Source organism: Danio rerio, chromosome 8, assembly GCF_049306965.1.
Source record: "Danio rerio strain Tuebingen ecotype United States chromosome 8, GRCz12tu, whole genome shotgun sequence".
Classification (NCBI taxonomy): Eukaryota; Metazoa; Chordata; class Actinopteri; order Cypriniformes; family Danionidae; genus Danio; species Danio rerio.
In genome coordinates this window covers 48,022,257-48,144,302 of record NC_133183.1, presented here as the reverse complement: position 1 = coordinate 48,144,302, position 122,046 = coordinate 48,022,257, and the positions used below count along the sequence as shown (strand labels likewise).

Sequence of the window (122,046 nt, the reverse complement as noted above, 5' to 3'; positions counted from 1 at the left end):
CGTACTATATAGTATGGAAGTATGCGGTTTCGGATGCAGCCCATCATTGCTAGCTCCTGCTGATGTTGTTTTCTGTAATGTGTTCATCTTATACAAACCATTACATCTTATTCTTATTCATTACTCACTAGCATTACCCATAATTAAGCAATCTGATGATTATGTTGGAGAAAATAAAGATTTCAAACGTCAACACTTCTCCTGCGCTCCTGATTCTCTGACCGGAATCTGGTCCATACTTGGCCGCCTCAACCAGTGGATAATTTACATGTAGTAAGGTTTACTACATTATTATGGTCCTTCGAGCCGGATTGAGAGCAATATAAACCCAGTTTGGACCAAACAGGAAGTGACACTGAGAGAATAGACAGACCCCGCCGCAGGACAAATCTGCCACCTCACCTGGATGATTATGAAGTTGATTACCATCCTATGCAGGACCCTCCTCCAAAAGCTTCCACACCCTGTCCCAGTCATTCTAGAAGCAGCTCGAGGAAAACATCTGACAGTGGTATCAGCCCTCATTCCAGGACGAGTAGACGTTCTGTTACCTCTACTGGTGTTTATCTCCCACCAGAACTCTCTAGTGTCCAGACAGCTGTTTTGGAGGAGAAGATTAAGCAGAGACAGTATGATAGTCTACAGCAGCAGGTACAGGAAGACTCACTAGCTGACATGGAATATCAGCGCCTGCAGACACAAGCAAAGGAAGCTCAGCATATGCAGGAGGAGGGTCTTGCAGCTAAGGAAGCTTTGTCCAAGCATCTAGAGAGACAGCAAAAGCTGCAACAGGCAGAGACTGAGCTGGAAGTAGCCAAACTCTTCCCCACACATACCCTGGTACAGAGCTACTGTTTGCCTCAGCTTATGTCATACCACAACCCAAGCTACCAGTATTTGAGAGTGGTAATGAAAGTGACTTTGCCTTGTTAAAACTGGCCCTGGATAATTTGCTAAGTAATCACAGCTATCTTAGTGAGCAGTATAAATATCATGTACTGTTAAGTCATTTGAAGCTACCCAGCGCACAGCAGTTAGCGAAAGCTTATATGTATAATTCGCATCCATACTCAGCTGTACTACAAGCACTTCAGGACAAGTACGGACAGCCAAGACAACTCGTACAATCAGAGCTGGGTGCTATCATAAATAGCCCACCACTTAGACTGGGTGATGCTAATGCTTTTGACAGCTTTGCATTATCAGTCCAGTCATTAGTAAGCATGTTGAGGACCCTTGAAGGTCAAAATGGGTACGAGCTTATGTGTGGCTCTCATGTGGATCGACTACTCATCAAGTTACCACCTGCCTATTGTGACAGCTTCGTTGAATACTGTTTAAGCCGGGGTATCCTCCAGACAGGCACAGACAGAAACCATACAATTACCAATCTGGCCATCTGGTTAGAGATTAAGTCCCAGGCGAAGCGAATTTCCATCCGAGCTGTAGCTGTTGTTTCTGAGTGACCTAGCAAAGTCTCAAGGTAAACACACAACATATTCCCTTCCAAAGGAGCGATTCAAACCTGTCCTGTTGACCAGCGAGAGAAGCATAAAAAGTCCCGATACTGCAGCACAGAGATCTAGCACAAAGACAAAGCCGAGGCCATATTGTCCTCATTGTGATAGCCGAGACCATTACCTGAATGCATGTGAACAGTTTAAGAAACTAACTACAGCTCAAGTTACCACTTGGATTAGAGAGGGAAAGCGCTGCTGGAGGTGTGGTCGAACTCATGACATGGCGGTCTGCAACCTTAAGTGCCCATGCAGTGTCTGCAAAGAGTTACATCTTACCGTTCTACATGATTCCGTTCAGGACACTTCTAGAGCTGTTCTCATGGTTAGTTTGCCACCTACCAGAATTTTTCTGGATCGACCTAACGGTTCCCCTAAGGTCATGCTGAAAGTGGTTAATGTCCTGCTACACAATGGTCGAAGAACTATGGAAACTCATGCCGTTCTCGATGATGGATCAGAGAGAACATTAGTGCTCCAGCCAGTTGTGGAACAGCTCAAACTATCTAGTAGCCCTGAACTGCTCTCGCTGCAAACCATTCACCAGTGTCACACTGAACTTACAGGATCATCTGTATCTTTTGAGGTGTCATCTGTATTCAATCCTACAAAGAAGTTTGCAATACACAACGCATTCACTGCCCCAGGTCTGTGTCTAGCGGAACACCATGACCCAGTGGCTGCTCTGCAAAGGGCTTATAGACACCTAAAGGACCTGCCACTGCCTCCCATGGATAGAGTGTAACCACTGCTCCTCATTGAGTCTGACATGCCGCAACTCCTGACACCAGTTCAGCCTGTATGCAAGGGCCCACCAGGGTGGGGACCCATTGCTGTTCATATACATCTTGGATGGTCTCTCCAAGGCCCCATGAGTCCGATGCAGCCCTCAAGAGGAAGTCAGTAGTGTCTTTATATTATGTCAGTTCCCACCTGTGATAACCTGTTTCAACATGTGGAGAGACTCTGGGAGGTGGACACACTCCCATACAATACAAAAATGGTTACTAGGTCCAAAAAGGACAAGAAGGCTTACACTTTGCTGCAGAATGCAACCGTCAGAGTGACTGTGGACTGTGTACAATGATACTCTACACCATTACTGGACAGACCCCTCAAACCTGGGAATGAAACACGCCGATAAAACAGCCGTTCTCCCAAGTTTACGTCATACTGAACATACCCTTGAAAGGGATCCTGAAAGGGCCAAAATCTATTGCATTGAGATTACTAAATTGGAGTCAGCTGGTTATGTGGCAAAAATAATAGCAGAGGAAGCAAACCAAAGTGAAGAGTCCTGGTTCATTCCACACCACATAGTGCACCATAATGCTGAAAACAGAATTGTCTTCAACTGCTCTTACCAACACCATGGACAGTGTTTGAATGATCAGCTGCTGCTGGGGCCCATGTTGGGCACATCCTTAATAGGTGTCCTCCTGAGATTCTGCCAGCACACAGTTGCTATCAGTGGAGACATCAAAGGTATGTTCCACCAGGTCCGTTTGTTGCCAGGAGACAAATCTGTGCTACGTTTCCTCTGGAGAGGAATGTGCTGAGATGCAGAACCTGAAATATATGAATGGCAGGTGCTTCCATTTGGCACAACGTGCAGTCCCTGTTGTGCCATTCATGCCCACCAACACCAGAGCACAAAGAAGGTAAAACTGAATTGGTTGATATTGTGGAACTTTCGTTTTATATTGACAACTGCCTTCATAGTGTACCAACGGCGAGTGAGGCTAAAGTGATAGTAGATGGGTTACGCCAGCTCCTTTCTGAAGGTGGCTTTGAAATTAGACAGTGGGCATGCAATGTACCATCCGTAACCGAACACCTACCTTCAGAGGCTAGGTCTGCAAGCAGCGAGCGCTGGTTAGCACAAAGCAGTACTGATCTTCAGGAGCCCACTCTTGGGTTGCGATGGGACTGCATCAATGACACCTTGGGGTACAACGTGCGTTCTGTGGAGACTGTTGAACCTACCCTGAGGAACATATATAAAACATTGGTGAGTCAGTACGACCCTTTAGGGTTCATTACACCATTCACTACTAGAGCCAAGGTTATCATCCTGGACCTCTGGAAGCACAACCTTGGTTGGGACGACCCCGTAGAGCCATCACCTTTGACAAATACTTGGCTTACCTGGGTAGAAGAACTCCCTACACTTATCAAGATACAGTTCCCTCGGGCATATACCCCGGCCTCTGCTGACAACCCTTCGGCTATACAAGAGCTTCATGTCTTCAGTGATGCGTCGCAAAGAGCCTATGGTTCAGTGGCCTATCTACGCACCACCGATGAGCGAGGACATGTCCATATTACCTTTCTCTCGGCCAGATCTAGAGTCACGCCTGTGACTCAATTGGATTTATGTGCTGCCCTTACTGGGGCCCATTTGGGGAAAGTAATCCAAACTGAGTAGAGGCTACCAATCCACAAAATCAATTTCTGGTCTGATTCTACAACAGTGTTGTATTGGTAAACATCCGAATCGTGCCTGATCCTGTCACCTGATAAATGGCCATCAATGCCCAAAACTAAAGCTGAACCTGATTGCAATGAGCTGAAGAAATCAGCCTTTATCGGAACTGCTTCAGTACCCAGTGTTTCTCTACCAGTTCCAGGCAACTTTCACACATGGCAAGACCTCGTTAAAGCCACTAGTAGATCCCTACATGGGGCGGCTGCCGACACAGACTCCCCTATAAAGGCTTCTGAGTATATTGTAGTGGAAAAGTTATTTCTGGCATAGGCTCAGATAGACTCCTTCCCTATGGAAGTTAAACATCTAAAGGCTAGACATCCTGTTTCACCAAACAGTCGCTTAGGCTCACTTGCTCCAGAATATGATGATGCTACTGGTCTCATTAGAGTGAGCAGGCAACTACGACGTGCTAGTGATCTCGACTTGGAGTCCATACACCCAATTATATTAGACCTTAGCCATCATATTACAAAATTGTTGATTAAAGAAATGGACCAACAATTCCTTCACCCTGGCTCAGAGAGGGTTCCAGCAGAATTGCGCCGCCAGTATTGGATCCTTCGAGGTCGACAAGCAGTTCGTAAGCATCAGCATACCTGTCAAGATAGTCAGATATGGCGAGCCAAACCTCAAACTCCACAAATGGCAGATCTCCCCCCTGCACATTAAATCTGTATAAGCCACCTTTTTGTTCTACGGGTGTGGACTGCTTTGGACTAAATGCAGTCAAGATCGAACGCCCACAGGAGAAAAGATGGGGGATCATTTACAAATGTCTAACAACACGTTGTGTTCATCTGGATCTGTTGGAGCCTATGGACTGGGATGCTTTCCTTCTTTCCCTACGCCGTTTTATAGCCTGACGAGGCAAACCTATGGAACTATTGTGTGATAATGGCACCAACTTCATCGGAGGTGATCGGGAGTTACGTGAATTCTTTGAGGCCATGTCACCAAAGCTACAGGAACAGCTGGCAGAGCAGAAAATCAGGCTTCGCCATAACTCCAAAATGCTCCTCACTTCGGAGGGACTTGGGAGCGTGAGATAATATCAGTTAAGACAGCACTCCAAGTAATCCTCAGAGAGCAGTCAGTGCCAGAGCCAGTTCTGCAAACTCTTCTGGTGGAAGTGGAAAACATTCTAAACTCCAAGCCACTAGAATACGTATCTTCAGATATCGCGGATGTAGACCCTGTGACTCTACTGCTCATAGGTCGCAGAGATGCCTTGCTACCCCAGGTCTTGTATGATTCTAGTAACCTGCTTGGAAGATGAAGATGGAGACATAGTCAGGTGCTAGCAGACTGTTTCTGGACTACCTTTATCCGTCAATACCTACCAAGCATGCAAGGCCGTCAAAAGTGGACAATGGATGGGAATGAACTGGCAGTAGGACAAGTTGTACTTATGGTAGATCCACAGCTTTCATGCTCCCGTTGGCCTGTAGGAACTGTAACTGAGGCTTTACCTGGAGCTGATGGCCACATTCGAGTGGTCAGAATCAAGGTTAAGGACAAAACATACACTCGTCCAGTCGTGCGACTGATCCCACTTCCTCCTCTTGAGGACAATGGCTGTTTTTCAATTCCAAGAACACAAAGAACGGACTTGTGTTTTTGTGGAGATCGGTCTTGCCAGGTAACCTCGGAAGAACGAACTCAGGAGACCACGAGGGCAGAGAACGCGTCCTTTGAGAATTGAGATGCTGCGTTCTTCCTGATGGTCACATGACCTTCAAGTGTTTTAAATGGTGAATTATTTAAACATTCATACAACGATTTGTTTTTCCCCTTTTCAAAATATATACTTTCTATGTTGCACAATATAAATAAAACAGATTTTAATACGAATTTCACCAAACAAACACCTTTAATATGTTTATTCCTTTATTAAGATGTCCATGGTAATGTTTACTTTCACTGTTTCATTTAGGGAAACTCCTGAGGTAAATAAGTCATATCTCTGAACTTTAATAATAAATTTAAATAAAACGCAGCGCTTACCACCTCCAGTCGCAATGACTTCTGGGACTTCCAGAGCGAGTTCGGTACTCAAGTCTGCATCGTTGCGTCCTCGATATCAAGATCAGATCCGGGAAGTTTCACGCGTCCTTCGTACTTGCGGTCTGGAGTATTGGAACTGAACTTGGGCAGCTGATGATGTTGCACGAGAACACGAGGACGCAAGAAAGATAAAGAAGGCATATTGAGAAATAGCCAATGATACAAGCTCCCCTGACAGACTTTCTTAATATTCAATTATCTTGTCAGATAATTGGGGGCGGCTGTGTCAGAAAGCCTGCTTGATGGACTAGGAACTAAAGTTCGTTGCATGTTTCTAGGGGGGACGATTAGTTTATGGAACCTGCTGTTATGTTCTCCATCATTGCACCTGCTGATGTTGTTTTCTGTAATGTGTTCATCTTATACAAACCATTATATCTTATTCATTACTCACTAGCATCACCCATAATTGAGCAATCTGATGATTATGTTGGAGAAAATAAAAATTTCAAACGTCAACACTTCTCCTGCCCTTCTGATTCTCTGACCGGAATCTGGTCCATATTTGGCCGCCTCAACCAGTGGAAAATATACATGTAGTAAGGTTTACTACATGAAGCATCCCCGCAACCTCCTCTCTTCACTCACCCTCTCTTCATACATACTCACACAGAATGGTCATTTCAAAGTATGAAGGTTCTTAATGAATCCAAGCGACTTTATCTATCATGTTTGATATCATTTAAAATGTCTCAGTGCGACTGGTACAACGGTATCATTCCCTCAGAAATAGACATAATCAAAATAATAGATATATAACTTCAGGTACCTTTTGAACCACTGCTAAGGGTGTGCCTTCACTTAGGGGCTTTTATTCAAATGACAATTTGTTCCCTATATGCAGAAACTATTCAGATCTAACATGCCACTAAATGCAAATGTCTTTTGATATTTGACACAGCCCTTTCCTCAAGTAGATTCTTGGTTTGAATACTTAAGGGAAAGTTTCTAAATGTTCAGAGCGATTTTATAACCAGATTAGCCCGTAGTGTGGAGCTTCATGCTCCATACTATATATATATTTTGAAGTCAGGTATGCATCTTTTGATTCTGAATGTATCTTTGATAATTTGATGTCTTGTATTGATCATTTATGAATTGAATAAATTAATTGGCATAATACACATTTACCCGACTACACTGCAAAAAATGCTTTTCGTACTTAAGATTTTTTTTGTCTTGTTTCTAGTCCAAATATGTAAAAGTTCTTAAACTAAAAAGCATTTTCTAGACAAGCAAAACATATAGTCTGGTTTTAAGAAATATTATACCAAAATGAAGTTTTTCCTTAAATCAAGCTAATCTGCCAATGGGGTGAGCAAAATAATCTTATCACAAATCGAAAAACAAGATTATTTTGCTTACCACATTGGCAGATTATTTTGCTTGATTTGAGGAAAAACTTACTTCATTTTGGCATATTATTTCTTAAAACAAGACAATATGTTTTGCTTGTCTATGCTTCATTTAAGAACTTGTAGATATTTGGACTAGAAACATGACAAAAAATCTAAATAAGAAAAGCATTTTTTTGCAGTGTGAAACCACCTCATAGTAAAATTGGAGTCAGATGTGAGTTAAATTTAAAGTAAATCAACATTGTGTTCTGGAAAGATCGAACGCAGTAAACCTTCGTGCACCAGTAGACACCATTGTTGGACTAACTGGCTGGACCTTGCATGTCAATCATTAACATTGTTAATGATATTTGATCATATTGAATGTATTAATTTATATAATTCATTCACTAGTTCTCTTGTCGGCTTAGTCCCTTTATTAATCCGTGGTCGCCACAGCGGAATGAACCCCCAATCCAGCAAGTTTTTACGCAGCGGATGCCCTTCCAGCCGCAAACCATCTCTTGGAAAACTTATATAATATCACATGCAAAAACAACCAAAAAAGATTACTGGTTAACTTAAAACTACCTACATTGAATTCTTCACACATGCACAATTATTATTTTAATTCATATAAAAGTGTAACATTTTGAGTAGAAACAAATAGTAAAGCTGTTGTGACAAGCTAGCATTTCTGCCTTCTAGCTTAGCATAAATCATTGAATCAGATTAAACCATTAGCATTTCAATAATTTTACCATTTAAAGCTCGACTCCTCTGTAGTTATGTTATGTACCAAGCCAGACACAAAAAATAATAATAAATAAATAAATAATAATAATAAATAAATAAATAAATAAAATTTGCTATTTTGCCATGGCTGCACAATATTACACAGCACAACACACTCCCCTTGTGCAAACAGGTGGTCATGTTGACAGTTAACTTGCTTTTTAGGTGCTGCGTAATGTCCTTAAATCTGCTGCAGCTATGTTATGGCAGCAAAATTCTTTGATTTTTATACTGGAATGAGAGTAGTTTCTAGCCATATTAGCAAAAAAGCAACTTCTCATTTTCTGTCAGGAATGGTAAACGATGTAACTACAGAAAACTCAAGCTTAAATAGGAAAAGCAAAATGCTAATAGCATGATCTGATTCAGTGATCTATGCTTAGGTAAGCTAAGCTAAGCTAAGCTAAATGTGCTGCCACCAGACCCTGAGATCAACTGTTTTTTTAAAATGGAAAAATTCAAGTGTTTAACTCTATGTGAATTAATACACTTTTTTTAAAATGTGTTTTTTTTTTTTTTACATTATTTTACAACGATAGATGTTTTCAGAATGTAACTGGAGTTAACATTGAGCTAATTCATAGATTCACAATGTAAATAACCAAAAAAATAATTTGTTACATAAATCAAATCTTTAAAAAATAGAGGAAAAAAATACTAATGTATTTTCAGCTTTTCATACAGATTCTGAGTATTTTTCAATTCTATTGTAGCAAGTCATAACTACTTTTTTTACTTTCCTGTGTTGATTCAAGATTATTATAAAATCCCAATGTTTTTCTTTTTACAAATGTGTTCCTGTTTACTTTATTAGCATGTTGATTTATAAACAGTTATTTTTATGATTCTCCACTTTATTTGTAGACATTTTCAAATCAAGCGCAACTTGTTGGGAATGTTAAATAAAGTCAGGCACAACAAACATCAAATATATATATATGTGTGACATCCCTGGAATCAAGACTGCAAAGAAAAGACATCAAAGATGTTCTTAGAATAATCAAGAAAAAATTCCAAAAGTGAAAAGCCAAGTACAAATATTGAAAGTACAATTTTGAATGTCTGAAAGCTGTATAAGAAATACATTTTTAACATTTGACGAACACATTATATCATTTTTTTAGCAAACACTGATATTTATATATATATATTGGCTTATGGAACAGAAGAAACAGAAAAAAATAAGTTTTAGTATGGTTGGCAGGTATGGTCCCTTTTTTGATGGATGAATGTTTTGGTGGTCCCACAGGAGGTCTGACATCAGATAGGCTTGTACAGGAGTGTGGTCACGTACTTCTTTTTGTATCGATGTGTCGCACTAAGGACCATCACACCATCCTGTGAGGAGAAATTAAACAAGACACTGGAAATCACAACAATATTCTAAACGAAACATTTAAAGGCACAAATCACCTGAAATTGAAAGGTCTGTCATTTACCAACTTTTATGTTGCTCCAAGCAGTCATAATTTCAGGAATATAAGACACTAGTCATATCTATTATAATATTTTTAAAAATAGCAGCTTTATCATTAGACAGGCTTTCTTTTGAAGAACACATTTTTATTCTGGAATTCATTAGGTTATTAAATGATGACAATATTTTCATTTTAGGCTGAAATATTACTAAGGGTGTAGACTTTTTTTTTTTTTTTTGATAATTTCTTTGATTAATGTACTTTTAAAGTGTGTGTAGCATTGTAGCAAACCTTGATAGAAAGGGCGTACAGGTGGTTGAGCATCACATGGTTTGGTTCAGGCAGTAGGGTTGGGTCACACTGTAAAAAAATCAAACAGAGGAGCCTGTTGGAGAAATTCTTTCTATAGTCACACTCAGCAAATTTCTATGGGCTCTTTATCTTATCTCTTTATGCTAAAACCATTGTACAAAGAGTAGCTTGGTGTCCATTTTTAAACAGTATGAAAAATGTATGAATTCACAGTTCACCCAAAAATATAAATTCACTGATCATTTACCCCCCATCCACTTGCTTCTGTTGAATACAAAAGAAGATAGTTTAAACAACATTGGAAACTCCTAGTACTTACCCCTCTACTTTGAATGTTGCCATACTTCCATCCACCTATTTGTATGTACATTTTAGATATGCGCATTAAAAAATGGTTGATGGAATTGCCAAGTTGCGCATAAAAAAATTACATTAAAAATGTATGCCCATAACAGAGTAGGAAAAAGTTTTTTTTTCTACAAGAAAAAAATCCACATAAACTATAATAGAAACGGTTTTCTGTGCCTTCTGAGGTTCAAGTAATTTATTAAACAAAGAAAAGATTTATGTAGCTACTCCTACCGCAGTAAATTCCATTTTTACGTTTGATATTTGTCAGCAGTTAATCAGAAAGTGACGATTTTGTTCTCTTTGACTCTTTATTCTCGCATCATTTATGCGATAATCCAGTTTTTGGCATAAATTTAATTTACATCTTTGAATGGCTATTAATCTTTGAATGGCTATTAATAACAACAACAATAATAATAATAATAATAATAATAATAATACTTAATTTTGTTTGTAAATGGTGCCTTTCTGGACACCCAATGTCGTCTTACAACAAACATTAACAGCCATACCAGAACAAATTAAAACAACTAATAAAACATTGCCAAACAAGATTTTTAATATTTGTAAGGAGTTGCAGGTAAAACACAACATGAGAATAAAATAACATGTTAAAAAATAGTTTTAAAAAGCCTGCTTAAAACGATGGGTCTTAAGATGAGATTTAAAAGTGTGAAGACTATCACTGCTCCTTAGATCCAGGGGAAGCGAGTTCCATAGTCAAAAAGCCGCAGAGGTAAAAGATCTGGCACCCATTGTGCTAAATCGAGTGCAGGGTGGCACCAGGAAAGAGCTGCCTAATCTAAGAGTGCGAGAAGGGATATAAATATGGAGACATTAAGTGAAAAGAAGTATTTTAAAAATCAATCCGAAAGTGAAGCTGATAGAGAAGTGGTGTGACATGCTCGTGAGATGAAGTCCTAAAGATGACACAAGCTGCATGGTTCTAACCAGTTGGAGCTTATGAAGAAGTTTGGAAGGAAGCCCAGGAAGATTTAAAAAAATTATAGACTAGAAATTGTCTGTGAAGTAGTGGGTCGTAACGGAACGCTGTTGGTTTCTCATTCAGACGTGAATGAAAGTGTTGGTTTTTCATTCAGACGTGAATGAAAGGCGCCGGTGGATTCACAGGATTTTGTGGTAGATTGCTGTGGAATCCCTTAGCGAGCTGGTGCATTTTGTGGTACACCTATAACGATACTGATAAGTGTAACAGTAGTTGAGAGGTGTACCTGCTCCTTCACCCGGAGTTAGAGTACTCAGTTGATGGGTGTTTTGGAGGCTTTTGGGACATTCTTGGGCATAAAACTTGGACTGGTTTTCTATTTAGTAGTGGACTAAATTAACCCGAGATTGTAATTAGTTCCACCACTGCTATCTAACTGCATCACAGACAAAAGGCATGCCATAAGAATAGTGTAGGTCAGATTATTAGGGAAAGAAATAATTGAATAAAAACAACAAATAACATTATAAAAGGGATCCATTAGATAGTAGTGGCCACAAAAGTCAGACAAGATACCTAGAAATATCAGGGTGAGGTTGATTGATCAATTGATCACCAGGAGATATACCGAGAAAAAATATGACCCTAACTGGATTGGACCGGTCTGGACAGTTTGCACATCTGGGGTTGGTTTGCAGATTCATCAAGCAGAAGCCAAGCACTGTTGGTAAGATTGCCCTCTCAATTTCTTGCTGCTTTTGGTGTTGAACTCTGATATAAAAAAGAAATAGATGAGAGCAGAATGCAGTAAATGGCTCAGCTAAGCTCTCAGGTTTAAATTTTTTTTTTAGAACTGATTTTAAGAAAAAAAAAGTATTCCTTTGGCATTTAATTGTCATTGAAAAGCTAAAATCTAAATATTGAGGGGCTAGTAGCAAAAACTAAGCACAGAAACTGACAGTAACATTATGGGAATAAAGAATAGCTTATGTTTTGTCTTAGAAGATGATAAGATTCTGTGTGACTGCACTGCTATCTTGGTTTGGCCCTCACCAAGAGCTTGGTTTTTGGCTGTAAAAATAACAGAGACATGTCTGAATAAAAATGTGCCAAGTAAGTCTGTGCAAACAAGCAGCTTCATGGTTGGATTTATATATATTTAAATTATATATATGTAACATAAATGGGGGTTTCAAATAATACTTTGATGGATGCAGTTAACCCCTGAAAGATCTAAAACTATTGTTGACTGTAACAGCATTATTTTGAAAATGCATGTCAACTCTGTTTTATATGTTTTAGGACGGGCTTAAGTAAAAACATATTACAATAAAATTATGTTATTGAAGTTATTGTTATGTTTAAATTTAGTAAACATGCATTTTCGTTCTAGATTGCTCAAAACTCTCTTTCTCTCTCATTAGATGTCAGCTAAGAGCTGCTATCTGCCTGTTCTATAACAATTGATAAGCACAGTGCTCTGTTGGAAATCACAAAGTAAAGGAAATGCTAGAATGAATACAGAAATTCTACATTTCAATTTGTATACACTAATAGAGGTATTAGTAATTAAAAATCAAAGTTAACAAATAAGAGATTGCAAAATTCTTTTGTTTGTTTTCCCAGTGATGGGTTGCGGCTGGAAAGGGCACCAGCTGCATAAAAACGTGCTGGATAGGTTGGCAGTTCATTTCGCTGTGGCGACCCCAGATTAATAAAGGGACTAAGCGAACAGAAAATGAATGAATAAAAATTCTTTTGTTAAAGTATCTTGAAAAACACTAATATACCCCCTGAGCTATAGAGATAATTAATTTGAACAGTTGTTATTACTGTTTGGAAATTTCTTGTCTTGTCTTCAGTGGTTTATTACTGTTTGTAACTTTTCTCCTATCCTTAGTCTCCACCATCACATACAGGGCCTGATGGCTATACTGAGGTAGTAGACCCTGACACTGATTGGATCAGGGTGATATCTAAACTCCCTGAATAATCTCAGCTTGATATTCAGTTGATTTAAGTGTTTGATAAACCTGTCTCAATGTTTGAATTCTAGTAGGTAGTCTCTCAATGACTTTCATGGTTCTTGACTGCGCTTTACCAAGTTTGCAGAAAATTCTAAATCAAGGAGGAAGCCTGCACAGGAGCTTGCAGTGTGAGTGGCATTTGACCAGTGGGCACGAAGGGGGGTTCCCTAAGACGGGTAAGATTTTCCCTTGGCCACAGCGGAAAACAACCTAAGGCATGGGACCCCTCGTAAACCCCGGGGCATCTACCCGAAAAGGGGGATGTTTAATGTGAAAGATGGTGCTGGACTGGGGTGATGCTCTATCGGCCTAAAGCATCCTTAGAGGGGAACTGTTTGAAGTTACAGTAATCTGCCTCAGTGGCCCCGTCCAGACCTGATCACGAGAATCCTGCCTTTATTAAGGACATGTTTATCCTTGTGACAAGCATCAACGGACTATGCCAGGGTATGATACCCTGAAGGAGATGATTAGTAAAAAGATAATGGCAATGGGCTTTCAAGAACTATTGGAGACAGTAAAGTTTCCTAAAATTTTACCAATATCAATGTGGTTGGCTGCTTTAACAGCACTGGATATATAAGGTCTGATTTTAAAGAATGCTGAATTCCTGAATGTGAAGCTGAGATGATTTTTAACTGATGTGTCTGATTTTTCATAGTATTTTACTGATGCAGGTCCTTATGCATGACGAAGGACATTTTCGAGATGGTGTTGGCTAAAGATAAAGACTGGCTATGAGATGGTTTGGATAGCACAGCTGCATGGAATTAAGCAGTTAAGGTAAAATTATTACAAGAAATTCTCTTAGTCTTTAAATAGTTCCAACTGAGTTTTGAGAAATAAAATTTTAGACATTTGGAACGCTGGTGAATGATTAAAGATTCTGAATTGTAATAATTTTAATTTTATAGTCTAAGACTATTGAAAATTTATGTGCATGAAACAGAGAGACAGAGACTATTTGAGTGAAGCCATGAGTTGTGTTTTGTTTCTGTTATCGACTTGCTTAGCAACGATATTAAGAAAACAAAATGCACCAGCTGATTGTCTCAGAAAATACATTGATTATGAACGGAAACTTTGAAACTTGATAAAAGATCATGTAAATCTAGTTGAAACTGGACAGAGAATTTTAAGAATAAATTTGTGCGAGTTCAACATCTAAAGGAAACTTAGTTATGAGCTGTCACCATATGCATATCTATGGTACAATAATGCTTATTGTCCTGAGGGAATGATTCGTCCCTGTTGTATGAATATTGTCACTAACCTCTGGAATGAGTGTTATATTATTACAGATTGTATAAGCGAAATGCCAGACATTGCAGAAGTCAATAATGCTGAGTTAATCTGATGAAAAGATGATGCAGACCATGAGATGAGCTTTAAATGGATGGGTTATCCAGCTCTGTTTGCAATCGTTAATAATGACTTCCATTCCTGATTCAGATTACTCTCTGGAATAATAATAATTTTAAAACAAGTTTTATTAGCTTATAGCTGTGAAATTGAAGACTGCCATCCATATAAGGTTACAAGCCCATGTCTAAATTGACTGAGAAGTTCAAAGGTTAATTTCAGTTAATTCTTTGCTATCTGAATGTTAAAGAGCCCATATTATGGGTTTTTGAAAATTCCCCTCCATGTAGTGTGTAACACAGCTCTAAGTGAAGTGAAGTATCCAGCTAAGGCTTAAATCTGTTAGTGTACAGTGTTTAAAACTGTTGATTCATCTATAAAAGAGTCGACTCATAGTGCTTCAAACGAGTCACCTTGATACCGATTCATTAGGTGTTTCGCCATGACGTACGAACGAAACCAAGTTATTCACGTGCACGCGCAAACCCGGGAGATTTCAAACCTGCGGCCCCGCCCTCTGACGCAGAAACCCAGACACACACAAACACACACACACACACACACACACACACACACACACACACACACACACACACACACACACACAAACATGCCGGTCGATTGAAGTCACACTGCAGATGGATATATTGAGTCTCTACCCAAAGATGTAACCTCAGCATTATAGCCAAGCAGTTGGAAACTACTGGAAACTTCTGGAAACTACATGCTACAAAGAATACTTCATCAGCGTTTGTTAAAGGAAGGATCAGTAAAGAGTAACTTACTGATGGACGTCAGGATGGGTTTCTTCCTTCATTTCTCAAGTGTAAGTGCGTGTGATTAAAGTTGTTGCCTCGTTGACTCTAGCTTGCAAATGTATTTAGTTGTGATTTGTTACTTGTAACCGCGTCTACTGTCTCAGGTTAACTGGCTATATTCTCTTATCGCGTGCAAAGTCACGTTAAAAACGCGACGCGTGCTGTTTGTTTATGGAGCTCCGTGGACGAGGAGTAATGTGTGTGTGTGTGTCTGTGTGTGCGTGTGCACGCGCTGTCGTCCGTAAGTGTGTGTGTGTGTGTCTGTGAAAAGAGCAGAGTGAAAAGCTAGGAGATCTCCTTAACTGTTTTTGGAGTTTTTGCTCAATAAAATAGTCAGTCATCTGTATTTTCAAGTCCATAGTCTGTAATTACATTGACCCACTGGCAGCTAAAATCCACACCTACACTATCGAGCGTGTATGAACTGTGATTACTTTTATATTGCTGATTAGCTGTTTGGCATTTCACTCTCTGACTGAAGGCAGTCGACCAATCGCAACAGACTGTCATTGGTCCAATCAGCGCAGATTAGCTTCGTGCTAAGGAGGGGTTTGGGAACAAACGAATCACTGGACGATTCATACGGGAGTCGCTGGGATAATTAGGTAAAAATAAATGCAGATTATAAGACCATGAAAGAGTTTGTTGACCTTGCATGCATATTAAACTGTTGTTGGAGACCCTTACAACCAAGATATGACCCTATTTGATGTATAATATGGGCTCTTTAATGTTAAATATTTTAGACTTGATGGCATTTAAACGGTGACATTGGCTAAGTCTCTATCCACAATAGTCTAGAAAGCATCCTCACTCTAGCTAGGAAAAATAAGCAGAGAATTGAGTTGAAGTCATTTGTGTTAAAGGCAAATGCTACAGTAAATCACTCTGTCTATGTGTATGTGTCCTCCATTAAGGTGGAGGTGGTCCTCCTAATGGTAGAGGAACATAATTGTTTGGATGTTGTATAGAACAAATAGATAAAGTTGAATGAAAGTGTTTGCATCTGACGGTTGAATTCACTAAGAATTATTTATACTGCTGCAGCAAAAATGAACATTTTAGTAAACAGAAATGCAGCGTGAACTATAACAGCATTTTTAAGCAGTCAAGTCAACTCAAGTCAATATTATTATCGTGAAAACTGACAAGTTGTACAGAAACTTAGACTGTCTTTGAATGAAAATTTAGTAGTCCATATCCAAGCAACAGTCTTGATTATATGTGGTAAAATAGTTGTTAATTCAGTCTGTTCTTGTTTAATTGGTAACACTTTCAAACAGGTTTCACTGTCAAATGACATGTATGAAAGACATGTATCATGTAACAAAAGTTTGAGCAAATAGCTAACCTGTGAGCATTTCTAATTGACCAGACAGTAAGAATCGAATGAATTTTATACAAGGTGTCTGCTTCTGGTTATGTTGAATGGTTTAGTCAGAGTAAAATAATATGGTACAAATGACAAGTTGAGAAGATAATCATAAGGTTTAGTCTTATTTCTGTTAAAAGATGCTTGAGTTTGAATGACTTATGTTTGATCTTTGTTGAATTAGACTAAAATTGTGTTAAACCCCTAAAATGTGGGAACAAAAGAAATGGATTCACAATCCCTCTTATTGCATGTTAATGAATTGGATTAATAGTTTGTAAAAACCATTACACCTTTCTTGGTCTCTAGGTAACAGGTTATATCTATATCTAGTCTCTTTGAGGTGACTGAGGGTCTGGCTCAATGTCAGGAGTGCAATAACAGTGTTTATTCATTTAACCCGGCTTCCAGAGAGTGGATTTGATATTAGTTAATTAACAGTGAAGGTGAATTTTTCTAATTATAGCCAGGACAAGGGTGCTTGTACACTTCCTATCAATGATACAGAGGAATGTGTAGCATCAGTACAATCACATCATTATTTGAATGAAAAGATATTTTAAGTGGACTTGACTGACATGGAGTTCAGCAAGGTAATAATTAAACATGGTAATGGTGCTGAATTGGACTATTGTGCTGTTGGCATGTTTATTGTGTGTTAATGTAAAAATGCTTCATTATTCTAATTTGAAGGTACAGAACACGCTGATAAATGTTTTAAAACTGGTGAAGATAAAGATGTTTTTGCAGGTCATGAATTGGAATCCTGTGTGGCTTAGGTCGAGTGGATGACCTTTTGTGTGTGATCAGAGGATCTCTGAGCCTTAGAATTGGCCTGGATATTTGGTTTTAGAGTTGGAGCAAATTGTAGATGCATCAGAGAAAGTATCGATGGAAATTATGAGTTGTTTACTTCTGGAGGACTTTAAGGGCTTGCGCATTTGTGTTCACATTCTGGACTTTGGTTCGCTGTTGTTTTTTGTATGTTTTCACTTCTGCTTGCAGGACCCTTAATCCCACCGATGATGAGAAACGTGAACTCCTTTTGTGGGTGGAGAGTGGAAGAGCCCTTAGCTTGGGGACTGGAATTTTTAGGTTCCAGCTTGTCCAAGAAGGGGCTAAGAAAACTCTGCGAACTTATCAAGGGAGCATGAGTCATTACTTTCACTCTCCTTAGTGACCTCACTGGTTGACCGGAAGCGGAGTTTGGACTCCATTCTGGTCAAAAGGGGCGACTGAAGGATTCGGATTTCTGCTTTCCAGTCCATCTCATCATGGACCAACATTTATCCTTTTCATCATCCTGTTTCTCAGTATTTAACTGTGAATTGATTTTAATTAATGAATAAGTTAACACATTGCTTAATATAAGAATGTTCAGTGCATTTGCCTGTCTCTTTATACCTATTTTCAGGAGCCAGCAAACTAGGTCAGAAGTCATGGAGACCTTGAGTGGAACTGAGGGCTGAGGACTGGAAACAACTGTTTCTATTGTTATTATTTTTACGGTTAAATCTTTTAAAGTGATTCTATTTTTTATTTAAGATAGACTTTGTGTAGTAAGAATATAACTGCCTGAATGTAGATTATACCAGTTTTTAACCAGTTTCGATAAAGACGGCTGACAGTACACTCAGCCTTGGATAAGAAAAAGATTATACTTTATGTGTGTGTGTTCTATTTGATTGTTGATCCGTTTCACAGGTCTGGAGCCAGCTCTAATCAGTCTAATCTGATGTTTATGCTTAAGATATTGTTCAGAATATACGCACAAACCCCACGTGGAAATGTGTTTTAACCAATCAGGTTAGGACACCTGTATGTGTGACGCAGTTAATGACTTTATTTGAGAGTATAATTGTTATTGATTGGTGATTGTAAGCAGAGCATTGCGACTCATTGCGAGTGTTGAAGCTGGCTTCTGCGAATAAAACTGCAAACTATCTTCAGTAAACTTGATTTATTTATTTAAATCTCTGACTCCGGCTCTTCTTCATCTACCAGACTGGTCATTCTTTGGGTTAAACTGTAAACTATCCCTACAAAACATAGGATAAACAAGAGTTGACCCAGTACGGAACACTGTGGGACATTAGTAGTGATAATCTGACATCTTAAATCCTTAATTTGGACAAACTGAGTACGTTCTGCCAGATAGGACTTAAACCATAAAAAAGAGGTGCCAGAGATCCCTTGAGTCAAGCCGATCAAAAGGACCTATCGGTTCCAACATACTTTAAAATATCGTCTTTTGTGTTCAAATGGGGAAAAAGTTTGGAAGCACCTGTAATTGCATAAATTGTCGGTACATTTAGATTCTGTATAAACTGTCCCTGTGATATCAATGTGATGAAATAGTTTAAGTTATTGGTAATTGTTGATTAATTAATATAATTAATTTTAATATAACTGTGAATAAAGAGTTGTGCATGGTTTTGAAAGAAATATTTTATGCTTATCAAGGAGCTTATTTATTGTGCAAGGGACATTTCTTACATAAATACAACCTTTTATATTTTGTATGTGATTAGTCGTGAAATAATCATTAAACAGCACTAAATGTGTAGCTTGTCAGTGAACTAAGACTGTGTAGCGAAATCTGAACCCCAGACTTTTCTGATTTGCACAATCGTGCAGCCCTAAATCGGAAGATGCCAGTGCAGTACTTACAGAGATTCCAGTGTCTTTGTTAAGGAGGACCTGCAGCAGGTGTGGAGGCAGGATAGGTGGAGAGCGCAGTTTGTCCTCGGATTTAGTTGAGTAGGGATCCTGATGATACGGGCCGGGTGGAGAGCTGGACAAGTCTGACAGAAAAGATTTGAAGTCTGCATAAACCAGGGGTCCATTCTACATATCTCACATGAATGATCTAAGATGATTTGGCAGATCCTGAATATTTTAATCTTGATTACTGATCTCTGGCTAATTTGGTTCTTCAAACAAGTTCGTAAAACAGATTACAATGTCAGGCTGAACTGATCTGAGATTGCTGCATGAGTTGTGAAAGACAGATCTATCATTACTCGAAATCATGATAAGCTATAAACGAAATAATGATTGGCTGATGGCACAGCAGTGTAATGACATCATCCTATTAATATTCAGTTATCCATGTCAGCAAAATTACATAAAATTCATAGTAAACAGTTTGTTAAATATGATACGAAATAACTTTTGTTGTGGGCTGCAGGCTTTACACTTTCAAGGTATTTAGCAATTTATTTATACCAGCCTATATATTTATATTATACCAGCCTAGGCCTATTCATGTTTCTTAAGTGACATAAGGAATAACTGGCTGTTAAATTTATTTTGCATCAAAAAAAGCATTTTGCTATCGGTAAAGGTGACTGCAATTTTTGACAAACATTAAATAATAGCTATAATCGTAATAATAGCTAATCATAATAGCTGTTGAAACATGTGCATGACAAATAAATGAAAAAAAAACAAGTCGAATATTGTGCATGTCTATTATCATACACAAATTGTACTTAAGCTGGGTCGGTACCTTAAAATAGTACCTGTTTGCATCTAAAAAGTCCATATTAATAAATGTTCTCTTTGAACCCCTTGGGGAGAACCACCCCGTGACAGTCTTTGTATTTTTATTTATTGTATAATATAACTACAATACTCTAAGAAAATTTAAGCATTCCATACATACTTTCAGTATTACCTTTTCTTGAAATGACCTAATCTAATTCTGTTTATATGAAATAAGTCTGCTCCCGAGGTGGTTGGAGCTACCAGACCTGACAACAACTCTTGAAAAACTTTTGGAAAAAAAAAAAAAAACTTTTGAAAAACAAAACGATTGTCATTAACCAAATAAAGTTAGTGTTCGAGGTTACAGAAGTAACCCTTCGGGGAACGGAAGTGCTATAGGTGGATTTGATCTAGAGAAATCCATGTATGGGAGGATTCGGTTCAAAAGCCGCTTGTCTGAAAGAGTATTGAACGGGCCAATGAATTGGCAGCGTAAGCTTGTGCAGGTGTGCTTCATTGCCAATTATCCCAGCATATAAGCACACCTGGAGCGAGCAAAAGCCATTCTTTTAAGCTGAAGAGACTTTTAACAGCTAAGGGACAGTCATTATGGCGATGGAATAAAGCACTTCCGTTCCCCTCCTCGGGGAACAAAGGGTTACTTCTGTAACCTCGAACGTTCCCCTTCGGTTGGGAAACTCCAGTGCTATAGGTGGATTTGATCTAAAACATCCATGTATGTGAGACTATGGAAAACATAGTACTCAATAGTACTCTGTACTCAGGCAGTATTTGCGGAGCATGGACCTGAGAGTCAGGGTGCGCTTGAACGCTTTCATCAGACACTCAAATCCATGCTCCGCAAATACTGCCTGAGTACAGATAAGAACTGGGATGAAGGAGTCCCTTTGGTTTTATTTGCTGCGAGAGAAACAATTCAAGAATCGCTTGGATTTAGCCCAGCTCAGCTAGTGTTCTCTCACGAAATTAGAGGTCCGTTAAAAGTACTAAAAGAACGCATGTTGTCTGTTGAGACCAGTAAGAAAACTAACATATTAGATTATGTTAGTCAATTCCGTGATCGTTTACACTCCGCGTGTAAACTGGCTAAAGAATCTTTGGCCAGTGCGCAGAAAGGGATGAAGCGCAAGTACGACAGAAAGGCTGTTGCGCGCTCATTCGCTGTTGGAGGTTCTCGTACTTTTACCCGTACCTGGTTCTTCACTTTCTGCTCGTTTCGCCGGTCCGTACGAAATAAAAAAGAAACTGAGTGAGACGGATTATATGATTCATACACCCGATAGAAAACGCCAAACCCATGTATGTCATATTAATATGCTTAAAGTATACCATTCCAAAGAGACAGGTAAGGATGCCCCGGTTTCAAAGCCAGAATCCGTTGTTCCCACTGTTGTTGCAGTTGCGGAACAGACTTCTGCTGTGATGTCAGATGCTGATGATGGTGTAATTCTTCGTGACCTTCCCCAATCATCTGTGAGGTTAGTCAATTCAGAAATTTTGAGTGATCTAAATTCCTATCTCAAACATTTGCCTGCTGATCAGAAAACAGATATCATTAAGTTAATATCTGATTTTAACTGTTTGTTTGGTGATGTTCCAACCCAAACAAATGTGTTAAAACACGATATTAATGTGGATGGTGCACGTCCAATAAAGCAGCACGCATATCGTCTGAATATGGCTAAAAGATCTATTATGCGTCAAGAAGTGAACTACTTGCTTGAAAATAAATTGGCAAAACCGAGCAGTAGCCCTTGGAGTTCACCGTGTTTGCTGGTGCCAAAACCAGATGGAACGTACAGATTTTGTACTGATTACCGAAAGGTTAACGCAGTCACTGTCCCAGACAGCTATCCTTTACCACGCATGGAGGACTGCGTTGACAATGTCGGTTCTGCACGTTTTGTCTCTAAATTAGACATGCTAAAGGGATATTGGCAAATTCCGCTTACTGATAGAGCTTCTGACATCTCCGCATTCGTCACTCCAGATTCATTCATGCAATACAATTCGATGGCTTTCGGTCTTAGAAACGCACCCGCGACGTTTCAACGTCTAGTAAATACAGTGTTGGCCGACATACCAAACTGTAGCGCGTATCTCGATGATATAGTAGTTTACTCCATGAGCTGGCGTGATCATGTGCATTCGTTAAGAGAAATATTTACACGACTTTCTAACGCATCTCTAACGCTAAATTTAGCTAAATGTGAGTTTGGCCAAGCGACTGTCACATACCTGGGCAAGGAGGTTGGACAAGGTCAAGTTCGCCCTGTAGATGCGAAAGTAACCGCTATTTCGCAGTTTCCAGTCCCCACCACTCGCCGAGAACTACGGAGGTTCTTGGGTATGGCTGGTTATTACCGAAGTTTTTGCAAAAACTTTTCTACTGTGGTTAACCCCTTAACATCTTTGCTTAGCCCTTCTACATCATATGTGTGGTCTGATGCTTGTCAAAGTGCCTTTGATAGTGTGAAAGCACTTTTATGTAATGCACCTGTTCTTGCTGCTCCTGATTGTGCATCACCATTTAAGCTTGAGATTGATGCAAGTGCTGTAGGTTCTGGTGCCGTACTTCTTCAGGAGGATGAAACTGGTATTGACCATCCTGTGAGCTATTTCTCTCGTAAGTTTAATAAACATCAGCTCAATTATTCTACGATTGAAAAGGAAACCCTTGCTCTGTTGTTTGCTTTGCAACACTTTGAGGTCTACGTTGGTTCCAGCTGTTTACCTGTGATTGTATATACGGATCACAATCCTCTAGTATTCCTATCCAGGATGTACAATCATAACCAACGACTGATGAGATGGTCTCTGCTAGTCCAGAATTATAATTTGGATATTCGTCATAAAAAAGGCATTGATAATGTTATGGCGGATGCCCTGTCTAGAGCTTAATTTTTTTTTTTCTCTCTCTGGTTTATTTTAACAAACAGGTTTGTTCTTGAGGGTCAGGGTGTTACAGTCATATGTATATGCCTGTTTGTTTTGCTTGTGTGTGTGCGCTCTCTTTCTCTCCCTCTCTCGCTCGCTCGCTTGCTCCCTCCTCCTCTCTCTGTCAATTCTCAGGTTCGCCCATTCCAGTATCCCATTCGTCCGTGAAGACGTCAATCTCAATTACACCTTGTGACGTCATCACCTTCACAACCAATCAGCACAGGAGCTCAAAGTTTAAAAGGGATGCGAGCGGGGAAGCTCGTTCTGCTTTTGCTCTGCCTTGCTTGCGGTCTTTGCTTGCCTTTGTGTGTGTTTTTTGGCTTGTTGTTATGTGCTGTGATGTTGACGTGAACTTAGTTTTGATTTTGGTCTTGTTCTTGTGTTGATCGCTGTTACCGTCTTGGATGTGTATATGTGGCAATCTCCTAACGTCTGTCTTCAGCCTGTCTCTTGGATTCGAGGAGTTTAGATGTCACGTGACATACATATTGCATCACGTAGATAACTCCACTGTCTAAACACACTAGTTTAGAAGTGAGCGCCACCCGCTGTTAGTTTTCTCCGTATATTTGGTTAGAAGAGTAGATTAGTTATAGCGTGAAAACGCTGAAGATGTTTTGTTTGTTTATTTTGTATTAGACAGTTTAGAAGGAAATTATTAGTTAGAATTGGGGTTTTTGTTATATTTCTTTCATTTATTTGGCGCCACTTAACTCTCGTTTCCCCCACCATCTTTAATCTATATTGATTGATTTATGTTGTGAGATCTTGTAAATAATACTTTATTACTTTTTGACTTCCTTTCACTATTGTAAATAAATTCACTTATTTTTGCAGTATTTTGGTTGTCGTGTTGATATTTTGCCACCAACTGACCACAAAATATTATCACCTTAAATGTTACCTTTTAAACCCTAGATACCAAAACTTAAAAGTCGTAACACTGCACCTTACCAACGCCTCCGATGAGAGGGCAGTCAAGCAAGCGTGACGTACCCAAATGATGGAAGGCGCGGTCCTCCAATGTGCCCTTGGCCCTAACTTATCCCCACTTTAAAGAGCCCATATTATACATGAAATAGGGTCATATCTTGGTTGTAAGGGTCTCCAACAACAGTTTAATATGCATGCAAGGTCAAAAAACACTTTCATGGTCTCATAATCTGCATTTATTTTTACCTAATTATCCCAGCGACTCCCGTATGAATCGTCCAGTGATTCATTTGTTCCCAAACCCCTCCTTAGCGCGAAGCTAATCTGCGCTGATTGGACCAATGACAGTCTGTTGCGATTGGTCGACTACCTTCAGTCAGAGAGTGAAATGCCAAACAGCTAATCAGCAATATAAAAGTAATCACAGTTCATACACGCTCGATAGTGTAGGCGTGGATTTTAGCTGCCAGTGGGTCAATGTAAATACAGTCCATGGACTTGAAAATTCAGACGACTAACTATTTTATTGAGCAAAAACTCCAAAAACAGTTGAGGAGATCTCCTAGCTTCTCACTCTGCTCTTTTCACAGACACACACACACATATTGTGCACACACACACGCGCACTTAACCCTGCTCCGGACGACAACGCGCGCACACACACACACACACACACACACACACACACACACACACACACAAACACACACAAACACACACAAACACACACAAACACACACAAACACACACACACGTTGTGTTCAATAATATCCAGCTGCAGGCCCGCAGAACCACACACGTTCTAGGCACACACAATCTAGGACACACGAATTAGGCTAACCATATGGTTACGACTGATGTTAATGTTATTAACGTCTTTTTGAACATCCTCATGGATATATTTTGATATATATGGTTAATAAATATTGTACACAATAAACAATAGTGTTTACTTTACTTTATTTCACAAGTATTGCGATCGAGGCGGGTGAATGGGGAGCATTGTTTCCGATCGCCATTCAATATAATAGACTGAACAGTTTTTAATCCGTCATTAGCTGATCAGTCATTATTATTTGACAATAATACGACAGATACTCGTTTGCTGGCCTTGCTGAACGATCTAAATTGGACAAGTTTAATTTGTATAATGGACTCATTTATAATGAAAGAAATAGCAAGTTAATATCACAATAATACATTTTGGATAATAAAAATCTTTTTACATGTAATAAATGTATAACACTATATTAATATTTTACTCAAGCGCTTTAATATTGTTTATTTGCTTAACTTTCTAATAACCTTTTAATTAATGATTTCCCACATTTAATACTGTAGTAATTTATAGTAAACAATAAATTGTTTTTAAACCAAAATTTAGCAATAGGAACAAATTAACTATTAATAATTAATAAAAAAATATTAAGTAAATATATATATATATATAACTAACAGCTGTGACAGTTAGTAAAAGATAGTAGTTTATATATAAACTTATAATTATAATCAGATCATCAGTTAAGATAATCAGTTTATAACTATAACTATATATATATATGGATATATATAGTTTAAATGATTAACTATAGTAGGCTAATTTATTTTAATGTGACACATTATTGTTTGCTTTTTATATTTTACAACAAAGTGATTTAAACCAAGTATGATAAGATTAAGATTCTGAATTAGTTTATTGCACTTAATCCAACCATTAGACAGTCTTTTATGTTTTCTTTGTTTATGTGGACACATGAATAAAGTCATAAATGCCTTTAACCAATTATTTTTATTTACATAATTTGAGTTCAGAAACTGCAGAGATGTTAAAATGATCGTTACGAAATAATAACAATAATGACTGAAATGGGAAACCATACTTGTGAAATTCAATAGGTGGCGATAATGCTAAAGAGTTAGTTAGTTAGTTACCATATATGGTTAGCCTAAATCGAGTGTCCTAGAATGTGTGTGCCTAGAACGTGTGTGGTTCTGCGGTTCTGCAGCTGGATATATCTCGTTGTGTTAGCAAAACAAGCGTGAAGTGTTGCTTTTATAGTTTGCTGCAATTAAGTTTCGTTTTCATTTTCTCTCTGTGAGAGCGCAGACTCACGCGTGGATTAACAGTGTACGCGACGCGCGACAACAATAACTTACTCGTCTAAGGAGGATTATTGTTTACCTGAGAGCTGTTCTCATCTGCAAACGCTGAGATCCAGATTGTAGTCTCCTTTAAATAAAGACGCGGCTCTAGTTGCTGGTGATTGTCCTGTCTCAACAGATTTGATAAGTGAGCGACCAGTGCTCTTTGTTTATTCAGTTCGTATTTTATTCGTATCAAACAAACTATTGCACCGAGTACAATAGTTAGCACTAACAGTTACAGCCAAACTATAACCTCGTGTTGGATTTCGTGACCGGAATAACACACGCGGCTTTCTGACGCTAACGTGACTTTGCACGCGATAAGAGAATATAGCCAGTTAACCTGATACAGTACACGCGATTACAAGTAACAAATCACAACTAAATACATTTGCAAGCTAGAGTCAACGAGGCAACTTTAATCGCACGTACTTACCCTTGAGAAATGGAGGAAGAAAAATCCATCCTGACATCCATCAGTAAGTTACACTTTACTGATCCTTCCTTTAACAAACGCTGATGAAGTATTCTTTGTAGCATGTAGTTTCCAGAAGTTTCCAGTAGTTTCCAACTGCTTGGCTATAATGCCGAGGTTTCATCTTTGGGTAGAGACTCAATATATCCATCTGCAGTGTGACTTCAATCGACCGGCATGTTTGTGTGCGTGTGTTTGTGGGTGGGTGTGTGTGTGTGTGTCTGGGTTTCTGCGTCAGAGGGCGGGGCCTCAGGTTTGAAATCTCCCGGGTTTGCGCGTGCACGTGAATAACTTGGTTTCGTTCGTACGTCATGGCGAAACACCTAATGAATCGGTATCAAGGCGACTCGTTTGAAGCACTATGAGTCGACTCTTTTATAGATGAATCAACAGTTTTAAACACTGTACACTAACAGATTTAAGCCTTAGCTGGATACTTCACTTCACTTAGAGGTGTGTTACACACTACATGGAGGGGAATTTTCAAAAACCCATAATATGGGCTCTTTAAAGGAAGTTTTACGGTATAGGTATATTTTGCACATATTATCGCACATAGCCGGCACCTATACCCAAAACGCGGGCTGACCAGCGGGCAGACCTACAACGTAGTGGGCCAGCAAGTGACTCCTCCGCTGAGTCAGTGCTGGGGGCCATGGAGGAATCTGCAGGGCTCACCGAACGGGGAACTTTACTGACAGACAGGGAGGTGCACATCTCCCTGTGTTAGGGAAAAAAGGCATCGCAAGCGTGTTACAACACCCCACCGAGTTGTTTCCTCAATCACCAAGGGTTACCTAATACCCTTGAGGAAACCGGTTCCACTCGCAGATTGTAAAACCTAGCAAATGTGTTGGGTGTCGCCCAGCCCGCAGCTCTACAGATGTCCGTTAAAGAGGCGCCGCGTGCACGCGCCCAAGAGGATGCAACGCTCCAAGTGGAGTGCGCACGAACTCCCGGGGGACACGGCTCGCCTCTGCTCAAATAAGCACATGAAATGGCCTCCACAATCCAGTGGGATAATCTTAGTTTGGTCACGGCACTTCCCTGCTGCCGACCGCCATAACAGACAAAGAGCTGCTTAGATGATCTAAAGTACTGAGTAAGGTCCACATAAGCCGCTTTTCCACTATCGTGCTGAATCGTTCTTTAAACAGAACTGTTCCATTCCGTGCCAAACCGGGCCAGACAGCACGGATACGGTTTCATTTTCCACTGTCTGCTGCGACAAAGCTCTTTAAAACATTACACAAAACGCATCAGTAGTTGCCTTGGTAACGCAATGTAAACGGCTCCCTTTGTTCAATTAAAGTTAAATAAGAGCCGAAACTATTTTTTTTTTACTGTTATGCCGCTCTATCAAATAGGTGCTAAATATAGGTACATGTGCACCCTTAATTATTTATATGTTGCGCAGCTCTGGCTAAATTTTATTTGGAGGGAAAATTACTAAAATGTAACGTGATGATTGAAAATAATTGGAGGGGAAATAAATAGTATTTAAAATCTCTGAACATAACAGAAAAATAAACAATGATAAGAAAACAATAATAGTGCATTTGCATTATAGTGGCAGAAATATAATTTTGGACAGGCCTTGTCAAAGGTGAGCGGGCACTTTCACTAATAAAAACACAGCACATAAATTATTTCATTTTACACAAAAATTAAATTACACTGCGTTTTTATGTCAAAAGTTGATAATGATATAAAATATACTACATTTTGATGGTAAAATGAAACCAATTAAGTGATGGCTGTTATTTGTTTTACTATTCAAACATTAAATAACGAATGCAGCAAGTGAAATAAAAAACGAATATGAAACAATATATAGCAGGATTTAAAGCATATAAAGCACTATTATATTTAGCAAAATGCTGCTCTATTATCTTTTTATTTTTATCATTTTATTTTTATTATTATAATTATTTTTTGTGTTCATAATTAACTAACAAGCTGTAGGCGAATTATTGCTAGACGTTTTAGAAAATATTTGCGTAGCTATATTAAAGATCACCAAGAACAAAAAAACAAAAACACAGAAACATGTTACATGCCTCATAAATGTCATATAACTTATGTATAACTGAATCATATAATTGCCTATAGCTGAAATTATGAAAATTGCTCATTTTATTTTTTAAAAACATTTGTCAAAACGTATTGATATTTTTGAGTAAAAGCAATACTGACATTTAAGAATCCATATTTATTTAATTCATTCATTCTTTTGACTTGTTTATTAGTGCATATGCAATAATATAAATCATACAACAGTACCTTGGACAGTTACAGTGCCGCTCCGTAAAGCTTTCAAGCAAAGTCTTTTGGACGGCCGACATTACAACACGCCGTCTCTCAGGTGGTCTCGCCGGTATTAACAAGCTGTCCTGGCTTTGAATTAAAAAGTGCAATTATTTCCTCGTTGTTAAAAGAGTCTGCAAGTTCGTGTTCCATGGATATAGTAATGTTGTTGTGGAATTTGGACATTGACGAGGCCAAGCGTGACTTTATTCGCTTTATTCGATGCGCAGCAGGAAAAAAAAGTCAGCAGCGCAAGTCGCTGGCATGTCTATCCCGGATCAGAGCGAGTTTTGTGCTGTGAAATACAGCGCTGCGTGCAATAAACTCGCATTCAGGCAGGCGAAGTAGGTCTGTATTCAAGTCAATAAAATAATAACTTTAATGAATAAAATATCTTCGTAAGAATGTGATGAGTTATTCACTTTTCTGCCAGAGACTGCTCTATGGTTTTAAAACCCTTTTCAAACTGTATCGTTTAGACCTGGATCATTATTTTATATTAAATGTACTGTAGTTTATAGAGGATGTCTGATGACTAGCGCGCTTCTGCTGAGCCAGCTGTGGTAGCTTAGCAACCGAGTCGCGACGTCAACACACAGAATCTGTCAGCACAGTTCAGCACGGTTGTCTAACCGTGCCGAAAATTCCGGGCCGAGAACGGTTTGTAATCGTGCCGCGCCGTTCCAGGCTCAGTGGAGAAACAACCGTAACCGTACCGAAGTGTTCTTAGAACGGTTTGGCACGATAGTGGAAAAGCAGCTATAGATGCGCAGGGCGCGAACTGGACAGAGTAAGGAAAGGGCTGGATCTGCTTCCTCCGGGGGCAGCGCTTGCAGGGTTACTACCTGGTCTCTAAGGGGAGTGGTAGGAACCTTGGGCACAAAACCCGGCAGGGGCTCAGGATAACGTGAGAAAAATCCGGCACGAATTTCAGGCACGAGTCAATGACCGAAAATGCCTCCAGGTCCCCGACCCTCTTAATGGAGGCCAACGCGACCAGCAGAGCTGTCTTAAGGGACAGAAATCTTAAGGATACTGATTCGAGTGGCTCAAAGGGATCTGTACGCAAGCTCGTGAGAACGAGGGCGAGATCCCAAGAGGGCATGAGATGGGGATGATGAGGTTGTGCTTTCCCACGGTGCTGCCAGCTACCGCGTCATGATAAGCGGAGATGGCAGCCACGTAAACCTTGAGAGTGGAGGGCGACAGCCTGCTCTCCAGCTTCTCTTGAAGGAAAGAGAGCACAACACTGATCTGGCAGGTTCGGGGGTCATCTCTGCGAGAGACACACCATTCAGTGAATAGACTCCACTTCAGGGCGTAGGCGCGCCTCGTGGAGGGGGCTCTAGCCTGAGTGATGGTATCAACCACCACAGATGGTAGGCTACCTAAGTCTTCCTCGCGTCTAGGGACCACACGTGGAGGTTCCAGAGATCGCGGCTTGTCCCAGAGGCACACCGGCCTGCAGGAATGAGGGGTCGTTCCAAGGGTTGAGGGTGTGGCGACACAGCGCAGTAACAAAGACTCGGTGTGTGCCCGCATGCCATGCGCGTCTTGGGACTCGATCTAGAAGCTAGTGCTGAAGTGATCTCATATGGAGCAATCCGAGCGGCGAGACAGCCGCAGCGGATGTCATATGCCCCAGGAGCCTCTGAAAGTATTTCTGTGGGACCACTATTTTGCTGTTGAGCTCCCTCAGACAGTTCAGCAACAGGCGAGCGCGCTCTCCGGAGAGGCGCGCTACCATGGTGACCGAGTCCAGCTCCATCCCAAGAAAAGAGATCCTCTCCACCGGGGCGTGTCTGCTCTTTTCTCGGTTGACCTGTAACTTCAACAGGCGAAGGCGCCGAAGCACCTTGTCTCTGTGCATAGTCAATTGCTCCTGCGAGTGGGCTAAAATCAGCCAGTCGTCGAGATAATTGAGTATGCGCATGCCAGCGAGCCGAAGGGACGCTAAGGCACCCTCCGCGAGTTTGGTGAAGACTCGCGGAGACAGAGAGAGCCCGAAAGGGAGGACCTTGTATTGCAACGCTCGACCTTCGAACACAAACCGCAGAAACTGGCAGTGGCATGGAAGAACGGAGACATGAAAATACGTGTTCTTCAGGTTTATGGCTACAAACCAATCCTGAGGACGAATGCATCGGAGGATGCGCTTCTGCGTAAGCATTCTGAACGGCAGCTTGTGTAGACAGCGGTTCAAAATGCACAGATTTAGGATTGGCCGTGACCCACCACTCTTTTTGGGTACGATGAAGTATGGGCTGTAAAAACCGCTCTCCATCTCGGCTGGAGGGACCGGCTCGATTGCACCCTTCACCAGGAGGGCAGCAATCTCCTCTCGCAAAACAGGGGCGGACGGGGGGTTGACCCTGGTAAAATACACGCCTCTGAACTTGGGGGGCCGTTTCGCGAACTGAATCGCATAGCCGAGTCTGATTGTGGTGATGAGCCACCGCGAGAGGCTGGCCCGCGCTAACCAGGCAGGCAGAGCCCTCGCTAATGGCGTCATCGCTACAACCACTGACGTACCAGTGTTGGGGCAGTGCGGAGCAGGTGTGCTGATCCAGGGGAACGTGAAGCTGGAGGAGAGCGATTCGCTCTGGCTCCGCACCCTGCGAGGTGCTCAACGCGCTCGCTTCGCCAGAGGCATGTGCGGTGCAGCTCTCGTAGGCGGGCGCCTTCAGCGAGGAGCAGATATGGATGGTACGGCGGGCGGAGCGGGCTTACGGACCTGCCGATAGGTGACCCCACCCATCAGACTGCTCTCTCACCGCCTCGAATTCCTGGGTGAATTCACAGATGGTGTCGCCGAACATGCCAGCTTGGGATATGGGGAAGTCAAGAAAGCGGACTTTGTCGACTTCGCGCATATCAGACAGAGGTGGCACTACTGGATCACTAGTGTGAACATCGTCCTCCCCAACACACACGCAGCGGACTTAGTAGTCAGCTCAGCCAGTGCCTGCGCTTGGCAGCGCTGGTAGGTGGCTATCGCATGCAAGGGAGAAGCAGCCTGGCCCGCAGCCTTGTAAGCTCTAGCTCCGAGGGAGGCAGATAACTTACAGGCTTTAGATGGGAGACGAGGCGGACGCCGCCAAGAAGAGGCGCCGCGCGGATTGACCGCCATCGCGCACTCAACCTGAGGAATCGCCACACACCCCCCGGCCGTTCCACCGTCAAGAGTGGTGAGGGTAGAGGGACACGCAGCACGAGCAGAAAAAAGTGGCCTTCAAGTCCGCGTGACCATACTGTGCACCTCCGGGAAGAAGGGGACGCCCCTCTAGTCAGTCCGGCCGCGGAGCTGCGGCATAAACCATCTCCAACCCAAGGCCGAAGCAGCCCGGGAAAGTATGGCTAACATGTCCGTTTCAGGATCCGTTTTGACAGCGCTCACCTGCCCGGAGGGGGCGAGCGGGTCTGGATCATCATTGAACAATGAAAGCCCACCCTCCGATGCCGCGGTGGACGTCTGGTCTCCGGTGTCATCGAGCGTAAGGGCTACCATCTGTTATTCTGCGTTCACACCAGACGCGACACGCGCGAGTGATTTACATGTTAAGTCAATGCAAACACGTGAATAGACATCCTGCGGCGCGATACGCGCGAATGACGAGAATTGCGCGGTGCGAATTGAGCGCTAACCAATCAGGAGCTTGATCTTGTGGGGGCGTGATTGTGACGTATTGCCTGTTGTCGGTGTCCAAGGGAAAATCCCCCAGCAGACACTGACAAGAAGTTCATCATACTGGGCTGGGCTCAGTCAGAAGCACCGCTGAAAACCTCCATCAGTCAGGTTAAGTTTCTGGAGGAGTCTATGAGCTTAAAGAGCTGGATGCACCTCCGAAAGGATGTAGTGGGCTCAGACACGGCTCTAAACATATCGACGCTGTTTATCATCCTTCATAAAGCACATAAACACTGTTATTTTCTTCATAAAATCCATGTTAGCCCTTTAGCTATGAAGCTAGAGTCACGGGGCAGACAGAAGCCCTGCCCATCACGCGAATCCGCGTCTGTTCTGAAGTGAATTTGACGCGCGAATGAAGCGAGTAACCTCAAATGTTTACGCGACTATTTACGCGCGAATAGCGCAATTTATCCGCGCGTTCCACGTCTGATGTGAACACAGCATTAGACCATCTGACCATCATAGTTACCATCTGTTTCACTTTAATTGACTTTATTTCAGTTTGTTTATGTACTTCAAACTGAAATAGAATATTGAGCAGGGAGTGGAGCTTTTTTTTGTTCATCATTACCTTGTAGCAAACTAACCATGAGAGCGGAGTGGTTAAGAATACTGTTGCTGAAGCCATCAAACTGACATCAACAGAGAAGCACCTTTATAATTAACCTTAAAGTAACTTTATAAGTAACCTTACATTAACTTGAACAGATGAATCGTTCACCTAAAGACTTATAATGTGTGCTAAGAAAACAACCATTGTAAATTTTGATTTCACTTGGACTTTAAAATCAACTGTAGGATATTTCATCTAAAAAATGCAAAAGAGTTTTAAAATGCTATATATTTACCTGACATGTCAGCACATTTCTCAGAGTCTGTCTTCAGTGCATCAAAAACCTCAAAGTCTGTTTTCCTCACTTTAATTACATTATTCACCACTCCTGACTTATTGGTCACAACAGGCTAGGGAAAAAAAACAACAATAGAATTTTAATTTAATTTAAGCAAACATGTTTCAACAGGTTGTATATGAGAATTATCATAAACCAAAAGTTATGTGAGACTTTCTCTTACCTCTTTAGGGTCTAAAGTCCAGTGTCCGTCCACATAGAACTTATACTGATGCTCTCCTTCTGGCAGGTCAATTATGGCCACGAAATTATTATGACTGTTAAAGAAGAACATTACAAAAACAATGAGGGAAAGGAAGCAGAAGGCTCTGCTATTTTCCCAGTTTTGTTAACAGCATGAGATCACAGTTAACGGGCACGCAATTGTTGTTTGCTAGTTTCAGCTTGACGCAAGGGTCATTTTGATGTTTTGCGCCATGCTGTTTAAATAGCAAATTCATTTGCGCTCATATGTGCGCCCATAGGTGTTCTGGTCTAAAAAAGAGGTGTTGTAAGGCGCATTGCTGGCACGTTGCTATTTTGAGGAACGAAAATGGACTGTTCTACTGTACCAGCAGAGAGCAGGTCTAAAGTCTAGCGCAGAGCACGTCAGTTGTGCGCCTCGTTTAAACATTGCTTAATACACAAAGGATGTACAGCAATACACATCTTTACAACTGAAAAAAGAATGAAAGGATTAAAATATTACAAAAATTATTATTTTCTAAAAATATATAAAAACCCCTGCTTCAATGCCCTCTTCATCTCAGTTTTTTTTTCAGTTTATTCATGACAATTTACTTTTTTATAATGTTATTATTATTAGCAGTATTATTTATTATATGCATATTTATATTTATTTTATTAAAGCAAGCTTAGATTTGCCACCTGTCAGGTTTTGGACCATATGGGGCATAGCATGTGTATTTGGACATAACTCACCTTGACCACAGTTCGTTATTATTGTTCATTTATTCATTTGCTGGAAATTAGAATTGAACTTAGAAATATTTTGAAACAAATTTTTGTGTTTAACAAACAACATTTTTTATGCTAATGGATGTCTGTGTGTTTCCTTATCCAAAAAAGAGAGTGAAAGTAAAGAATGAGGAGGCTCATTCTCACGCTCCAGATGGTCTCTTTAACTGTTTTTTCCGCTAATGAAGCGCTTAGTTTTTCCACTTACAAATTCTGCCAAGTAAATAGCAAATGTGCCATGGCGCAACGCAACGCAACTGACTCTTAAAGAGAATGGGAGATGAGACTCTGATTGGTGTATTCTCAAAACACACCTATAAATCATTAAGAGAATAAGCTCAACCCTGTTAGACTATGCACTGCTGCGCAAAGCAGATTTTTCCATCTTTAAAATAGCAAAAGTGGATTCTGACACACCCTTAATGCTTTTGCGCCCTGCGCTTTTAACTTTGTGCCAAGATTGTCAAAATAGAGCACATTACGACCATGTTTTTTAAGTTTCTTGTAAATGTACACTGAACCCTAATGTTGAACATGAAAAAGCACAAAAAAGTGATGGCTTAAAGGCATAGTAAACCCAATAATAATATTCTATCATTATAAAATAATATTAATAATTAATAATAACCCTTCACTTGTTCAAATCTTGTTTCTTTATTCTCCTGAACACAAAATATATTTTGAAAATTTTGAAAAGAAACAACTATTGACTTCCATTGTAGTTTTTGTTCCATTTCTTAATGTAAATGGCTGCTGGTTTCCAACAATCTTCAATACATCTTCGAAGTACAACAGAAGAAAAAAAAATCCTAAAAGTTTAAAAACAATCGTCTTTGAATAAACGCTGAAGATTTTGGATGAACAATCTCTTTAAATTTCAGTTTTCTGTCACTGGAAGCGTTTTTATTCCTCCTTAAAAGTTGTGATGTGATGCAAATGATGTACAATAATGAATAAATGAATGTTTAGTTCAATTTTTAAATGTTAAATACCACCATAATTAGCAATTTATAGTTCCTTGAAGAATAAAATTATTTAATTTCTTAAACAAGAAAAGAAACCTTACTGACCCCAAAATTTTGAATGACAGCATTCATCATTGCACTGGTAAAACTGGTTTTACTTATGCAGCAGAGTAATTTTTTGTCATTTTTACTTTGCATTTTACGGTGACCAAGGAAGCTTAATGTACTTTAAAACCATATTTTTTAAAGTTACACTTTAAATCCCATTTTCACAGTAGTTTCTTTACTTTTATTTTGAAGCTCCCAGATGTGCTTACTTGCAGAACTCTATGATTTTCAGGGTGATAACAACCTCTTCTTATGTTTGTTGTGTAAACACAGTCTAATATGTTGAGATAATGATTTAATGACTTGTCAGCACTCACCTCTTATTCAAGGGGATTTTGGTGGCCCAGTTGTTGAAGGAGCCAGACAAGTAGATCTCTTTCCCTGGACCTTTCCATCGGAACACAGTGGGCCTTTCCTCCAGCGGGGTTTTGCTATCCGACTCCTGATCTTGTCGCCAGGCTAGAAACTCCTAGAATGACAGAAAGAAAGATGGATGAGGTGTCTAGAGTAATTGTAGCTATTGCTGTAATAAATAAGTTGTGGGAACATATTGCTAATATTTCACAGTAAACACATCACCTTGGCATCATCTGACTGGAAGAGGTCTCCATCCTCTGCACTGTCCATCAGGATTTTGGGTCGAGTTCCATCTTTTCCACTACGGCTCTCCCGCCGGTGAGTCTTCTCCCCTCCGCTTCTTTCACTGCTGGTGTTGCCCATCCTGTGCCTTATTTATATGCATGTTAATGATAATTCCAGATCTGGACAAGAGCTTTTAAAAAATATTTTATCTTATTCATTACATGTATAATGTATATTCATTTATAAAGTAGTTTTTAAACAGATTTAAAGGGACTGTAAGCTCAAAAATGACTATTTACTAATAAGTTCCAGCATTTTTTTTTTGTTTATTTTTTTTATTCATCCTAAGGCATTGATTTATTTACGTTTTAACGCTATTTCCGCAGCATTGACTTTTCATGGTAATATTGCCAATAAACATTTGATACACAATTTACTAACATAACAGTTTCTTAAAGTATTGCATAAAAAGCATACAGATGACAACAACACTGATAAACGGTCTAATAAGATCTTTCAATTTGGTCAGGTATAAATATTCTAAAAATTCTCCCAGGAGGCACTTTTTTAAACATTTCCTTTGAAATGTTTTGTGAATAAAAATGTTCTCTAATATTGTTTAAAATATATTCTATATAGGCTATATTCTCATTTATGCTATATTCTGTTTTACTGTCAAAATATAAGTCACAATCACACATGGGTTTCTCTTACCCACTCATATTTATTGACCGTGGAAATCTGGAGTGGCCAACTCTACATCTTGTGTAAGTTACAATCTGGTCTACATTCATTCCATTTGCCATTTTTCCTTAATGTACGTTTTCAAAGAAAATTTGGTATTAGAATAGTACTTTTATCCATTATTTAACGTTATCTAACTTAACGTTAAATAAGAGACGTGAGAACAGCATAATTAAGTACCCCTGGTAACCATAACAACGTTTCGCATATTTTGTGACTGGTAATTAACTGTTACCCAAGTACACGACATGAAAAGTACTGTCGTTGTTTATTAAATTTACGGAGTAAAGTTTCGAGTTTTTTTAAGCATGAAAAACTAGGTTCCTTCTCAATTAATCGACGTTAGAGGAATCAAAGAACAAGGTAACGTTAAGCTAACGTTACACTGCATCCGAAAAATTGTTTATATTAAATACATGAACATGTTAATAGTTACTTAGAAGACTGCAATAATAAAACAATCGTGGTTAGAATTCGCACGGTTTTACAAAGTATGCGACGTACGCATTAAAAACAGTAAGTTAAATGTTGACCGCTGTTTACAATTGTTTTGCTAATCGCATAAACAAACATTAATAACCAAACGGCGCTCTCTTTTGTACACCTTTTTTTAGGTTATGAATGCAAAGACAATTCCACAGCAACGTATCATTATCAAGGACGTAACGTTAGGCTTTAACGTTGGGATGTTGTGTCTTTTGACTTCGTTGTTTCTGTTCTTACGTGTAGGGCTCGCCTACACGCAAAAGACCGCAGTTTTCCTGCGCTTTATGTCGGACTTTGGAATTTTCATTTATGATTAAATATCTTACCTCTGAAAACTTTATTTGCCCGTAGCCTACGATTATGTTTCCGTTCATAACGCCATTTTCACATTGCCTCACAAAAAGGTTAAATGTTAAGCACACCTCTTCCGCCTGCTGCTTTGGACAAGGGAAATAACCATCAAGCTCAGTATGAAGTTAAAACAGTGGGAGACGAGGAGTGTTGTAACAAGTTGTTGCAACTTCTGTTACTTGGCTTTTTTTTTACTCAGAGGACCTCAAACTTTTATACAGTATTCACATATTTGTCTGCTGCAAGTTAATGTTGAAATCTGCTACTTATCCTTAATCTATGTGTTGTTTTGAATAGAGCCTAAAATCATTAAAAGAAAGCCTTATTTAGCTTCAGTTTCATATTTAAAATAATGAAATTAAATACAATTAAAAGCATAAAGAGAATGTTTAACTTTAAAACTTTATGTAATTAATCTAATTTATATTCTTTATGTTAGTTAATTTATTATTTATTTATTTATTTTGGACTTTACCTTGCAAGTGGTGGGTGAGCCATTTATTTCATCATTTATATACTTTTTCACCAATTGCTTTGCTATAAACTCATTTTTTATAATTTTTTAATAACATTTTTTAAATTTTTATTGACATATAACAATCAATTTATTTTGTCCCTGATTTGGTGTCTAGCTCTATTTAAGTCCGCATGTTCATTAGTTTTATTCATTTATTAATAATTGAATCTTTCGTTCAAGTAGTAATCTTAATTTAAAAACATTTTGAATAGAAGTGTGACCATCTGCATTTGGATTCATTCATTTTATTTAACTTTTTTGTAATTATATTTTTATTCATTAATCTATTCATTCATTTAGCTGTATTTGGGAGTCCACATTTTAATTTAATAAAAAATATATATAATTAAATATTTTTTTTTTATTTAATTTTAGGGCCTATGCCAGGTGGTGTATCCTGTGATGGAGTGAGCCAGCTGTGTTTGATAGTCCACATGTGTGCTCATCAGAGTCTTGTGACATTCTCACGGCTGTCCAGTTTCGCAGCATCATGAGATGACTGGCAATGAGGTACAGAGAGAAGTGGAACTGTATCCGCAATTTTAAGCACACTCTAATAAACACTCATGGGTGGCACAGATATGGACCACCAGCAGATCTTGAAAAAACATTTGTCATTAACTCAAGCAAGACCTATGATCAGGACAAACTGATTACTATTAATATAATCACCTGTACATTGAAGTATACTAAAAACTTATCAATAAAACACATATAGTAAGTACTACCGTGTACCATTGCATGTGTAGCTAGCTAGTTGTTTGTTCTGATTGCCAAGAGTGGAGCCCAATTTATCTATATTTAACCATAGCTGGCTATAATATTACATATCAAAGTACAAGATACTCCGAACGCTGCGGAATACATTTGAGGTAAAGGCCGTGAGGGAGTGACTAATGCTGCTATGATCTATTAAAACAAATACAGACATTTAAGCATAGTTTTTTTAATACATTGAGCATTTATTTCAATTTTCTCTTAAAAAACAAACAGATAACAACATTCAGACTTTCTATTATTTTGCATTCACCCATACATAATAACAATTTTCTGTAAAAGCATTCATTTTAGCTATTTGAGTACAACATCATTTTAGTAGTATGCTTAAAGACAAGCACAATGTACACCTCTAAACTACACATTTACAGCATTTGAAGTGTCATACATAGTCAGCAAATACAGACTTTGCAATTGTTCTGCTTGCAGGAATAAATGACACCACTCTCATCCAGTATATCTGTGAGGTGGCATTAAGATTAAGTGACTTTTAGTGTAGGTTTGTCTTTTTTGGCCATGCTTTGAGCAAAATAGACCCACTTATACATTCCATTTGAAAAATACTGATTGATGAACTTTAAGCACATTGTGCCACGGTTTAGGTCACAGCGACCTCTGGCGTTCACTGGAACTGATCGCCACAAATTTACAGTGCAGCTTCCTGCTGTCAACTGGCTTCACCACAGTCAGATTGCATCCTGTTTGGTTGATGTAAACAGAGATAAAAGAAGAAAGTTGTTTCTTAATAAGAGCACAGGATATAAATCGTGTTAATCAAATACCAAGGCATGCAGATGAGAAGTACATTTACAGTGGAGAATTAAAATGTATAGTTTATTTGCATAATTTAATCATTTTCAGTCTCCACATTTTGTCTCATGGAACAGAATATGATTTTTCAAGTATTAAAAAAAAGCTTCTTAAAAGATGTCAGTCGGATTCTAGAGATAAAGTCTTCAGAAATCACTTGGCAGCTTTTTTTTTTTTTTTTTTTTTTGTTGAAAGTTGGTTTCTGCCATGGACAAAAAAAGCTACTGTAAATGTGACTGTTTAGTGCGTAATGGGACATTTATGGGGTTGGAATTATGGAATAAACATTGGTATAAACATTAGATGGCCAACTGAGCCATAGCAAACAGATTTTGTCAGAGCCATGGGTTAAAATATTTAAAAATGACATATTATACTCAAATTGTCTATCAGATTTAATGTGTACATTACAGGCCCGCAGCCAGAGGGGCTTTGGGTGGTTTGAAAGACCCATCCCTCACTGACAAAGGTCCAGAGACCCAAAAATGAGCTCATTTGTCCTATTTTGACTGCAATGCCTTAATAAATTGTGAGAATAATCCCTCAAAGAAGGCTTTAGCTATTTAAATTAATGATATTTAAATGACAATAGGGGGTGAAGCAGTGGCGCAGTAGGTAGTGCTGTTGCCTCACAGCAAGAAGGTCGCTGGTTTGATCCTCGACTCAGTTGGCCTTTCTGTGTAGAGTTTGCATGTTCTCTCTGCGTTCATGTGGGTTTCCTCCGGGTGCTCCGGTTTCCCCTACAGTCCAAAGACATGCGGTACAGGTGAATTGGGTAGGCTAAATTGTCCGTAGTGCAGTATGAGTGTGTGTGAGTGAGTGTTTGTGGATGTTTTCCAGAGATGGATTGCGGCTGGAAGGGTGTCTACTGCGTAAAAACACGCTGGTTAAGTTGGCGGTTCATTCCGCTGTGGCGACCCCAGATCATTAAAGGGACTAAGCTGACAAGAAAATGAATGAATGAATGAATAAATGGCAATAGACTAGTTTTTTTATATAAAACTTTATACAAATTGCTATTTTTTTTAATTATATATGATGTAATTGATGTATATATGATGTAATTGATAATTGGTGTAAATCTATCTATCTATCTATCTATCTATCTATCTATCTATCTATCTATCTATCTATCTATCTATCTATCTATCTATCTATCTATCTATCTATCTATCTATCATCTGTCTGTCTGTCTGTCTGTCTGTCTGTCTATCTATCTATCCGTCCATCTATCCATCCATCCACCCATCCATTTAAACATGACAAGAAAACTTTGGTTTTATGATTACTTAATATCTATAGCAAATACATTGCTCAGTCTATTTTAATCACTGTAATCAGACTATCATATCAGTTTAAGTAACTGTAAACAGTATCAAATATTCCATTATAAAGGTTTTAAAAGAATGATGTCACAAATTGCATATTGCTGCTTTCTTTAATAAAGCAGACAATTTTAGCAATTAATGATTTAACTTTAAGTTACCTATATGAATACTTCAAAAGACTTGAGAAGTATTGCACATGTCATAAGAACCACATTTCTATACTTTTAGAAAGTAATATTTTCATTTGAGTTCATCACACTGAATAGGCTATAAGATATTCTTAAAAGTAAATAATGACAAAATTTTCATTCTACAGTGAACTCAAAAATAGGAGTCAGGCTTTGTGTAAATCAATACCGTGGTGAAGTGTACAATACAGAAGACCATTATGATGAGAAGGCCGATGACTAGAGAAGCGATTCCCATGTGAAGAGCCTTCCTCCCCAGTCTCCGAGCTCCCTCATAGTCTTCAGCATCATAACTGCTTTGAGACTAAATAAAACAGAAAAATAATAATGGTAAAATGGGCTATTTGACAGTAATTTCAGAAGGTATATTCATTTGATTGACGGTAAACTGAATTAAGATTAATTTGAAAATATGTGTCTAGCTTATTTTGATTGCAACACCCGTGGCAGATCTCCAAAAGAAAACTAGACCTTATAAAACAGATAGCAACGAGGGGCATAGTGATGATGCCAACCTCATTTCAGTTCTCCTAATAAGATCAGACAGCAAGCTGAGACTTGGACATACGGATCACTAGCACTAAATCACACTTACTGCGATGACAAAGCTGGTTTAAGTTCGCTTAGATGAATTACTGTTTAAAATAAAATAAAAAACAATTTGGTTGGAGAACATTTAGGACTCTAGTCTAAATTCTTTTAACAGGTGTAAACATTGTTAAATTTATTCATTAAAATGATTCATAACAGTGGAGATCAAAATTAGAGAATCTACAGTTTGCAAAATTTTGACATCATTGCTTAGTCCTATTAAAGTCCTAACATGAGTAAAAGAGCGGTTTTAAATAGGGGTGCAATGCTATAGACTTTTCATGATTTGGTTTATATCAGGGTTTTAGGTTTTTTTTGGTATGGTTTGCACACTGTCAAAAATAAATAAAGAAAAATCTATCTACAAGCAAAAGCACAAATGAAAATATAGTACTAGAGTAAAGATACTAGTAAAATAAACAGTTATATTCAGGTATCTAACAGTAGTTTTCAGGTACAGAAACTTAATCATATAATCAAATATAATGATGCATACTGTTTGTGAACATCATTGTAAAAACTAATTAAAGCTTAAACATTGAAGTTACAACAGTCATTCAATCGTCTCATTACCTTTTGTTGTTTAATTAATATTAAAAACACAGACAGCAATTATTAATTTAAGGCAATCTACAGATAGAGTACACTCAGAAGGTTACCGAAAACACATAAGTTCTTAATTGTTTACTCTCTAAGGCATAACTGCTTGAAATGGCCTGGTCAATCATGTTGACATAAATATTGGACATAGTTTTACACTTCAGAAGCAAGACAATTTTCATCCACCCATCCAAATTAGCTGCTTCACAAATCTCGAGTGTAAGTTATTTTTATGCCTTAAGGTTGAATGTTTAAATAACATTTTCAGATTATCCAAGGTAATCTTGCGCCTGGTGTTAATTTCTTTGAACAGACACCCTATAGTTTTTGAAAGTTTTTTTTTTATGTTTTTTTTTTTTTTTTTTACAATAAATAAAATTTTGTCGTGGTAATTCCCAGAAATTTGCAGACAATTTAGCGATAATAAAATATATATATATATATATTAAAAAAATTATATATGACATTTAATTTACCATATTAGGTTTCCTACTATTTTAGATGTGCAATCTGACACAATGACAATGGCATGCACAAATCATAAAAATTAAGCTTCTTTAGTTCGCGTGGGTTTCCTCCGGGAGCTCTGGTTTCCCCCACAGTCCAAAGACATGCCAATTGGGTAAGCTAAATTGTTCGTAGTGTATGAGTGTGAATAAGTGTCTATGGATGTTTCCCAGATATGGGTTGCAGCTGGACAGATGGACATCCGCTGCATAAAACATATGCTGGATAAATTGGCCATTCATGTGGCGACCCCAGATTAAAAAAGAGACAAAGCCGAAAAGAAAATGAATGAATGAATGAATGAAGCTTCTTTATTTTGATCTAAAACGGTAGGGATTGGGCCAAAGGAAGTCTTAACTCTTATTTTTATCCACAATCTTACTTTCTCTTTCTCAGATTCCACTCCACGGAGCATCTGACATTAATACACCTTCAACGCGGATTGCCTGTAAAACTCGTCAATGGCAGGGAAACGTTTTCTCTTGTCAACGGCAGGGAAAGAGTTAAGCGAAATCATTTATCAATTTGACTACCATCATAATAGGCTACCAGCCATACATGTAAAGCATTCATTCATTTTCTTGTCGACTTAGTCCCTTTATTAATCTGGGGTTGCCACAGCGGAATGAACCGCCAACTTATCCAGCAAGTTTTTACGCAGCGCATGCCCTTCCAGCCATAACCCATCTCTGAGAAACATCCACACACACACTCATTCACACTCATACACTACGGACAATTTAGCTTACCCAATTCACCTGTACCGCATGTCTTTGGACTGTGGGGGAAACCGGAACACCCTGAGGAAACCCATGTGATCGCAGGAAGTACATGCAAACTCCACACAGAAACGCCAACTGACCCAGCCGAGGCTCGAACCAGCGACCTTCTTGCTGTGAGGTGACAGCACTACCTATACGCCGCCACATGTAAAGCAAAAATAATTTATTTTAATTTGGTTACGTCCAGCGGCCGTCATCCTTGAACCAATCTCCATCATTGTAAGCTGCTTGCTTTTCTGTCTGTTCCTTTGGTCCGTTGGTTAGATGTTTGCATCCAATTTCTTTTGCAGTCTTAAGTGCGCCACAGGATGTCTAATGGCATCTTTGCATTGACTTCACATGTAAATCACTCACGCTTGACGCTTCATCCATATCTGCTTACTGCACAGGCTGCAAAACAATTTCCCCCCACTTCCATGTAACTTCTGGATTGTGAGGGCACAGGTGAGAAGTCATTTTTCGAGAGGCAAGAGACACTCAGATACATCACGTGCGCTGCGTATGCAACGTCTTTAAGTCATGTAAAACATGTAATTGCAAACTGAAAAAAATCTAATTTGATTATATGGTTTGGAATTGAATGTTCTATGAGATTACTTACATTTTTGTGATTGTTTTGCGTTTAAATTAAGAGTTTTGCAGGATTGCAAAAAATACAACTATTTGTTGTTTTTGCGTTCGATTCAGCGATCGCAAAATTGCAACAAAACTAACGGATCTGCTCGACTATTTAAGAAACCATATATATCTGGCAGAGACACTTTGCAAGATGAGCCCTGTCACAAATGGCACACTCAAGACTTGTTTAAAAAGTCCACACTTTGATGACATCATTGACTATTGTGGTTACGTGCTTAACAGATATGACTGTGATTGGCTTTGAAAGTCCCTTCACTGATACTGGGACACTGGATCATTTCAAACCCTCATCTGAGCAGCCATGTATCTGTGTGTACACTTGGTGAACAATGGTGAAGAGTGGTGAAGCAATGACCTTCAGAGCCAATCACTCTCATATCATATCTGTTGAGCAAATAAACAAAGTAGCCAAACAGTGGTGTTTAAGAACATGCATAAAGTCGTCTTGAACCAGAAGTTATTGAGACTTACTTCAGTAGTACTTCCAAATGAAACTGAATATTGAGTAGGGGATGAGGCTTTCTTTTTGTTCAGCATTTTCTCATAGCAAACTAATGGTGAGAGAGGCATGGTTAAGAATATTGTGGCTGAAGCCATTAAACTGGTGTCAGCAAAGGATGTCTGCAACTCTAAACTCAGAAGCAAATAATGAAAACACTTCCAAGCATAAAAAGGACAAATTAAACAACCTAAGGATGCATACACTTAGAAAGCATGTGCAATGCCACAAGATCGAAAGGCAACATGATGTATTTTGGACAGGGCCATTGTGTATTATTGTGAGAGTAACCCCACCGGGCCAGCCACCCAACCTGCATAGAGCTGGGATCAAACAGGCGACCTTCTGTATGGGAGTCAGTTGCTCTAACAAGAAGGCCAAAGACCATGACCTCTAGCAACAGTCGCTAGAGCACCTTTAGAGGTCAGAGGAGTGAGGTTTACCTGCACAGCACTTAATAGCTGGCCTCCTTTACATGAGCCATTCTAAAGTGACTGTAACTCCAAATGGGAGACCCTTTTAGCTATAACAAGGGAAGTTCATCTTTCCAAAGCTGTCATTTCTAGAACATTGCATCTTTACAATTTCAAAAGACAAGAGCAAAAGAGGACACGATAATGTGGAGAATTGCAATGGGTGATCAAGTTTAAAGTTTGGAAGTGGTCACCAGCTAAGGGCTGAACAGGGTAAGGATCCATTTCTCCATGCACAGTGTTTTTGATGTTTAAGAGAATTTGAATTGAAAGCCCTACAGTAACTAAATCATCAGCAGAAAGAAATCAGTTTGGTGAAGTTTGTTCCTTGCCACTGTCACCACTGGCTTTCTTGCTTTGGGACTTGTGGAGCTGCTCATCAATAGATTTGCTCTTCAGCGTTTGCACTTTAAGCAGTGAAAATTAAACCACACTGAACTGAATTAAACTGAACTTCAACTCTGAAAACTGGACTGACATAGTTTTAATTTACTAGAACTTCTATGTTAGGCTGCTTTAAAATCTACATTGAAATAAAGATGAATTAATATCAAAAGACAAGACTATCATTTATTAGATTAGTCTTGTTTGAAACTGTTCCAAACTTATGAAAGCATGTTTAATTTATTTGGGTCTGATGTTATCATTAAAACAAGGTCAAATTGGATCAAACTGAGGAAGGGCTGACCCCTGACTGAATCGTGTATAAAGACACCAGTGACAGGAGGTGAAGTGTCATGGTTTGGGCTTGTTTTCTGTAGCAAGATTTGGACTTACTAATCAAGTAAATGCAAATATTTATCAAAGATCCTTCAAACATGATTCCTACCCTGCGTTTATCACCCAGAATTTTCATGCAGGATAATGAGTTTATCACAGTAAAATGTTTTAAGCAGTTTCTTGAAGCTGAAAACACTGAAGTAATGAAATGGCAGCAGAGTCCTGATCTAAACCTGAGTAAAAATCCTTAATGACCAAGTTGTTGCTTATAAACATATGTTTTATATTTTGCTCTGCATTTCCTAGTAAATGTTAGTGATCTTGTTTTATAGTAATGCATATTTTAATACTGATATGTTTTGTACAACAACAAAACTTAGACTAAATTAATCATTAAATATGATAAACCTGTGCCAATTAAGATAAACACCTACTGTTAACCACTTGTTACATCGTGAATAAAGCCCTCAGTGTGTCAGAGGGCAGTGCGCCAGCTTGCGTGATTTTTGATACTCATCTAGGTTCTCATAGGCCGTGTGGTGTTGTGGCAGCTGTAGTCAGTGAGCCCTCAACTTTGACTGTGTAGCAGAGGTAGAGTCAATCTGAAACTATGGTGTTGCTCTCCACAGCAAACCCCTGCACTTTACTCCATTCAGACCCCACCACCTCCACTCTGCCACAAGCATTTGAAATGCTCAGATTGATTGCAGAATGCAATATATATATATATATATATATATATATATATATATATACATACACATTTTTAATTTATTAATTCATTTATTTAAAAATATATTGCTGATAATACACCAGTGTTCAAAAGTTTATTAAATTTATGGAGCATTTATTAAATCTAAAAATATTGTTAAATTGTTAAATACTTATGAAAATTTTAAGTAACTGCTTTCTTATTATATGTAGTTTAAAATAAAATTGTTACTTCAGTTATTATTGCTTTTATTATTATTACCATTATTATTACTACTACTACTAATAATAATAAATGTTAGAAAGATTTCTGAAGGATCACGTGACTTTGAAGACTGGAGTAATGAAGCTAGAAACTCATGTTTAAAATTACTAGAATTATTTATTAAATTAAATTATAAACTACTTTTGAACAGTTATTTTATAGTGCAATAACTTTACAATAAATCATTTTAAAATTTTACAATCTATATTTTTGATCAAATAAATGCAGCTTTGGTGAGCAGGAGAAGCTTATTTTATAACATTTAGAAATCATACTGACCCCAAACTTTTGTGTGTGTGTGTGTGTGTGTGAGTGTGTGTGTATACATATACTGCAATGTACACATTTCAAGACATAAAAAATGTCAATAAAAGTGATTTAGTGAGACATTTCAATATAGAAATTGTCAAAGCAAAGACCTAGGCTCTATAATTGATAAAGCATAAATAAACAGAAAGCAATTGTGAATAACAAATCACTGGAAACTGTGATACACTGCCTTAGTTATGAGGATAGTTCAAACTGGGTTGGAACAAGTGAAGAAAGAGTAAATGGTGCAGATTTTTTTTTTTTTTTGGCGGGCTGAACTATGCTTTTAATAACCTTTAAATTCATTGCAAAACATGCATTGACATTAAAACGGAAGTGAGTTGTTGGGTCTACATGTAATGTAGCCAAACCATATAACTTTGTCTCTCATTCTGAGGTCAGTGTGTGAAAAGTCAGCAGAAAACCACTGAAAAGAAACGAAAAAATGCTTTGCTGATTATCTATCGCATGAACAATGCTCAAAAACAACAGCTAACAACATGTCTTGTGCAAGTGAGCACACCTGCAGACTACCGTGTTGCATGAATGTTGATGCAGGGTAAGGGTGTGTGAGAGAGATGTGAGTGAGAGTCTATGCAGTCCTGTTTTCATGCGTGGGAGTGCTACCAAGTGAACTGCACAAATACGTGAGGCCTATTTATAGCATTTATATGTCTATCTGGACCATAAGAACATTAGGTTAAGCCATATTTCAAAGCCACACGTTTATCACACTGCCAAGTGGATAACTGTTAACCCAAAAGAAACATACCATAAGAAAAAGTATTTTGTGATAAAAAATACACTATAAAATATGATATATGCTTTTAAGTTAGGAATGTAAGTTAAGAGTGCACCCAATAACTTATGAAACACAAAAGAATATATTTTAAAGAACCAAGTAGTTTTGGACATAATTAACTTCTATTTGTAAATACAGAGGAATTTACATAATCTTTACTATTCATAAAATCCAAAAATAAAGGATTTTCTACTTACCATCAAAGAAAACACCAACGCCACAATGTTAATAGGCCATGCCGGACAAAAACATGTAAAAATAGTCAGAAAAATATAATTTTTCAGTGGCGGTTCCCCTTGAGCCTCAGCACTCCTTCCCAAACTGTGGTCTGAGCTTCCATCGATCGAGTGGTTTGTCTTTCCATCTGACCGTTGGAGACCAGGACTCATGATGCAGGAGTATCAAATGCTATAAGTTATGAAGGAGCAGGAGACGGTGAGAACATTTACAAGAGCTGTGCGGAGAAGATCAAGAATCTGAATGAAAGACCGGAGGAGAAATGTGAGGGCAAGAGCTCATGAAGACACTCATGGGGGATGAATAGATGATTGGGTAAGTGTGAAAAGCAATGGATAAGAAGTTGAGTGAGTCAGAGATGGCTTATGACCTAATTACCACCCGGGCTGAAAACTATCCCACTTCAGATTGGGAGAGAGAGGGAGACTGTGTGCGGGATGATGAAGCAATGTAAGATGAAAGAGGAGAGGCAAGCTGAAGAAGAAAAAAAAAAACTCTGTCTGCTTGCCCATATTACCATTATCTGTCAAAGGGAGAAGAGAGAGTTAAAGTTACAACTGATACAGCCATATGGATAATGGCCCCAAAATCACATTACCAGGCTGCCAAGAAATGGACACTGGCAATTTTCCCACTGTTTTTAAGTTGTACTGTAAGTGAAGAGAGCACAGACTAGAGGACAAAAGCCATACCACATAAAAATGGCACACTACATATGCACTTGTGGTCAAACAAACTGTAGGGTACATGTAACTAATATTATCATTTCACAAGTCTTGACGTGTATTAGTGCTCTTACACTTAATCACAACTCGAGAGAATATTTAATTTTTATGGTCAAAAGCTTGTGCTCTCCAACTCCTGCACATCACATTAACAACTCACGTGTGTCACAAATATGTGCGTATTACTTGCAGCATACTACATGTGTGCAGTGGAAAAGTAACTCAAAGTATATGACATGCAAATCAGCAAGAACACATTATATGACACTAAAATTATAAAAAATTACCTAGAACAATAAACTATGAAATATGGCTCTTACACAGACCTTAAGGTGTCCCTCATGATTTTAGATGATGCTTGTAAGCTCCCCGTTCAGCCGTTATCAAAGACTAAAGAATACACAATACACATGTCACACATATAGTTTTGAATTGGGAAAAGCGTCAATATGGGGAATGAAGCCCTACTTACTACAGGAGCATATCATTGATCGCTATAGACTGAGGAAGAAGCTCGGACCAGATGTGTGCTTTTACGACAGTTTGGTGGTCAACAAACACTAGAATCTCAGTGAATACTTGCTTTACAGAGATAAGAAATATATCCTCACAGAGCTTGAAATCTTTTGAAATCCAAGTGTCCTTGAAAACAAAAGTTTTTTGGTTTTGTAATCTGTATGAAACGAACGTGAGGTACAGTGCGTCCTGTCAAACCGACATCAAATGACAGCAACTACTCAAACACCCACAACCTTGTAAAGAGACTCGCTGTCATTTCTGGAGGAGATTCACCATCAAACAAAGTTATGAATTACTTCAGAAGAGCAGCGTGATCTGACAATTATTATCAAGAGGATGATAATGTGTAGAACGGCCATAAATGAAGTTGGTGTCTTGATTTTGTTCCTTTTGTTGAGTGCGCATTAGCTCGGACAACCTGAAAATATGCAGATTTTGTTTGATTTGAACATTTAGAAATGAAATTATGAGACAATTATTGTTTAATTTTATTGGTGATTCCAAATATGTAATATAATCGTAAGCTTGGCAAACAGTTTTGGACAATTGGGCATCCTACCCAAGAGGTGTTTCAAAGATAAAAGGAATTTGCCATTATGCACCCTAATGCATAGGTCTCAAACTCGATTCTTGGAAGGCCAGAGCTTTGCACAGTTATGCTCCAACCCTGTTCAAACACCCCTGATCCATCTAATTATGGTATTCAAGGCTACTAGGGACAATTAAACAGGTGTGAGTTGAAGCTGGTGGAAGCTAAAATCTGCAGAGCTGTGTCGCTTCAGGAATTGAGTTTTAGGACTGCCTTAATGCATAATTGTGTCAAAAAGTGTGGTGAGATCTTAACATAACTGATAGTGTCAGGATTCATTTTTAAATTGCTTTTGCACCTCCTTGACAACATAGGGGTAATCTCTGACTAATTCTGTTTGCCAGTTTGTGGCAGCAATCCTTATACTCCTCCGGGACAGTGGATGGCACCACTTTTCGAACCTGAGACCATTCTGTTTGCCAGTTTGAGACACCAGTGTTTATGCACCTCAAGGGTCTGTGAGTGGCACCTCTTCTGGTAACAAGTCAAATTTGACCCTTTATTAGTCTGTTTGTACCAATTGTGTTCAGCCTTGAGCCATTGCTATCTGTGATCAGGTGAGAAATCAAATCTGACTTTTTTTTAATAGTTATTTATTTATTTTTTTTTAACACTTGTTTCTGTTTTGCTTATTTTGTGGAATCTCATCTTCAGTAATTTTGTTGTACTTTGTTGCCTCATTTTGAAGTGAAATTATTTGTTTATTTTCAAAATCTAATGCTCATTAACCTTGATTAACAATGGGAGGGAAGTGCATGTGATTCATCTGCTGTAGTAGTGTGTACTTGCTGTGCTGACTCAAACCCATCCCCTTGAATGACAAGGTCCAAACAGTAGGGGCAATAACACAGGCAAGCCAGGGGTAGAGACAAGATGGCATCAAATGAACAGCCAGCCAGGAGTAGGAGCAACAGTGGTCAAAACCAGAGCTAGATCCTGGAGCTAGCCACATAAACTCTAGACTGGCAGGCCAGGGAAGTTAGGACACAAACTGTTAACCCTTATTGTATATTATGCAGTAAATAACTGTAAAATAGCCAGTGTTTTGCTTTAATAAAAGGAAACAGTATTTGACTGTAAAAGGAGCAGTATTTGTATTTCATTGCGTAGTGCAAAGAATAATTTAGAGAAATTAATATCATGTAGCCATTACAGGTATTAACTGTGATAATAAATGGTAAATTACTGTTCAACCATTACTGTGTCATCTACTCTGATGCTTTTATTGTGCTACATATAGATTAGTGGACTTATTATATAAGACAGAAAACAATGATTTAGGCATTGACACACATGCATAGGATATCTGTGTTATTCTAAACACAAAATTTAGAAAAAAGTTTTTAGACTCTGTTGGGGCCACAACACTGTTGCCAGCTACTCACTGTAATGGTTCAGTTACAGTAATTAACTGGCACACAGTTGCCAGTGAGTCATTGTAATGGTTTAGTTACAGTAATTAAGTGACAACACTGTTGCCAGTTACTCACTGTAACCAAACCATAACAGTGAGTAGCTGGCAACAGTATTGCCAGTATTATACTGTAAAAAAGCCTGGTAAGGTCTAACAGTGTAGTGTTTACTTAATTTTGTGTTCTAATATTTGTCTTGCTTTTTTCTTTTGCATCAAGTTCGACGGATCACCATGCCTGTGTCTCTCACCGTCTCTGGAAATCATCAAGAGACAATAAGATTTTTTTTTTATTTGACTCTGTCCTTTCCCCATTAATACTCGGCCACCCCTGGCTATCTAAACATAATCCCCACATTGTCTGGTCTGATAGGACTATGTCTTGGAGTCTTACCTGTCATGATAAATGTCTTGTCTCTGCTGATTCTCCTGTCTCTTCTGACACTGTGTTGCAGGACAAACCAGGTGAATTGTCAGGCGTGCCAGAGGAGTATCACGATCTGCAAGCGGTCTTCAGTCGTTCCCGGGCCGCTGCTCTTCCTCCTCACCGACCCTATGACTGTAGCATCGATCTCGTTCCAGGTAGTACTCCCCCTAGGGGGCGATTGTATTCTCTATCTAAACCTGAGCGCGAAGCCCCTGAACAATATCTCTCAGAATCGCTCGCAGCTGGCACCATAGTTCCCTCTACGTCGCCCGCTGGTGCAGGTTTCTTTTTTGTTAAGAAAAAAGACAGCTCGCTGCGCCCGTGTATTGTCTATCGAGGTCTAAACAGTATAACCATCAAGAATCGCTATTCGTTGCCCCTACTGTCATCAGCTTTTGAGATCTTACAAGGGGCTAAGGTTTTCACTAAATTAGACCTTCGCAACGCATATAATTTGGTCTGCATCAAGGCCGGGCACGAGTGGACTCGGTTCCGTTTCTAAGCTATATAGTCTCTATTCATCATCGCATACTGACTTACATCCATACTGCAAAAAGACTCAATGCTCGACAGGCGCGGTGAGCATTATTCTTTGGCCGATTTGACTTCACCATCTCTTATCATCCAGGTTCTAAAAATGTCAAACCAGATGCGCTATCACGCCTGTTCAACCCCTCAGACAACGACTCCACCCCGGAACCCATTCGTGCTAAAGGCTGTGTTGTTGGAGCCTTAGTCTGGGGAATCGAACGTAGGGTTAAACGAGCTCTCGCACGGGTTACAACCCCTCAGAGATGCCCAGAGAATTATTCGTTCCCAAGCCGTATATATATATATATATATATATATATATATATATATATATATATATATATATATATATATATATATATATATAGGGTAATGAATTCCAATTAATAGGAAATCTAAAAACTGTATGCTAAAATCTAAAGAAATTTTGAATGTATAAATCATGTTACATTAATTGAATTTGGTACAGCGTTAGCCTTCTATGAATGTCACTATTCTAGCAGTTACAGAAGTCTCATCTTCATTATGAAATCATGACACTTGTTTTAACCAGTTTTTTTTTTTTTTTACTTTGTTCTGCCCAGAAAATAATAAAGGGAATTTTACTGCAAAAGTTAAAAGCATTGTTATCACAGAAAATGTACATTGAAGGCTTAAAGGCATAGTTCAACCAAAAATGAGAATTCATTCATCATTTACTCACTCTCAAGGGGTTCCAAACATCCATGAGTTTCTGTTTCTGTTAGAAACCTGTATTGACCTCCATAGTGAGAAAAACAAATACTATGGAATTCAATGGTTGCGTGATTGTTAAATAATGTATTAATAAACACATTATGCTTAATTTAACCATCATGAACTCATGAAATATTAATGTATAATTATATCATGACTTTACTTGGAGGGACACATTATCATTAACCCTTTCGTAACTGCTCATGAACTCCTTATGAACATCCGTCTAGTGCGTTTACACTGAATAACAATAGAAAAGTGAGTAACACAGTAGTTTAGGTCACAATTCATGCTGTTAACTACTCTCTTATTACCTGCCTATTATCAATATATTAAAGGTGCAGTAGGTGATCTGCCAGAATGCTAGCATTAGCATAATAGCTTAGAAATTTTAAATCAAACTTCACCTCTGTAAAGCTGGTTAAACGGAAGAGCGCTATTTACTTATGTTTTGATCTTAAGCTAAATAAAATTTAGATCAGAAAAATAAGTGCTAAAACAGAAATATCCTGTCATCTTTTTACTTTACTTATGTTTACGTTACCAAAACAATGACTTTTACTTTTCAATTGTGCTCCCTGGTATTCATACATCGCTTGTTTTTACATTGCATCTCCTTTTACACTTGAACAACTAAATGAATGTGCAGGTCTATTTAACTGACTATCTTATCGATGCTGTAACAGGCACTTCATGAAATTGAAAATAGCTAATCTTCTGCCGAAAGTTTTCAGTGGCTGAATAACACTACCGTGCATATAAACCCATTCATAAACAAGAACACAGTCTACATAAGCTTTGCGTGGCTAAAATAGTTTTGGCTAAAATAGTTTTCAGAAAATAATTCAAGAAATACAGCCGTGGTGTCATCCTTCGGATCATTGTTTTGAACTGCATAACGTCATTGCCTTCCAGCGTGCAAAAGTAATTCCAATATTGATTAAAGGTTTAGAAAAGTTTTGATTCTGCATTTTTGGCATAAGCCATTTCAGAAATAATCTTTCTTTTCATGCATACAAGGCCACGTTGGTCTTTCAGAAAGAAGTTCAGGTTGATGCAGAGTTTGCGGATGACGACCTCTGTCAGCAATAGATGTGTGCTTCACATGTGTGCGCAAGTGACGTATCTGTCTGCTTAAAGAGGCTGTGCAGAAATTCAAATTTAAATTTGTTGACAGACAGTTTGAGTTACCTGTCGTAATTGTGTAATTTGTTGGTCAGACAACATTGAATTCGATGAGCATTTTTTTAGTTTTATGCCTTATTCAGAATATAAAAATACATCTGAATACATTTAGATCATTTACTTTAGTCATTACTATTGGAATGTGAAGAGACTTTAAACCAGCACAACAAAAATGTTTCGGAAGACAGTCCCCTACTGCACCTTTAACTGTTTATTAGTAGTTTAAAAGTATGATCTTATCCTGCATCCCTAATCCTTCCCAAAACCTAAAACCAACTTTTACCTTAAAAACTATTAAGGTTCAAGAAACCCTTGAGTACTTTTTTTGAGATTTTAATTGATTTGTGAGTGTTGAGCTTTAGTTAAGACAATGTTAGCACCTGCCAGCTTTAATTGTGGGGAATACTGGATAATTTTGAGCTTTTGTCAGCTAATCTCATCTTCCGGGACTTAAATAATTATTGAGGCAGGCTTAAAATCGGTGATGTAGCACGAATCTGCTAGTGGAGTGATGACAGTCGATCTCTCATTATTATTCATACTGGAGTTTTCTTATCCTATGAGAAGACCCTGCTTCTTAATTATTCATAAGTACATCTGGTTTCCGAAAGCAAGGTAGACCTGCCAAACTGTGACACACAGTATCATGAAGGGTTGTATGTGTTTGTTTCCATGATCCACTCGAAATGCTGTCAGGGCCAATACAGCAAAGCTGTTTGTGTGCAGCAAGCATTTTTGTCAAGAGACGTGTACAAGAATTGAAGAATGCAGACTTTTAAATTTATCAATTGAGTTTGTTACCATTCAGGCACATCACCTATCCGTGCTGCTGTGTTCACTTATTTTTAAAATCCTCCCAATTACCAGCAGGGCTAACAGGTGAAATAAACAGGGCAGGAGACCTGCTGCACTGCTATCCATTGTGTCTGCATTCAGACCCGAGGTTTAGAAGAAGAGAAGTCTTCCTCATTTATAGTGTTTATATAAACATGATTATCTTAATAATGATATAACAAATTGTGGTTGTGTATATGAAATTACGAATAACATATGTAGCAGGGCATTAAATTTCATACTTTATTTCTTTGCAGTTTCACTTTGTAAATCATGGGTCTCCTCATGGTTTATGTCTCATTTTGTGAGCCAACTGACAACAGTTCACTCCCCTCTTTCTGCCCTGCTGTGCTGGCCTCGCCCACTCCTCCCCGGCCATCATGATGCACTTTTTGAAAAAGGTCTGAGGTAGACTTGAACCGAAAGTGAGGGGTTTCATGGCCTTTTAATAAAAGGGCTAATTAGTAGTTTATTAAGCTAATAGTGTTAGTTAATGGTTTGTAAATACTGTGAATTGTGAACTAAAGTGTTAACAAGAAGTGTTTGGTCAACATCAACATGAACACTTTAAACACAGGAGTTCATGAGTACACTGTAAGAAAAAAAATCTTTAAAAAAAAGGTCAAATGACTGGCAGCTACGGCTGCCAAACAAAAACTATAAAATTAAGGTAAAATGTCTTTGTTGAAATAAAGTGCAAAAAATAATAAATCTACAGATATTTTCATCAAAATGTTTACAGAAAAACACTGCTATTTTACAGACTTTTCCTAGATTATTACGGACAAATCTGTTCAATAAAGTTACACACTAAGAGTTTTACAAAGAAACACTGTTATTATACAGACTTTTCTTAGATTATTCTGATCAAACACCATCAATAAAGTGACTGCACTAAAAGTTCAAGAGAAAACAATGTTATTTAAAAGAATTTTCCCTAAATCATTACGATTAGACACCTTTAATAAAATGCCAAGACATGCTCATGATTGTAATTTAACAGTTTTATTTTGGATCAAAAAAATTTGGAGAAAACAACAAACAAGATACAACTGATTAAAATTCTCACAACTTTAAAATTACAGTTGTTACATTTTATTGAATAGTGTTTATGTAAAACATGTAGAGGTTTAAGTTATATGGAATGATTCAGTTACAGATCTTAAATAAAATGGAACTGTAACGTGAAGGGGATGTTGACAAATGAGTGCAGATCCAAATGCAGGTTTATTACACAGAGATGGTCAGGCAAACAACAGTCAACACAGGGGCAAACAGATGTAACATTATACAGGGAATCCAGAGTCATGGTCAAATAACAGGCAAATAGTCAGTCCCGACAGCACACAACTTAAACAATTAACAAACAAAGCAAGTTAAAAGTAGAGAAACGCGTCATAATGTTCACAGTAAAAGTATAACAAGACTAAGAAATTGGTCTATGCTGCTTTTAAAGTGTATGTAATCAGTTCATAACGATCCTCCGACTGTGTGTGTGCAATCAGCGGAATCCAGAACAGGTGCATGTGAGCGCACTTAGTGTGTAACTTTATTGAACGGATTTGACTGTAACAATCTAGGAAAAGTCTGTAAAACAACAGTGTTTTCTGTAAACATTTTAATGAAAATATCTGTAGATTTATTATTTTTTGCACTTTATTTCAACAAAGAAATTTTACCATAATTTTATGGTTTTTGTTTGGCAGCCGTAGCTGCCAGTCATTTGACATTTGTTTTTACGATTTATTATTTTTTTTTTTTACAGAGCAAGTAATTACAATTTATTACTTTAATTTTACTTAATTTTAAATGTACTTCATAAAAAACAGGAAAAAACACTCTGTAAATAATACGGCAATTTTATTGTATAAAACGGACAAATTGCTGTAATTTGTCATTACTTATACAGTACATAAAATAACAGTCAAGCTGTTAATTTACAGAAATTGTTTGTAAATTTTACGCATTTTTGAATATAATTTAAAATATCATAAAAAATACTGTATAAATAATACTGTAATTTCCCTGTATAAAAAACAAAAATGTCAGTAATTTGTCTTTAATGATAAAGTACCTAAAATGAAAGTCAAACTGTGAATTTAGAGAGATTGTTTGTCATTTTACTAAGTTCTATATATAATTTTAAATGACAAAAAATTACTTAAAAAAATTTAGGGATATTTTCTGTAAAATAAGGTTTTTTTACAGTGTAGTTAAGGATGAGTTAATGGTGATGTGCCCCTCCAAGTACATTAACTGCTTATGTGTTCATGATCGTTGAACTCAAATGTTAATTAATACAATCTTTGACAACATGTACTAACAACTAATTCAGGTAGCCCTTATTTGACACATGAACTCTCGTGACTCATGTTGTGGTAGTTCATGAATAGCGCACGACCTAACTCATCGTAAATTCATAATAAAGTAATGTTTAGTTTACTTATTAATACATCATTATTCATGTTCTCTTATTGTAAACTGTTACCATTTTTTCAATGTTTTATTTTGAAAAGATTTGCTAAACCAATAATTGCTTTGACAAAAATGAGTGAAAGTTGTAGTGCGCTGAAGTGGCCTGTCTGTGGGTGTCACTAGCGTCTGACTTTATGCAGATAAGGAGCTGCTACATGTGTTTCAAACGGCAGGATACACCACACAGGAAAAATGAATAACACCTGCCTCTGCATAACGTGAGAAAACCGCTGTCTCTGCAGTTCTCATAAAATGACACGCTCAAGACTCTCTGCTCTCATCCTAACCATCTGCTTCACAGGTAATATCATTTTTCTTCACTGATAAAATGTTTGTTGAAATGATTTCAGCAACAGGATGAAACTAAATGAATTAAGTTCTGTCTACTTTTTTTCACAGGACTCTTTTCTAGAGATGCGTTTTCATTTCATCTACCCATATCTGTGTGGCAAACGCCTAACATAACAGCAAAAGAAGGCACAAATGTCAGCATCACCTGTCACATTAATGCAGATTCTCGTGTGGATAGAATCCTGGTTAAATGGTGGCAAGACAATCAAACAGAAGTTAGGAGTGAAGGGATTACATCTCCCAATCGTCTGTCTGTTAATGGATTTGTGTTTATTAACTCAACGTTGGACCTTCTGTCAGTACATTCAAATCATAGTTTTGTGTATTACTGCTCAGCACAGCTTGATTTACCTGAACTTGGACCTGTTGAATATGGCAAAGGGACTCATGTATTTGTGGGTAAGCTTTATTTATTTATTTGGTTAGCTATAGTGCTTATTTCATTGTGTTTTAAGGAATCATCCTAAAATTAAAAAAAATCACTCTTGATCTTTTTACACCTCTATGACTGAAGGTATATTTTTTAAATGTCTGAATGTTTTCTACCTTTAACAGTGACTAAAATACCTTCCTAAATTTTCTTATAAAAGAAATAGCTTTTTATGTGTGAGATGCCTTTTAATACTCATAATAGCTTTTAATTTTCATAATTGCACTTGCAGAGTCTGCACAGGTGACTGTGGAAGATTCAGGAAACCTGCACAGTAACACAGTGATGTGGTCACTGTTTTCAGGCTTGGGTTTGGTTGTTCTGATCATCTGCATTGCCTGTGGAATTCATATAAGTTTTAAAGGTGTGAAAAAACAACAACTGCGAAATATCACAATTTGATTAAGGTTTACAAGACTAGTATAAAAAACAAACAAATGATTTTAAAGGTTTAATTGGCTGAATACTTTTTTTCTTTTTAACCAGGACACAGCAAAATGGAACCTGGAACAAAGCATGGAATAGTGAGCATAGTTTGCCTAAAATTTAAAAATTGTCATTATTTACTTGTTCTAAACCTGAAAAGATGCACAAAAGAAAAATATCCTGAAGAATGATGGGGAAAAAATCCTTTGACTTCCATAAAATTGTTTGCTCCTACTATGGATGTTAATGGGAGTTTTTCAACAGTCTTCAGAATATCTTGTTTTGTATTCAACAGAAGAAATACAATTGAGTGAACCACTTGACTTTGAGTAAATTATGAGAAAGTTGTCATTTTTGAATGAACTATTAGTTTAATTAATATTAGCTGAGATGATGATCTAAAAAGCATACATACATACAGTAAATAGCTTTCAAATAATATACTGTTTTGCTCTCAGGTTGCTGCTAACAGTGAATCACCTGGCTCTGACACTACTGAAAGAGTCATTTACACAGCATTAAACATTCCTCAAGACAGTGTGAAGTCAAGAAATGAGGTAAATAGCGCTCATTACTGGCTTTGGTAATAAGCAGTATTCATGTACTAGCCCTTTTTTTTTTTAAGTATCTTAAGCTCGAGTATATTTTGAAATGTATGTGATGTATTAGGTATACCAATTTCAATGTATTAGCAGTATTCTTGTACTGTATATTTGAGCTATTTCATTTGTATTTGGAACTACATTGTTCTGCTTTTTAGTTTGTAAATGTAAATTAAAAAATAAAGTGTATTTTAAGTGGAAGAGTAGTAAGCGTAAAAGAAACTATTATTTTTTTAATACAGCAACTTGACTTGTGTTGTTGTTAGCGTATGAAAAAACACTACAGTTTTTTCTTTGAAAGAAATATATTGTCCCTAAAATATACAGCTTTACTCTTATTTGGTAATAATTTTGTATGAGAAAAAAACCTATAACTGTACTCGATTTAAAGTAAACCAAAGATGATTAGGTTATATTAATAGAAATGCCCAATGTAGGGTCCGTGGGCCAAAGTTCATTCAGGGTTACCTTAAATTTGGCCCGCCATCCCATCTGAAAAGACAGAGAGAATGATGGAGAGGCTTTGAATCTAATTTCTGGGGCTGCCTTTAACAGAGATAGTCTTTTCAAATTTAACGTAACTTTTTGTTTCTTTGTTTTATTGTTGAGCTACAAAAAATTCCACTGAAATTAAATGATTCAATTAAATGTTGTAATTGTTGTAAAAGCACTTTACATTACCACTGTGTAAGAAATGTACAATATAAACAAACTTGCGGTCACACTTTACAATAAGGTTCATTATTTAATGTTAATTAATGCATTTTACTAACATGAACAAACAATGAACAATACATTTACTTCTGTATTTGTTCATGTTAGTTAACGTTAGTTAATGAAAATACAGTAGTTCATTGTTAGTTCATGTTAACTCATGGTGCATTAACTAATGTTAACAAGCATGGACTTGGATGTTAATAATGCAGTAGTAAATGTTCAATTATGATTAATCAATGCTGTACATGTGTTGTTAATTATTAGTTCATGCATCAGTTAATATGATTTAAAGCATTAGTTTTCTAGTTATTTTTAAATATAATTTAATAAAGTTCAAAATTACCTATGGCAAATTTAATGTTTACAATTTGGTATATATTGGGTCCACAGCCCTCAGTCAGCTTTGGTTTTTGGCCCTTTATAGGAAAAAGTTTGGGCACCCCTGCTCTAGTTCATTCCACAGCAAAACTTGTTATAAACTTGAAAATGTAAAACTGAGAAAATAAATATTTAATAGGCTACTCAACCAAAAGGCTAAACAACTATAAACAAACTATACTTACAATGTTTACTTGTACTTTTTATCTCGATCAAAGTGTTGAGTATGAATACAGACTAAGTATACTCTTCTGGTAGTATATTTACAGCTAGAGGTATACTATACCTAAATTGTTAGTATTATTATACCTATTTAAAACAAGTATATTGTTAGTACACCTAACTAAACATATCATTTTGTAAGGATAAATTAACTGTTTAGTTGCTATATGTTAATAGTTTCATAAGTAAATGAGCAGATTTGTATTTACTTTTTTTTTGCACTTGACATCATAACTGCATCTGATTAAATGCTAATTGCAAGTTATTATGACTAAAGACTTATTATGTATTTCAGAACTGTGCTGCTGCAGCTCTTACTTCAGAGAGCTGCACAGAGATTACGGTGACATACTCTGAGGTCCACATCAAAAAAAGACAGAAGGATGAATGATGAGCATCTTTTGATAGAATTTTATTTATATCACGCATTTTCATCCTGCGTGTGGGACGGTGTGTTCCTGAGATCCTGTGCAATAGTTTTGTGAATGTATTTTTGTAAATACTGTTATTATGTGTTACATAAATATTATGTGCAACCACATTTGAATCTGTTTTAACCAATTGATGTAAATATGTTAGATTAAAAAAAATTCTCTAAGATAAACTTTTTTTTTTTTGAGTGATCAATTTGGATTCCAGGTCTTCAGCCCTGCTTTAGCATATATTTATTCATTTTGTATTTTATTTAACATGACTGATTTGTAACTTCATAGATGAACAAAATGATGCTTTGCAAGACGGTTTATTTGTCAGCACTTTTATCTTTTTTAGCCTGCTTAAGGCAAAAAAAAAAAAGAAAAAAAAGACATTTTATTTTAATACAAGTTTCCTAATATGTGAAATTTAAATATTCAGTTGAGGCATTATTTATTAAAATATGCACAAATTTGCATATTTGCACACTGGATGAAGTCAGGTTAAAAAAAACCCTTAAAAATGTGCATGAAATCTACAGAAACAAAATGTTTAAAGTGTAAAAAAAGAAACTTAAAAATGTGTTTTGGACATTTTTTATAGACTGAAAATTTATATGAAAGCAGGTACATGAAAAAAATTGTCTTTTTAGCCTAAGGTCTATTCCTTAGGTGCACTGCAATACATTTATTTCATACAAGGGTTGTTTACCACAACAGATATTGTCAGATATTGACAAAACCAACCACAGGGTTAAAAAGCGTCCATTAAATTTAATTTAATAATAATAAAAAAAGCTGTTTATCCATATTTGACTCGATGTTGGGTTATGACAACCCAACATTTTTCAGAGCGTATGAATTAACAATTTTAAAGATTTTTTTATTTTATTTTTTTGTGAAAAGCCGATTGAAAATTGTTTAACTAATTCTAATATTATCAGCCGATAGGATATTAAAGGACTTTGTTGTAATACATGTCGCAGGATGACAAGAAATGTGCTATTAATGAACACAAAAGAAGATGTTTATGAAAGAAAAGATGTTTATCGTGCTACCACCTACGTAACCTTACAAAGCAACTTAACGGTAAATGATGTAGTCATACGATGCACTAGAATGACAAGATAAATGCTGTTTCATCCTGAGCAGAATAGTTAGTTTCATTTAGAGGATTTTTACAAATGTCCCGTGAACAGAGATTTTGGTGCAGAGGTGTCGAGCAGAGAGAATCAGTGAAAGACCGTGGGTGATTTGAATTGCTGTGTAACCACCAGCATAAAAACGACTAACAAAATTAACACGCAACCTCTGGTGTCAAGTGAGTCATGCCTGCTGTTTTCAGGTCATGTAGGTGTTCTGAAATTTTCAATAATTTATATTTTTAAATGATGATATTTTTTTTTTCAAACAAGAGACATACAAGATTTCAGTTATTAAGACTCATTATTTTAATTCATTAAAAGTGTTGTTAGTTCTTATAGGGTTTTTTTATCCACACCAGAATCTTTAAATCTGTTATAAAGGCAAAGGTCATTGTGAAGTGGAAATAAATTAGGCAAACGTGCTGCTACAGCATGGAAATGTGTACTTTTAAACCACGAGGGAGTTCTTAACTGTAGAAATATAATATTTTAGATATGGAAATATGCCGTCGATCTCATGTGGGAGTTCCAAATGTACCGTTGACTCTTTTATTTTAGAAAGGTGCAAGATTCAGTTAAACAATAATTTTATTTCATAAAATGGCTATATAAGTATTTATTCAGAATCTATTCATTCAAATGATATAAGACTTTGAACCTTAAATAAATAAAAAACAAACAATCCAAAAATCTATTCTATATTTAAATCTAATTAACATATAAATTTGGATGTACTGCTTTTAGACCGTTACAAGTTATTTTGTTAGACAAGCTCCAGATTTGGCTTCAGTACAAACTAATCTAATGTATATGCTCTATATTGTCAAGCTTCCATTTAAATGAAAGATTTGTGAGGGGTGTTCATATAATGTGTCTGTGTGTGTGTTTGTGTATTTCTTGTTGAGTGTGACCTGTTGCTGTTAACTGTCAGCTTTTGCTGTAAACATAGCTGCCCTTAGGGGACAACAATGACATTCGAATTCAATCATATATATATATATATATATATATATATATATATATACAGTTGAAGTCATAATTTTTAGCCCCCCTATGAATTTTGTTTTCTTTTCTTTTTTTTTTATACTTCCCAAATGATGTTTAATGGAACAAGGAAATTTTTACAGTATGTCTGATAATATTTTATCTTCTGAAGAAAGTCTTATTTGTTTCATTTTGGCTAGAATAAAAGCAGTTTTTATTTTGATGGCGAGGCAGTGGCGCAGTAGGTAGTGCTGTCACCTCACAGCAAGAAGGTCGCTGGGTTGCTGGTTTGAACCTCGGCTCAGTTGGTTTTTCTGTGTAGAGTTTGCATGTTCTCCCTGCCTTCGCGTGGGTTTCCTCTGGGTGCTCCGGTTTCCGGAATGTTCACAGTTGAAATCAGAAATATTAAGCCCTCAGTAAAAAAAATAAATAAATAAAAAAAACTTTTTTCAAATATTTCCCAAATGATGTTTAACAGAGCACGGACATTTTCACAGTATGTCTGATAATATATATATTTTTCTTCTGGAGAAAGTCTTATTTGTTTTATTTTGGCTAGAATGAACACAGTTTTTAATAATAATAATAATAATAATAAAACATTTTAAGGACAAAATTATTACCCCTTTTAAGCTGTATATATATATTTTTTTCGATGTTCTACAGAAAAACCATCGTTATACAATATACAATTAATTACTCTAACCTGTATAGAGTGTCTTGAAAAATATCACGTAAAAAATGTATTTACTGTTTTATACTTTAAATGAGGAAAATAAGCAAATGTTGCGGATGTGACCAAAAAAGTTATTAAGTTTACAGTACACAAACTACTTTGTAGAAATTCTGTGAATTAAACAGCACAACCCAAAAGAAACAATGCTAATCAAAAGGATAAGAGTTGTCTCTCGATAGAACAAAGTTACTGATTTTATTTTATTTGACATTTTGTATTTATGAGGAAAAAAATCTTGGTTATGGATGTGACGTTTCTCCGTTATGGATGTGAGATGTGAAATTGCCACGTGTAACTTTGGTAAATCAAACATAATTGTTTAAGAACATTGACAGACATTTTTGAGTATTTTTACAATACAGTAAAATACAAGCTTACACAAAAAACATAGAAAGGGTTTCGCTATTTTGGTAAAAACTTATTTTTTATGGCAAGGTTGACATTTGCATGGAATTGCTCAAAAATAACATTTAAATTCACGTGAAATATTGTAAAAATAATCACAAACTACAATATGTCAACTAAAACAAAAATATTTTTTGTTTCTTTGTTCAGCACTACCTACTGCGTCACTGCGTTGCATGTATGGATATAATCTAGGTAAAAGTAAAGAAATGTTGGTCAAATTATTAAATATATATATATATATATATATATATATATATATATATATATATATATATATATATATATATATATATATATATATATATATATATATATATATAAATATTCCAGTTCCATATCTCAATATGCAACACAATCTCAAGGCAATTCTAAACTTCGTACGACTTCGAATTCGTACGACTTTATTTGTGCAATTTAGTACGATTTGCTCATCCCCCAATGATGGTTGGGTTTAGGGGTGGGGTCAGGTGCCATGCCTCCTTTTTAAAAATCGTACAATTTTGTACGACTGAACTAGTACGAATTCGTATGAATTAGCCACTAAACTGGCAAAACGTAAAATACTTAGGTTTTCTTGTGAGATCAGGCTGCAGTATACCAATTATTGCCCAATAACAGCAGTGTCACAGCATAGTAATTTGCAGTTTATTTACATGTGAAATAATTGACTCTGTATTTCCAAATGTATTTTTTATTTCATTTTTTTTTCAGAGAGGGTCCAGCTTCAAACAAGAAACATGAAAACTTTCCAATAATAACAGCCATCCAGTTTACTTCATAAAAAGTGTTATATTAGTGTTGCTATTATTATTATTTTACCAGTACCAGATCTTCAGTTAATTGAAGTATATTCATATTCCAATTGTTATAAGAACCTCTAAAATAGATTAATTGAACTGTGTTATGGATAAACACTTGGTAAAAGCAATGCAACCGCATGGACATAAAGGGGCTTCAATTCACATTTCAAATCATCTTACTGAAGATAATACATTAAATCATGACAGTAACACATGCACACGTACACACACTCCCACACCCACACACACACTAGAAGCATCATTCACATTGTTTTCTGTCACAAAAAAAAAAAAAAAACCTGAACAAAATAAAACACAAAGTTCAAGTTCATCAAATTCAGAAAACAAAAAGATGAAAAAAAAAACCAACAAAAGCAAATTTTTGGACAAAGAATATCATGCGCTTGCGTTTTTGAGTGTAAAAAACTCTCTTATCACGCCGACAGACCTCATAAGATCCAAAAGACATTATTTACAATATTTTACACAATCAAAGTCAAATCTAAGTCTGAGAAATATGTTCTCCTTATAATTACTACTATTTCCATGATCTGTGTAATAAATCCAGTTGCGAAACTAACAAAATATACATTTTGACACACTATATCCTTCAGTAGAAAATGTACCAAACGCATCTGAAAGTGATTTTAGTTTTTTTTTCAAATCTGCTACAAAGAGATTTGACACAGATTATTGCTCTTATGAAAATATTAAACCGAAAATTTTAAACTACAAACCTACATATACATAAAGTCATCAACAAGACAAGAAATAAGAGATAAAATAAAACTAAGACAAAAAATACACTTGTTAGTGTTTTAAACTGAGAGACAAACTAGTTATTTACAGGTTTAGCTCTAGTTTAGTGGAGCAAGAGGTTAGTTTAAAGACTGATATGACAGTAATTCCAAAAATAATAAACGTCATGTCATATTAATAGTGTTGCAGCCATTGTTTCGTCAGTTTAGGGCTGATTTGTCTCTTTAAAGACTGAGAGCTTGATAAAATAACAATAAAACCCTGCAGCACATTGAGTGCATCCATTGTATTCGATTGAGATCACCATTTTACTTCAAATCATTCTTCATCAATCTTTCCTTCAGATGTGGGGAAGACGTCCGGGCGATTGATACTATACTGCTGTACCTGTCACTTGTTTCAATGGTAGCCATTAGTAAATGCTGTAGCAATCAGAGGACCCTGTACATGGATAAAGAAAACAGGCTCTAATGAAGTGAAAAGGAAACCACAGGGGAAAACATGCTTCATTTACTTGATTTAAGATTAATTTGACCAGTTTTGTGACTAATTGTAAAAGTAAATAAATAGTTTTTAAATATTATGAATACAAACACTTAAAACAATTTTTATAATTAATAATTTATAACTAATATTGTTTTACAGAAAGTTAAAATAAGTTTATTTTATAAAATAAAAATTAACTTTTTTTAAATTAATATATGTGATAATAAATTAATAAATATTAATAATTAAAAATAATAAATAATTGTAAAAATGTATATAAAAGTATCTGTGCATATATACACATACAACTGTTCTGTCAGGTTCTCGAATTTGATTGGCTGATAGCCGTGAGATAGAGTGACAGCAGATTAATAAATTCACTAATGTTTGACAAATATTGCAGCTGCTGGACAACAATGTACTTTTGAGGCTTTTTTAAATGTAGTTGTTTAGATTGAAACAATGCTGTTTATTTCTAAAGATAGTGCCTATTTTGAATATTTATAATTTCTGAGATTTCTGAGGCCTCCATCAGCCTGTCATTGAGCAGAGTAAAGATGGTAGACATTGTCTATCTACAGAGACCACATGATAAGCCCTTAGAGGCGAAAATATCTGTGCAATTTTAAACTACAGCTTAACAAAACATTATAAAATTGGTGGGTGACATTCTAAGTGAATCTTATTATTTTTTTGTATGTTTTAGTGTTAAATTTATCCCATAGTAATTGTAGCGGATTGTGTCTCAGATGGGACTCACATATCAGAAATGTATGTATTTTGTGTTGGCCACTTGTGTTTGTTTCTAACGAGGCTACTGCAGATGTGAATGAATTGCGGAAGAAAGTAGTCCCTTATACAAAAGGATTTTTTTAGACTCTTCGTGTTTGATTTTATTTTAAATATATACGATTATGCCACCAAACTGTTGTATAAACACAATATAACACACGTTGCAGTGCGATATGGCTTTATATTGTCACTGGTGGGACACTAAAGCACCCGGCCGCATGCCTCCCACCAGTGCCAATATACAGCTACTTGCAATCTAGATAATTGTTTTCCATATTGAACGATAACGTATTAATATTTGGATATAGTTGTTATTGTTTCCAGATTTAAAAGAGTAATCCCAACAATGACTGCAGCCACAAAAATTAGAAGGTCTATTAAATGGCATAGAATATTTTTGGCCGATAAATTTTTGGTGGCTGAAAATTCGGTACATCTCTAATATCAACACACTTTTAGATTTCCTTTATTGCACATATCTGCTGTGTGAATGGCTCTCAGATCAATATAGAATAAAAGTTCCAGAGGTTATTACTGTTATTGACATACATTTTATCACAATTTGACATAATACTGTTTATCGGCCCAGCCCTAATTTATATAATGATTATAAATCCAAAATTGTATAAAATAATAAATATTATTATTGTTTCTTGGAAAAATATATAGTTGATCTTTTTGAAATGACAAAGTTCATTCAAGTTGTAAAACGCAATGTGCCACATTAAAGTAAATAATTACATTCAAATGTCAATTTTTATAGTTCAAGACATTGAAAAAAGTAAAAAAAAATATTTAAACCCATTTTTTAACGATTTACTAAAAGAATGTAAAAATACATATTAAAAATGTATAAATATGCCATGCAAACATTAATTTGTGTTTAATATAGGTTATATACTTTTTTTAATATAATATTTTATTATATTGTAAACAATTGCATACTTTATAAAATAACTGAATAAGTAACAAATCATGATATTAGAAGTTTTATAGTTTGATTTCAGTAATTATTGTGTTTCAATAAGCTGTCAAGGTAACATTCAGAGTTTTCAATTGACAGTTGTTTACATGTAGGCTGGTTTTCATCAATTGTCTGATTTCAGAGACTGAAAATGATTTGTAATTGTGGTAGTTGACACTAACAGTGCTGTATGTGATTGACTCACCCCGAGGCTGTGGCTGAATCCAGTACTGGGAGCAGGACTCGCGGCACTGAGGTAGCTGCTCACAGCCGATTCCTGATTGGCCGTCCCATATAGATCTGCCATCGGCCCAGGGCTGCTGGTACCTAAAAACCCCGCTGAGCGAGAAGGAGTTGAGCCTACAAATGAATCAACATGAAATCCCACAACATCTCAGTCACAGAGCATCTACATTATATAGGCCAGCACAAGTGTGAACGCTCGTTTCCTGAGTCTGGGTCTTGTGTAGGATGCATAAGAACTGAAATCTGTCGTACCTCTGACCACAGCTGCTGCTGCTGCGGCTGCCGCCATGGGGTTGTAAGCCGTTAGTGGAATGGCTAGAAAAACATCCGTGCAGAACCAGCAAACCAACAGGAAAGAGAAAGCAATCAGTATCAACAAACGCTGGGTTCAGAGCAATGGGAGAAAAGCGCTTGGGTCACACAGCATCAAACGATGGCTTGATAATGTGTGGTGAAACAGCAATGCAGGATTTCCTGGGCGGCGATGTTAAGTTATAATCTTACACCTCACAAACCAACATGTGTGTTAAAAGGCTGCAACAAACAGCAGACTTGATAACCAATGATTTTTCAAACTCTGTAGTTAATTACTCACCCTCATGGTTCATTTTGATCTTTATTCATCTTCAGAACACAAATTAGGAAATTTAAGATGAGCTCTCTTATTATAGATAGCTAGAGTCCAAAGTTGTTCAAAGTACAGAAAAGAAACCAAAAACATTCCATGTGACTTTAGTGGTTCAAATGTAATCATATCAAGCTCCATTTGTAATTTTGTGTGCTAAATTAAACAAAAAAGTGCTTAGTTTGACAATTTCCCCCTGCGTTAGGTCAGGGTGTGTGTTTAATACGGGAAATACAATGTTTGTGTGTAGCACTGCTAACTCTAATGCCATTATGTCACATTATTCATAGGATGGGCAACTTGGCTTGATGTGACCTATAGGGCTGAACAAAATATAATTTGAGCATCGAAATCGCAATGTGTGTATCTGCAATAACCATATCACTGAATTAGATTTTTTTTATTAAAGATAAAGATATTATTAAATATATGTTTTTTTTATTATTTATAAAATAATGACCATGTTATTTTACATTTGATTATTCAATTGATGGACTTAAATACTGCTAGAGTCCACAGAAAACCATGCAGCACCATTTATTTATGTATTTTTTGCTTGTAATTGATTGAATTCAAATACAATTATCTGTGTTCCGAAGATGAACGAAGGTCTCAGGGGATTGAAACCATACAACGGTGAGTATTTAAAAAACATCATTTTAATTTTTGGGTTAACTAATCCTTTAATCTGTAAACTTAAACGTGAGTTATAAAAGTTCAAAGTAATAAATAAAACAATGAAATCTTTTCACCTTTTGTAAATATACATTACTATTGCAGCTGAATAATAGAAATAATGCAACTCAATTCACTCTTTAAAATATGCTCAATTAAGTGTGTGGGTGCTTATAATAAGTTATTACTTATAAACAATAAGTAATTAATTAATGAATGCTAAAAGTATATTGTGCCACTTATGAATGCATGCAATTTGAGTTGAATTTTGATTTATTACATTTACTGTACTATGTTGTTACTGTTATGTAACCCTACTTTCATTCTTCACATCGCATTCATACTTTCACTTTAATTCATAAAATGTGTGTTTGAGAACAGACCAGCTTTTGATTTGAAGCAGTGCATACAAGTTAGATATTTTAGAAATTGTAGATGCTGCTGAGACTGTGCCTGTAACTGTTTCTGTTCTCCCTTCAAACTATCCATATTGAAATTGCATATTGAAAATTTGCCTAATAAAAAGAAAAAAGTTAGCCATTTTCATATCACCTTCCTATCCAGTCTTTTTAGTTTTTCTAGCAATGACTAAAACATTGTATTTCTAACACTTCTCATGATTATTTGCCTCTTCATAATGAATGGAAACTGTCGATGTAAAAAACAATTCTAGAACCTTGATCAGTGTGTCTCAACCATGTTCCTGGAAGACCACCAGCACTGCATGTATTGGATGTCTCCTTTGTCAGAGCCATTACAGGTCTCTTAGTCTCTGCTAATGAGTTAATGATCTGAATCAGGTGTGTTTGGTTAAGGAGACAGGGAAAATGTGCAGAGTTGGTGGTCCTCCATGAGCCCACTGACCTAAGGAATCCCACTGACCTAAAGAATAACTACTGGTATATACAGGGTTCAAACAGTCATGGAAAACCTGGAAAAGTCATGGCATTTGGAAAAACTGAAAAAGCCACAAGGTTTTGGAAAAGTCAAGGAAATTACATAAGTCATTTAGCAGACCAAAGCATCCAAAGCAACTTGGATGCGGTCACACTAGAGCTTGTGCTTGCGAAATTCTGTCATATGGTGCTGTGAAAAAGGGTGGTATTAAACAATATGATTAGACGTTTATAAACATGAAAGATTGCTCCATATTTTACATTTGTTATTTTAAATGATCTTCTACTGGTCTAACACAATCACTTACTGTAAAAAATAGAGGGTTCCACAAAATTCATTCATGTTGTCCCAACACAAATTGACTAAGTTAACTTAACACTTTTGACAAATTTATGTGGATTGAACAAAAAAAAGCTCATTTGAAATAAGTAGTTTGAATGAGTAAAAAAAAATTTTTTTTGAGTGCAGGATGTAATTTCGCAGGTAAGAATTCACCAATTTCGAACTTTCAAATGTAAGTCTATGGAGCAAAAAGAGCAATGTTTTACCTATTATTGCTAGTTTAACAAAACATTATCTAAAATTAGTTTGTCAAATATCTGTATACTGGAATGTAGGTTAGTTGTTTTTACTTCTTTTCTTGGCCAAAAACATGGTCTCACATATTAGCACTGTGTAAGAATCATCTATCTTACATAGATATTAAAAAATAAATTGAAACTAAAGAGATTGTTGCATGTTTTATGAGATGCTGTAATAAATTAAAACATTCATTGTTTTTCTTATAATTTACCACGTGTACGTAGACATTACATGAAACATTAGGTCATAAAAATTGACTTGAAAGACCTAGAAAAGTCATGGATTTTTTGTAGTAAAAATGTGTATTAACCCTGTATATAGAAAACACATCTAAATCCTTTCATTTGGCCTTGTGGGATAGTATTGTCTATTGAATGCATCCATGTACTTTTCTTTACTCCTTTACACTGAATTCTGGCATACTTCTATTTTCATATACTGCTTTAACACTATATACCAAGGAAGTATGCGATTTCAGATACAGCCGTTCTCAGACACACCATCATGTTTACTGGACTGCATTTACAATCTACCACTAAATCGCCCCCACTAGTCAAACCATGCTACTTCAACCCCATATGAAATCAAAAGTTCATTTAACAACATATAACTTTTTTTGCTGTTGTCAGTAATGTGAACTAGTATTTGCAGTGTGCTGTAACAGTTAGCACATGTGTCCTGTTGAGTAGCTGCTTGTAAAGCTCATGGAGAAACTGACCTGTGAGTTCAGGGGGGTGGGGTGATGTCAGAAGGGGGGTCCTCTCTAAGTGGAATTCTAGAATAAAGACAAACACAGAAAGCGGTTTAAACAAACACACAAGTGCTGTTCACACTACACACAGACACAGACACGCACTATAGGGCCTACAACAGCAATACTAAGCAAAGACTAGGGTTCAAGTGCACGTAGAAAAAACAAAAGTCCATCTGAGGTTTACAAGCAGCCCAGAGTCTCTTGTCTAAATGACTGATTTAAATACAGATGCAAAGTTGACAAGTTTGACAATATATTTTATTGTTATCAGTTTGTTTTGGAGATATTCATACTTTTATTTAACAAGGTTTCATTAAATTAATCAGAAGTGACAGTAATGGCAATCTGAAAAAATATTTGATTTCCTGTTAATTAAAGAATCTCTAAAAAATCAGTTTTCACAAAAATATGCAGCAGCACAACTTTTTTCAATGTTGTAATAATAATCAGAGCATAAAACTGTTAAATCACAACGGTTTCTTAAAGATCTTTTGACAATAATAATAGCCATAATAATGCTTTTTCATTAAATAAATGCAGCCAGCATAAACACAATTTTGAAGTTACAATAGTGATTTTCTATGCATACAGTAGGAAGTATAAATGTTTGTAAAGTGTCTACAATAAAATTAAATGAAAAAACTGTCAAGCCTGGCAATTTACAGTATAGTGGAAAAAATAAACATTTAAAATGACAGTGAATCAGTATTTTAGAGTTGTTAAAAATAATTATTGAGAATAAGAAGATTTGTTTATTTATTTAGCCATTTCAGTGTCTGCCTTCTGTCAATCAAATGTATAACCATAATTATTTTGTTATTCATAATTATGTAATGCTTTTATTGTTTTTGATGCTGGAAAATCACTTTAAATTTTAACTTTAAATTCCTTTTTGTGGATATACTGTAGATATATTTAGACATCGCTTTAGTTATGTTGCTTAATGCTGGCTTGGATTTGACAATCCACAACATATATGCTCCATTGTGTATTATTTGCAATTATAACAATCTCCTAGTTTTAAAAACTGACTTTTGATCATACGCTTAAGTATCTGCAAAAGAAAGAGTTAATGAACACATAAAATAATGTGTGAAAAGGTGTTATAGAGATACACTGATACAGTAATACAGACTGATGCAGATACTCAATCTTACCGGGGAACTGATATGTGTATCCTGGTGTGAGACTAGTGTAACTGCGGCCGGCATATGTTGTTGCCTGGAACCCTGGATACCCTGAAAAAAAAAAAAACATATAAAAAATATCTAAAGTTATTCAGAATAAAGCTGCGAACACACTGGACATATCTCCCTATAGACTTCCATCCATACGCACGCGAATGTGTCAGACCGGAAACGCAAGTTGTGCGACAAGTTTTACAGTTAGCTGCGTTGGAAAGTTCAAGCTTGGTGAACTCTGAGATGCGAAATCGCATCACATGATTGCGTGAGATCAATCAAAGACCAAATCATGACCTCTCTGGACAGAAATTTAAAATATGGATCATCTTATTTAACCCCGCCCCTTTTCGCAGTGCAGTACCCTTTTCGCAAGCTCAAACTCGTAATTTATTTAAACTTTAAATAAATATCAGTAAACATAATAGCCTATAGATTAGGCTCATGACGAAATCTAAATTTCTTGTAGCGATTAAGTGCTGAAGCTTTTTATCACGATTTACGTTATTATTACAATAAGATGAAAAAAGTTACTTTAACAGGTATATTTGCAAATATACTTGGTGTGTTATTAGTGTAACTGCATTTAATAAAATTATTTTAAATTTGTAATTAGATTACGACTTTTTAACAAGTCAAGCATTATCTAAGAAATTAACATCACCTAAGATTAATAAAACCATTTGTTGTTTTCATCATTAGTTTAGGTAAATTAACTGTTATTGAAGCATGATTGCACAGAGTTAAAGTATAAAACCCAATATATATTTTTTTTCAAGTAATATTTCATCATGTAGTAGGTCAGATTAACACCTGGAAGTGTTCATGTTTGAATTATTAAGCTAACTAATTAAGTCTCCAAGCATTTGGCACTATTATGTACACCACTGCAACTACAGGGTGAATATCCTTAAAAAATACTGGGTACTTAAAATGTGCGAATAATTATTTATTATTATTCAAAATTTTAGAGTGCATAAGTAAATTCACAGTAATTTTAATATCAATATTCTGTATCTTTATTAATCATTCATTCATTTTCCTTTCGGCTTAGTACCTTTCTGGGGTCGCTACAGTGGAATGAATCGCCAATTTATCAAGCATTTGTTTCACGCAGCGGATGCCCTTCCAGCTGCAACCCATCTCTGGGAAACACACCATACACACTCATTCACACTCATACACTATGGACAATTTAGCTTACCCAATTCACCTGTATCACATGTTTTTGGACTGTGGGGGAGACCGGAGCACCCGGGGGAAACCCACGCGAATGCAGGGAGAACATGCAAATTCCACACAGAAATGCCAACTGACCCAACCGAGGCTCAAACCAGCGACCTTCTTGCTCTAAGGCAACAGCTCTACCTACTGCGCCACTGCGTCGCCCTTCATTAATCATGAAATACTGAATTTTTGAATATCGGTATGAAGTTTGTGGCCTATAGACTACACTTTTCAATCTTAACAGCAGAGGGCAGAAGAGTCCACACATTGTTTTGCTTTACTTAAGTGATAGTCAATCCGAATCCGAGTGCTCTCCCTCATGTGGTTCATCTAAACCAGGGTTGCCCAAACTAAGTTCTGGAGGGCCAGTGTCCTGCAAAGTTTAGTTCCAACCCCAATAAGACACACCTGAACCAGCTAATCAAGCTCTTTCTAGGTATACTTGAGACTTCCAGGCAGGTGTGTTGATGGAAGTTGGAGCTGAAATATACAGGAAACTCCAGGACCCAGTTTGGGTTACTTGATCTGTTTTCTGTTGAACCAAAAAGAAGATAATCCAAAGACTGTAGAAAACTGAGCGATCCATACGTAATAGGAAAACAAAAAGATACTATAGAATCAATGGCTACCTATTTTCAACATTCTTCACAATATTTTCTTTTGAGAAAGTAATTGAAAGTTTTAACAAGTTGTTGATGAGTCAGCAGTGATAGAATTTTCTTTTTTTTTTCATTTTGAACTATTTATTTACTTATTCTCGTAATCAGCTATTAAAAAGTTAGTTCACCCAAAATTTACTCATAGTCATGTCAATACAAACCCATATTAATTAATTTTGTACACATTATTATATATTTTTCATGGAATCTGAGACGTTTCTGCCTTTGCAAACATTCATAAAGAGATAAAACTTCTTGGTTCCAACAGGGCTGCAAGACAATGGTAACACTTGACAGTTTCTGCAGTTTAAAGATAACAATGCATCAAAACACACCACAATTGCTCAGGGTCATTTACGGCCATGATTTTTTGGCACTATATGCTTGAATATTTCTATGTAGAGCCAAATCTTCTTCAAACGAGTCACAAGAAGTATAGATGACTCTGTAATTTTAACAACAGTAGCAAAAAAAACATTGAATAGCAAAACACTGGTACTCATGCTAAAAACTTGATGAGTACAATGACACATATATAACTGACTGTCCAAATAAAATTAAAATAAAACTATAAATAAAGTTTGTGACAGGATTTGTAACAACAGTTTGTATTCCCGACATTTAGAGCATTTCAGAATTAACAATGTGAATGGGAGCAGCTACACTGTAAAAAAGCTGTTCCACACAATTCCTTCATGTTGTCTCAACCCAAATCAATTACATTTACTTAATTTTTTTATGCTCAATCCTCTTAAATGAGTAAAAATGATTAGGTTATCCACCCAAAAAATAAAAATTGTGTTGTTTCAACTCATTTTAAATTAGTAGTAAATGTTATTTTTAGTGTAGATGAAAAAACAACTTCATCTCATAAATAGTTTAACTTTGCTCATGATTATACTAGCAGGGTTTTCATTCTAACATGACACAAATTTTTTAATGTTTGCAAAAAAAAAAAAAAGAAAAGAAAAAAGTTGCTAAAGTTGTCTATAGTTGTTAGAGCTGCCGACTGTAGTATTGGTATTCTAGCAACCAACAATAAACAAGGCAAGCATGAAGGAAAGAGCTGATTAGTAAAATGGGTGCAGGGTTCAATGCTAAGGATTTTTTGATACAGGCCCGAATACATATTTTAAATAATGTGTCAAAAATAACATTTGTACATATTCAAACAATTTAAAAAAAATGTATAATGAGCAAAATTTAAAGTGTTATGCAAACAAAAATAACAGTATGAAAAAAAATGTGCAGGTATTTTATTGCAAAACAAAAAGATGGCTGACTTGCCAAATGGCAAACTGTGCAAAACATCACTTTTTTTGTCATGTTGTACCCATGTATGCTTCTAGACATTAGAAACAGATGTTTTCTTTAAGCCTCATAATTTGATGTTGCCTTCATTTTGCCATCTCTTCGCTGTACTGGTTGTCATCAGGTTATGGAAAAAAATAACATGCTCATAACATCCAATCCAATAAGAGAATTCGAAAAGCAATACAGTGCTTACGACTTCACAGAGAAATAGTCACAGGCAGATTAAACTTTAGTGACAAAGCAGCAACGGCCCAATCGGGCCTGTCACTTTCCTGGGTGACACTTTCCTGGGTAAATAAATAAAGAGGCTATATATTGAGAAAGAAAATGTAATACGTGTTATTTATTAGGAATTGAAATAGAAATCTTTCTTTAATAATATTAATAATAATAATGATGATGATGATTAATATTATTATTATTATTATTATTAAGTAGGATATTGTTTTTTTTTTTTTTTTTTTTGAAAAGTCTTCTTTTAAAATTTGACACATGTAAACCACTGCAGAAATGTTCTAACCAACAGGCCCATGTCATATACAGTACAGATACTTAATAAATAACCTACTTTAAATTAAAAGCAATAACGTATACTATGTTTTCTGTTTGCACAAGCTTTGGAAATGTAACAAAAATTCCACTTTTAAATAATAGGTCACCTATAGCTTTTGTCATGAGCCATGGCTGTGTTCAAAATGACATTAATGTTTTTAATGTGCACTGTGAAGGGAGCGCAACTGTGCATGAAGATCATAAAGATCGCTAAAACTAAACTGTAAAAATACTTTGAAAGCAAATTACACCTAAGAGAGGGTTAAATTCAATGCTTTTTTTATCATTCATCACATCAGTTTAAATGCATATCCATCTCCTGTTATTCACATTAACCCTTTTTCGGGGTTTCCAAAAACCCCTTTAGTGAGCGTAAAAACTTTTTTCAATGAATTAAGAGATTTATTTTCTAAATGTGGGGTATTTATATAACCTGTAATACTTCAAAATGTTTATTACAGTTTGATGGATGTGCAGCTAGTGTCTGATAATTATGTAGGCTCCTTTCAGTAGATAAGCCTGCTTATTTGAAACTGAATAAATAAAATAGTAAGACTAAAATGAACCTGAATGCAACATTGTTTCTTAGTCATGTCCTTAATTAATCTCGAAATGTACAAATAATAATAGCCTGATAAACTTCTGCACTTAACATTTAGTAATCCTATTCAATTTTACTCAACTGATGAAGCATTTAGCTTTTTTTTTCCTAAGACACCACTGCTTTGGTATTTAAGGTATTAACCTCTGCTGGGATGGAAATATGGCCTCTTGAGACTTTAATTAAATAACCCTGGTTTATGAAGTCTTCTGAAGACTTGGATTTCACCACATGATTTATATGATTTATTTTATGATCTCTTTGAGAATGTTTTGAACAGATATCTCTCAGAACTTATTAAAAATATCTTCATTTGAGATCCAAAGAAGTGCAATCTAAGTCTGATGGATATGACTCAACATGAGAATGAAAAAATTCATTTCCGGCGAATGAACTCTTCAAGATCTACGCTCTTACCCAGCATTCCTATGCCCAGCATGAAGGCGTCCATCCCATAAGGCATGACACGAGCCCGACCTCTGGAAGAGCCCGTTGGTGACATCACTTCCTTGGGCTGGGCCTTCTTACACTCCACCTGTGATTAAAGAAGCAGATCAGCCAGTCGTTATTATAATAGTCCATCTGAAGCAAACAGTGTGTGAGAATCCTGATCTTACCATTTTGTTGTTGATTTCGTGGAAGTGGATCTCACAGACTTTCTCCACAACATCTTCGTTCTCAAAGGTCACAAAGCCAAACCCTGAGGGAAGAAAGAGTCCAGACACTCAGACCGCAGTTTACATTTTGGATTTCCACTTCAGCTGTCATTATAAACAGTGTCTACAGTTCATATACTTCAGGTCAAACTCGGCTGAGAAGTTCAGATGAAACTGCCAATGTAAAACCATTGAACAATACTTCCATTTTCACTTCAAGAAATACCAGAATGAGTCACTAAGAAGTTCTATAATCTCACCATGATTTTGTAGACATGTCATGACTGTGCTGTTGCACTTACTTGTATAATTATATTTAATTGTTTAACAGAGCAACTCACAAATGGAGCACAATAGAACAAAAAATCAAATCGATAAAATGCGATTGCTATGAGTCCTATATAGTTTAATGAATATCTATCAACCTTGGTGTTTTTTCACAAGATTCTTATGCATTTTGCCACTCTATCATCCAGGTTTAAATACAGTTAGGTTCATAAATATTGGGACATCGACACAATTCTAACATTTTTGGTTCTATACACCAACACCACGGATTTGAAATGAAACTAACAAGATGTGCTTTAATGGCAGACTGTCAGCTTTAAGACTTTAAGTTCCAGACTTCAGGCTGTAATTGACTGCAAAGGGTTTGCAACCAAGTATTAAAAAGTGAAAGTTTGATTTATGATTATTATTCTGTCCTATTACTTTTGGTCCCTTCACAAGTGGAAGGCACATATGCAAATTTTTGTAATTCCTACAGCATTCACCTGATATGAATGTAAATACTCTCAAATGAAAGCTGACAGTCTGCAGTTAAAGCACATTTTGCTTTGTTTCATTTCAAATACATTATGTTTGTGTATAGAGCCAACCATGGTAAAATTGTCCCAATATTTATATACCTAACTGTATTTTCCAGTATTTAAACTGTTTTTACAAATGTTTTTATTCCCCTTGCCTTAGTTCTAAATCCTAATGTTGACAGGTGGTTTAAAGAGAGTCTGACACTGGAATAGGTGCAGCGACATGCTATGTTACGTCTTTAAAATTCCTAATAATTTTTTATGTTCAAATTCCTACCATAACAGAAAGCGCCATCTACAGTTTTATAATAAATGCCAATGTGATTGCTAATCAAATGTGCACATCTTGTTTATATATTTATTTATACAACACTTCTGTCTGGTTCTTGAATCTGATAGGTTGATAGCTGTGCGATATTCTGCAAATAACAGCACTCGCACCACTTCTTAACCTTTCTCCCTTGTGTATTACTCCACCCACATACAGCGACAAACAGAGGACACTCTACAGTTTGACAAATATTGCTGCTGTTGGACAACAATGTACTTTTGAGGCTTTTTTAGATGAGATTGTAGTTGTTTAGATTGTAACTATGCCGTTTAATTCTAAGAACAGTGCCTATTTAAAATATTAACAATTTGGGAGGGACAGCATGTCGGCAGCCATTTGCCTGTCATTGAGCAGAGCAAAGACAGTTGATGTTGTCCATCCACAGGATGGGGAAAGAGACCACATAATAAGCCCTTGAAAGAGAAGAACAGCGTAATTTCTAACTACAGCTGATCAAATAATTATTAAACAGGTCGATTACATTCTAAGTCAATCTCTTTCTTAGTAGCTGTAGTGGATTGAGCGTGAGATGGGACTCATGAGATGGGAGTGTGAAATGGGATGTATTTTGTGTTGGCCCCTCTTTGTATAACCCTGAGTTACTTTTTGGTTGGCCTACTGTTTGTTTCTAATGCGTCTCCTGTTTTTTTTATTACTGCAGACTAGTTCAGTAAAAAGAAAGAAAAAGGAAATACCCGCCTGTGTTTATCAGTTTTCCTTATCACAAACACAACAGTAATCTGGTAGTGTTTGTGCTGCTTTGGCTTTTTCGGGGTTAATTATTGTGATATCACAATTGCAACAGAGAATATCTGGGAAATCTCTGTAGACTGGTGGCATTTCATACTGTTCAGCTTCATAATCTTAAAATGTGAGCAAGATCAACTGTTTTGTTATCACTTTTGACATTATGCAGGAGAATCAGTCAAATACTAGCTCTAAAGTGACGTTGGTGAAGAAGCAATGGTTTCTGCTGTTCTGACGTCAGCTGCAGATGTGATGACGGGCAGAAGAAAGTAGTTCCACATAAAAAAGGATTTTCAGACTCTCACGTTAGATTTTCTTTTTTTTTATAAAGGAAGTGAACTGTTGTATAAACATAATAGCACACTTGTAGCAGTGCGATATGGCTGTATATCGTCACTAATGGGACACTAACGCACGCCTCCCACCAGTGCCGATATACAACCATAGCGCACTGGTACTCATGTGATATTGCTCATTTATAAAATAACAGGATAGAATAAAAATAGATAAAACAGATAAATAATCGTGAGGCAAATGTGAGGTCATAAGTCTGAAACCACTTAATAAAGTAAATAAAATTGTCATTGCTGGTTTTATGTTTTTTTTTTATTATAATTTTCTGCTGTTTACCAAGCTTGCATGTAATTAATCAAAAATAAAGTTCAGTTTTTAAATTATTATTGCAAAATAACTTTTCTGGTTTAAAACATCTTAAAATATATAATTTATTTCAGATATCATTAGTTTGGTAATAAACGGTAAATGCAGGAATTCTAAAGATAATTTCAATCACTTTTTAAGTCTGTTTTAAATACCTTCTCTGAGTATTTTAAAACCTCAATGCCATTTCATGTTCTAATCAGTATAAAACCTTTAACTTAATAAACAGTTGTTAATAAACCACAAGGATCAATGGAGCACAATAATGCAACAAAACTCAGATAAGCTCTGAAGAAACAAAGCTTGAAAGACTAAATTATGCGGTTTTTATGTACCCCAAACCAAATTGCTTGAATCAAGGAAAATAAACATATGAAGAGTTCTTCTGCCAAAAATGAGCTAATGACACTGAGTGAACGCTTTAGGCATGTAGTACACCATCAACAAATAGATTTGCTCCAAATCATCTAAATCGCAGCGTCAGCACATTCAGAAATAACAGTTTGCTGGTAAAAGCCTCTACATGCCACTTGCCTTTGACAGTAAAAGCCGCTATATCTCCAGAAACAATCAGAAGACGGCTTTTGATTTTGATTTTAAAAGATGGAGTTTGATGAATTGGATGAGCCTGTCCGACAGTCAGTGAATGGCAAATGAAAACGTCCCTTACCTTAAAACTCATTGCATTATAAGAAAATAAAACAATGTACAGTCGGAAGAGTAAGTTGCTTGCATTCATAATGCTTTTTTTTGCGCAATGATGCTACTTTAGTCTGATTTACTATTCAATAAACAGCAACTCCATTTCACGAAAAACAGAGGTAAGATACTGTTCTTTTATCCCGCATTGATGCCATGAGGATAAAGAGGAGATGAAAAAGAGACAACGACTGATAGTATGGTGGGAATGAATGAATGAATGACAGCTAAAAGTGTCTGACAGACACTCCCTTTTTGCCCAGTAGACCTTTTTTAAAAGATAAATATAATGTATAAACTTTAAATTATTTTTATTACTTCATATTACCTATAGGTATGATAAGCTTTTTATATTAGACTTTTTATATTAATGGACAATGCAGAGAAACTGATGTTTCGCAATGGTTTTACACTACATTATTTGAATCTAACAAGCTTTGTTTACAATGTTTGCAATGTTTACATTGCTCTACTTATAATAAATCTAAATCCCAAATATCTGAAATGACAACAGATTGTTAAGATTTAATCAATGTCAATTTTAATGTTATTGATTAATGAACTTTACAGATTTTATTAATTAATTTTCCCTCTGCTTTGTCCCTGGTTTATCAGGGGTTACCACAGCGGAATGAACTGCCACATACTTGACAGATTTATTTATTTTAATTTTAGGTGTTTTATGTCTGGTAAAATAATTTCTAATTGCATTGTAAGTGATCTTCAACTGATTACACTGTCTTGTCTCAGTAGTTGAATTTAGAGGTTTTTGCAAAAAAAGCACAAGTGGATTTAAATGGTTGATGCAAAATAAAACAATTATCTTGTTAAAAACCAAAGAATTGTCTAAAGTGACATTTAAAAAAAAAGTATTTTATTTATTAGCTAATACTCTTATCATTAGCAATCAAATGAAACTTCTGAACCTATCAAGAGGAGCCTGATAGAAAATGCTCATTTACAAGAAAAGAGGTGGAATTAGAGGGTTTTGTATCTGAACTCTTCATACATTATGCTTTTTTGGAGTCAAACACTTTGGACAAACAAAATGTTTTTTAAAATGTTGTAAAAACCAGATTAAGACTTTTTAATACATTTTAAGGGCCTTAATTTTCTCATAATTGATTTATCAAATTTTAATACTTTAAGACCCTGCGGACACCCTGTAATTACTTTCATAAATTTTCTTTTGTTCTCTGTCTATGAATATAGAATGTATATGTATCCATGAATATAGAAAATATATTTTGGTGAGTTTAATCAAAACAGTTTTATTAATCAGTTATATTCATTAAAATAAGAGTGTGGTCACCTTATTTCTTTAGCAATAGAACGTTTAAATTCAAATGAGGTGTTGAAAAACAAAAATAAATAAAATTACAAACTACAAAATTAATTGTGTATATAAATTGATGTGTTTTTGCCCCTCTGTCTATATATAATCTCTCCATTCTGAGACTTTATACTTGTGAATGTGAGTGTCCTTACGATTTGCCCTTAATACTGTAATTATGCCGATTTACTGTGACCTATATTCTAATTGAAGCGTTTGAAGTCACCCACATGTCCACTTCAACTCTGTAAACACTGCAAGACTATCTCAACAAAAAGATGTGCTGCTAGAATTTCGCTCCAGAAACTGGTTTCTCTGTGGTCTACTCTGCTGTCTGTCTCTCCACGTGTCTCCTCTCCTCCATGTCTCCGCTGGGTTGAAAGCCATGCAAGCTGTCATAATCGATGAGCTCTTGAACCGGCAGGGGGAGGGAAGAGCGCTTAACGAAGGTTTTAGACTAAACCCTGATTAACGAACACACTAATTACTCAATCTCTCTCCTCACCTACCGCTTATCCTACAGAGTACAGGATGGAGGGCCATGGAGAAGAGATGGAGACAGATTGGACTAGGTTTAGGAAGGGAGGAAGGAAGAAACGAGCTAAAGAATGGCTAAAGAAACGAGCTAAAGAACTTTTTTAACCAACTGACGATAAAGGGTAACTTACCTCTGTGACGGTTGGTGGTTTTGTCAAACATGAGCATGGCATCATCTACCTGTAGAACAGAAACAGAGATTACGTACATTTGTTATTTGTTATCTAGCAATAGTTACAGTTTTGTACCCTATAAACTCCTAATAATCCCAAAATGACCTCCATTCAGTTCGTATTTATTATACATTTATTTATTTATTAATTCATTTTTGGTAGGAACTAGTTGGGAACATTTTCTAGAATTTTAACAGCCTAAAGGTAAATCTAAACCTGAATGTTCTGGTAAAGTTTTCTTTCGGTTAGTAGAGTGTTAGGTAAGGTAAGAAAAACAATATATTTACAATAAAAAAATTGTGATTAACCAACAGAGAATGTTTTTTTTTTTTAATTTCTGATGACCAAATATCAAATAATCACTTTTAAAAAATAGCTTTTCCATTTTTTCCAAAGAGTTATACCATTTTTTAAATGTATTCAGCAGATCTCTGGGTCTGTCGGGAGCACTTTTAGCTTAGCTTAGCATAAATCACTAAATCAGATTAGACCATTAGCATCTCACTCAAAAATGACAGGCATGGCAAGAAACTCTACTCTCATTCTATCCTAATAATCAATAAACTTTGCTGTTGTACCATGGCTGCAGGACATGCAATGAAACTATGCAGCGCCAGATCACCTGTTTGCTCAGGAAGCATGTGCCGTAACATCAATTCACCTGCTGCAGCCATGTTATTCCTAGCTATATTGGCCTGCAATGTAATAATAGCAACCTTTTCATTTATTGTTGGTCTTAGCACACAATATTACCACAGAAAAGTCAAGCTTTAAAAATATGAAAGGATCAAAAGACGCTTATGGTCTAAACTGCTTCAATTATCTATGCTAAGCTAAGCTAAAAGTGCTCAGAGATTTGGGGCATAAACATATCTTTTGGTAAATAATCAATAGGCTTTAGGCTTTATAATAATATAAACAAAACCTAATGAATTCTGAATTGTATATTATCCTTAAATTTGACATTTGCACAGTAAAAATATTTAAATCTTAAAAACTATGGGTAATAATATTGTTTTGCCTTTATATGATTTTTATTTTAGTTGTAATAGTGCTAGTAGCAAACAACTTCCATTTTATGATTTACCAACAGCCACAGTTTAGCCCAAAAATGTATTGTACCACAAATGAGCCTGAGGCGAGTAAATTATAAATCAATTATCCTTTTTAAGGTGAACTAAAGTCACATTAGTTTGACTGCCAACTACAATATCATAGTGTGTCTCTTAAAAGCGTGTGAAAGTGTGTTTGTCTTGCATTTTAGTGTGTATGTGTGTGCAAAAGTGCGTCACTGTGCGCATACTGACAGACAGCCTAAGCCTAAAGGTCAGAGGTGAAGGTCAAACTAAGAAGTTTTTTTGTAAGAGGGAGATGAAAAAAAAACTGTTTCATATTCAATCTAGAAAATGAAATACAAGTGGACAGCCTGACCAATCAACACTTTATGTGCACACACACTCACACTCACACTCTTTTGGTCAAGACACTCTTTTGGTGTGTTTTCCATGTTTCCTTTTACTCCTTTTTAAATGTATTCGCCTAAATCCATTAGCCTAGTAGTGTAATATTGTTTTATAGACCATTTTGAGGCATGTAAACAAAAAACAATGGTCCCAACATATTTCCCGTTTTACATTTTTCATTTCTATAGGTTCCGAGAATCCAAAAAAAAGCCACATATTGATAAATAATGTTATGGTAGCCAGTTTCTGATTAAATTGCCTCATTTTAAAGTAATGAAATAGTTTAATAACAAGCAGGAAATGTTCATGGGGTTCAGTGACATGACCACATTGAAATGATCTTTACAACTAGTTATTAATTGGTTGATATTGTGTCATGAATACCATTGACTTCCATATTAGAAATAATAAAATACAATATAGCTGCTGGTTCCATCATTCATTAAAATTATTTTTGTTCAACATAAAACGAAACTCAAAAATTATTATAAACACTTAAGGTTGGTAAATGATGACCGGATTTTTATAAATTAACCCTTCCAGTTCACAAGGACAATGACTGTAAGAATATACAGTATTAACTATAAAATACAGTTCTAAAACTTCTCTGAATTTAAAAGTAACAAGTACCAGATTAAGCACTACAACAATAAAGGCAAACTATATTATTGTTGTTGGTTTTTCTGGCTAACGGTTGAACACCCACAAACAGCCAATCAGAATCCAACCTGCTCAGGCATTTAAAGCAGCAGAAGTCAAAAACTGCCGAGCACTTCAAATTATTATGTTACTGTCCCCTGGAATGTGCACTAATAAAGTTACAATATCTTTGTAGTTCTAGAAATAGTTTACATTTTTGTTGTGAACATGCCTTTAATAATCCCCAATAAGGCAGCCTGAATGAGAAAATACAGTACACTGAAAAATGGAGGGTTTCACAGAATTAATTAATGTTTTCCAAAAACAAATATATTAGGTTAATGTAACTAATTTAAGTAGATTGAACATTAAACAATTAAGTTTCCGAAATAAATCTCCAGAATTGTGTAGTTTCAGCTTATTTTAAACAAGTAGTTTAAACAAAAATCAGCAAAAATCTTTTTTTTTTCTTTTTTTTTTTGAGAGTCTCGGTTTTGATTAGACTGCTGATATGTAAGGAAATAGGTATATTCAGCTGGTTGTAAAGCCCGTCAGCCTTATTAACTGTTGTATAAGACTTTAAATCAGTGGTCACCAAACGTATTTCTGGAGGTCCGGTGTTCTGCAGATTTTACCTCTAACCCTAATCAACACACCTGAACAAGCTAATCAAGGTCTTCTAGGTATCCTTGGAACACCCAGGCAGGTGTGTTGAGGTAAGTTGGAGCTGAATCCTGCAGGGACACTAACCCTCCAGGACCAAGATTGGTGACCTCTGCTTTAAATGCTGTGAGAACAACCCGCTAGATTTACATTGTCCCACTTATTACATGGCTGTTTGCCACAAAAGTAAACAATTAGACACAAAACATTTACTCAAGCAGTAATATATCACTAACTCTCTAACTGAAGTCCCTGTGAAATCAAAATAATGTTTTTTTTTAGGAGTTAGCATTAGTATGGTAGTCTTAAAGATATCCAGTGTGTTCTAAAGCAGTGGCAAAACCTTGACTCCAACCACTCCCCTGGCAGAGATGTGATAAAATCGAAATACTATTGGCTGCTTTTTAAAGGAGGAGGGGCTACTATTTGCACCACCCTCTCTTAATATTTAATTTCAAATTACTTCACACAAAATTCACATTTAAAAGCACTTTAAGTGAATCTTTAAAATAAAATTAAAATAAAGAATTATTATTATTTAAAAGTTATTTATATTATATTATAATATAATATTAAATATTATTATTAAAAGAAAATAAAAATGGCTAAATGCATCCTACCCAACCCTATATATTATTAAGTCACAAAATGGCAGCAAAAATTCTAAATTAAAAAAATTCAAAAACAAAGGCCAGATGCAGTTAAGCATAAATTTATTTTTGAAGACCGTCAAGATGACACCTGTGTTGTTATTAGTTTCATTGTTTGTTATCTAGGAATAACATACCTTGGAATGTAGCGACTGGCTAATCAAAATCAAGCATTCCAGACAGCAGAGTACTAAATGACTACAACTGCCTGATTTTTCAAACAGTTCAACCTGTTAACATTCAACACTCTTCTTTCACATTCACATTTCAAAAATCATCCTGATCATAACAATCTTTTGTAAAAGTTTTCTAAATTGAGTCTCCTCTTGTTCTTTGTGCTTCTTCTCATGGTGTGTTTTTCTCTCTCTATCCCTTGTTCAAACCAGGCCAGAACACAAAGTGACCAGTGAGGCAAACTAATCTGCAACTTCCCCGGGTGCCTGTGACTATCATCTCTCTCTTTCTCTTTCTCTTTCTCTTTCTCTCTCCCTCTTTCTCTCTCTCTCTCTCTCTCTCTCTCTCTCTCTCTGTCTGCATTCCTCTCACAAGTATGGTTCAAGAATGATAAATTATTTTCTGACAAAGTTCAAAACCCAAAATGCTGACAGTAACTGAAGTGCGACGCAAAGAAACCTCGGATGATAGATTACAGAAGCCCATCAGTCGTTGAAGCGTATTGTTGAGGTACTTCAGTTATGAACATTCATCCTTCCCTAAAAACACAATCTCTCCCTCGTTTTCTCTCCTCACACACACACACACCCCAAACACAAAACCTTTTGCCCGCTAAATTACTTGGGGACAATAGATGGGCAAGGTCACCGTGGTAACCGGGTAGGAGGGGGGGTAGGAGAGCAGGAGCAGCTGTTCCATCAAATTAATTCAGATTCAAGTAATCTCCCCCACCTTCCCCTGCAAACAAAACTCAACCCTCCAACTCTCCAACTCCAGCTCAACTCTTTCTCTCAGAGCCCTTCTTCTGCTCTCTTTTATGCTTCCCCAAAGTACTGGCTCAAATTTCACTCAGCACACCTCTGTAAAACCTTTTAAGTTATTTGAAGTTATAATGACTCTTTCTGAATCTGATTGTAATTTCTGATCTGATGAGTCATGTTTGATTTTCATTGTACTATACAGTATATACACAGCACACACACACGCACACGCACACGCACACACACACACACACATACACACACACACACACACACACACATATATATATATATATATATATATATATATATATATATATATATATATATATATATATATATATATATATATATATAGTTGAAGTCAGAATTATTAGCCCCCCTGAATTATTAGCTCTCCTGTTTATTTTTTTCCCCAATTTATTTTTAACGGAGAGAAGATTTTCTCAACAAATTTCTCAACATGATAGTTTTATAAATCATTTCTAATGACTGATTTATTTGATCTTTGTCATGATGACAGTAAATAATATTTTACTAGATATTTTTCAAGACACTTCTATACAGCTTACAGTGACATTTAAAGGCTTTACTAGGTTAATTAGGTTAACTAGGCAGGTTATGGTAATTAGGCCAGTTATTGTATAATGATGGCTTGTTCTGTAGACTATCAAAAAAAATATATATAGCTTAAAAGGGGCTAATAATTTTTACCTTAAAATGTTTTTAAAAAATTAAAAAAAGCTTTTGTTCTAGCTGAAGTAAAACAAATAAGACTTTTTCCATAAGAAAAAAATATTAACATACTGCGAAAATTTCCTTGCTCTGTTAAACATCAATAGGGAAATATTAAAAAAATAATAATTAAAGGGGGGGCTAATAATTCTGACTTCAACTGTATGTATACACAGGGTTTCTGCAGGTTTCAAATTTAAGACTTTTTAAGCTCCTTTTAAGACCATCATGAATGAAATTTAGACTTATACAGGGCCAAAGAAGATTTTTTTACTTCTGTAAATAATTTCTGTTTTGATGGAAGATCGTTTAAAGGGATGTGTAGCTTTAGTTTTCTTTAGGTTTATTTTTCTCCCTGATTAGGGAATTTAGTTTGGAGAATTTGCTTTAAAAATGTCTAACAGCTGTTGTGAATTGTATCTCTTTGCATTAAAAAACGTTAATATATTCTGTATATAAAAATGAAGTTTTGAGATGGATTAGATGATTGGGTGTTGGCCAGATTGGGTGGCTATACTTAGACATAGGGAAATTAAGACCTGTTTAAAATGATTAAAGAACTTCAACACTATATTTCAGTGAGTTTAATATTTGCCTAAATTAAATTATTATTACTATTTTTTATTTAAGACATTTTAAAACTTTTTTAAGACCCAGCAGACCCCTTTTTAAGACCCCTGTATCATTCATTCATTCATTCATTTTCTTTTCGACTTAGTCCCTTTATTAATCTGGGGTTGCCACAGTGGAATGAACTGCCAACTTATCTAGCATATGTTTTTACGCAACGGATGCCCTTCCAGCTGCAACCCATCTCTGGGAAACATCCATAAACACTCATACACTATGGACAATTTATCCTACCCAATTCACCTGTACCACATGTCTTTGGACTGTGTGGGAAACCGGAGCCCCCCCATCCGAACGCAGGGAGAACATTCAAACTCCACACAAAAACGCCAGCTAACCCAGCCGAGGCTAGAACCAGTGACCTTTTTGCTGTGAGGCGAGAACACTACCTGTCGCCCGACCCCTGTATATAGAAGTATAAATTATAATTTTAAGTTTTTGGACAGTTTTGATGAAAGGTTTTGATGCACTTTAAATGTTAACTACTGTAAAATATATTAAGGTTATACAAGCACGTAAATGTTAATTCTAACTATTTGTCTCTCAATTTTATAGTTATATTTTATATTCTCTCTTTTTTTTAGAAAACTATTGTTTATTTCTTGTAATTAAAAGATTATAGGCTTTCTTACAATTCTAATTGTATTTCTTAAAGTTGTTGTATCTTTCAATTAAATTCTTTTTTCCCTCAGAATCATGAGAAATAAACTTGTTTCTTACTTTTTATTTTAAATTGAAATTTGTGATGAAAAAAATGCAGTAGCCTTTTTTTCCAGCTTATGGAATATATGAAAGTATATGAAATATATATGAAAGTTAATGCATATTTTTTTTCTTTTTTTTTTTTTTAAAGAAATGAATACTTTAATTCAGGAAGGAAGGCTAAAATTCTATTTTGATCTTTTTTGACCAATTATAAATTGATCAAAAGTGAGAGTAAATACATGTATTTGAAATGTTTGCAATTTAAAAACAATTATTCTGTTCTTTTGAACCTTCTATGTAACCATAATTTTTAAATATAATTAATCGAGAACATCAATAAATGTTTCTTAATCATCAAATCTGCATTTCAAAATTATTTTAAAAGATCAAAGTGACATCAAAAACTGGAGTAAAGATGAGGAAACTTTATCTATGCCAAATAAAACAACATTTTTAAGTGTTAAAAAACTATGAATGCGTAATCATATTTAACAAAACTGCAGTTTTTACTGCATTTTTGATCAAATAAAAGCACAAATATTCCTAACCTTTTAATAATAATTTATATTTTACAATTAGGGCTGCACAATATATCGCTTCAGCATCAATATTGCAATGTGTGAATCTGCAATAGTAACATCGCAGAATCAGCTATGTCAAATTGGGATTTTAGTTGATCAGCATCACACTTCAGAAAATGTCATTTGAGAGGTCTCACAAGTTTAACCCTAAAATAGAGTAAAATATTTTTATTTTGGTTTGTTTTTTCAAACTTGTGACTTGTGTATGATTTAAGAAAACTTAAATCAAAAGGTTATAAATGTATATAAACCAAAATTAATTGTTTTTAATTATTTTAACAATGAAGACACTATATACACTATACACAGGGTTTCTGCAGCTTTCAGCAAGTTAAATTAAAGACTTAAAGGGCACTTATGGTGAAAAATACTTTTCAAGCTGTTTGGACAGACATATGTGATATAGTTTATAGGCGGTCATATTAAGTTGATAAACACACCGAATCCTTTTTAAAAAAAAAATCAACAACATAAAAACGGTAGACCAATTGGAGCAGTTTTCAGACAGACCGCATCGTGATGTAGGAGTGGGGTTCCCCCATCCACCTAATTAATTGACAGCTGCATAACATGTACTGGTAGTCACTGTATAATCATATCAACAAGAGAGGATGTGCGCAAAGCTACCGGAAATAAAAGGTCTGTTCAGTTTGCTAGGATCAAAAAAACTCAAGTGAGTTTTACAAGTTGAAATTTTTTTAAAACAGTGCATGTGTGTAATCAATTACAGCGATTACTTCAGATTGAAGTATTCTTCAGATTTACTTCAGATTGACTTCAACAGCACAGCCGCGTGTCAGAACAATTATAAAAGTAGAGGCTTTAATCCTGGTTTGTGGACGTCAAATCAGGTTTTTTTTGTACACTAACATAACAGATATCCATACAGCAGTGGAGATTCACCTGTATCCTGTCACATTTGCGCGCAAAAAGAGTGCAAAGCTAAATGTGCGCTGTCTGTATGTATGTGCATATCGGATTCGTGCTGAGTATGTGTGTGTGTTTGTGTGTGTGTGTATGTGCGCGTGAACTTTTTAATGACATTGTGTGTTAATAATCGTTGTAACTTAACACTGCAAATGCATCAAATTCTCATTGGTAAAGTTCTTACTGTAGTATTTCTCACAATGCGTGAGATCTGCTTCCTTTATGTCTGTTTGTTTTCTGACACAGCCGAGGTATGAGATTAATGCATGCAGAAAGCCACGTAGAAACAGTGGGCAGGGAGGACTAGCCTTAAAGGTGCAGTACAGCAAAACCGTCACCCAGTGCAAAAATGTATAAAACACAATCTTATGAAAGGTATAATAAAAAATCTGATGGGTGTTTTAAGCTGAAACTTTACAGACATTCTGGAGACAAAAAAGATTCACAATAAATCTGCAAAAAGGGTAACCTAGGTGCCCTTTAAGACATTTTTAAGACCATTATAAATGAAATTCTAGACTCATACAGGGCTAAACACTAAGGAGTTATTCGAATAGCCCAGTTGAAAATTATTTTTATAATTTGGTATATTTATTTAATACAATGATAAAAGTTAATTAATAATTTAAATTTTTTTATATTTTATTTAATTCTTAGCAAAATAGTTTAAATATTTTCAAAACAAGTAAGCTCTAGTTGTATACATAAACTTTTTGTCAACATAACCTTTCTTAAAAATAGAAAAAAAACATTGAAAAAGGTTTTAAAGATTTTAAAAACTGTAATAAACTAAATGTATGCACAACAGTTCAACTGTCCAAACCAGCTTCCTCAGCAGTAAATACATAATGTTTATACAATTGTTATTGTAAAGAAAATAATTAAACCATTATGGTTAATAGAGTTGAAAAGTACATTCTTAATTAAAAAAAGCTAAGGTTGTTATTTATTTATTGGATGAGTATTGCCCATACTGGGTACTAGCTATACATAAACAAAAGGCAAATTAAGACCTGTTTAAAAAAGATTTAAGACCTACAACACAATATTACAGTAATTTAAAGATTTTTTAAGGCCTAAAATGTAGTTTTTGAGATTTAAGACATTTTAAAACTTTTTAAGACCCTGCAGATACTCTTTATACAGTGTTATTTTAAATATATTTTATAAAATTTCTGTATCTCAGTGCTGTTAGATTCCACAGAAAGCCATCCAACTCATTTGTATCTGTTCAATTGTATTTTATTGTATGCAGATACTCCTCAATTTTTGGCCAATATCATGCAGCCCAATTTAAAACAATGTGTTAATTTAAAAATTAAAATTTAATTCTGCTGAAATTATACTGTGAAATTAATCAGAACTATTTTAACATCATTTTATTTTGCCGAAGCCATTTTGCATTGTATTTCCTCATATTCCTTTTTTCCAGCCTTACTAACATCACTTCCTCATAGTAAAATCACTGTAACAAGCTGCCTCTGAACTCTTATCGCTTTCCTCCATCACCACACTATCCCATAATACCTTCAATTGTCTTACACAAAGAGGACTTACCTTTCCAAACTGGTCAAAGTACTGCTTCACATCTTCAATAGTCGTGTTCACTGACAGACCTCCAACAAAGATCTTCTTTGTCCGAGTGACCAACTGCAAAACAAAAGAGTCTAAAACTAAAATCTCTCCCTCCAAAAAAAAACAAAACAACAACAATAAACCTAATATGATCTTTCATCCTGCTGACCACTATGTTGACCAGTCAAACGGAAACATACATACCTTAGGCTGGGCTCGCCGAGGGAAGGCAACTTTTGGGTCGATCTAGAAAAGAGTTTGAGAGGAGAAGGTCCAAGTTTAGAAATTCTGGAGAAAGAAGAACACTGACAGCAGCACAGAGCCGACTGGGACTGTAAATGAGAGCATCAGTCAGAAGCTCTGCTGCTTTCTCTTTACTTTTTTTTTTTAACTGTACTGTCGGAGAAGAGTGATCATGGTACATTCATACATGCAGAGTTTAGGGAAGAACAAGACTAATGACAGAAGTGAAACGAGATGCAGATTCATCTGATGAGAGAACAACAGTGACAGAGAAAAGCTATGAAGATGAGAATGACGTTCGGTTTACACTGACAGTGATTTTATTGCTGGATGACATCAGGTTGATGTGTTGTTGTTGTTGATAGTAATATAATTAGTGACCTGTGTGGTTGGCTGTAGCATCTCAAATAAAATGCAAGTAAAAATAATATATATATATATATATATATATGTATATATATATATATATATATATATATATATATATATATATATATATATATATATATATATATATATATATATATATATATATATATTTATTTATTTATATATATATATACTGCAGATATTTTTAATGGGCATTATGCAACGACGCATCTGAGGTCTTTGAAAATGAAAATGACTTTATTTCTGAGGTTTTTTCAAGAGTAATGACAGTGAAATATGATCAGAATCCAATTAGTTAAATAGCATTCATTCAGTTGTTTAAGCATGAAAGAAGTTGAAAGATGTTTAAATGTAGGGATGGGAAAATACTGGACCAAAAACCAGTATTTGTCTAAAAAGGCACGTAATTGTGTTGATACTGGAGTACCAGTAATCTTTAGGACAAATGCTACTGTCAATGATAGCCGAGCTGGTTTGTTTCCATATAGTTTGGTGTGAATGGCGAACTAGAAGCTGCTGCTTATCATTTTATGTCCCTCAAAGATGTCATCATGCGACTGATGAATTAGAATTGTTTTTTTTTTGCTGTAATTATGAGCTTATCCAGGGTGGGATGTCGGGAAATGAACATGCAGTAGTGTAATAGTGAACATTAGTAATATAATAAAACTCACAAAACATGCCATTCAACTGTAAATACACATACCACTGTGTTTAGTTATATTTGTCTCCATATTTTACGCCTCCACTTCTGTTTGCTAACAGTAATGAAATTGCTTATATCTTAAAAAAATCTTTTTGCATCGAATGATAGACAATAGTAATGTAACTGTATTGATACGAGCCACTATTGATAAGTGATATCAGAATTATTATTGATATCAATAAAATTTAAACAATACCCATCCTAAATGTAAATTTAGATATTATCAAAGTTAAAACAAGTGTGGCCCATCAAATGTAAACAATAGCATTTATTTACTGTCACTTTATAGAGAAATATATATAAACTCACTGGCCACTTTATTAGGTACACCTGTCCAACTGCTCATTAATGCAAATTTCTAATCAGCCAATCACATGGCAGCAACTCAATACATTTAGACATGATAAAGATGTCAAAATGTATTGACAGTTCAAACCAAGCATCAGAATGGTGGACGAAGGGTGATTTAAGTTAATTTAAACATGGCATGGTTGTTGGTGCCAGACAGGCTGGTCTGAGTATTTTAGAAACTGATCTATGGGGATTTTCATGCACAACCAACTATGGATTACAGAGAATGGTCTGAAAAAGAGAAAATATGCAGTGAGCGGCGGAGAATAGAGGAGGAGAATGGCCAGACTAAGTCAATATGGACCAAAATCTCTGAGGAATATTTCCAGTACCTTGTTGAATCTATGCCACGAAGGATTAAGGCAGTTCTGAAGGCAAAAGAGGGTTTAACCCCGTACTAGTAATGTGTACCTAATAAAGTGGCCGGTGAGTCTACATCACTTTTAATAAATGAAAAAATAAACAAGATATAGTACTTTTATCATCTACAACATTCATCACTGTCATCCAGCAAACTCCATCTGGCATGATCTCTGTCAGTGTGAACAACCATTAAATAAAAAAATAAGTAAATATTCAAATGAAATGAAAAGTTTACAGATTTCTATGAGAGGCAAGTGGACATGAAGGAGTTTGACTGGACAGATGAGGCTGTCGTGGCCATCTGTGACTGCAAACATCACCGGACAACAGGAAAAAAAAGAAAAAAAAAACATCACAACCAAAATAAAAGTAGAAAAACATCCTTAACCCACACACTCTTCTGACAGCCAAACAAAACTATTTTGTTTGTTTGTGTTTGTTTGTTTTTGCATGTCTTTCTTACTTCCGACTTATCTAAATGAAAAAATGACAAGTAAATCATCAAAAACAGTATGTCAAGCACTCTTAAAAATACTCTATATTTGAATTGAAAACAATGAAGTCGCTAAAAGCTTGCAGATGTGTAAATGAAGCAACAACACCTTCAGAAGTGCAGAAAACTTGATGTTGATTCGGCGCCAGTTTCAACAGTAGACAAAACTAGATTACAGAAACTCAAGATACTATATATTAGTCTATAGTCTAGTCCATCTATTGACCAAATGCTAGTCTACGTCATGCTGTACTGAGGTTAAACTCTAGAAGACAGTGAAGGCAGTACAGCACTAGCAGCGATAATGATTAGTCTCTTTCAAATAGAGCTACGCTAAAGAGCTAGCATTTTTGAGGTAAACGACAGCAGTTGTCCAGCGTCGTTTCCTTACACGAGACTACGAGAGTTTCTTTTGTGAAACTATAGAGAGTAAAAATGAAGAGGCTAGGCTAATCTGAACAGAGATCTGATGCAGAAACTACGGTTTTATGGCTAGTTTTTCTAGACTACTCTGATAGTCACCTCCGGTCCACAACATTGCTGAGGCTGCACCACTCCTGCGCACAATCAAAAACAAACAGACACACACACACAAACAAACAAAATCAACATACAGCCAGCGACGCACATGAGAGGAAAGCAACTGAGAATAAAATGTATGGTCACGTGAGACACATTCTTGTCATTAAATTTGTTTTTTAATCCCTTCGGACTCCCATGTCAGTCAGCCCATGTTTTTTGTGGTTTTTGAGCATTTAATTTAAAGCCTGCAGTCCATGAGAGTGGAATATTGTCATCCAATCAAATGGTGGTAAGGCTCAGCATGTTGTCGTTTGAATAAGATCCTCTACACTGAAAAGCACCATATACCACATTTCCAATGTTTTTATTCAGATTTATTGATATGTTTGCCAATATTTCATAGATTGTATGTAAAAAATAGGGATTGCACTTACTTTTTAAAAATTAAAATCTTTTGTAACATTGCAAGCTTTAGATTAGGTTTTTTTCAAATATGTCTGACCATTAGGATGTTCAATGTGTTCAAGATCTGTTACTGAAAGTAAATCTCCAGCAATGCTGATTGAACTTTTTTATTTAAAAAAAAAAATTATATCGATGTACTAATTCATTGCTGAAACAATTTCAAATGCAGAATAGGGACGCTCTGATCGATCGGCCGAGGATTGTTATCAGCCGATAATCACATTTAATGACTCAATCGTTCTCGCATATCACATGAACCGATGGTAAGTGGTTTACAAGCAGAGGAAGGTGCATTTTAAATGTTAGTGCTTTGTGTGTTTGACCACCACATGGCATTTGCTAAATTCAGATTAGTGGTCAACCACACTTTAATTCTAGAATATTTGCTTGTATATGCATTTTATCAAGTAAGTGTTCAATGAAATGACTGATTTTTTATTTATTTTTTTGCCTATTTATTATTCAGAAATGCATCAAATTGCTATTCATGTGACAGTCTGAGTAGGTTTCTTACATACAGACTATAGATATAGAACAATTACAGACATTGTCTAAATTCAGATTTATTGTTGATAAATAAGGCTGCGTCTGAAATTGCATACTTCCATACTATACAGTATGCTTAAAAAACCAGTCCGCAAGCTGAGTAGTATAAATTCGAAAAACAGTATGCGAGAAGTACCTGGATGACTTACTACTTCTAGCAAGATTCTGAAGTGTGCAGTCGATGCACGCTGCACTTTCCCATAATGCACTACGAGATAATTTATGAATGGGAGTGAAGAGACGCAACTCATGCAGTTAGGTCATGTGACCATGACAAAATGGCGGATGTAGTACGTATGTGATCCATTCATACTGCTCACATTCATATTGTATAGAACGCACTTTTATAACAACCAAGTAGTACATTTAAATTTAAATGCAGCACCTACTAGTAGGCAGTTTCGGAAACAGCCTAAGAGTTTTTAATTCTTGAACTACCTTGAACACCTTTTTAGTCTGTAAAAATCCTCTTACATCATTTGATGTATTTAATTAAAATAAATGGTTCAATACTGATGCATTTGAACAAATCTGCTTGTGTAAAAAACTAACTTTCTTATTTGAAAAACTAAATGTTGTACGAGCAAAAATCATAGCAAAAATAATCAGGAAAGTAATTTAGCGTCCTAAAATAAAGGATTTTTTTATAAAATAAGCAAAATGTGATGTAATGCTGCTGACCAAAACCTTGGAATTTATGAAATAATAATGTATCACTTTATACAGTTGAAGTCAGAATTATTAGCGCCCCTTTGAATTTTTTTTCTTTTTTAAATATTTCCTAAATTATGGTAAGCAAAGCAAGGAAATTTTTACAGTATGTCTGATATTTTTATTTTTTTTTGGAGAAAGTCTTTTTTGTTTCATTTCAGCTAAAATAAAAGCAGTTTTTAGTCTTTTAAAAAATTTTTAAGGTCAATTTTATTAGCCCCTTTAAGCTATATTTATTTTTCGATTTATTGTCTGCAGAACAAACCATCGTTATACAATAACTTGCCTAATTACCCTTACCGGTCTAGTTAACCTATTTAATCTAGATAAGCTTTAAAATGTCACTTTAAGCTGTATAGAAGTGTCTTGAAAAAAAAAATCTAGTAAAATATTATTTACTGTCATCATGGCAAAGATAAAATAAATCAGTTATTAAAAATTAGTTATTACAACTATTATGTTTAGAAATGTGTTGAAAAAATCTTCTCTGTAAAACAGAAATTGGGAAAAAAATAAACAGGAGAGCTAATAATTTAAGGGGGCTAATAATTCTGACTTTAACTGTATGTGTGAAAAATAATTAATTTAAATATTAGGATACACTAATATTCTTATCTGTACTAAAGATGCAAAGTAAATATTTTATTAAATCGATTTTATGCCATTTTTGAGTTTATATAATATTTTTTTTTACAATTTAAACTTTTCCTAAAATGTATAGTTTTTCAAAACCATATGTAATGCATGAAAACCAAATTCCTAAGTACCTGACAACAGTATTACGTTTCCACAAAATTTCTTTTGCTAATCTTCAGCATTTTTTTTTTTTTTTGAGTATGCCTACTGGATTTACTACACTTTAAAGTGTACAAACTACAATTGCAGTCTTTGTATAAAGATTGTGATTTGTGTGTTTATTTTGAGGGTGTTTTAATATGCTGTCAATACCTCTCTGTAGCTCAAAATGACAAGTTCTTCATTTGGTGGAAATATAAACATCTACAGTACCTATACTCAGTTTTCTTTCTTTAACATATACAAATATTTAGAGATTTCTCAAATACAGTAAGATAAAAAGACAAGTTCTACCGGTATTGATAAAAGCTTGTCAATGACAAACTTGCCATCCCTATCAAAACTATTTTAAGTCAATGGACTTAACTAACCAGGTCAATCCTTTAATGTCAGCTGCTAGAAGCCTGTTAATGGTGTATATCAATCGCAAACACTCAATCACACAACCATAAAGTAAAAACAACTCCATCAGCTTGAGCAGTGTGTCCCAACCCCATCAACTAAAAACTCGATATTTTATGAGTTGTGCCGCACACATTTTTTTCTTTTATTCTTTCTTTCTTTCTCCCCTCCTCCACTGGCCCATCGCAGAGCTCGTTAAGCTAATCTCCAGTTTAAAGTCGGCACAGGCGAGCAGCCATAAGGCACCTTCACAGGGGCACAGTCATAGAGGTAAAGCAGGACAAAGGCCTCCATGTTCCCCTGGCTCTCTCTCAGGGGGGGGGAGGCACTCAAAAACAGCATAAGCGGCCACGCTGTGGAAGACTGGAGCTGAGAGACACTTCTGAATGTGCTCTGGAGTTGTTGTGCTGGGTTTATTTCCCACTCACTTTCCATCAGCTCCCTGTCAGCCTTTAGGTTAGTTTTGAGAATTCTGATACCTTGCGAATTGTGAGAAAATGTCAAAATTGTGGGAGATTTTGTAGTGCTTTTTATTTTATTTATTTATTTATTTATTTATTTATTTAGTAAGTTAGTTAGTTAGTTAGTTATTTTATTTACCATTTATTAATTTTATTTATTTATTTGCCATTTATTTTGCTTGTTTGTGTTGTAGCAAAACAAAAAGGCTAGAATTATAAGTAAAAGTCTGAATTGTAAGATGCCAATTGTAAACTTTTCAATAATAAGAAAAAAGTTTAGAATTGTAAAACGTTGTGACTAGGCATGTGCTGGTACAAGTTTCTGACGGTATGATAACCTTGGATAAAAATACCAAAGTTTCACGGTATTGTGATAACTGTTCTTTTTAAATGTCTAGGTCAGGGGTGCCCAAACTTTTTCTTATGAAGGGCCAAAAACCAAACTTGATTTAGGGTGGTGGGCTGGATGTAAATATACCAAACTGTAAAGTTGTCATGGTAATTTCTTAATTCATTATTATAAATGTATTATATAATTTTAAAACATTTAATAATCCACACTCATACACTACGGACAATTTAGATTACCCAATCCACCTGTACCGCATGTCTTTGGATTGTGGGGGAAACTGGAGCACCCGTAGGAAACCCATGCAAACAAGGGGGGGGGGGGGGGGGACATGCAAACTCCACACAAAAACTGACCCAGCCGAGGCTCAAACCAGTGACCTTCTTGGTGTGAGGCGCCAGCAATACCTACTGCACCACCGCATTGCCCAATATCATAATTTATTATTTTTTTTAAATACTTTAATTGTACTGAGAATGATTCATTTTATAATGAACTGCTTACAATAAAAAAACATAAACAATCTCTTTTAGAACACTAGAAAATTCATCTTGCTTTGATTCGTTTGCTGATATCTTTTGCAATGTCTATCGAGTCACTGTATTTATTTTTTTTATCTAATTGGTTCACAACATTTAATTGACAAATTTAATTTGAGTTTGCTTTTTCTAGCTCAAAAGTTAAACAAACAAAAGGTTGTGTTAAATTAAAAATGACAATCTGTTAGAGGTATTCTCTCCAAAATTCCCAAAATTGTTCTCTCTCTCTCTCTCTCTCTCTCTTTTCTCAGATGGGATGGAGGGCCAAATCAAAGGTTACCATGGGCCAACTTTGACCCATGTGCCCTAGTTTGAGCATCTATGGGCTAGGTCAAATAAAACAAAAAGAAACATTTTCCCCATTGAACACAATATATTTTATTTTAAGAAACATTTATAATACTGTGGAGCAGTAAGCATGTCAGGCTAAATAGTTTAAATAAATAATTTTCCTTCTGCTCTCTTAATTAGTTTCAAAAACACAGATTTCTTTACAACACATAAAAAATACAATAAAAAGCCCTTATATATACCTCGAGAATGATAACAGAAAATTTTTGCGGTATAAAATCTTGATTTTCCAAACTGCGGCAAATCTTAAAACCGGTTATCGTCCCATGCCTAGTTGTAACTCACAATTCTGAGGAAAAAAGTCAGAATTATTTACCCGGAAACTCATATAAAAATCAGAAATGTGGTATGCAAATAATTATGAGTTTAAAGTTGCAATCTTTTTTTTTTTATAATTCGGCTTAGTCCCTGATTTATCAGAAGTTGCCAACAGCAGAATGAACCACCAACTACTCTGGCATATGTTTTATATGAAACAAACATTTTTAACATACTCTTTTTCATCATTCCGTGGCAAAACAAAAAAGAATTATGACAAAAAAAAGTAATTGCAAAAAAAAATCTCTGATGTTGTCTCTGAATTTTAACAAAAAGTTGTTAAATTAATTAATTTATTTTAATTTTTTTAAGTTAAATATAACCTTGCAACTGCACTGGGCACCATAAACTAAAAACAAATTGTGACAAAGTGTCAGAATAAAAACCTTATTTACATTTATTTGGTGGCAAAACCAAAAACTAAAGGTCATCATTGTGAGATTTTGATTCTAAATAAACTACTAGGAATTCTAATTAGATTTTATTTTGAATCAAGCAGCAGCAGAAACAAGTGTCACAGAAAAGCTCTGTAAATGGCTCATTATGGGGGGTCATTACAGGCAAATTACCTGAAGTGTTGAGGACTCTGAAGTGCGGAAACATGCAGTTTCGTTGTGGTTTGCCGGGTTTTACCTGTTGCCATAGTGCGAGGCAGATTTTCACTCAAATGAGGAACTAGTTCAAACTTTCAGAAGAGGGAGAGTTTTTTTTTTCTTCTCCTCCTTGAAGCCTCACCCTCCCACCCTACTGACCCCCTGGGGGGTGACTCCACCATTGCCATGGTAACCAACGGGCACCATTGTCCCAGGACCCGCCTGCTTTGCACAGTGACAAAGACTCTCACAAATAGATGCACCGCAACACACCAAAACACCCATCAAAGTTTCCCATTTTTAACTCTCTTACTGATACTTCTAATCAATTTTAATGCTATATCATGAGTTCTAATTACATTTCTGTCACTTAGACTAAACATTAGGGCGAGACATGATAAGCAAAAACACCTGTCCATTTTGAGATTTGTGTAAAGCAAACAAAATAGTTTTATTCAATGAATGCACATATTTCGGATTTTAATTACAATACATATTTAAGGCTATTTTCTTTAAATGATTATTATTCACCTGCACTGAGCTACAAATCTCCACTTACATCACATTCACTGTTTTACTCATATCTATATTCTGAGAGTTTATACAGATGGTTATATTCCTAAATAGTTTGACTGATTATATACAAAATATAAAAAAAGAAATATTGTGAAAATGCAATAATTTTTCCTGGCTCTTTCCAGTATTTTCCAAATTGTTGAAATATTGAAACAAAAATGAAATGTATGCCAGTTATAGAATTTTTCACTTAAAAATTAAAATTGTGTCATTTACTTTTTACATTTACTACATCATTCAAACTTTACTTGTTGCAAACCTTTTTTTCCATTAAACAAAAAAGAAGATATTTTGAAGAATGTTACTATTGACTCCCATAGTATTTGTTTTTTTCCTACTTTAGAAATCAATGATTACAGGTTTTCAGCATTCTTCAAAATATCTTCTTTTGTGTTCAAGAGAAAGAAACTCATAAAGGTTTGGAACCACTTTAAATAACGTCTAATTTGCAGTGTTTAGCAGTTCTATAACAAATCATTTCACTATTAGATCTTTTTTAACCTATTCACCTGTAGTGTCTTGCCTTAAGCAAAAAAAAATCTGAAACACCGTAACCTGTTAGAAAAACAGAGCATTCGATCATTGAGGATTTGAGGACTAGTTTCCACAGGGGACAAATCTGAATTCCGCCTGAGTCGAATGTGTTTGGTGTGCACTCTTGAGACGAGGCACCACAAAGGCTTCCCAGCAACTCCCAGCATACCCTGCTCGGGTCCCCTAGTCACCATAGCAATTGACACAGAATAGGAATGCTTCCCTGACAACCTCATTGAGAAACGGCTGAGATGGGAACTTTCTCTCTCTCTCTCTCTCTCTCTCTCTCTCTCTCTCTCTCTCCAAATCTTGCAGAATTGTTTGATCAAAAACCAAAGTGAAAAGGCATGAAACCTCACATGCATACACAGCATCTGCCACCCCAACGATTAACAATTACCCCATCATGGTATTTCAGTTGATCAGATGCTGCAGAAATATTCAGTAATAATAAAAAAAGATGGTTAATGTATTTAAAAAAGGGTTTGTTCCAACTTCTCTTGGTTTATTTGGACAAAAAAACAAACAATCTATTTAGTCCTGGTTCACATATTAAACATGAAACATAAAATACCAAATAAAAAAATACTTTTATGACATACATGTTTCCCTCCCTAACCTAAACTTAAACACAACAAGTTGTTTGTTGTTTGCTGAGCTGTATGTGCTTTGTTGAGAAATTTTCTCTGCCCCTCATACTGCAAGTGAACATGTCCAATCAACATCTCGGCCATGCCGTAGGCCAGATTAAGGTGAACATTTTATGTTTAAAATGAAATAGTCTATTAAGTCTTCAAGCATTTGGTGCTGTCATGAACATCATTGCATATATAACAAACAGAATATTCTAAAACACATATTCAAAAAACTATTTATGGTTTTTTGCCCAAAATATCATCCATGATTATTATCATGATAAACTACATCACAGCATATTGAAACAAATCTAATTTTGTGACATCATGTCATTTTTATGATTCATTCATTCATTTTCTTTTCGGCTTAGTCCCTTTAATAATTTGGGGTCGCCACAGAGGTATGAACCGCCAACTTATCCAGCACGCTTTTACGCAGCGGATGCCCTTCCAGCTGCAACCCATCTCTGGGAAACATCCACACACACTCATTCACACTCATACACAACGAACAATTTAGCCTACCCAATTCACCTGTACCGCATGTCTTTAGACTGTGGGGGAAACCAGAGCACCCAGGAGAAAATCCATGCGAATGCAGGAAGAACATGCAAGCTGACCCAGCTGAGGTTCGAACCAGCAACTTTCTTGCTGTGAGGCGACAGCAATACCTACTGCACCACTGCGCTGCCTTTTTATGATTCATTGAGTTCTTATTTATTCTATCTTCTGATTTCTATTAAACTGCATTAGAGTTTGTTCGGAAGGGGACTAAAACATATTTTTTTAGACGCCTCTTGTTTGGTTTTTGTTTTAAAATGGCATTTTTGAATGAAAATGCTCCTTGTCCAGACTTATGTTTTTACTGTCTTTCAATAAAAACAATCTCCTTCTGCACTATACAGTCTAAAAGACATGACAGAAGAGCAATTGTGCCATTGCACCTCCTATTAGTAAGTTTGTGTTTCAGTCTATTTATACTGAAAAAGATCACCATAGATTCCAGATTAAATGAGGAATTAATCATTTTCAAACTGCTCAGTTTCTGTGGGTCGAAGATATCAGAGCAGTTTGGATGGCAGGCAGAACTGTAACAATGAGCCTGCATTGTAAAACAAAAACGGATTATCCTAAACAGCACTTAAGTTCTGAATATCAGTGATCACACTTACTCAAGTGGACACAGCAATCGCAACATAGTTTGTTTTAATCAAGTGTGAACACAACTCAATGCTCCTCAACAGTTTAATATGATTAAAACTCACAGTTTTGGAGTCCAGCTCATGTCTGGTCTGGGCCAGGACTTTGTCCACACCAGCTTGGTCAACAAATGTGACAAATCCGAAACCCCTAGACAACAGAGAGATCAAAATTACAACACCTCCACCCATTCTGTGTAAAACTGACAATACAGTCAATAATAAAAGCCTTCGTATGTTTGCGTTCGCTTCCCAGTCAGGTTGGTCGTTCCCTTACCTCGAGCGTTTTGTAACTGGATCTCTCATCACCATACTCTCTTTCACTTCACCAAACTTGCAAAAGTAGTCCTTCAAACCCTCTGCGAAAGCAGGAGAAGATTATTTCATCACAATAAGGGTGAAAAGCTTAAACAGCGTGGAAAACCAAGAGTTTACGTCAATGACATCGAAAGCGAATGAATGACATCATCAGTGGAGATGATCTAAGATGCCTGATGTAAAATACAAGGTGAGGTCATCATCATGTAGATGCTTTTTGATGATTTGAAATCACACCATCCAAGGCTATATTTGATACATGTAAGTTGGTTAAAATGTAGACTAACATGAAGGTGGCTGCCAGGCCAATAAAGCTTAATGAAAACGTTCATCTGTTAAATGATCATAATAGCTGGCAGAATCAGATGACAGGAAGGCTGTTAAGAGAGGTGAACAATACCTCAGCGTAATTCAAATCAACAATGTGTCCTACATACTAAGGACAGCCTACAGCATGACAGCAGTTGGCAAAACTTTCTGCATTCACTCGGCTAAACCTGTTGTATAGGCTTTGCACAAAGGATCAAGCCAAATTACAGAGCAACGCAATGGACTTTCTTTTTCTTTCAGGAATACTTATTAGTCGCATGCATAATGTGAACGACATGGCTGGACTCACACACTCATGCACACACAAAGGCTTCATCATTGGCTTTGATTTACAACTCATCACAATATTATTTTAAGCATTTAAAACTTAATAAATTGCATTTTAAACTGTAATTAAGCACATTAAATGTAAAAATACATTACATTTGCAGGTTGCAGCGTGTATAGTATTGTAGTTGTTTGTAAATGTTAGTAAGGTTTTATGTAAAAATTAATGACACAGTAATTCAGTGTTTAACGTGTTTTATCATAAGCCTGACATGTATATACTTTGTAAAGTGATACTCACCTTGTGTAGTCTGCCAGCTTAGTCCACCGATAAACATTTTGCTGTAAAAACAACAAAACAAGTGCTCAACAAGTGCTGCGTTTGAATCGTAAAACACAGAAGAGTCGCTTCAAGCTTCTCAGGGATTCAAATAACGGCAGTGATTCCCATCCGACTGGATGTGAGGTGCGCTGGACACCGCCAAAACACGTCTCCCTAGAGTTAACTTACTTTTTAATTCATTTCGGTATGACGATCCTATGTGTAAGTTAAGTATCAGTCGTATTAGTATCAATATAGTATATTGTTTGTTTGTTTGTTTTTACCAGGGGTCGTGCGGTGAGTCCGAGGAGGACAGGTTACTTTGGCTGCCTTCCGATTCCATTTGCGCGGCTGTGTCTCCCGTCCGAGTCTGGTGCGAGAAAGGAGGCAGAAAGTGTGGAGAGGGGGATTGGCATGGGGTGAGTTAGAGCTCAAAGCCCAAAGACTCCACCTCTCTCTTGGTCCAGTCCCGGCCTGAAACACGGGAGCCCTCAAGAACTGACCGGGAGTCAGTGGAGGATTACCTTCCTAAGTGACACAACGATGACATCACAGCTGAAATAATTCGACATCATCTGCTCAAGCTGCCCGTCTCTGTCTAGGAGATTCACCCATTATTGCAGTAACTTGCTTTATGTATATATTATGTATGTGTTTTGAGCATTTACATTACAACTATGTTTAATTGGGGACATTATCTATCTATCTATCTATCTATCTATCTATCTATCTATCTATCTATCTATCTATCTATCTATCTATCTATCTATCTATCTATCTATCTATCTATCTATCTATCTATCTATCTATCTATCTATCTATCTGAAATATGTACTTATTATACAATATTTATATCACTCAAAAACATTATTATTAATTTTATAAAAAATTAATTTTTCATAATGTTTATGCATGTAAGATTACATATTAATACTGAAAAAATATATTACATCTAAAACAACAACATAAACAACAACCACAACAACAACAACAAATTTACCAGAAATAAGTGAAAATAAAATAAAACACTTATTATTACAATATTTAATTCATATAATAATTAGAAATGAATTAATTCAAAGTTTTTAACAATAATAATAAAAAACATATAAAGCTATAACAATATTTTTAAAAAGTTGAAATAATGTAGGTTTAAAAATAATTATAATAGTAATAACAACAATAACAACAACAACAACAACAATACCAGCAAGAATAACAACAACAACAATAATAAAAATAAAAACTAATCGCAATTAATCATTGACATAATATATAGGTGTACTGTATATGTTTATAATGTGTGTGTGTGTGTGTGTGTGTGTGTGTGTGTGTGTGTGTGTGTCCGTGTGTGTGTGTCACACACACACACACACACAAACACACACACACAAACACACACCACACACACACACACACACACACACACACACACACACACACAAACACGCATGTATATATTTTAGAAAATATTTATGTATATTTAGATATAAATTATATACGTATATGATACAAATTATACATTCATTTAAATATCTATGGTTTAAAACAAAATTGTTCTGTATGGTTTTGTTTCTCTGTGTGTGTATCACATATACATAATAAATATATACTGTATAATACACACACTTATCTCTTGTTAAAACTAATTTTTATTTTGGATGTGATTAATTGTAATTAATCTTTGCCCAATAAAGGGACTAAGCCAAAAAGGAAATGAATGAATGAATGAATAAATAATAACAATAATAATTATTATGTTCATAGACATATTCAAAGTACTCAAAGGACATGACATTTTATGTTGTTATTATATTTATTTGCACACATGATTATCAAAATGTCTATACAAACTGAATAGAAAAGTTTGTGAAAATCAAAGAAAATCGTGCAAAGTCAAATTTTAAAGAATTACTTTATCAACTTCATTAAATTCACAGCCTCTTTTTTTAGAGGCCATGCTTGTCTGTGTTTGGCTTTTCCTGTGAGGTTCCGTCTTTGACCTTCTATTCTGACAGATCAAACTTTCTGATAGGGCCTGATAACTTTCTAGGTTCCCTTGATTTTCACTTTCATTTTTTTCGAGTTTGTTGTGATTAGGTTTTGTTTTTTCACTCTGAAACTGCTCCCTTTCATTCTTTCTATGCCATTTTCAGATTTTTTTCTGACACCTGTTGATGAAACTGCTCCGGCTTAGTCCTGAACTGCTCTCTAGGGGAAGCCCATATCAGGACAACATATCAACATCACTAAAAACAATTTCAAAAACAGACATGCATTTAAGCAGGGGTTTTTAACCTTTACAGGTCCGGTGACACGAAATCAAAGCCTTATTAACTCATGAACGCCCAGTATAAAAAGGCAGATCATCAGGTTGTATTTATTAAAAAGATGTTATGAAGAACTAAAAAATTGTGTTATAGTAATAGTTCACCCCAACGATAAAAAAATATAAACTGTAATAATAAATTACTAACTATTTACTTATCCTCAAATGGTTCCAAGTGCTTATGAGTTTCTTTTCTGTTGAACACAAAAGAAGATGTTTTGAAAAATGTTAGAAACTTGTAACCATTGACTTCCATTGTGGGAAAAACAAATATGGAAGTCAATTGCTAAATGTTTACAAACTATTTCAAAAATAATTTGTGTGTTTACAGAAAACAAACTCAAACAAGTTTGTGACAAGTAAAGGATGAGTAAATGACATAAGTTTCATTTTTGGGAGAACTATCCTTTTAAGTTGTCTGCCATATATTGGTACAGTCAAGTTGTCTATGCATCTCCAAACATGTATGAAAATCTATCTACTGTACAAAAGACGTTTAGCAAATGATGGATCACAAACCTATTTAGTTACAATACAAAAACATATATTCTCATATATGGTTATCACATTTTTTTTTTTTAGAACTTAAATTTAAGAGGGTTTTTACAACCAGAGGTTTCACAACATTTTGTAAACCTTGATTGTCTGTTTAAGAATCTGTTCCCTATATACTTTTAAAAATAAGCTTATGTACTAGCTTCAATGAAGGCTTTTGCATTAGCCAGATCCAGGAATTTATTCATCGACCAGAGAATAAAGTAGAACCAATTCTAGGATTAATTAAGTTACCTAGAGATTTTAGTTCATATCGACATGATTGCATTACACAGTTGCTGCAGATTTGTCGGCTGCACATCCATGATGCAAATCTCGCATTCCATCACATCCCAAAGGTGCTTTATTGGATTGAGCTCTGGTGACTGTAGAGGCCATTTGAGTACAGTGCACTCATTTTCATGTTCAAGAAATTAGTCTGCGATGATTCACGCTTTATGACATGGCGCGTTATCCTGCTTGAAGTAGCCATTAGAAAATGGGTACATTTTGGTCATATAAGGGATGGCCATGGTCAGCAACAATACTTATGTAGGCTGTAGCATTGTAACGATGCTCAATTGATACTAATGGGCCCAAAGTGTGCCATGAAAATATCCCTCACATCATTACACCATCACCACCAGCCTGAACCACAAGGCAGGATGGATCCATGCTTTCATGTTGTTGACGCCAAATTTATACCCTACCATCCGAATGTTAGCACAAATCGAGACTCATCAGACCAGGCAATATTTTTCCAATCTTCTATTGTCCAATTTTGGTATGCCTGTGCAAATTGTAGCCTCAGTTTCCATTTCTTAGCTGAGATAAGTGGCACCTGGTGTGGTCTTCTGCTGCTGTATCCCATCCACCTCAAAGTTGGACCTGTTGTGTGTTTAGGGATGCTCTTCTGCATACCTCGGTTCCATACAACGAATGGTTATTTTAGTTACTGTTGCAATACTCAGACCAACCCTTCTGGCACCAAAAACCATGCCATGTTCAAAGTCATTTAAATCACTTTTCTTCCCTATTACGATGAGTGGTGGAAAGAGTACTGAAAAAGCATAGTTAAGTAAAAGTACCATAACTTGCCTAAAAATGTAGTGTGAGTAGAGTAAAAGTACCTGTTGTAAATATTACTCAAAGTAGTATTTACATGTAATTTGTTGATGTGTGTAATTGTAACATTCTGTAGTGCATTTAGTTATTTCCCAGCAGGCACACTATGTCATAAGTAGTTAATATTAGATTAGATTTAGGTTGTGACGTCAGGTGACCAAAACTCAATGTCTAGTCAGCGTCTAAGGACAACATTATTTTGATGTCCAATAATGACATTAAATGACGTTGATATTTAGTTGATTTTAGGTTGTTAGAAAGTGACCAGAATCCAATGTCGAGCCAACATCTTAACCCCTTCAGACCTGAATTATATTCCAAATTTCAGAAAAATGTAAAAGTATATTTTCACAGTTCTTGAGGCTCCCATGAGATCAAATTATTAAAAAAAAAATTTCTTCACTCATTAGGTGTATTTATTTGTCCATTGTAGTGGACATCTGGTCAAAAAAGTTGTAATTCCCTAACATTATAACATCATCATTACAAAGTAGTGGTTTTACATCTGCATCATGGTCATGATCTTCTCTGTCTTCTTGATCCTGACTTTCCTCTGCCTCAACCTCAATTTCTCCATCTACCTCTGGTAACTGTGACTCATCTCTGTCTTGCCCTGAAATTGTTAGCAGAAACTGCCCCTTACAAAACACCATAAATGTTTTATATTTTAATTCATATTAATAGAATATTATAAAACCATATATGCAGATATGGTATAGCAGCATTCAATTAATTGAGGAATTTAAAATTTGGTGAAATGCTCCGTAAGTGAAAAAAAAAACATGGGATGTCATGTGATGTCCATTGTAATGGACACAGAGTCTGAAAGGGTACAACATCCTTTTGACATAAAACACTACCATTTATTCATCAGTTAAGGCAACCAAAATTCAACTGATAGATGTCATGGTGGTAACGTCGACACAACGTTAAGCTGTAACATCATTAGACGTTGATATTTGGTTAGTTTTAGGTTGGACGCTCGACAGTGACATATGGCTGACATTGAGTTCTGATGTAAACACGATTTTCATTTCCAAACAAAATGCAGCATCTCCCTGACATTACACTGTAATAAAAACCTAATTTTACAGAAAAAAAATCTCAAAAAATTTTACAGTAATTTTTTGTCATTTCACATTATATTCAAAACTTAGTAAAATGACAACCAATCTCTCCAAATTAACCGTTTGACTTTCATTTTAGGTGCTTTATTATATTATTTTTTATTATTATTATTATTTGTACAGTATTTTTTCTGTTATTTTAAATTATATTCAAAAGTTCATAAAAATTACTATCATTATCTGTAAATTAATGGCTTGACTGTTATTTTATGTACTATATAAGTAATGACAAATTACAGCAATTTGTCTGTTTTATACAATAAAATTGACGTATTATTTACAGTGTTTTTTCCTGTTTTTTAAGTACATTTAAAATTACGTAAAATTAAAGTAATAAATCGAATTACTTGCTCTGTAAAAAAAAAAAAAAAACGTAAAAAAAAGGTCAAATGACAGGCAGCTACGGCTGCCAAACAAAAACCATAAAATTATGGTAAAATTTCTTTGTTTAAAAAAAGTGCAAAAAATAATAAATCTTCAGATATTTTCATTAAAATGTTTACAGAAAAACACTGTTATTTTACAGATTTTTCCTAGATTATTACTATCAAATCCATTTAATAAAGTAACACACTAAGAGCGCTCACATACACCTGTTCCAGATTCTGCTGATTGCACACACACAGTCGGAGGACTGTTATGAACTGATTACATGCACTTTAAAAGCAGCACAGACACACGCACCAATTGCTTAGTCTTGTTATACTGCTACTGTGAACATTATGACGCGTTTCTCTTCTTTTGCCTTGCTTTGTTTGTAAATTGTTTACATTGTTTGCTGCCAGGACTGATCATTTGCTTGTTAATTGACCATGACTCTGGATTCCGTGCATACATCTGTTTGCAGTTCGCCCCTGTGTTGACTGTTGCTTACCTGACCATCTCTGTGTAATACACCTGCATTTGAATCTGCACTTCTTTGTCAGAGTCCCCTTCACGTTACAGTTCCATTTCATTTAAGATTTGGAACTGAATCATTTCATACAACTTAAACCTTTACATGTTTTAAAATAATACTATTCAATAAAATGTAATGTTATAGTTGTCAGAATTTTAATCAGTTGTATCTCGTTTGATGTTTTTTCCTAATTTTTTTGATCCAAAATAAAACTGTTAAATTACGATCTTCAGCATGTCTTGGCATTCTATTAAAGGTGTTTAATTGTAAAAAAGTTTTAAATAACATTGTTTTCTCTTGAACTTTTAGTGCAGTCACTTTATTGATGGTGTTCGATCATAATAATCTAGAAAAAGTCTGTAAAATAACAGTGTTTCTCTGTAAAACTCTTATTGGGTTACTTTATTAAATGGATTTGATCATAATAATCTAGGAAAAGTCTGTAAAATAACAGTGTTTTTCTGTAAATATTTTAATGAAAATATCTCTAGACTTATTATTTTTTGCACTATATTTCAAAAAAGAAATTTTACCGTAATTTTATGGTTTTTGTTTGGCAGCCGTAGCTCCCAGTCATTTGACTTTTTTTTTTTTTACGATTTTTCTTTTTTACAGTGTAGGGTACAATTTTAATCTGACGGCATGTTGACATCTTGTGCCTGCTGGGTGTTTAAGGCCATTTTCGGTCATCATACAGTAAATATCCATCATCTTCTTATCAGTGACATGCATCTAAACCAGGGGTGCCCATACTCAGTCCTGGAGGGCCAGAGTCCTACAAAGTTTAGTTCCAATCCCAATTAGACGCACCTGGGCTAGCTAATCAATCTCATACTAGGCTTTCTAGAAACATCTGTGCAGGTGTGTTGAGGCAAGTTGGAGCTAAAATCTGCAGGACATCGGCCCTCCAGGACTGTGGCTGTTTCTCAATATACATTCTTCAGTGGTCTTGTGTCCATGTAAAACGTCATAATCAGCTGCCAAAGTTCAGTTCCAATACTTAAGACCACAAGAACAGAGGATGTGTGAAACTTCCTGGATGTGATCTTGATATCGAGGACGCACCGATGCAGACTTGAGCACCGAACTCGCTCTGGAAGTCCCAGAAGTCATTGCGACTAGAGATGAGAAGCGTAGCATTTTATCTAGATTTATTATTAAAGTTCAGAGATTTAACTTATTTACCTCAGGAGTTTCCCTAAATGAAATGGTGAAAGTAAACATTACCATGGACATCTTAATAAAGGAATAAACACATTAAGGGTGTTTGCTGAAATTCTTATTAAAATCAGTTTTGTTTATATTGTGCAGAGTATATTGATCATGTTTTTATGCAAAGTAAATATTTTGAATTGGGGGGGAAACAATAAATTTTTGTAAATGCGTGAAGGTCATGTGACCATCAGGAAGAACGCAGCATCTTATTTCTCAAAGAACACGTTCTCTGTTCTCGTGGTCACCAGAGTTCGTTCTTCCGAGGACACCTGGCAAGACCGGTCCCCACAAGAACACAAGTCCGTTCTCTGCGTTCTTGGAATTGAGATACAGCCTGTGTTTGGGCATCCCTGACCTAAACAGTCTCTGGGTCAATGCGTGTAAAGATTTTGAACATCTTCTTGGACACTTAATGCTTCCAAACAGTTTGCTGTAATGTAAAGTGCAGATGTCTTGAAGTAGTTCATTAAGATGCAGTTTACCTTCTATGTGTGATTTGATTGGACAGGAATTACAGGACTGATTTTTCTAATTCCCATAAACACGAAAAAATAAAGTAGTAACTGCAGGTTAAAGGAAAGTAGTGAGAGTAAAAGTACAGATACTGCACTAAAAATGTACTCAAGGAAAAGTAAAAGTACACATTTTTAAAACTACTTAGTAAACTACTAAATCTCTGAGAAAAACTACTCAATTACAGTAGTTTGAGTATTTGTGATTAGTTACTTTACACCACTGATTATGATGCTTGAACTGCAGCAGATCGTCTTGTCCAAGCACTTTAGCAGCGTGTAAGTACATTTAGACTTGTTTTCAGTTGTTTGTGTATGATTCTAGAACCTTTAGACTTGTTTTCAGTTGTTTGTGTGTGGTTCTAGGACATTTAGTCTCGTTTTCAGTTGTTCGTGTATGGTTCTAGGACATTTAGACTTGTTTTCAGTTGTTTGTGTGTGGTGCTAGAAAGTTTACTCAGTTTCCTTGGTTACTGTAAGAGCTTGTGTGTGTTTCGCTAGTCTCACCGCGGCAGAAGGCCGCCTCGTGTTTTTACTTTATCTTTGCACTTATTATTGTTTTCATTGCACTTCTATTATGTGTTTACTAATTCCTGTTGTTTCTAACACTCGCAAAGCATGGGAGGTATGCTGCAGGCGTAATCCTCATAACCTTCATTCAATACATGTATCTGCTATTTCATAACTCTCTCTCTCTCCGTGGGCCTCTGGAATTTTCAATCTGCTGTTAACGAGGCAGATTTTATTACCTCCATAGCTACATATTCTGACTATAATTTCATGGCTCTAACTGTGACCTGGTTGAGACCGGAGGACACTGCTATACATGCAGCTCTTTCTGCTAATTTCTCTTTTTCCCCCACTCCTCGTCAGACAGGGAGAGGGGGTGGGACTGGACTACTGATTTCCAAAGAATGGAAATTTACTCAGAGACCGTCCCTGGCAAAGATCAGCTCCTTTGATTTCCATGCAGCCACCATTATCCACCTCTTCTACATAAATGTGGTTTTCATCTACCGCCCACCAGGTACATTAGGTCACTTCTTAGATGAACTGGATGTTCTTCTCTCATCTTTTTCTGATTATGACTCTCCCTTGTTGGTGCTAGGTGACTTCAAGATCCACATTGAAAGACCTCAAGCTTCTGACTTCCAGACTCTATTTGCCTCTTTTGACCTCAAAAGAGCATTTACTTCTGCTACTCACAAATCAGGTAATCAGCTAGACCTTATTTACATGCGACAGTGCTTCGCTGATCAAACACTAGTAACTCCACTACACACATCGGATCATTTTCTTCTGTCTATCAACATCCACATTACTCCTGAGTCACCACACACTCCAACACTAGTTGCCTTTCGCAGAAACCTACGCTGTCTAGCTCATAACATCCTAAACTCATCTGTCCTCTTTCTCGGCTGATGTTACTTCTGCAAAACAGACATACTTCCATCAAATACTCAACAATGCCACCAATCCTTGCTTACTATTTAAAACATTTTCCTCCCTCCTCTATCCTCCTCCTCCACCCTCATCCTCCACACTTACTACTGATGACTTTGCTACATTCTTTTGCACCAAAACTGCAAAAATCAGTGCTCAATTTGCTGCACCTACAACAAACAGGCAAGATACACCACCACCACACACACTCACCTCTTTTACTCAGCTCTCTGAGTCTGAGGTGACCAAACCCTTGCTATCTAGCCATGCAACCACCTGTCCGCTTGATCCCATTCCCTCTCATCTCTTGCAAGCCATTTCTCCTGCAGTCATACCAACACTGACTCACATAATTAGCACATCTCATTATTTCCCACTTCATTTAAGCAGGCTAGGGTAACCCCACTGCTATAGAAACCCAACCTGGATCAAATGCAACTTGAAAACTACAGACCGGTATCCCTGCTTCCATTCATGGCCAAGATTCTGGAGAAAGTCGTGTTTAATCAAGTCCTGGACTTTCTTACTTAAAACAACCTCATGGACAACAAGCAATCTGGCTTTAAGAAAGGCCACTCAACTGAGACTGCCCTGCTCTCTGTCATGGAGGATCTCAGACTGGCTAAAACAGACTCTAAATCATCAGTTCTCATCTTGCTGGATTTGTCAGCTGCTTTTGACACTGTAAACCACCAGATCCTGCTATCTACGCTTGAGTCACTGGGCTTTGTAGGCACTGTTATTCGGTGGTTCAGATCTTACCGCTCTGTCAGGTCATTCAGGGTGTCTTGGAGGGGAGAGGTGTCCAACCTACATCTAAACACTGGGATACCACAGGGCTCTGTTCTTGGGCCACTTCTCCATCCACACGACATCTTTAGGATCAGTCATCTAGAAACACGGATTTTCCTACCACTGCTATGTTGATGATACCCATCTATAACTCTCTTTTCACCCTGATGATCCCTCGGTTCCAGCTCGCGTCTCAGCCTGCCTGTCAGACATTTCACACAGCATGAAACATCATCATCTTCAGCTTAACCTCGCAAAAACAGAAATGCTTAAAGTTTCTGCCAACCTGACTCTACATCATAACTTTTCAATCCAGATGGATGGGGCAACCATTACTGCATTCAAAACGTTGAAAAGCCTTGGAGTAACAATTGATGACCAACTAAACTTCTCTGACCACATTTCTAGAACTGCTCAATCTTGCAGATTCGCACTCTATAAAATCAGTAAGGTTCAAACCTTTCTATCTGAACATGCAGCTCAACTCATTGTTTAATCTCTTGTTCTCTCCAGACTGGACTATTGCAACTCTCTTCTAGCCAGGCTCTATCAAACTTCTTCAGCTGCTTCAGAACGCAGCAGCATGAGTGGTCTTTAATGAACCTAAAAGAACACATGTCACTCCGCTACTCATCTGTTTGCACTGGCTGCCAGTTGCTGCTTGCATCCAATTCTGATGTTTGCTTACAAAGCGACTTCTGGCTTTGCTCCTTTTTTTCTTATCTCACTTCTGCAGATTTATGTGCCCTCCAGAAACTTGCGTTCTGTGAATGAATGTCACCTTGTGGTTCCATCCCAAAGAGGGAAGAAATCACTTTCCCGAGCTCTTGCATTCAATCTGCCCAGTTGGTGGAATGAACTCCCTAACTGCATCAGAACAGCAGAGTCACTCGCTGTCTTCAAGAAACGACTAAAAACTCAACTATTTAGTCTCCACTTTCCTTCCTAATCTGCAATTGCATCTCTGGCTCTACCGCTAGCTGTTTTACAAAATAAAAAGTAAATAAATAAATAATAAAAAATTACTAATGTTTTGCTTCTTACACTTTACATTCCTGAAAATTGCCTACAGCACTTATTCATTGTTGCTCTTATAGTTGTGTAAATTGCTTCCTTGTCCTCATTTGTAAGTCGCTTTGGATAAAAGCGTCTGCTAAATGACTAAATGTAAAATGTAAATGTGATTGGCTGATTAAAATTTTGTGATAACGAGTAGTTGGACAGGTGTACGTAATAAAGTGAGTGTGGCTTCAAACTAATAGAAATGTAAATAAAAACCACTTTGATAAAATAATCATAGAACAGATCAGTGTCCCATAATGCAATAAAGAGTAAGTAGAAAGCACTTACTAATCACAAACTGATATATATATATATATATATATATATATATATATATATATATATATATATATATATATATATATATATATATATATATATAAACAAACATTGCATTATTACTGTAAAAAAAAAAAACATTTCAGAACATCTCACTGACTCAATTCACTTCATGTCTACTTCCTGTTATTTAAAACCAGTACAGTTTAAAAATACATTGAATCGGTTCACTCAGATTTCAGTTCTCCATACAAAACACAATATCCCTTATCCATGTGTTGCTTTGTGAAAAAAAAAGCCATAAGAGCTGATGGTGTTCAGTGTGAGCAGGTGGCACTGGAGGCCGCCTGAAGATCAATACAGATTTATCTGGCCGTATGGCCTAATTTGACATGTATGAGAGGTGGTAAAAGGCCAGTGCACATTGAAAAGTGGCTCTCGACAACTGGTCAGATCTTCTGGAGATTTATATGTCATAATAGGATTGTGGGTAAGCGGTGCTTGGCTGTGTGAATTTATGTGGCTGATTTGTCTGTCCACTTGTTCTATCTAATTCACACACTTAAAGGCCCGCAATGGACAAATGTAATTAGAGCGGAACGTAAACATATGGTACAAGATGGTGAATTTAAGACATTAATCCTGGCTGGTTACATTGACTAATGTTGTCTTTGTGTCTTATCTCAAAGGGAGACACCAAGTATTCCTTTATCATTAGCTTCTTATTTCATCTCATTAGATTTTCTTTCCACTTTGGAACAGAGAAGGAGACATTTAGAAAAGCGTTTGTGCTGCTCTCTTACATACAATGGAAGTGGATGTGATCCACAGGTGATCAAACAACTATAGGAGTAAAAATGTGACAAAAACAACAACAACAACAACAATGGTTAAACAACATTTTTGATGCACTGTAAAAAAAAAAAAAAAAAACACTCCTAAAAAAGTCATGGCAAATGTTATTTGAAATTTTTCTAACAATAATAAAAAGTTAATAAGGTTTCAGATTTATTTGTAAGTTATAAAAATTTCATCCTTATGTTTAAGTTGGTTTAAAGCAGTCAGTATCAATGCATGGAAAGTGCAGTATGGATATTATGCTATAAATGTTAATTGTTTATCCCTATGTTGGATTATTTATTTTGTACTCTAACATAATTACTACAGTGGGCGAAGAAGTAGCGCCTTAGGTAGTGCTAAAAATGCTGCGTAAAAACGTGCTGGATAAGTTGGAGGTTCATTCCGCTGTGGCGACCCCGGATTAATAAAGGGACTAAGCCGACAAGAAAATGAATGAATGAATGAATGAATAATTACTACAGTTATGTTTTATAAATGTAAAGGGTTAGTGACTAGTGTAATCAAAACAAAGTGGCTAAAACAATGTTATTTTATTTTATTCAAAGCTGACAATCTCTGTAGTGAAGTTAATGTATAATTTAAAATCAATAATTATTTATTCGATATATTTAGTTATTCAGAAATAAAAAGATGTTGTTTAACATTGAAATAAATTATATATTATGTTGTATTACATTTGGCCTAACACAAACTGACTGTAAATATTTTCAATAATTTAAAATAATATAAATATAAAATCCATATGAGCTACTAAGTTGCTGTTTTGCTTCATGGAGTCTCCAAGTGCTGCCGGGGCTTTAGTCAGCATGTTCACTGCTTATGGCTGAGTCTTAAGTATTTAATTAGTGCCAGCCATGGCTAATCTCTCTCTGCAGCACACACATAAACACGCACGCACGCACGCACGCACGCACGCACAAACACTGACACACACACACACACACACACACACACACACACACACACACACACACACACACACACACACACACACACACACACACACACACACACACACACACACACACACACACACCTAAACATGTGATCCCGTCACCGCTCACTACAGGATTACCAACCTCTCTAGCGTGCTTAACCTTATGCTAGCCTAGTGGACACAAGAGGATTTGTACAAAGCGTGTAAAAGATGTAAAGACATGTTACGGCTCTACTCGTTTTATATTTCTGCTTTGGATAATGCAGAATTAAAATATGACCATTGCTTAGATCTTAATGTTGTATATGATAATGAATGGACATTTAAAACTGAATGTTTAGACCATCAGGTTTCAACATTACAGTTTTTCTCGATTGCTTGGATGCAGTTGTCAACTGAAACTCCACATTTTCAAAACAGTTAACACACAGGCCTAAACAGCGGCACTCATGGTCTAAATGACACATTTTGCTTGCAAAAGGCACATATTGTGTCAAAACATTTAACATATGCAACAAAAGCTAGTTTTACCTTCAAACTACACAACTTGCAAACAAGTATATGAGCTCTTTCAATTAATCATTACACAATGGACAACAAAATACAAAATACAGAACTCAAAATGTACCACCATTGCTTGCCATTGTAGCTTATAGCCAATGGCATTTGTTGTCTCTATTTGGGCTGTCAAATTTGCCTTTTTGCAAAGAATTGGATCAAGAATAAGATGTGCTTTGATTGAATATATATTGAATTCATGACATTTTTCAAACTGTGGCTGAAAACTGAAATACTGTATATAAAAAAACAGACAAAAGTAATAAAATACTGTAAATATTAGAGGAAACACATGTAAACTAATATACAGTCAAATCTATTGGGAGTATAGGACATAGCCATATTGACCTCCTCCATCAATGCTGGCACAGAACAACACAGAGCTTCCATCGTTTTTATAAGGTTTGCAGAATGATGGCTAATTGAAGATTTGTGTGAAGGAGTGTCAAACCGGTGCTTCAGTGATTTCATACTGATGTTGGTAGTTTTTAATAGTTAGGAATAGATGGATTCTGTTTGGTTACCAAAACTAAAACAATGGAGTTTGGACTGCTTGAATGACATCTGTGTTAAGTGTTTGGAAAAATAGTGGGGAAAATGTGTCAACCCAATGAGAAAGGGTTTACACATTTGCAAGACCGGTCCTCTGCTCTGCTGGGATAGTGATAATGAAAATGAAGAGGAACCTAGTTTCTTTAACCAGGTCAAAGCAAACTAGAAAAACTGTAAGTATCTATAGCAATGATCTATCCCTGTACGATATCCCCGACAGCTATAGTTTTGAAATATGAATAAGATAAGCAGTTAGTTTTAACACAAACATTTTAATGAAAAATTTAAAATGTTTAAACAAAAACAGTCCATCGCATAAAAAATAAAATATATGCATAAGTAAATGACTTTTTACACCAATAATAATAGTTCACAGTTCACAGAACATGGTTATATAATACGTGATAGTTTTTATTTTTTTTAATAGATTTATTAATTTGTAATGGGGTCCGTCAATATTCTCTCTACCACTAGAGGGCGGTCAAGCCTTAAATCAATTTGCGCCTAAATATCAGAGATCATGAATTACGTCTATATGCATAAAAAACAACAAACAAACAAAAAAACACGTTTATGCTTTTTTATCTTATTTTTAAAAAAAAATTCTTGATAGAAAATGCAGCGAGAAAAAGACTTTATCACAGGATTGTAAGAGATCTATATATATTTCCCAAATGATGCTTAACAGAGCAAGGAAATTTTCACAGAAGCTATGTCTGATAATATTTGTTCTTCTGGAAAAAGTCTTATTTGTTCTTTTTTTTTTTTTTTAATTATTAAATCACTTTAAGGTCAATATTATTAGCCCGTTTAAGCTATATATATATATATATATATATATATATATATATATATATATATATATATATATATATATATATATATATATATATATATTATATATATATATATATATATATATATATATATATTTTTTTTTTTTTTTTTTTTTCCGATACAGAACAAACCATCATTATACAGTAACTTGCCTAATTACTCTATCCTGCTTAGTTAACCTAATTTGCCTGGTTAAGCCTTTAAATGCCACTTTAACTTTAACACTTTAACTAACAACTTATCACAATAATACCATATTCTAGAAAATTTCACATTTATTTTCGAGAACAAGGTGTTTGATTCTTAGAGACTCTGCAAAGAATCATAAAAAAGACTCCTGCTTGAATTATAAGCTGTGTCATAAAAAAGATAAAGAATTTATACAAATTTAAGTTTAGTTTTAATTGTTTGCAACAATTATTGCAGTTCTCTAGATTTAATCATTGTGTTTTCCACAAAATGTGCCTTGGTTAATTTCTAAAACTGCTTTTCTAGCATAGTATGACCATAACCAAATGACCATGACCAAAAATTTTGAACAACAAAGATTACATAAAGTAGGTTAAAGTAAAGTTTTCCAATTTTGCATCTCACTATGCAATGGTACTATGTTATTTTAAAATATACAAAAAATGCAGGAAGAATCCCTCAAAACTGCTTAACTCAAGTAAATATAAAATTTATAATTATTAACTCATTAAAAAAAAAAAAAGCATGAGCAGCTGATTAAA

The 122,046-nt window shown here is 35.9% G+C and overlaps 3 protein-coding genes and 1 non-coding gene across 16 annotated transcripts; 1 reads left to right on the top strand and 3 right to left on the bottom strand.

Moving 5' to 3' along the window:
• Nucleotides 1–8,979: 8,979 nt before the first annotated feature.
• Nucleotides 8,980–38,018, bottom strand: prkab1b (protein kinase, AMP-activated, beta 1 non-catalytic subunit, b). Of its 4 annotated transcripts, none has more exons than NM_214713.2 (8): nucleotides 37,891–38,018; nucleotides 36,332–36,524; nucleotides 36,070–36,221; nucleotides 33,886–33,979; nucleotides 33,660–33,774; nucleotides 19,481–19,614; nucleotides 9,914–9,982; nucleotides 8,980–9,542 (listed from the first exon to the last, which is right to left on the bottom strand). In NM_214713.2, exons 2-8 carry the CDS (start codon nucleotides 36,470–36,472, stop codon nucleotides 9,465–9,467), a joined length of 783 nt encoding a protein of 260 aa, NP_999878.1. In that variant the 5' UTR covers nucleotides 36,473–36,524; nucleotides 37,891–38,018; the 3' UTR covers nucleotides 8,980–9,464. The 4 variants fall into 4 exon arrangements, with proteins under 4 accessions (NP_999878.1, NP_001315483.1, XP_073765260.1 ...); NM_001328554.1 differs by having other exon boundaries at nucleotides 36,332–36,479; XM_073909159.1 differs by lacking the exon at nucleotides 37,891–38,018 and adding an exon at nucleotides 37,049–37,799 and having other exon boundaries at nucleotides 9,041–9,542; nucleotides 36,332–36,479.
• si:dkey-63d15.12 lies at nucleotides 37,283–62,072 on the top strand. 7 transcript variants are annotated; one of them, XM_073910976.1, is made up of 9 exons: nucleotides 37,283–37,441; nucleotides 38,808–38,942; nucleotides 52,370–52,496; nucleotides 58,242–58,402; nucleotides 58,501–58,851; nucleotides 59,115–59,246; nucleotides 59,369–59,406; nucleotides 59,767–59,865; nucleotides 61,523–62,010. In XM_073910976.1, the coding sequence occupies exons 4-9, from the start codon at nucleotides 58,354–58,356 to the stop codon at nucleotides 61,616–61,618; spliced, it is 765 nt and encodes a 254-aa protein (XP_073767077.1). In that variant the 5' UTR covers nucleotides 37,283–37,441; nucleotides 38,808–38,942; nucleotides 52,370–52,496; nucleotides 58,242–58,353; the 3' UTR covers nucleotides 61,619–62,010. The 7 variants fall into 7 exon arrangements, with proteins under 7 accessions (XP_073767077.1, XP_073767081.1, XP_073767082.1 ...); XM_073910982.1 differs by lacking the exons at nucleotides 37,283–37,441; nucleotides 38,808–38,942 and adding exons at nucleotides 50,945–51,060; nucleotides 55,884–56,027 and having other exon boundaries at nucleotides 58,275–58,402; nucleotides 61,523–61,828; XM_073910980.1 differs by lacking the exons at nucleotides 37,283–37,441; nucleotides 38,808–38,942 and adding an exon at nucleotides 50,848–50,961.
• Nucleotides 39,365–48,923, bottom strand: LOC101885033 (uncharacterized). Its single transcript, XR_012384699.1, has 3 exons — nucleotides 48,631–48,923; nucleotides 41,705–41,839; nucleotides 39,365–39,907 (listed from the first exon to the last, which is right to left on the bottom strand). It is a non-coding gene; the product is annotated as an uncharacterized protein (transcript).
• A 3,516-nt stretch (nucleotides 62,073–65,588) lies between the features above and the next one.
• msi1b (musashi RNA binding protein 1b) lies at nucleotides 65,589–106,652 on the bottom strand. Of its 4 annotated transcripts, none has more exons than XM_073909388.1 (14): nucleotides 106,539–106,652; nucleotides 106,234–106,274; nucleotides 105,295–105,376; nucleotides 105,084–105,168; nucleotides 93,680–93,721; nucleotides 93,458–93,550; nucleotides 83,931–83,979; nucleotides 78,645–78,727; nucleotides 78,445–78,562; nucleotides 73,651–73,731; nucleotides 72,458–72,514; nucleotides 69,213–69,275; nucleotides 68,920–69,074; nucleotides 65,589–66,913 (listed from the first exon to the last, which is right to left on the bottom strand). In XM_073909388.1, the coding sequence occupies exons 1-14, from the start codon at nucleotides 106,595–106,597 to the stop codon at nucleotides 66,872–66,874; spliced, it is 1,050 nt and encodes a 349-aa protein (XP_073765489.1). In that variant the 5' UTR covers nucleotides 106,598–106,652; the 3' UTR covers nucleotides 65,589–66,871.
• Between the last annotated feature and the right edge of the window lie 15,394 nt (nucleotides 106,653–122,046).

Coding starts and splice junctions, on each gene's coding strand:
- msi1b (XM_073909388.1), bottom strand. CDS start 106,597: ATGGAATCGGAAGGCAGCCAAAGTAACCTGTCCTCCTCGGACTCACCG. Junction 93,551..93,679: donor CTCGGCGAGCCCAGCCTAAG/GTATGTATGTTT, acceptor TTTGTTTTGCAG/TTGGTCACTCGGACAAAGAA. Junction 78,563..78,644: donor ACGAAATCAACAACAAAATG/GTAAGATCAGGA, acceptor CTTTAATCACAG/GTGGAGTGTAAGAAGGCCCA.
- si:dkey-63d15.12 (XM_073910978.1), top strand. CDS start 58,354: ATGACACGCTCAAGACTCTCTGCTCTCATCCTAACCATCTGCTTCACA. Junction 58,852..59,114: donor AGGGACTCATGTATTTGTGG/GTAAGCTTTATT, acceptor TTGCACTTGCAG/AGTCTGCACAGGTGACTGTG. Junction 59,247..59,368: donor AATTCATATAAGTTTTAAAG/GTGTGAAAAAAC, acceptor CTTTTTAACCAG/GACACAGCAAAATGGAACCT.
- prkab1b (XM_073909159.1), bottom strand. CDS start 37,140: ATGGCAAATGGAATGAATGTAGACCAGATTGTAACTTACACAAGATGT. Junction 36,222..36,331: donor TCCAGTCAGATGATGCCAAG/GTGATGTGTTTA, acceptor CTGTCATTCTAG/GAGTTTCTAGCCTGGCGACA. Junction 33,980..36,069: donor AAAATCCCCTTGAATAAGAG/GTGAGTGCTGAC, acceptor CTTCTTTAACAG/TCATAATAATTTCGTGGCCA.